The sequence below is a fragment of the Amblyraja radiata genome, chromosome 5, assembly GCF_010909765.2.
Source record: "Amblyraja radiata isolate CabotCenter1 chromosome 5, sAmbRad1.1.pri, whole genome shotgun sequence".
NCBI classification, from domain to species: Eukaryota; Metazoa; Chordata; class Chondrichthyes; order Rajiformes; family Rajidae; genus Amblyraja; species Amblyraja radiata.
In genome coordinates this window covers 63889442-64033620 of record NC_045960.1, presented here as the reverse complement: position 1 = coordinate 64033620, position 144179 = coordinate 63889442, and the positions used below count along the sequence as shown (strand labels likewise).

At 42.7% G+C, this 144179-nt stretch overlaps 1 protein-coding gene and 1 long non-coding RNA gene across 4 annotated transcripts; one reads left to right on the top strand and one right to left on the bottom strand.

Moving 5' to 3' along the window:
* The first annotated feature begins 29657 nt into the window (after positions 1 to 29657).
* On the top strand, positions 29658 to 131241 carry LOC116973393 (uridine-cytidine kinase-like 1). 3 transcript variants are annotated; one of them, XM_033021401.1, is made up of 15 exons: positions 29658 to 29756; positions 35384 to 35583; positions 44129 to 44235; positions 50628 to 50798; positions 59203 to 59274; positions 62493 to 62682; positions 66171 to 66232; positions 72362 to 72381; positions 89144 to 89242; positions 92612 to 92705; positions 94206 to 94268; positions 104561 to 104683; positions 105063 to 105170; positions 112680 to 112836; positions 130992 to 131241. In XM_033021401.1, the coding sequence occupies exons 1-15, from the start codon at positions 29695 to 29697 to the stop codon at positions 131066 to 131068; spliced, it is 1605 nt and encodes a 534-aa protein (XP_032877292.1). In that variant the 5' UTR covers positions 29658 to 29694; the 3' UTR covers positions 131069 to 131241. The 3 variants fall into 3 exon arrangements, with proteins under 3 accessions (XP_032877292.1, XP_032877290.1, XP_032877291.1); XM_033021399.1 differs by having other exon boundaries at positions 29658 to 29765; XM_033021400.1 differs by lacking the exon at positions 72362 to 72381 and adding an exon at positions 71396 to 71412 and having other exon boundaries at positions 29658 to 29765.
* On the bottom strand, positions 35783 to 35998 carry LOC116973394. The gene is made up of 2 exons (XR_004412051.1): positions 35915 to 35998; positions 35783 to 35862 (listed from the first exon to the last, which is right to left on the bottom strand). It is a non-coding gene; the product is annotated as an uncharacterized LOC116973394 (long non-coding RNA).
* Positions 131242 to 144179: the final 12938 nt, after the last annotated feature.

Sequence of the window (144179 nt, the reverse complement as noted above, 5' to 3'; positions counted from 1 at the left end):
AATATATATACTAGACCAAGTGGGACCCATGTCACACGGGAGGCCTGGTCCCCCAACGCAACCTGTTTCCCCATCACAATATTCCACCACTCACCCATAGCCCCCACGGTAGGCCTGGTCGCCCAACGCAATCCATTCCCCAACGCAATATTCCACCACGCACCCGTTCCCCCCAACGCAACCCATTTTCACCACTCACCTGTTCTCCAATGCAACTCATTCCCACAATGCAATATTCCACCACTCACCCATAGCCCCCAACTGCGCAGGAGTGGCTCATTTCCCCTCATCCCCCAGCACTCCACCCCCCCTCCTCTTTACCCTCTCCTTTCCCCTCTCCTCCTGTCCTCCTCTCCTCCCCTCTCCCTTCCTCATCTCTCCCTCCCTCAGTCACTCCCTCCCTCTTTCCATAACCCCTCTCCCCTCCCTACCTCCCTCCTTTCCCTCTATCTGTTTAAATAACATTAAACAACAATCCTCTCCTCATCCCCTCCCCACTCCCTCCTTCTCCTTAAAAGAATGTAACAAATCTCTCATTGCACTGGCAGACCTGTCTTTGTTAACATTGTAACAGTGGAGCACTGCTGCCGGGCAGTTTATGTAAATGAGATCCCATTGTGACATATAACCATATAACATATAACCATATAACAATTACATCACGGAAACAGGCCATCTCGACCCTTCTAGTCCGTGCCGAACACTTACTCTCACCCAGTCCCATCTACCTGCACTCAGACCATAACCCTCCATTCCTTTCCCGTCCATATACCTATCCAATTTATTATTAAATGATAACATCGAACCTGCCTCCACCACTTCCACTGGAAGCTCATGCCACACATCTACCACTCTCTGAGTAAGGAAGTTCCCCCTCATGTTACCCCTAAACATTTGTCCCTTAATTCTCAAATCATGTCCTCTTGTTTGAATCTTCCCTACTCTCAATGGAAAAAGCTTATCCACTGTCAACTCTGTCAGTGAACTATGCAATTATTCCTAGATCCCTCTGTTCTACTGCATTCCTCAATTCGCTACCATTTACCATGTACGTTCTATTTTGATTTGTCCTAACAAGATGTAGCACCTCACACTTATCAGCATTAAACTCCATCTGCCATCTTTCAGCCCACACTTCCAAATGACCTAAATCTCTCTAGACTTTGAAAATCTACTTCATTATCCACAACACCCCTCCTCTTCACCTTCCCTCTTCTTTCACCTCTCATCCTTGGGGATTGAGAGAGAGGGGGGGATAATGCTAAAATGTTTGCCCCACCTTACTCACCATTGTCATGTGCTGTAAATGAAATGAGTTTTGTTCAGATCAATGGTATATTTTAAAAGTTATTAACGTTTACAAACCTGAAAAACTGCGCATGCGCAGTTGGGGGAGAGTTCCCGTGCGCGTCTTTACTGGCATCGCAAAGGGCACCCAACGGGTCCTCAGCCATGACTGTGCAGTTGGGGCCTTTCCAGAATTGACATCACGGCAGCGGCGACGAGAGACCACGCCGACGATCCGGTGCCTGGGTGCTCCGGCAACAGGGAGTGGCCACGCGACGATCCAGAGCCTGGGCGCTAAGGTTGGCGGCGGCAGCTGGCTGAGGCGGCGCCGAGGATTCGAGGCCTGGGCACTGAGCCTAGCTCTGAGGCCTACGGCTGCTGCTGCTCCAGACCTGCAAGGTAGAGGAGTGGCAACCTCAAGATCCTGGGGCAGTGAGAAAGGAGAGTGGGGGGATTGAGGGAGAGGAGGGGATGGGGAGGGAGGAAGTTGGGGAGGTGAGGAGGGAGGAGGGGAATAGGAGAGGAGGGGAGTGAGGAAGGTAGGGAGTGGGGAATAGCGTGAGAGGAGGGCAGTGGGGGAGGTCAGGAGGGATAGTTGGGGGTTAGGGGGAGGTGAGGAGCGGGGGAGATGGGGATAGAGGGATAGGAGGGGTGTGGGGAAGGGAGTTAGGGAGGGAGGGAGGGAGGAGGTGACTGAGGGTAGGGGAAAGGAGAGGGAGGGAGAGGTGAGGGAGGGATTGGGGAGAGGAGGAGGAGAGGGGAAAAAAGAGGGAGGATGAAGAGGAGGGGGAGGGAGTGCTGGGGAATGAGGGCAAATGAGCCGCGCCTGTGCAGTTGGGGGCTATGGGTGGGTGGTGAAATATTGCGTAGGGGGAACAGGTTGTGTGGGGGAATGGGTGAGTGTGGAATATTGCGTTGGGGAAGGGGTTGCGTTGGGGGACCAGCCCTCCCATGTGACAGGGACCCAACGGGTCCCACTTAGCCTGGTCCAAACTAAAACTGGATTTTGTAGCAGTCCCAGAAAATTGAATAAATAATTGTAATGCCCGAATTCAGCAAAGGAGACAGAAAGTAAGAACTTATGGGCCAGTTAGCCTCATATCAGTCATTGGGAAAATTCTAGAATCCATTATAAAGGAGGTAATAGCAATTTTTAAATAAAATCATAAGACAATCATGCAGAGCCCACATTAACTTATAGAAGGAAAATGATGATGATGTAACATGCAGGATGAATGAAGAAGTTGATGTAAGTAGAAACGTTACGTGAGTTGAGACTGTAGTTATTGGAGTATATAAGAATAAGAGGTGGGCTTATTGAAACATATGAAACCTGAGGTGGATTGACAGTGTAGAGGATCAGACATTTCAATGTAGTGTATATGGTAGCGGGCACAAGTTTCAGAGCTAGTTTAAGCAGGATTGAGTTTGACTGGGGATTGTACTGTTATCCAGAGGTGATTTAAAGAGTTTTGATGTAGCAAGAGAAGCTGAGAATGATGATGGTTGAGTTGCATGCCCTGGAAACTTCTTAGAAACTGAGGATAAGCAGAGATGCAGAAGATTTGTTTCCCTCTTAGTGGGTCATGAATGTTTGGAAATCCTATACAAAATGTTGTGGAGGTAAGGCCATTCAATATAGTCAAGGCAGTGGCTGGGCACTGAACAACAAAGGAATCAAGGAGGTTGGGAAAGAATTGTAAAGTGAACGACAAGATTGGATCAGGCATGATTTAATTGAACGGCAAAAACGTAAGACTCAAGATTCCAGCATCTCAGTTACAATTTTACTGTTCAACTGAAAGATATCCCCTAAGTTTGCCTACTTTGAAGTTCTCCTCCTCTCTCTTTGACAAAGAAACATGGAAAACTTGGTGCAGGAGTAGGCCATTCAGCCCCATCGAGCCAGCACCACCATTCAATATGACTCATGGCTGATCATCTAAAATCAGTACCCCATTCCTGTTTTTTTCCCCATATCCCTTGAATCCTTAAGCCCCAAGAGCTAAATCTAACTCTCTCTTGAAAACATCCAGTGAATTGGCTTCCACTGCTTTCTGTGGCAGAGAATTCCACAAATTCATACCTCTCTGGGTGAAAAATATTTTCCTCATCTCAGCCCTAAATGGCCTACACCTTATTCTTAAACTGTGGCCCCCTGGTTCTGGAATCCCCCAACGTCAGGAACATTTTTCCTGCATCTAGCCTGTCCAATCCTTTAAGAATTTTATATGTTTCTATGTCCCCTCTCAACCTAAATTCCAGTGAATAAGAGTTCTGTGCAACCCCCTATCACTGCTCCCCCATTGTGACTCCTGGTAGTCTCCTGCTTTTCCGGCATGTACTGATCCAGACTCACCACCTATCACTTGCAAGGCTTCAGCCCACTCCCACAATATTTTCCAAATCTCCCCCCCCCCCCCCCCACTCCCCCCGGCCCTATCACTCTGAAGAAGTGTCCTTCTCTTATATGTCACTGCACAAACGTTGCCTGACCCGCTAAGTTCCTCATTCTTATGTTTTTTGCTTAACACTGTACCTACTTGAGATCATGTGCTATTAAGAAATTGAATTATCCTGATGCAGTCTCTGGACTGTAGATGTTATTCAAACAATTATGGAACATTGAAAATAAAAAATGATAACGGAAATGGTGTAGTTCAGGAATAGATTGTTCAGTTAAGCACCAAATTGACAATGTCCTTTATGTCATGCACCACCATAGTGTCAAATCAACAAGTATCAATACAAATGCCAAAGTTAATCAAATAGCTCTCAGCTAGACTTTATAGGAGGCACGGTGGCGCAGTGGTAGAGTTGCTGCCTTACAGCGCTTAAAGCGCCAGAGACCCGGGTTCGATCCCGACTACGGGTGCTGTCTGTACGGAGTTTGTACGTTCCAGACTTTATAGGAGGCACGGTGGCGCAGTGGTAGAGTTGCTGCCTTACAGCGCTTAAAGCGCCAGAGACCCGGGTTCGATCCCGACTACGGGTGCTGTCTGTACGGAGTTTGTACGTTCCTTCTGAAGAAGGGTTTCGGCCCGAAACGTCGCCTATTTCCTTCGCTCCATAGATGCTGCTGCACCCGCTGAGTTTCCCCAGCAATTTTGTGTACCCCAGCTCTCAGCTAATGTTAGTTTTGATCTTTAAGTTATACATTATGGTGATCATGTGCTTGTGAGATTGTCAACAGCTATAGTAGATTCCCTACAGTAGAATTTATCAGTTCCAAAGCCTGATTGCATCTTTGGAAGGTATTGAGTGTTGCAAATGATGAGGATAAATACTATCTATATATATACTTATAAAACTCTCATCTTGTCCTCTTCCGGTTTGCGTTGTTTTTAAATTTGTGCAAAAAATGGTACCCGATAGCGCTACGATTTTCGCCACCTTACTCGCCATTCTCCTGTGCTGCAAGTGCATCAAGTTTGTTCCGATCGGTGAAATATTACAAAAGTTATTGGTCTTCTCTCCTGTCATTCGCCGGCACGGGGCGAGAATAAAGCTGAGGGAGCGGAGAGAGCAGTGTGGGCGGGGGCTGTGTTCGTGGGCGGGGTGGGGCGGGTGTTAATCCTGGCTAAAACTTTCGTCAGCAGCGGCCTCTGCAGTCCGTCTGCATTTTTATTATTTTATGTCTATGTTTTTACGTAGTTTTTGTTATTTTTTGTTGGGGTATGTGTGTGAGGGGGTGGGGGTAACTTTTAAATCTCTCCCTGCACGGGAGACCCAACCTTTTCTTTGTCGGGTCTCCGTTGTCGTTGGGGATGCAACAGGAAGACCGGGGGCTGTGGTGCCGACTACTCACCTCACCGTCGCGGAGCTGGCCGAGTCCAGAGCGGGTGGAGCGGTGGTGCGACCCGACCCCCGGAGATTCGGAGGCTGCAACTGCGGGTCTGGCGGACGGCGGCACCGGGATGGAGACCGCTTTTCAGGGCTCCCGCAACGGCGACTTGTCCCGCCCGAGTTGCGGGGTTGAAGAGCTCCTGGAGCGGGGCCTACATCACCGCCCCGCGCGGCTTGGAATGGCTGCGGGACTCTGCGAGCGCACGCCGGGGGCTCTAACATCAAGAACCCGGTGTGCGACCTTGCATCACCCGGCGTGGCTTTAATGGCCGCGGGACAATCTCCATCGCCAGCCGGGGGCTTTGACTTTGACTCTGACATCGGGGGAGAGAGTGCAGTGGAGAGATAAGTTTTTTTGGCCTTCCATCACAGCAATGTGATGGATGTTTATGTAAATTATGTTGTGTCTTGGGTCTATTTGTTTGTAATGTATGGCTGCAGAAACGACATTTCGTTTGGACCTCAAGGGGTCCAAATGACAATAAATTGAATTGTATTGTATTGTATTGTATAAAAGAGAGTAACCAAAGCACCAAAATTTAGGAAGGACTCATGTATTGTTAGGCCATTTAAGTCTGATGTGCTCTGCAGAAATAAGACACGCTTCTGAATGGTGCCAGTAAGTCTAGGGCCCAGATCAGTTTTGCATATTCAATTGACTGAATAAATGAGATTTCTGCAGAGGACCTCCAAGGAAGTGTAAAATGCATGAAGTTGATTGGATTAATGGAAACTAAATGAACATATTGTAAATAATGTTGCTAGACAGTTACCCTGCTGTTTGTTGATTGGCCAAAGTGTTGAGCCCCTGGCAGGTTTGTTTGGATTCCAGGGTAAATGTTGCATTATTCAAGTTAAGTTAGCTTCCTCTAGAAGCTTCTCCTGCAACAATGTAAGGAAGATTCTGTTATTGGTCTGTGTAACTGTCAATAATGTATTGTTGGAATTAATATGTTTGATTGGATTGTAAATATACCATCCCTCTGTAGTTCGGCACCTCAAGGTTCGGGGACCCATAAAAGGCAGCCCCACGAGGTCCTTTGTCGATCTTCTGGAAGAGCGCTTGGGACGGCATGACCTTTTGGAGTGTTTCTGTTTGCACGAGGCTGAATGGCTCGGCCAGGCAGATACAAGGATCGAACCCGTGGTGGTTTAGGTATCGTCTAGGGTAATTTGTTGTGCTATCCAAAAATAAAGATTAGTTGTTCCAGTGATTGAATCGGTGTTTCATTGACTGAACTAGACTGGGGGGAAGCCGCGGGCAGGGGCTATGTTTGCGGGCAGGCGGAGACTGAGTTCGCGGGCGAGCGGGGACTGTGTTCCACGGGCGGGGTTGTGTCCGTGGGCAGCGGGGGCGACCGCCACCACGAGCCTGGAGCCGCTGAGTGCATCCGGGGCCGGGAGCCACTGAGTGCGACAGGAGCCGGGGACAGGAGCCGCTGAGTGAGTCCGGAGCCGGGTCCTGTCGCCAGTGTGTGCAATCGGAGCCGTGAGCCGCTGAGCCCACACACCCCCCTCTCACACTGCCCCTCCCTCCTCTACCACACACACCCCTCCCCCTTCCCACAACGCCCCTCCCTCCCCTACCACACACGCCCCTCCCCCTCCAACATACACCCCATCTCCTACCCCCACAACCTCCCCTCCCCCCCACATCGCTCTCACCACGCCTGCGCAGTAATACCTTCGTGTTCTACATCACAATGGGAACCCAATGGGGGGGAATGGCTGTGCCGCCGGAGAGCCGCTAAGAGTGATGGGGGGGGGGGGGTTGAGGGGGGATGGAGTCAGTGCGTGGTGGGGGGTGGGAAGGGAAATGAGCGGAGTGAGGGGGTGAGGGGAGGAGAGGGATCAGGGGCGTCACATCAGGAACCCGTCAGCCGCGCCTGCACAGTTGGGGGCTATGCGTGAGTGGTGGAATATTGCTTTGGGGGACCAGGCCTCCCAACGGATCCCACTTAGTCTATTAACTATATAAAGTTTCCAAGCTACTTGGGTTTCACACATAGCACAATTGTACTTTGCTGTGCACAAACAGCAATGAACATAAAGAACAGAAGCAAACTAGCAATAATACCTCCTTTGTTATTCAGTAAAATCATGGATGATCTTTATCTCAGTGTCTCCTGCACTAATTCCATATTTCTTAATTTCAAAATCCTATTGTTCCATCTTGTACACAGTCCTCTTAGGTATGGAATTACAAAGTTTTGTTAAATTTTGTCAGTAGATTGATTTGTACAGAAATTGTGGTATATTTGCACCTCTCTGCCTATGTTGGAAACATCACTCTATTTTCAACAATGCCATTGATTACAGACATGCAATATAAAAGCCCTGAGGTTTGCAAAGTCTAAATGATTGGCTGAAACAGAAATTAGCAGAACAAAGTCGATTTTGCACCCATTGCAAAATCCAATAAGAAAGGAAAGTTGGGTCACAAGATATTTCCCGTTAACTGTTATTGTCCAAAGCAATTTTCATGCTACATCTTCAAAAATGACAATTTGAATTTTACTTCTGAGTCACGTGAGTGACTACGTGAAGTGCCTCGCTCGTCCACATGCGCGTCATTATCGTCGCTCGCATGGCGAAGCACCGGGCTGGCAGGCACGCGCCCCTGCCAGTGGTAAGTTTAAACTTCAGGTAAGTTTACTATTTCTTACCTGTTTTTGATTCCATGCAGGAACCTCTTTTTACAGAGGTTTCCTGTCGGTGTTTTCGCAAAGGCCAACGAGGGAACCAGCTACGGGCTGTGGGGAGACACCGGTGCAGACCGTGAAAGCGGGTAGCTGTGGTTGTGTCGGGTTCGCGATCTCAGTCACTGACAACACGGTCAGTGACTTCCAGACGCTGGGGAAATATCCCAGTTGGGTGGCACTGCAGCACAACGGTAGAGTTGCTGCCTTAAAGTGCCAAAAACCCGGGTTCAATCCTATCTACGGGTACTGTCTGTACAGAATTTGTACGTTCTCAGAGGACAACGTGGGTTTCCTCCAGATGCTCCGTTTTAGAACAGTCAGCCCTAGTGCCGGGAGGGTTCCCCTCTGGTAATATATACAGATGCTGGGGTTCCCGGGGAGGGGAAATCCAGCAGCAATGCGGCTCCCAGACTGCAGTGGTCCCCAGGATATGGGATAAAACTAACCAGAACGATCAGCCCTAGTGTCGGGAGGGTTCCCCTCCGGTAAGGTATAAAAATTTGGAGGTTGGCCAGGATGGAGCTCCTAATGGAGAGGATGCTCCATCTAGATACACTAGGGAGTTGTGTCAGCGCGGGCCTATGAGAGAGCCCGCGCCAGCAGCGCCAAGGACAGGGCTGCTTAATGTGGATGCCAAGTTTATGGCAGCGCCGGCCTATGGAAGATCCCATGCCAGCAGCGCCTTGGACAGGGCTGCTTAATGTTGATGCCTAGTCTATGGCAGCACCGGCCTATGGGAGAGCCCGCGCCAGCAGTGCCTTGGACAGGGCTGCTTCATTTTGATGCCTAGTCTATGGCAGCGCCGGCCTATGGGAGAGCCCGCGCCAGCAGCGCCTTGTAACAGGGCTGCTTAATGTCTTCCTCTAGGAGGAGGAGAGCATAGCGGGTTAGTATAAGTCTGACGCCGAATCCATGGCAGCGCCGGCCTATGGTAGAGCCCGCGCCAGCAGCGCCTTGTAGCAGGGTTGCTTAATGTCTCCCTTTTTTGGAGGAGGGAGCATGCCGGGTCAGTATATATCTGACGCCGAGTCTGAGGGTATAGCTGTGGAGCATACCCCAAGGGATGAAGGGCACGTGTCAGAAGTACCATTTCTGGCAGCAAGGTTTGCCATCCCAACACAATGCAGTGAACACCGCTCAGGGGGACATTAGAGACAGCCGCTGAATTTTCTATTCAGTAAGACCTATTCAACAGGGAAAACCTGGAGGACGAAGCACAAGCTGTTGGACCAATCAAGGCCAACAACGAGCAAAGCTTCATCGTTTCGGCGACAACGCACTCAACGTCTTCATCGGCAGTAAGCAGTTCACTGAAGCTGGTGGCAGCATGAAAGCTGGCCAGAGGCTCCACGCACTCTGCCAGTTCTGCTCTACAACTAAGGATCACTTACAAGTTGGTAAGATTTTGGTTGCACAATACACAAATGATTAAGACATTATCATCTCCTTAGAGGCATCTAACCATGTAAAACTGGACAATACAAGCATTCCAAGCAGGTTGGAATTGGGCCAGAATTGTGTTTTGAGGCAGGCTCATTATTTTTGGCCAGGATTGCCTTCGAGACAGGCTCGGAAAAATGGGCAGAGTTGTCAAGGCAGGTTCAGAATTGAAGCCAGAATTGTCTTTCGACACAGGGTCAGAATTATGGTCTGTTGTCTTTTAAGACAGGGCAGAATTATCAGATAGGTTCTGTATTATGGCCAGGATTGTCTTGCAAGACAAGCTCGGAAATCGGGCCAGAGTTGTCGTTTAAGGCAGGCACAAAATGATGGCAGGCGTGGCCTGTTCATTATGAAAGATGGCTGATTAACAACTGATTTTCATAGGGTGTTTCCATTTACAGGGATCATCGGAGATATTTGGAGGAGGCAATTGCTATGATGAGGCAATAATAACAGTATGATGACAATAAGCATTCAAAGTGGACTATTCAGAGTTCAAAAACACTAATGTTGTGTCTGGATGATATTTTAACGCTGTATTTTTTGCTAAAATCCAGAGTTTCAGTCTCAAACTATATTTAAGAAATTGGGCTCCTTTATCCAGTTAAATTTAAGTTGTTACCAAATAGACTTGTTGGTCATTGGGATTTACCTTTAGCTATTAATTGGCCTATGACGCCGCCCTGGGCAACAGATTGGAGTTAATAGAAACCTGTAACAGCCTTGTTGTTATAATCAGCCTCTATTCATTAAGACTAATTGGCAATATAATAGCTGTGGTTCAACTGTGCAAGTGGGAGAACTGACACCACTCTAAAGTGCCACGTAGGTCATTGTTAATACACCTATACTATTATTAGCTGAAGCTCCCAAAGTCATAATGATGGACAAACAGTATTCAGAATTGCTCCAGCAGTTGGTCAGTAAATATGTCAGTTATATTGCAAAATAATGCTAATAGCCCTAACGTGGGAAATTGCTGAATGGTCATCTCCAGTTTGGAGGTGGATGAGATTTGCATGAGTTACCAATTCTTCAGTTATTGGTATCAACTATCTATAGACCCTACGTGCATTCTATGGGTTAAAGAGTGATTGAGCGAATATACATAATCTGCATGCTCAACTTCAGGTTGATACACTATGATGGTGGCATATGTTAATCACATGGGTGCAATGAAGTAAAAGTATCCTGTAATAGTTTACCTAATCTCATTTGCCACTGGTGTATCATCAAGTACAGATCAATGACAACACAGAATGGGTGTTGGATCACATAGTATTTATGAATTTCTGGTTCAACTGAATATCGATATGTTGCTTTCATGCTTATTCACAGGTTGCAAAAATATGTGACATAACAGTGGCGAAAGATACATTCTCGCTACAAGGAGGAGGAATGGTCTTTTATATCTTCCTCCATTTTGCCTCATCAGTCGGGTCTTCAAATAAAGTCATCAAGATCCCGCTTTAGGTTTTTCCTACTGTCTGATTGGCCTATGCAGCTTAGATTCCCGATTTGTCGGGAATAATAATACAACCTTATACGGTTATTCTAAACGTAAATTTTGCTGGTTCAGGCTGTAGCTCGGGAAATCAGCCGTTGCATGATAAAATCAAGTTATGTTCTGCAGATTCTGAATAGACTGGCCTACGGCTTGGGTTGTTACACTTATCCTTGTATGTGTTCACTCCAGAGTGCTGAGATAGCACCGAAAAAGAAAAAGGCAGTACATTTCTTTTTCAGGGGATGGGAAGTGTTGTTTAATGCTAATGTTACATTTAAAACGGTACAGATTACTGACGTCTTGGAGTTCATTTTAACTGTGCCAACGTGCTTTCACATCATATTTGCTGCAGCAAACGGGACCCACTCTGTCGGGTTCACCCCGGATATCGAGTTTGTAAAGGATATCTTTAACACAAGTTCTCCGAGGACAAGTACAATGCAGTATGGGATATTGACATTGTGTTAACACTATATCACAAGGGGGCTCCAGTCACATCCTTAGTTTTGGCCGGCTCTCATAAGGTAGTTATTCTCCTGCCGCTGGTTTAGCGCAACAGGTTCAGTCGCTACGTTTTGTGAAGGGACAGGATGATTACATCTGTAAATAATATATATAATATTTTATGTTTATAATTACTTAAGCACAGCAGAAGGGGTGTCAGGTCTCAAAATAGTTCAAGGCATACCCAGGGTACTTTGGCTATGTGAGGGCACACATATACAACAATACGTCAAGGTCACCAAGAGCCTTCAAGGCTCTGAACTTGCAATGCTTGTTAGTACAAAAAATGTATCCGGTCAGACCATTTCCAGGTGATAAAACGGGGTTGATTTATGCAGGAGTAGATACTGATTTCCAGATGTCACTGCACCAGGGCTGCTACAACATTCAGCAGCAAGGGTTATTTATGTTCCGCTGGACCACATCCTAACGGCTGCAGCATGGTCAAACGAACGAATTTCCAAACATTTTATACTAACCCATTGCCAGACCAGGGGTATTTGTCAACTCTATTTTACGTTTTATTTATAGTTCCACCCGGATGAGAGGTGTTACTATTATTATTACTTAATTTAACAGCATCAGCACGTTTTAAACCTATGTCATGACTGTATGCATTATGAATGTTTCCATCATCTGTCAATGAAGCAGTTGTGGTTGTGTAGACTCGTTTCTCACGGCATGAAATCACAGAGCTTTGAAATCTTCACGTAGTCACTCACGTGACTCCGAAGTAAAATAGTAAGATTAAACGAGAACTTACCAGTTTGAAGTTTGATCTTTATTTTATGAGGAGTTGCGTTGGTGAGTACGTCCACTCCCAACCCTCTCTCACAAAGGTCATCTGGTAGTTCTAGGTTTCTGATCTTACTATGATACTTCAATTACTGTTATCTGTGATTTCACACCGCTGCTTTGATGATTGACGCGCATGCGGAAGAGCGAGGCTCTTCACGTACTCACCAACGTAACTCCTCATAAAATAATGATCAAACTTCAAACTGGTAAGTTCTCATTTAATCTTACTATTTTATGGGATAAAATACATGTTTTAATTTTTTTATTTGGATATTTTTTCAACAATCAATCTACCTTAAAATATCTGTAATATTCAGATATAGTGCAATTTTGTTCATTAACATTAAAAATAAACTAAATTGCTGCTCTTCAAGTACGATTCCGTCCATATTTCCTGTAACAAATCTCTCAATGAACATTTTGATAAGCTACAATTTCAACATTTTGCTTATTTATAGAAAGGTAATTTTTTCTTAAAATGTTTGTCTTTCCGTACACTTTATCCTGCTGTAGCCAGTCACCATTCCAGATGTAACACTGTTGTAATAAAACCTAATTTGCACCCTTTGAAGAAGCTAGAAATCTGTTAAAAAAGATAATCCAAACAGTTTGTTCCAAAAGGAAATCATGGTGAATAGCACTTTGTAGTTTTTTTAAATGAAACTACACAGAAATCTGCCGTTCAGCAATGTGTATACTTGTCTTTGCATTACTAATGCATACAAGTCTTCTGGGGATATCACGCGAGATAGGCGATCAACATCTACATGAGTGTAACAAAGCCAGGAAAAGCACCATGAAAGCTGAACCAGAAAAATATATTAAGATTCAGATCAATGCCATGAAAGTCTGAGGATACAATGTCTGTGTAATATGACCACCATAAAAACAAGCAATCAATTTGAAGTTTCTGTCACCTACACCCAGGATCATAGGATCACATGGTCTGCAAAATATCATACGAGACATACCATTCTTCAAAGCACAGTGCACTATCAAATGTTGGTAGAAGTATATACTAGACTAAGTAGGACCCGGTGGGTCGCTGTCACATAGGAGGCTTGGTCCCACAATGCAATATTCCACCAGTCACCCAAAGCCCCCAACCAAAGATCATAGAGGAGCAAGATAGACCACTCCTCGAAAAATGCGTAGTATGACGCGTGTGATTGTCGACGCCATTTTTTGAGGCATTTTGTTGGGCTTCCCCCCACACTGTCATAGCGTCCTTATCTAAATCTTCACATCACTGCTCTGCTATCAATTGTTTTAATCGTAAATCTAAACGACCCGACCTGTCAATCTTTAGGTTCCCCAATAAAAAAGAAAGGTGAGAAAATATTATTATTATTTTCAGTCGATATTCTGTCGTGAAAATGTTATTTTCTGTTCTCCCATCAACGGCCATTGGGAAACTAGGTTTGTCGGTACATTAGAAAGTTATTAGACTTATTTTTAATAGATCTTTACTTACCATAATAATAAAGACAATTTTAACACTTCTGTACGTTTTTGGTTTTGTTCTTGTAAGGGATTGGTCTCCAAAATATGGCCCGCGGGACACATTGGGTGCAATGGTGGGCTGGGGGGTTCGGCGGTGGCCGCAATCAAAGATACGAGAGGAGATCTGGTCGGAATGGGACGGCTGCGCGTTATAATGTGTTATCGTTCCACTCCCTCTCCCCCTTCTCCCTGTCCCCCTTCTCCCTCTCCCCCCTTTTCCCCTTCTCCCTCACCCCCTTCTTCCTCTCCCCCCATCTCCCTCTCCCCCTTCTCCCTCTCTTCTCTCGCTCTCATCTCTCCCCCTCTCTTCTCTCGATCTCTCTCCCTCTCCCTCTCTTCTCTCTCCCTCTCTTCTCCCTCTCTCCCTCCCTTCCCTCTCTCCCTCCCTTACCTCTTCGTGAGAGTTGGCAGCTCTGCTATGCCTTGGGTCCAAAAGAGGATAGAAAGAAAATACTTAATGGTCTTTGTAAGAAGATTTTAATAAGCTCTTCTACATTTAAGGTAAATTGACATATTAGAGGCAAAAAGCATCTTCAACATACAGGTCTCTCCACACAACTGAAAACAATTGCATTTAAGTGACATATCATCCATTGTTCAGGCATGTAGTTATGATCATCTTTTTTCTTATTAGTTAATCCTAAATGATATCTCCTGTAATTTCAGATGTCAACAGTGGGTCCAGAATATTCGTCGACAAGATCTCCTGCACCGAACTGCAGAGTATTTGTCAAATAACTGCTGTCTTATGTACATTGTGTGAAATTGTGATTTGTTAGCTGCACAAAACTAATGCAAATGGCGATATATTTATTATTGTATCTACGTTGGACATTTTGCTCTTTGGTGTCAGAACGCGGGGTGGGAGATTGCAACCTTCACGTGGTCCGCCCTGTTTCGACAAATCCAATCAACCTGGTGTGCACAGTCAAATAAGATCAAATAGAACAAGTTGTCCTACAACTTTAGGCTGTGCACGCCATACGCAAGAAGAAGAAGAAGAAGAAGTGTCAGAACGCAGTCTGAAGAAGGCTTCCGACCTGCAATGTCACCTATTCCTTTTCTCCAGAGATGCTGCCTGACCCACTGAGTTACTCCAGCATTTTGTGTCTATCTCTGTTTAGATTGGGCTTGTGGGTGGAGATTGCGGTTGGTCTGGTGATCTAGAACGAGGGCCAAAGTCTCAGAATATGGGTCATGATATTTAGTAATGAGACAAGGAGCAGTTTCTTCACTCAAGGGCTGGGAATCTTGGAATTCTTTATCGCGTGAGATGGTGGAAGTCGAGTCCTTGAAAGGAGAGGTATTTTTTTTCAAATACGAAAAGGATGAAGGATAATGGAGAGAATGTGGGAATAAGGTGTTGAGTTGCAGGATCAACAATAATCTTACTGATGGTGGTTTGAACTTAGATGGCTTATCCTTGCTTCTATTTCTTACAGAGATACAGCGCGGAAACAGGCCCTTTGGCCCACCGCGTCCGCATTGACCAGCGATCCCCGCACACTAACACCATCCTACACACACTAGGGACAATTTACACTTATACCAAGCCTACAAACCTGTATGTCTTTGGAGTGTGGGAAGAAACCGAAGATCTCGGAGAACACCCATTCAGTCACGGGGAGAATGTACGAACTCTGTACAGACAGCACCCACTGTAAGGCAGCAACTTTACCGCTGCACCACCATGCCGCCCTTAATCCACTAGGGCACTAGGTTACAATAAACTTCCTACATATTCCAGGAATGCATCTCATAAAAATGGGAGAGGTTTAAATGCATTGTAAAATCTGCTCTCAGTTTCCTAGATCGGTATTGCTCTAATGGCCTCTTTGTATCATTTTCTTTGATTTAAACCATCCATTGTTCTGCATTTAGATTTTATTTTTTCCCCTGTGGATCACAAGGCACTGTTTGTTTCAGGGGTGACTAATCTCCAGCGTAATTTGACAAGACAGCCAAGAGGGCAAACACAGGCAGTTCAGAGCTGCTGCCTGTATCGCATGAGAGAACAAGAATGAGACCAACTTGTTTTTTGCAGATCATCAACCCCGGACTGATGTTATCAATGCCGATGGTGACTCAAGGAGACTCAACCAGGTGGTGGTTTACAAAGGTCCATGCCCATTGTTCCTCATGGCATACCACCAGCCTCAACAGATCACCTAGTCATAGAGTCTCACAGCGTAGAAGCAGGCCCTTCAGCTCAACTTGCCCACGCTGCCCAACATGTCCCATCTACACTAGTCCCACATGCCTGCATTTGGCCCATACCCCTCTAAACCTGTCCTAACCATCAAATAACCTAAAAGAACTGTCATATGAGGAAAGATTTAAAAGACTAGGCTTGTATTCACTGGAGTTTAGAAGGATGAGGGGGATCTTATCATATTGTTTACAGTGTACTATGTTTACAGATTCTGTTGTGCTGCTGAAAGTAAGAATTTAATTGTTCTATCTGGGACAAGCTAGATGCAGGAAATTGTTCTACATGACAATAAAACACTCTTGTTAGATGCAAGGGGATCTTATAGAAACATATAAATGAATAAAAAGACTGAACAAGCTAGATACAGGAAAAATGTTCCCAATGTTGGGCGAGTCCAGAACCAGGGGCCACAGTCTTAGAACAAAGGGGAGGCCATTTAAGACAGGTGAGAAAAAACGTTTTCACCCAGAGAGTTGTGAATTTGTGGAATTCCTTGCCACAGAGGGCAGTGGAGGCCAAATCACTGGGTGGATTTAAGAGAGAGTTAGATAGATCTCTAGGGGCTAGTGGAATCAAGGGATATGGGGAGAAGGCAGGCACGGGTTATCGATTACGGCTGATCAGCCATGATCACAATGAATGGCGGTGCTGGCTCGAAGGGCCAAATGGCCTCCTCCTGCACCTATTTTCTATGTTTCTAGAACACTCATCCAGCAATCCTCGAGCCCACCAGCTCATCCCGTAGTCAATTCATCAGCTTTTCCATAAGAACTTCCATCAGTTCTTCCAAAAGAATGACAATCATACAATCTCGATTACCCTCAGCCCATCAAGCAGCCCCTTAATTCACCCAGAAGTCTGAACTATTGAATGCTCACTGCATCTCTTTCCATGTCGGCAAGTTAATATCCAGCTACATGAACCATGGGAAAAGGGAATAAATAGATGCATGTGGTGCAGTGATTTGTGCAGCACTATAGGCCTGGAGACCAAGAGGAGTTCACCATTGAACGGAGTTTGAATGGGGGGCTTGAGGCCCCCGACCGAGGAAGAACAAAAGGAAGGGACTTGAACTTTATTTCGCCTTCCATCACAGTGAGGAATGTGTAGGAGTCACTGGTGAATGTCCGTATTAAAATGTGTTTTTGAGTGCTGTTGCTTTTAATTGTATGACTGACCTGGCCAATGAAATTCCTCGTATGTTGCAAAACATACTTGGCAAATAAAATCTGATTATGATTCTGAAAAGCCTTTCCCATACTCTTTCCTCTCTTTGATCTTTTTGCAGTTGACTGCCTTTCTGTACTTGTTGCAAGAGATTGTCGCGGCATCCAGCATCCTCGGAGAATGTAGAATTAAAGGCAGAGGCAATGCCAGTTTTAAAGATGGTTATTTGCCTCAAGATTGGATTATTGTATCTCCAGAACCTCCCCAGAGGCTCTGGGAGACACAAAGTTCATGAGGGAACACAAAAAGCCTAATTAGGAAGAATATTAAGAGTAAGATTTTCAATTAAAATACTGTAATTGATGGAACCTTGCCTTTAAATTGGTTCTTGGATGAAACCCTGATGGGTCTCACATTGTCTCTTTAAATTTACTCTCCTTTTCACACTTGCATTAAAACACTCAGCCACCGCCATTCAAAGTGATACTGCCCGGCACTCATAATTACAGTTAACACAGCCACCTTGACAGCCACACAAAATGATGTAAATAAAAATTGTTTTCCTTGTTTAAGAAGTTCAATTTAGAATTATTTGAAATTGTGGGGGTTGGTACAAAATACTTCTGACCCACAAATGTGTTGCTATGAGACATTCACATTTAAAAAATCCGTGTCTCAAAAAAAGCAAGAAGGTGCCCATGTTATTTGACCAACTTATCAGATGAATTTAAATATGTAGGTATGTATGCATTAGTTTTGCTCCTAATTCCCTTTTCCAAATCATTAATATATATGGTAAACAGTTGCGGCCCCAACACCAAGCCTTGCGGCAAAAAAATCCAGAAGATTAGTCAAACATGATTTCCCTTTCATAAATCCATGTTGACTTGGACTAATTATTTTACTACTATCCAAATGCCCCATTATTACATCTTTAATAATTGACTCCAGCATCTTTCACACCATCAAAGTCGGGCTAACTGGTCTGTAATTCCCTGTTTTCTCTCACGCTCCTTTCTTGAAAAGTGGGATAGCATTAGCTACCCTCCAATCCACAGGAACGGATCGTAAATCTATTGATCGTTGGAAAATGATCATATGTATAAATATATATGTATGTGTATATATGCATGTATGTGTATATATGCATGTATATGTATATGTGTGTATATATGTATATATATATGTTTATATGTGTGTATGCATGCATATAAATGTATCCATATGTATGTGTGCATATGTATGTGTATACATGTGTATGTATGTGTATATATGTATGTGTATATATATGTATGTGTATAAATATATATATATGCATATATTTATTATTACTATATAATTATATATATAATTGCCTTTATGGTTTATGTATATCATCTTACAAGACAAATGAATTAATAGTGATTATTTAAATCAAAGTTGCTTCTGATCCATGAGGCCCGGGACCGTTGTAGACAGCGGAGGAGGGTCAGGGCGGTGAGTACTTAAATCGGGCACGGGGCTTGTTTTCACAGAGGTCCGGGACCGTTGGAGACAGCGGAGGAGGGTCAGGGCGATGAGTACTTAAATCGGGCACGGGGCTTGTTTTCACAGAGGCCCGGGACCGTTGGAGACAGCGGAGGAGGGTCAGGGCTTACCAAATCCCATAACGTTCCACACTCCACAGGGAGGGTTTCTGGTGGAAGCCGCTGATTGGTGGAAGCAGACTAGAGGAAGCAGCTGATTGGGTGCAACCTCAGGTGCAGTTTAAAGGGCAAGAGGGAGCAGCTGTTTGTGTCAGATACCTGCTGATTTCTCCCAGCAGTTTCTATTGGATTATACTGGTATCGGATCCAGGGTAAGGCGAGAGAATGACAGTCAGAGCAGTGTACTGTTCTGGATGTCAGATGTGGGAGGTCATGGTGGTGGATGGCCCTCCAGACGTCCACATCTGCACCAGGTGCAGAGAGATGGGGCTCCTAAGGGACAGTATTAGGTTCCTGGAGCTGCAGCTCGATGACCTCTGTCTGGTCAGGGAGAGTGACGAGGTCATAGAGGGGAGTTATAGGGAGGTGGTCACTCCAAAACCACAGGAGAGAGACATGTGGGTCACACTAAGGAAGGGCAAGGGGCAGAGGCAGGAACGAGGGAGTACTCCAATGTCGGTACACCTTGCAAATAAGTACTCCTGTTTGAGTACGGATGAGGATGACAGCCTGCCCGGTGGTAGCGACAGCGGACGGGCCTCCAGCACAGAGACCGGCCCTGTTGCTCCGAAAGGTAGGGAAAAAAAGAAGAGGGCAATAGTAATTGGGGACTCTATTGTTAGGGGGTCGGATAGGCGTTTCTGTGGACGCAGTCAGGAGACCAGGATGGTGGTCTGCCTCCCTGGTGCCAAGGTCTCGGACATGTCTCAACGCATCCAAGAGATCCTGAAATCAGAGGGAGAGGAGCCTGAGGTCGTGGTACATATTGGTACAAATGACATAGGTAAAAAAAGTGAAGAGGTCTTGAAGGGAGAATTTAGGGTGTTGGGAGGAGAGTTAAGGAAAAGGACCAAAAAGGTAACAATCTCAGGATTACTGCCTGTACCACGCGACAGTGAGAGTAGGAATGGAGCGAGGTGGAGGATAAATGCGTGGCTGAAAGACTGGTGCAGAGGGCAGGGATTCAAGTTTCTGGATCATTGGGACTTCTTTTGGGGAAGGTGGGACCTGTACAGAAAGGATGGGTTGCACTTGAACCCGAGGGGGACCAACATCCTGGCGGGGAAATTTGCAAAGGTCACTGGGGAGACTTTAAACTAGAATGGTTGGGGCGAGTGACTCAAATAGAGAAAGCTAGTAGACAGAATGGGAGGCAGGAAGCAGAAAAGGGAAGCACTCGGACACAAGAGGAGAAAGAAAAAAAAGGAAATAAGCAGAGAAGAAGAGACGGGGGGTTTCTTAAATGTGCATATTTTAATGCTAGGAGCATTGTAAAAAAGGTGGATGAGCTTAGAGTCTGGATAGACACCTGGAAGTATGATGTTGTGGCGATCAGTGAAACATGGTTGCAGGAGGGCTGTGATTGGAAACTAATTATTCCAGGATTTCGTTGCTTCAGGTGTGATAGAATTGGAGGGGCAAGAGGTGGTGGTGTTGCATTGCTAGTCAGGGAAGATATTACAGCAGTGCTTTGGCAGGATAGATTGGAGGGCTCATCTAGGGAGGCTATTTGGGTGGAACTGAGAAGTGGGAAAGGTGTAGCAACACTTATAGGGGTGTATTATAGACCGCCAAATGGGGAACGAGAATTGGAAGAGCAAATATGTAAGGAGATAGCAGATATTAGTAGTAAGCACAAGGTAGTGATTGTGGGAGATTTCAACTTTCCACACATAGACTGGGAAACACATTCTGTAAATGGGCTGGATGGTTTGGAGTTTGTAAAATGTGTGCAGGATAGTTTTTTGCAGCAATACATAGAGGTACCTACTAGAGGAGGGGCAGTGCTGGACCTCCTGTTAGGAAATGAGACGGGACAGGTGGCGGAGGTATGCGTTGGGGAGCACTTCGGGTCCAGTGATCACAATACCATTAGTTTCAATATAATTATGGAGAAGGTCAGAACTGGACCTAGGGTTGAGATTTTTGATTGGAGAAAGGCTAACTTTGATGAGATGCGAGATGATTTAAAAGGAGTGGACTGGGACATTTTGTTTTATGGGAAAGATGTAGAAGAGAAATGGTGGACATTTAAAGGGGAAATTTTAAGAGTACAGAATCTTTATGTTCCTGTTCGGTTGAAAGGAAACAGTAAAAATTGGAAAGAGCCCTGGTTTTCAAGGGAAATTGGACATCTTGTTCGGAAAAAGAGGGAGATCTACAATAATTATAGGCAGCATGAAGTAAATGAGGTGCTTGTGGAGTATAAGGAATGTAAAAAGAATCTTAAGAAAGAAATTAGAAAAGCTAAAAGAAGATATGAGGTTGCTTTGGCAAGTAAGGTGAAAGTAAATCCAAAGGGTTTCTACAGCTATATTAATAGCAAAAGGATAACGAGGGATAAAATTGGTCCATTGGAGAAACAGAGTGGGCAGCTATCTGCAGAGCCAAAAGAGATGGGGGAGATATTGAACAATTTCTTTTCTTCGGTATTCACCAAGGAGAAGGATATTGAATTATGTGAGGTAAGGGAAACGAGTAGAGTAGTTATGGATACTATGAGTTTCAAAGTAAAAGAAGTACTGACACTTTTGAAAAATATAAAAGTGGATAAGTCTCCAGGTCCTGACAGGATATTCCCTAGGACATTGAGGGAAGTTAGTGTAGAAATAGCCTGGGGCTATGACAGAAATATTTCAAATGTCATTAGAAACGGGAATAGTCCCCGAGGATTGGCGTACTGCGCATGTTGTTCCATTGTTTAAAAAGGGTTCTAAGAGTAAACCTAGCAATTATAGACCTGTTAGTTTGACTTCAGTGGTGGGCAAATTAATGGAAAAGATACTTAGAGATAATATATATAAGCATCTGGATAAACAGGGTCTGATTAGGAACAGTCAACATGGATTTGTGCCTGGAAGGTCATGTTTGACTAATCTTCTTGAATTTTTTGAAGAGGTTACTAGGGAAATTGACGAGGGTAAAGCAGTGGATGTTGTCTATATGGACTTTAGTAAGGCCTTTGACAAGGTTCCTCATGGAAGGTTGGTTAAGAAGGTTAAACTGTTGGGTATAAATGCAGGAATAGCAAGATGGATTCAGCAGTGGCTGAATGGGAGAAGCCAGAGGGTAATGGTGGATGGCTGTTTGTCGGGTTGGAGGCAGGTGACTAGTGGGGTGCCTCAGGGATCTGTGTTGGGTCCTTTGTTGTTTGTCATGTACATCAATGATCTGGATGAAGGGGTGGTAAATTGGATTAGTAAGTATGCAGATGATACCAAGATAGGGGGTGTTGTGGATAATGAAGAGGATTTCCAAAGTCTACAGAGTGATTTAGGCCATTTGGAAAAATGGGCTGAAAGATGGCAGATGGAGTTTAATGCTGATAAATGTGAGGTGTTACACCTTGGCAGGACAAATCAAAATAGGACGTACATGATAAATGGTAGGGAATTGAAGAATACAGTTGAACAGAGGGATCTGGGAATAACCGTGCATAGTTCCTTGAAGGTGGAATCTCATATAGATAGGGTGGTAAAGAAAGCTTTTGGTATGCTAGCCTTTATAAATCAGAGCATTGAGTATAGAAGCTGGGATGTAATGTTAAAATTGTACAAGGCATTGGTGAGACCAAATCTGGAGTATGGTGTACAATTTTGGTCGCCCAATTATAGGAAGGATGTCAACAAAATAGAGAGAGTACAGAGGAGATTTACTAGAATGTTGCCTGGGTTTCAACAACTAAGTTACAGAGATAGGTTGAATAATTAGGTCTTTATTCTCTGGAGCGCAGAAGGTTAAGGGGGGACTTGATAGAGGTCTTTAAAATGATGAGAGGGATAGACAGAGTTGATGTGATCAAGCTTTTCCCTTTGAGAATAGGGAAGATTCAAACAAGAGGACATGACTTCAGAATTAAGGGACAGAAGTTTAGGGGTAACATGAGGGGGAACTTCTTTACTCAGAGAGTGGTAGCGGTGTGGAATGAGCTTCCAGTGGAAGTGGTGGCGGCAGGTTCGTTCGTATCATTTAAGAATAAATTGGATAGGCATATGGATGAGAAGGGAATGGAGGGTTATGGTATGAGTGCAGGCAGGTGGGACTAAGGGAAAAAAATTGTTCGGCGCGGACTTGTAGGGCCGAGATGGCCTGTTTCCGTGCTGTAATTGTTATATGGTTATTGTTATATGGTTATATGAGAATAAACTTTATTATCTCTAACTTTTCTCTCACACACAGACACACATTCATATAAATATATAAAATATATATACCTTAAATTTAATTTTGTGCAGTGTGTGTTAAAGCAATACAAGGGAAACTGCACAATACAATGCAAGGGAAACTACGCAAAGGAGGGGGCTGTTCCCGCTACAAGATACTCGAGGATCTTTGCTTTGGATCAAAGATTATAGAAGAGCTCTATAATCTTTGCTTTGGATCTCAGCGGGTGGCATACCGGAAGTCGCGTGTCGCATTAAGAAATGGCGGCCATGACGTTCCGTCACGTGCTACACGTCAGTCCATTGGATTTCGGAGGAGTGGTCTATCTTGCTCCTCTATGATCTTTGCCCCCAACTACACATGCGCAGCTCATTTCCCCTCATCCCTAGCACTCTCTCCCCCTCCTCTTCACTCTCCCTCTTATTTCCCCTCTCCTCCTCCCCCCCCAATCCCTCCCTCACCTCTCCCTCTCCTTTCCCCTACCCTCAGTCCCTCTCTCCATAACTCCTCTCCACTCCCTACCCCCCTCCTATCCCTTTATCCCCCACTCACCTCCCACTCCCCCCTCCTCTCACTCTATTCCCCCTCCTCCCCCACTCTCCCTCCTCACATCCTCCCTCTTCTTTTCCCTCTCCTCCTACCATCCCCCAATCCCTCCCTCACCTCTCCTTTTCCCTACCCTCAGTCACTCCCTCTCTCCATAACTCCTCTCCCTTCCCTACTCCACTACTCTCTCTCTATCCCCTCTCCTACCTCACACTCCCTCCTCACCTCCCAAGGACCTCGAGGTTGCCGCTCCTCTCCATTCTTGCGTGTGCCGGAGGAGCATCAGCCGTCGGCGCCCTTAGAGTCAGGCCTTGGATCCTCAGCTTGGCCCGGAAGCACCAGCAGCTATGGCCATGCCGGAGTGTGGGGAGGGGTGGGGGGAGAGCTCGGAGAAAAGACAGGGGAAGAGCCATGGGGAAGAGGGGGGTATCACCGGGGAGGGGGGCAGGAGCCAGCGAGAGGGACCACAGGGGAAGGGTCTGAAGCTGCGGGGGGTTGCGTTTGCGGTGCTTTTGGGACTCACAGCAGGCGCTGAAAGCTCTCCTCTCCTGTGATCAGACTCTCCGCTTTCCGTTTGGCGACATCTCCGACTCCACGCCGGTCCGGGCCGCTTCCGGTCCCTACGAAAATTGGGTCCGGTTGGAGACCTCCACCGGCCACCCGCAGCATCCCTCAGCTCCAGTAAAGACGTGATGGGGCAGGAAGGGGCGGACTGTCCCGGGGAGTGACTGAAGAGACCAATCCGCGCAGAGATCGATCTGCGCACGTGCGGTTTTTACGATTTATAAACCTCACTAACTTTTACAATATACTACCGATCAGAACGAAACCTGTTGCAGCACAGGAGAACGGTGAGTGAGATGACGAAACATCGTAGCGCTATGGCATACCGTTTTTGCGAAAATAGAAAAACTGCGCAAACCGGAAGAGCACAAGATCAGAGTTTTAGTTATGTATAGATTTTATATTTTATTTTAGTAGTATATATTTTATTTCGAACATGTAAAACAAAAAAAGTTAAAAACAAAGCAAAATAACAATTATGGAACATAATTCAACGTTGGTGAATCTTATATAAACACATCTTAAAGCTTAAAAAAGCTAAGCAACCTCAATTGATGCCAGCCAATGCCCTCTCATCCATTAGAACATAGAACAGTTCACCACAGTAACAGAACCTTTGACCCACAGTCCGTGTTGAACAAGATGTCCAATTAAACTAATCTCGTGATTCATATCCCTCCATTTGCTGCGTATCCATGTGACAATCTAAAAGCTTCTTCAATACCACCTTTGTATCTGCCTCCACCCTTACCTGTGTATTCCAGGCACCCACCACTCTCTGTGTAAAAAACGTACCCTGCATATGGCCTTTAATCTTTGCCCCTCTCACCTTAAAGCTATGCCCTCAAGTTTTTTACACCTTGGGGAAAAGATTCTGACTATCTACCTTTTCTATGCTTCTCATAAGTTTACATTATTCCATCAGGCCTCCCCTCAGTCTCTGATGCTGTACAGAAAACAATCCAAGTTTGTCCAACCTATCCTTTTTGCTGGATACAAGGAACTGCAGATGTTGGTATGCAAAAAAAAAGACACAAATGCTGGAGTAACTCAGCACATCAGGAAGAATCTCTGAGAACATGGACCTGTGACATTTTGCTTTGGGACACTTCTTCAGACGGATTGTAAAAGCTAGAAGAGATGAGGGGCAGGACAAAGCCATGCAGGTAATAGGTTGATACAGGTGAGGGGGAAGGGGTTGATAGGCAGATGGTGGACAAAAGCCAGAGATGAAAAGACAGAAGGTGTGAGACAAAAGGATTGAAGAGTTGCGAATAGTGATGCGAGAGGAAGGAATGTAGGTGGAAAGGGAGGGGGCGGGAAGAGATAGGTATGAGTCCAAGTGAGGTACGGGAGAGGGGGAGGGGGGAGAGAGGGGGAGGTTAAGAGAGGATTAAACGAGGGGTCCCATCTTCCCATCCCCACCCTTTTCTACCTTCTGCTGAGATTGCTTCCTCCGCAACTTGGTTCATTCATCTCTTTCCACCCAAATCACCCCCTCTCCAGGTACATACCCCTGCAACCCCAAGAGATGTAACACCTGTCCCTATATCTCCTCTCACCTCTATCCAGGGACCCAAGCATTCTTTCCAGGTGAGACAGAAGTTCACATGCACCTCCTCCAAGCTCATCAACTACAATTGGTGTTTCCGATGCGGCTTCCTGTACATTAAGAAGACCAAGCTTAGACTCGGTGACTATTTCGCCGTTAACCTGACCTTGGTCTGCCAAGGTGTAAAGGATCTCCCGATTGCTAACTATTTTAACTCGTCTTCCCATACTGCGCTTTCTGTCCTGGGCCTCCATTGCCAGAGTGAGGCCACAGGCTAACTGGAGAGACAACACCTCAAATTCCACTTTGGTAGCTTACAACCCATGGGTATTGATATTGTATTCTCCAGTTTTATATAACTATAAACTGTCGTCGCTGATCAACTGGACTCTAACAACTTGCATTCATTTCCCAGACACTTTATTTACTTGTGTACAAGGAGAACAGCGCAGTCCCATTTACCATACCATTCTGAATTCCACTCGGAACGGTCAACTTTTTATATAGATTTTGACCCGAGAAATTGTGCGCACTTTATAATTTCTGATCATTATTAACTACGTTCTCAAAACACTAATACAAATGCAATAACACTAATGCAAGTAAAACCACATGGTATTTAATCCTTTATTTAATTTGAGTAAGGATAACTATCAAAAACCTTGAAGTGTGCGTCAAGGAATACCTATCAGGTACATTGTGGTGTGCATCAAGGAATGGCTAAAGGTCATTGTGCTGTACTGCTATCCTAACCTGTGACATACTGCGGTTTCCACAAAACCACCCTGCCTCCCACCCACCCTCTATAGCTTCCCTACTACTAATGTGATGCTCACCGGCCTATAATTTCTCAGATTATTATCTAATTTACTTAAACAAAGGTAAAACAAGTAGGGATAGTAATTACATTTCAGGGTCATAATGTCAATTTAGCAAAGAAGTCACACATTTATGATTTGTCCACAATATTGAGTGTACTAAATTCAAGTCAAGTCAAGTCAAGTCAAGTCAAGTTTATTCGTCACATACGCATGATCGAGATGTGCAGTGAAATGAAAAGTGGCAATGCTTGCGGATTGCGCAAAAAACTACAAAACAGTATGGAACAGAATCAGTAATTATATATTTGTGGGGAAAAAAAGAAAAAACAGCAATTTTAAAAATACACCACACAGCAGTAAATTGGTACAGTAAGTTAGTCTCTGGTGAGATAGGAGTTTACAGTCCTAATGGCCACTGGGAAGAAACTCCTTCTTATCCTCTGTTTTCACAGCATGGCAACGGAGGCGTTTGCCTGACCGTAGCAGCTGGAACAGTCTGTTGCTGGGGTGGAAGGGGTCCCCCATAATCTTGCTAGCTCTGGATCTGCACCTTCTGATGTATAGTTCCTGCATAGGGGCGAGTGTAGTTCCCATAGTGCGTTCGGCCGAACGCACTCCTCTCTCCAGTGCGTACTTGTCCTGGGCAGAGCAGTTCGCAAACCAGATTGTGATGTTTCCAGACAAGATGCTTTCCACAGTCGCTGAGTAGAAGCACTGGAGGATCCTCAGAGACACTCTGAATTTCCTCAATTGCCTGAGGTGGTAAAGGCGCCGCCTTGCCTTACTCACCAGTGCGGCAGCGTGTGATGTCCATGTCAGATCCTCTGAGATGTGGACTCCCAGGTATTTAAAGCAGCTCAACCTATCCACAGTATCCCCATTTATCTTCAGTGGTGTGTACATCCTCGGATGTTGTGCCCTCCTAAAGTCCACGATCAGCTTCTTAGTTTTTTTGATATTTAAGAGGAGGCTGTTGTCCTGATCAGCCACCTCTTCCCGCTAGAGGACTATCGTGTTGAAGGCTGAACTGAAGTCTATGAACAGCATCCTCACATAGCCCCCCTTCTGGCTGTCAAGGTGAGAGAGAGCAGTGTGCAGAACCTGGGAAACTGCATCGTCCGTGGATCTGTTCAGACGATATGCGAATTGTAGCGGTCCATGTTGCGAGGGAGGAAGGCGCAGATGTGTTTCTTGACCAGCCTCTCAAAGCATTTCATGACTACCGAGGTGAGGGCCACCGGACGGTAGTCATTCAGACAAGCTGGAGAGGCATTCTTTGGTACAGGTACAATGATGGATCTTTTGAAACAGGCAGGGACCACGGACTTGGCCAGGGAGAGGTTGAATATTGTAGTGAGCACCGGAGCTAGCTGCATAGCACAAGACTTTAGTACTCGCCCAGAGATGTCATCTGGGCCTACAGCTTTCCTCGTGCCACACGTGTCAGAGTCCTTCTCACGTCGTGCTCGGACAACGAGAGTGTGTATCCATCCCCAGCAGTGGCCCTCCCTCCAGCCTCGCTAGCCAGCGCGCTGGCGGTGTTGTCGTTAGCCGGCAAGCCTGGGGTGATGTTGCCCGTCTCGAAATGAGCGTAGAAAAAGTTCAGGTCATCAGCTAGGGAGGTGCCGGCACTTCCGGTTGGGGGGGGCTGCTCCGGTAGTTGGTTATAGTCCGTAGCCCCTGCCAAATTGATATTTCACGAGGAAAAAGTATCTGAAATGGGAAGGAGTGCCTGCATGGTAAGGGGCCACAGAAAGGGGAGTAGCTGTTGGGGGTAAATGAAACAGAGGTTGGATGATGAAAGTGTTTCATGGTGGATCTGACCATCAAATACTGAAATGTAATTATTGGCATACAATCGTGGCTAACGATGTCAACTATTGTTTTTATTCTAGGCTTAGATTAGATTAGATTTACTTTATTAATCCCCTTATTCAGGGGAAATTCAGATGTCCTTGCAGCACACTAATAAAAATACAACATAGCATTCAAGAAGTTCAACACCAAAACACAAAAACATCCCCCCACAGTGGTTCCCACTGTGGGGGAAGGCACAAAGTCCAGTCCCCATCCTCTTGTCCACCCAGAGTCGGGCCTATTGAGGCCTCCACAGTCGCCGCCACGGCGCCCGATGTTCTCGCCGGGTGATGGTGCTCCGGCGTCGGGAGAACCCTCAGCGGCTTGGGGTGCCAGGAACGGCCGCCTTCTTACCGGAGACCGCGGCTTCCAAGCCAACAGACCGCGCCTGACGGAGCTCCACACACTGGCGATCTCGGCGAGAGATCCCAGGCTCCGGGATGTAAAGTTCAGCGCCGCAGCCGGCCGCTCCACAGAACCGCGGCTCCACAATGTTTTCATCGGCGGTCCCAGCATACTGGAGTTCCAGCGCGGCGACCCAGGAAAGGCATCGCCCGCTCCGCAATAGCGCTCCAGCGCTGTGCCGCCGCCAAAGCCGAGGTTCTGGCCAGGTCCCCTCAGGAAACGTCGCTCCAGGACCCGCTGGTAGGCCGCGAGGACAGGTCGAAGGTGCTGCTCGGAGGAAGGCAGCCTCTCCGACCAGGTAGGGACTTGAAAAAGCAGTTTCCCCCTTCCCCCCCACACATAAAAAGATTAGACCCCCCAACTACACACTTTAACGTACTAAAAACAATAAAAAAGAAGTGAAAAGAACGGACAGCTGCAGGACAGGCAGCCGTACTGGACAGCGCCTCCTCAGGTCAGCTAGGCTGGACTCATTTTAAAATATTATTCCTGGGGGGATGTTTCAATGCAACTAAGTATTTGCCAAATCTGTAAAAATAAGGAAATGTAAAACCAACGATTATGAAGCAGGCAAATGTCTTGTGAGATAATGCACAAGAGATTAACTAGAATAATTTCAGTGACGATGGGATCAAATTACATGTACTGTAGAAGATGGGTTGCTCACCTCGGAACATAGGAACTTGAGAAAAGATCTGGTAAAAGTTTTGAGTCATGAAGGCTGTTGTTTGAGTAAATAGAGCGAACCCCCTGGCAAATGGGTCATAAACAAGTGAAATTGAACGAATTGAAATAAACCGGAGGTGACATCGGCGTCCTCTTTCATGTGCCAGGGAGATTAATGGCATTCAAAATGCATGTTTAACAAAGAGAAAGCATAAAAATACGGTTATGAGGGGGCGGCGACTGGATTGTTCTTGCAGAGACTCTACAAGTATTTGATGGGCCCCTATGTATTCCTTCGATGTTAACTAATTCTGTGAGAATCTACAATCACCAGCAATCCATCCCTGGTTAAAACCAACGAGAATTACAAATCGACGATCATTCGCGCCGAAAGTACGTGCGTCCCGGCGTCACTCACTTGACGCGCGCCTTGGACAGACACGGGCGGAGGGAGGGAGCGGAGCAATGGCTGGGACCGTGGATCAGATCGCCATCGTGGGAGAGGAGCCGGAAAGGACCATCTCCAGGTCAGACAGGTACTAACAAACAACACGGCGGCCATTGGGGATGAGGCGTGGATTAATTCACAAGCGTTGCCGGAGTCCTGGAGATCCGCTGGGCTTGACACAGGGGCCGGGGTGGATAAGGTTGTGTGTGGAGGAAGGAGCAGGCCTGGAGCCGTTGCCATGGGCGAGCCGGTTACGAGGGGCAGCCCGGATCAGGGTCTCGCTCTACCCTGGACAGTGTGCACGTGTTGCACCTTCCGCCTGCTCTCCGTTGCTGCAAAGTATCTTGAGTAAACCTGACCACCACCAAAGGCCCTTCCTGCTATTGCTCCAGTTCGGATTGCTAATTCTGAGTTACTCCAACATTTTGTGTCTACCTTCGGTTTAAACCAGCACCTGCAGTTCTTTCCTACATATTTTGTCCTGCTATTGCTGTTGTTTTTGGTTGAGTTTACATTTACTTCATTCTCCTGGCCTTTTGTCAATTACACCTACCTGCCTACCCAGACAGACCAAACAATATTTCGGTCAATCAAAAATAAAGTTCGTCAGGATAAAAGTAAAACATGATACACATGGGTTATACAGTTTTCTTTTAAGAGGGATGATGTGCAAAATGTTATGTCATTAATAAAATATTGGAAAGTTTTTTCCAATATGAATTTGAAATTACACCGTGTGCAGGAATTAACCACACAACATTGAACACCTTTTATAGACAATAGGTGCAGGAGTAGGCCATTCGGCCCTTTGAGCCAGTACCGCCATTTAATGTGATCATGGCTGATCATCTCCAATCAGTACCTCGTTGCTGCCTCCTCCCCATATCCCCTGACTCTGCTATCTTTAAGAGCCACATCTAGCTCGCTCTTGAAAGTATCCAGAGAACTGGCCTCCACCGCTCTCTGAGGCAGAGAATTCTATAGACTCACAATGCTCTATGTGAAAAAATGTTTCCTCATCTCCGTTCTAAATGGATAACCCCTTATTCTTAAACCGTGGCCCCAGGTTCTGGACTCCCCCAACATTGGGAACATGTTTCCTGCCTCTAGCGTGTCCAAACCCTTGATAATATTATATGTTTCAATAAGATCACCTCACATCTTTCTATATTCCAGAGTACACAAGCCCAGCTGCTCCATTCTCTCAGCATATGACAGTCCCGCCATCCCGGGAATTAACCTTGTGAACCTACGCTGTACTCCCTCAATAGCAAGAATGTCCTTCCTCAAATTTGGAGACCAAAACTGCACACAATACTCCAGATGTGGTCTCTCTAGGGCCCTGTACATTACTAGGACATTTGCACAACTAACTTGATAATGGATATCAATACGATGTTATTCGAACGATATTATTCTCTGAATAAGAGACATGTTTAGTTTCGATATGCAGATGGAAACAGCCTCTTCGACCCACTAAATTCATTGATCACCTGTTCACACTAGTTCGATGTTATCCCACTTTCTTATCCACTCCCTACACACAAGGGACAATTTGAAGAGGCCAAACCCACACGTCTTTGGGATGTGGGAGGAAACTAGAGCACCTGGCGGAAACCCACGCGGTCGTAGAGAGAACGTGCAAATTCTGCACAGACAGCGCCTAAATCAGGATTGAACCCGGGTCTCTTGACAGCATGTGGCAGCAGCTCTACCAGCTGCGTCACTGCTGCCCATGTATTCTAACATCCCTTGAATTCTTCAAGTTGACAGATTGATTAATGCTTGTCAGAGGACTGGAGCCTTTGAAATTTTATAACCACATTTTGGAAAAAAGGAGCTGAATAATTTGGTCAATTAGTGGCTAGTCAGACTATTATTACCGTCGCTCCGTAGTTGGTGTGGAGGAACCTTCTTATGGAGCTGAAATCCTTCTGTTGAGAGGATTTCCACAATGCTATTGGTTAGGAAATTCCAGGATTTAGACCTGGGAACAATGAAGCTTCGCAAAGTCAGGATAACAATGTGGCTTCAAAGTGAAGCTGCTAGTCTTTGCAGGATGTGGGTGACCTGAGGTCCCGATTGCCTGCAGCACCTATCCTTCTTTGTGTCTAGAACACGGGTTTGATGACACCCCATGTAGCCTTACTATGACAGAAGTAGAAGGAATGAATGTTTATGATAGTGAATGGCTGCCTGTCAAGCAGGCTGCTTTGTCCTAGGTGACAAATAACCTCTTGACTGTTGCTGGAGCAATACCTGTACGGGCAAGGGGAGAATATTCCATTATGCACCTTGTAGTTGACAGTGGGGAGATGAATCATTGGTTGTGGATACCTAGCCCATGCCTTGTTCTTAGAACCACAACCTTTTTTCTGGCTGGTCCAGTTGAGTTCCTGGTGGAAGGTTTCTACAATGTCACTGTTGGTGGCTGCAAATTATATAGCTATTGAATATAAAGAGTGGCTTGATCATTTTTTAAATAGGAACTGATCACGAGTCATGGAGTCATACAACACGGAAACAGGCACTTTGGCCCGACTCGTCCATGCTGACCAAGATGCCCCTAGTTAATTGCATGCATTAGGTCCATATTCCTCTAAACCTATCTTATCCTTGTACCTGTCCAAATGTCTTTTACACTTGGCAGCACAGTGGTGCAGTGGTAGAGTTGCTGCCTTAGACCCCCTGAGAACCGTGATTGTGTTCACTATGGGTGGTGTCTGTATGGGGTTTGTACACTCTCTCTTTAACCGTGTGGGTTTTCTCTGTACTCTGGTTTCTTCCCACATTTCAAAGATGTGTAGATTTGTAGGTTAATTGGCTTCTGTAAAATGCCCCTAATGTGTAGGATGCAAAAGTGGGATAACATAGAATTAATATATGGGTAGACAAAAATGCTGGAGAAACTCAGTGGGTGAGACAGCATCTATGGAGCGAAGGAATAGGTGACGTTTCAGGTCGAGACCCTTCTTCAGACTGATGTGGGGGTGGGGGTGGGAAGAAGAAAGGAAGAGGCGGAGACAGTGGGCTGTGGGAGAGCTGGGAAGGGGAGGGGAAAGCAGGACTACCTGAAATTGGAGGTCAGTGCTTCCTTGTTTCTTTTTCTGTCTCAGATAAGGCATTCTGCTGTTGGGAGAGAATGGATTTGCAATGACAAAAGCAGCTGCTGGTACAATTCTTATGTAATATCCATCAATTCAGCTTGATCTCGCAAGGAAATTCTGTATGCCATTTATATAAACGTCTAAATAATTTTCAGTAGAAATGTTACATTACTAGTTCATTTGGTTAATTTATTTAGACCCGTCTCAAAGCTCTTGCATCTCGATGAATTCTGAAGCTGGATTTTGTTGAACTGCATTATAGTTTTTATAAGAATCATTACTGAATAGATTAAGTTAACGGTTCTAAAATGATGGGTCCAACTTAATTCTTATAAGAGCTATATTGCAGTACCACAATTTTGGAACCTAATTGAGATTGCATATTACAAACTGGAGTACATTATGTATTGAAATTTTAGGTACATTACATTTCCATCAATAGTTTTGCAAAATATGACTTAATATTTTGAATATTTGTATGCAAGAACTTTTCAAGGTAGGTGGCACATGAAATATCGTCAGAAATATCTCAAAATGTTTACACTTATAGAAATCATTGCCACAAATAGACAAGCATAATGCATGTCAAAGGTTGATGAGGATAGCAAAATAAATGGTTGGGGTGAAGACAAGGATAATAGAAGTACGTTTTTTTTTAACTTCATGTGCTGATGGAATAGTGGAACTGTTCTACAGTGGGAACTATAGTCTGGTTAGTCTGACTTCGGTGGTTGATAAGATTTGAGGGTCCATTATATAGGATGAGGTTACGGAGTATTTAGAAGTTTACAATAAAATAGGCCGAAGTCAGCGTGGCTTTGTGAAGGGGAGGTCTTGCCTGACAAATTTGCTGGAATTCTTTAAACAAGTAAATAGCAGGACAGACAAAGGAGAGTCAGTAGATGTTGTATACTTAGATTTTCAGAAAGCCTTTGATAAGGTGTCACATGGGAGCCTGCTAAGGAAGATGAGAGCCCATGGTATCAAAGGGCAGATATTAGCATGTATATCAGGTTGACTGGATGACAGAAGGCAAAGAGTGGCAATAAAAGGGGCTTTTTCTGGTTGGTTGCCAGTGACTAGCGGAGTTCCACAGGGCTCATTGCTGGGGCCGCTGCACTTCACGTTGTATATTAATGATTTGGATGAGGGGATTGAGGGCTTTGCGGCCAAGGTTACGGATGATACGAAAATAGGTGGAGGGCAGGTAGTGTAGAGAACGCAGGGACTCTTCAGAAGGACTTGGATAGGTTGGGAGAGTGGGCAGAGAAATGGCAGATGGAATATAGTTTGGCAAAGTGTGGAGGTGCAGAGGTACTTGGGAGTGCTGGTGCAGGATTCCTGAAAAGTTACTCTGCAAGTCGAATCAGTAGAAAAGAAAGCAAACGCAATGGTAGCATTTATTTCAAGAGGGCTTGTATACAAAAACAGGTATGCAATGTTGAAGCTCTATATGCCGCTGGTCAGGCCCCATTTGGAATATTACGAGCAATTTTGGACACCATATCTGAGGAAGGTTGTGCTGGCTCTGGAGTGGGTCCAGAGGAGGTTTACAAGAATGATCCCAGAAATGAGTAGGTTAATATATGATGAGCGTTTGACAACACTGCCTATATTCGCTGAAGTTTAGAAGAGTGAGGAGGGGATCTCATTGAAACGTATTGAATAGTGAAAGGCTTGGATAGAGTGGAAGTGGAGAGGATGCTTCCACTTGTGGGAGAGTCCAGGACTAGAGGTCATAGCCTCAGAATTAAACTTCTTTTAGGAAGGAGCTGAGGAGGAATTTCTTTAGTCAGAAGGTGATGAATCTGTGGAATTCTTTGCCACAGGAGGCTATGGAGGCAAAGTGAATGGATATATCTAAGGCAGAGATGGATAGATTCTTGATTAGTATGGGTGTCAGAGGTTATGGGGAGAAGGCAGGAAAATGTTAGGAGGGAGAGATAGATCAGCCATGTTTGAATGGTGAAATAGACCTGATGGGCCGAATGGCCTAATTCTACTCTTATCACGTATGATCTTATGATCTATAGGCATTACAGCTTCAGAGATGTCTTTTAAGGTTCGCTTTGAGTAGTTAAGATGTCGCCTTGCCAAATGAGTGTACCCAGCATTTCCTGTTTTTGTTTCAAGTTTCCAGCAGCTGCAGATACTTTGACATTACCCTTGCTATTGCAATCTGAATTTCTTGGAATTGTTATGTAATTTAGTAAAGTGGCACTGAGGTAAAAGATAGGTAGTATTTTTTTTTAATGATAGTTCGGTGTGAGATGTTATTTGGCTTACTGTTCCTATTTTTTGTGTTCTTATGAGTAGAGGGGAAAATATTGGGAGTGTTTTTTTCAAAAGAACCCACTGACTCTGATAGATGTCAGCAAAATAATATGGTATACAAAGTGGAGTATATTCATTCATTCCATCCCTAGTTGTGTATTGTATCAATGAACTCATGCTCAAGTAGTATGTAGAGTGAAAAAAAAATGCCAACATGATGATGAATTTAGTTAGATCAAAAAATGTTAAATATTTTGGAACTTTACATTTGGACAATATTTTAAGAAGAAAACATCCAGCTAATATAGTACGTATTCTATCCTAGTGGCAGTGGAGAGGATTCCTTGGATTGTCTGTTCTCCCGACTACCGTTAACTCCGTCTCTTTCTCCGCGGAAACGAACAACAAGCCAAAGCAAGTCTGAACCACCACTTCTGAGGACCAGCAAGCGCACCATCTACACTGCTGGACGACCTCCCTGGTACACTGAATCAGGAACTCCATTTAAAGAAGCCTTTGTTATTGGTGAATAATACAATAGATTTTAACCTCCCTGAATGACAAGCATATAGCAAGTGATGTGTGCATAAAACTTTGTCGCGGTAATTTGCAATGCTATAGAATGCTATTGGCTATTTTACTGATTAGTTAAATCATGGCTTATCTGTATCCAACCATCCATCTTATTTTTGTATCCCTAATCCCCTTAACAAAAATCTATCTATTTCAGATTTTGACATTTTCCATTGTCTGGGATGTGGGAGGGGCACCGTGGGTTGGGAAGGATAATGAGATGTCTACTACCTATTCTGTCCTCTGCTGGATTAACAATCACGTAGGGAGGACAGTTCACTACCTATGAGTGAAGAAATGCTTCCTGACATCACCTCAAATGGCCCAACTCCATTTTTTAAGAGAACTTGTTTTGAACTTCCCCATTTAGAAACATAGAAAATGGGTGCAGGAGGAGGCTATTCGGCCCTTTGAGCCAGCACCGCCATTCATTGTGATCATGGCCGATCGTCCCCTATCAATAACCCGTGCCTGCCTTCTCCCCATATCCCTTGACACCACTAGCCCCCAGAGCTATCTAACTCTCTTAAATCCATCCAGTGATTTGGCCTCCACAACTCTCTGGGTAAAAAAGTTTTTTCTCACCTCAGTCTTAAATTACCTCCCCTTTATTCTAAGAATGTGGCCCCTGGTTCTGGACTCGCCAAACATTGGGAACATTTTTCCTGCATCTAGCTTGTCCAGTCCTTTTATAATTTTATATGGGGAAAATAGATTTTTTCATTACCCCAGTGTACTATAATTGTCCAAAACTCAGCAGGTACCTCAATCTCTTAATGTACTATGGTTAAAAAACAAAACAAATCTGGTCTATGCAACATACTCCCTTTAATTAAACATTCTGGGGTCAGTGCCATTACTACGCCTTATTTATTTACATAGCTCTGAAGCCTATAATTCAGCATCAGTTGTATTACTTGTATTTTACACAATGAATTGGTTATTATGACTTTTTGAACTATAATTTTATCCTCTGTACATAGCCTTTAACTTCGAATAGGCCAGTCAACTATCACGTTTGTTTTTTTTGCCATCATGTTGACATGGCAGATGTGTCATAGTTACATAGTTATGCAGCAGATACAGGCCTTTCAGCCCAATTTATCATGTTGACTGTGAAGTCTATTTACGCTACTCCTGTTTGCCTGCATTAGGCCTAGAGATTTCTACTTTCCTATCCAAGAGTCAAGAGAGTTTTATTGTCATATGTTCCAGATAGAACAATGAAATTCTTACTTTCTGCAGCGCAACAGAATAGTGGAACTGAGAAATGGGAAAGGGGTAGCAACACTTATAGGGGTGTATTATAGACCGCCAAATGGGGAGCGAGAATTGGAAGAGCAAATATGTAAGGAGATTGCAGATATTAGTAGTAAGCACAAGGTAGTGATTGTGGGAGATTTCAATTTTCCACACATAGACTGGGAAACACATTCTGTAAATGGGCTGGATGGGTTGGAGTTTGTAAAATGTGTGCAGGATAGTTTTTTGCAGCAATACATAGAAGTACCTACTAGAGAAGGGGCGGTGCTGGACCTCCTGTTAGGAAATGAGACGGGTCATGTGGCAGAGGTATGCGTTGGGGAACAGTTCGGGACCAGTGATCACAATACCATTAGTTTCAATATAATTATGGAGAGGGTCGGAACCGGACCTAGGGTTGTGATTTTTGATTGGAGAAAGGCTAACTTTGAGGAGATGCGAAAGGATTTAAAAGGAGTAAATTGGGACATTTTGTTTTATGGGAAAGATGTGGAAGAGAAATGGAGTACATTTAAAGGGGAAATTTTAAGAGTACAGAATCTTTATGTCCCTGTTCGGTTGAAAGGAAATAGTAAAAATTGGAAAGAGCCATGGTTTTCAAGGGAAATTGGACACTTGGTTCGGAAAAAGAGGGAGATCTACAATAATTATAGGCAGCATGGAGTAAATGAACTGCTTGAGGAGTATAAAGAATAAAAAGAATCTTAAGAAATAAATTAGAAAAGCTAAAAGAAGATATGAGGTTGCTTTGGCAAGTAAGGTGAAAGTAAATCCAAAGGGTTTCTACAGCTATATTAATAGCAAAAGGATAACGAGGGATAAAATTGGTCCATTAGAGAGTCAAAGTGGACAGCTATCTGCAGAGCCAAAAGAGATGGGGGAGATATTGAACAATTTATTTTCTTCGGTATTCACCAAGGAGAAGGATATTGAATTATGTGAGGTAAGGGAAACAAATAGAGTAGCTATGGAAACTATGAGATTCAAAGAAGAGGAAGTACTGACACTTTTGAGAAATATAAAAGTGGATAAGTCTCCAGGTCCGGACAGGATATTCCCTAGGACATTGAGGGAAGTTAGTGTAGAAATAGCAGGGGCTATGACAGAAATATTTCAAATGTCATTAGAAACGGGAATAGTACCGGAGGATTGGCGTACTGCGCATGTTGTTCCATTGTTTAAAAAAGGGTCTAAGAGTAAACCTAGCAATTATAGACCTGTTAGTTTGACGTCAGTGGTGGGCAAATTAATGGAAAGGATACTTAGAGATAATATATATAAACATCTGGATAAACAGGGTCTGATTAGGAATAGTCAACATGGATTTGTGCCTGGAAGGTCATGTTTGACTAATCTTCTTGAATTTTTTGAAGAGGTTACTCGGGAAATTGATGAGGGTAAAGCAGTGGATGTTGTATATATGGACTTCAGTAAGGCCTTTGGCAAGGTTCCTCATGGAAGGTTGGTTAAGAAGGTTCAATGGTTGGGTATTAATGGTGGAGTAGCAAGATGGATTCAACAGTGGCTGAATGGGAGATGCCAGAGAGTAATGGTGGATGGTTGTTTGTCAGGTTGGACGCCAGTGACTAGTGGGGTGCCACAGGGACCTGTGTTGGGTCCACTGTTGTTTGTCATGTACATCAATGATCTGGATGATGGTGTGGTAAATTGGATTAGTAAGTATGCAGATGATACTAAGATAGGTGGGGTTGTGGATAATGAAGTAGATTTTCAAAGTCTACAGAGAGATTTATGCCAGTTGGAAGAGTGGACTGAAAGATGGCAGATGGAGTTTAATGCTGATAAGTGTGAGGTGCTACATCTTGGCAGGACAAATCAAAATAGGACGTACATGGTAAATGGTAGGGAATTGAAGAATGCAGCTGAACAGAGGGATCTGGGAATAACTGTGCACAGTTCCTTGAAAGTGGAATCTCATGTAGATAGGGTGGTAAAGAAAGCTTTTGGTGTGCTGGCCTTTATAAATCAGAGCATTGAGTATAGAAGTTGGGATGTAATGTTAAAATTGTACAAGGCATTGGTGAGGCCAATTCTGGAGTATGGGGTACAATTTTGGTCGCCTAATTATAGGAAGGATGTCAACAAAATAGAGAGAGAGTACAGAGGAGATTTACTAGAATGTTGCCTGGGTTTCAGCAACTAAGTTACAGAGAAAGGTTGAACAAGTTAGGGCTTTATTCTTTGGAGCGCAGAAGGTTAAGGGGGGACTTGATAGAGGTCTTTAAAATGATGAGAGGGATAGACAGAGTTGACGTGGATAAGCTTTTCCCACTGAGAGTAGGGAAGATTCAAGCAAGGGGACATGACTTGAGAATTAAGGGACAGAAGTTTAGGGGTAACATGAGGGGGAACTTCTTTACTCAGAGAGTGGTGGCTGTGTGGAATGAGCTTCCAGGGAAGGTGGTGGAGGCAGGTTCGTTTTTATCATTTAAAAATAAATTGGATAGTTATATGGACGGGAAAGGAATGGAGGGTTATGGTCTGAGCGCAGGTATATGGGACTAGGGGAGAATACGTGTTCGGCATGGACTAGAAGGGTCGAGATGGCCTGTTTCCGTGCTGTAATTGTTATATGGTTATATGGTTATGTAAACATACACTGTAAACAATATGATAAACGAGAGAGAAAAAAAAGTTCAGTGTGTATATATACCCATACTCACTAGTACTCATGCACGCGCACACACACACACTCAAAACATACAATAGTAGTGCAATAATAATAGTAATAATAGTCTATTGTAGTTCAGAGCTTATTTGAGGTTGTAGTGTTTAATAACCTGATGGCTGTCGGGAAGAAGCTGTTCCTGAACCTGGACCTTACAGTTTTCAGGCTCCTGTACCTTCTTCCTGATGGCAGTGGTGAATGAGTGTGTGGCCAGGATGGTGTGGGTCTCTGATGATGCTAGCTGCCTTATTGAGGCAGCGACTCTGATAAATCCCTTCGATGGTGGGGAGGTCAGAGCCGGTGACTTTTTGCAGTCTCTTCCGCTCCTGGACGTTCAAGTTGCCAAACCAGGCCATGATACAACCAGTCAATATGCTCTCTACTGTACACCTGTAGAAGTTCAAGAGAATCCTCTTTGACATACCAAATCTCCTTAATCTTTTCAGAAAGTAGAGGCGTTGGTGTGCTTTATTTATAATTGCATCAGTGTGCTGGGTCCACGAAAGATCTTCGGAAATGTGCACTCCAAGAAATTTGAAGTTTTTGACTCTCTCCACCATCCTGTTGATATAAACTGGATTGTGGGTCCAAATCTTTCCTCTTCCAAAGTCCACAATCAGTTTATCAGTTTTACATTGAGAGACAGGTTGTTGTACTGGCACCATTTGGTCAATCAGTTGATCTCACTTCTATACTCTGATTCATCACTATCTGTAATTCGTCCAACAATGGTGGTGTAGTCGGCAAACTTGAAAATGAAGTTCTCAGTCATGAGTTTAGAGTGAGCAGAGCAGGGGGCCTGAATGCTGAATGTCTTTGTCATTATCCTATCCACCTATGTCGCCATTTTCAGAGAGCTATGAACTTCACCCCAAAGTCCCTCTACATCAACACATCTGAGAATCCTGCCATTTATTTAGTGTTTGATACCCCCAACATGCATTACCTCACACTTGCCTGAATTAAATTTCATCTACCACCACTCCATGCTACTTTCTAAATGATCTATGTCCATCTGTATCCTTTCCCAATCTTTGCTGTCTACTACACCACTAATCTTGCTAATGAGTTCAGTTGCGTCATTTATGATGAATAATTACAGTCCAGCACCATGCCAGGGTTACACACTTGCAGTCAGAAAAACACCCCATTGACCAGTCACCTCTGCTTCCTATTGCCAAACAAATTTCAGATCAAGTTTGCCAACACACCTTTAGTGCCTTGTGCCAGGACCTGTCTACTGTATAGAACTTCGTTAAAAATCTTGCTAAAGTCCATATAAATCACATGGTGTGCAGGGAGGTATCATTAGTAGCCAAAACACATAGCGATGCACTATTCATTCTTAAGAATTTCAATGGGCCAAACTTTCATTTAGTTTGGGTGGAAATAAATAATTATTTTAATGACCTTTGTCAGGTGTAAAAAAAGAATAATAGGAAGTTTTGGAAGAGAATTAGATGCATGTTGCTGCCAGTATTTTGATTGATTACAAATTATGGTTCAGAATTCTAGATTTTCTTTTGATAGGTTTATTGATATCATTGTTGTGTATACTGAGATACAGTGAACAATCTTGTTTTGTGTGCTATCCAGATAAAATATCCATAATCAAACAGAACCATACTTGGGTATAATAGGTAGTGCAAAAGAGAAAGGAAACTGAGTCCAAAATATAGTGCAGGTACCAAGACTGCAACAGGATAGATTGAAAGATTGTGAAAACATCATTGGTTTATATGAGGTACATTCAAGAGTCTTATAACAGCAAGGAAGAAGATGTTCTTGAATCTGATGGAATGGGCTTTCTTGCTTTTATAGTTTCTACTTGATGGGAGAGGGAATGATTAGGGTGTAAGAGGTCCTTGATTGTGTTGGCTGCTTTCCTGAGGCAGTGTGAATGGTAGATAGAATGAATAGAGGGAAGGCTAAATTGTGTCATGCACTGGGCTGGATCCAAACATCTCTGCAAATTCTTCCTGTCTTGGGCACAGCAATTGACAAAACCAAGCTGTGATGCCTCCCAGTAGAGGAGTTGGTGTGCTTTCTTGTCTGTAGCATCATTGTGTTTAGACCAGGCCATATTGTTGGTGATATTTATGGCTAGGAACCTGAAGCACACTGGCCATCTCCTCTTCATTCCCATTGTAGACTCGAGCATGTACTACACCCAGTGTTCTGAAGTGTATGACTAGCGGCTTTGTTTCATTGACATTGAGGGAGAAGTTATGATATTGACGTCATGTAACTAAGCTCTCTATCTCCTTCCTGTACTCCATCTCATCATTGTTCGAGGTGCGACCTACTGTGATGGTGTCATCTGCAAATTTGTAAAGAGCTGAATTTGACCAAATATTGTGAGTGTAGAGGTAGTATAGTAAGGGGCTGAGAATCCTTGGAGGAACACCACTGCTGGGAATTATCCTGGAGTATGTTTTGTTGCCTTTCCTCACTGCTTTTGGTCTATAGATCTGGTACAAATACCTTGGAGTGTACCTGGACAGTAAACATAAACATAGAAACATAGAAAATAGGTGCAGGAGTAGGCCATTCGGCCCTTCGAGCTTGCACCGCCATTCAATATGATCATGGCTGATCATCCAACTCAGTATCCTGTACCTGCCTTCTCTCCATACCCCCTGATCCCTTTAGCCACACGGGCCACATCTAACTCCCTCTTAAATATAGCCACTGAATTGGCCTCAACTACCTTCTGTGGCAGAGAATTCCAGAGATTCACCACTCTCTGTGTGAAAAATGTTTTTCTCATCTCGGTCCTAAAAGATTTCCCCCTTATCCTTAAACTGTGACCACTTGTTCTGGATAAGCTGGACCGGTTCAAGAACGCTGAGGCCTTGTACAAGAAGGGACAGAGCTGCCTGTACTTTTTGAGAAGGCTCCGCTCCTCCGATGTCTGCAGTAAGATGCTGCAGATGTTCTACCAATTGGTGATAGCCAGTGCCATCTTCTTCGCTGTTGTGTGCTGGGGCAGCAGGGCGAAAGCTGTGGACGCCAATAGGATCAACAAGCTCATCAGGAAGGCTAGCTCCGTCCTGGGGGCGGAGTTGGATTCATGAGAGGTGGTCTTGGAGGGGAGGATGCTCATCAAATTGCAGAGTGTCCTGGACAACACCGCTCACCCCCTCCATGACACACTGGTCAAACTAAGGAGCACCTTCAGCAACAGACTGGTTCCACCAAGATGCAGGACAGAACGCCACTGGAGATCATTTTTCCCTGTGGCTATCAAACTACAATTGAGACTGACCTCCCTTCCCCCCCCTCTCCCTCACCAATCTTTTCACATCACCAATCCTTTCCACTCGTCACTTTAATTTCATGTTTCATGTACTTTGTGTTTTTATGATTGTTAGCAGATCAATTTCTCTCCTAGGATAAATAAAGTTCTATCGTATTGTAAGTCAAGTATTCAGTTGCAGAGGCAAATAAACATCCTCCTGAATATTCTCAGCTTCTGTGTCCAGGAGATTGGAGATGAGTTTGTTTGGAATTATGGTGTTGAAAGCAATGCTATAGTCAACAAGTAGATGTCCTTGTTATCCAGATGTTCCAGGGATGAGTTTGGACAGTTGCGACAGTAGGCAAATCGCAATGGATCAAGGTTCTCTGGGAAACTGGAGTTGATGTGTGCCACGATCTGTCTCTCGAAGTACTTCATGATGGTAGATGTCAGAACCACTGGTTGATAGTGATTCAAAAACATGCTACCTTACCTTTCTTTGAAACTGGGATGATAGTACTCTTCTTAAAACAAGCGGGAACCTCTGAATAGAGTAGAGAGAGGTTAAAGACGACTGCAAATATTCCTGCCAATGGGTCCGCCCGGTTTCTGAGGACACGACTGGGGACTCCATCCAGGCCAATTGCTTTCCACAGATTTGCTCTAAGGAAGGCCTTTCTGATGTCTGCGATGTTGACTGTGAGTACAGGTACTCCAAAAGCTATTTGGGAGGGTGGCAGAATTTTGTTTCCCCTCTGATCAATGCAATTAGCTCACCTGGGAGGGTTGCGATATTGCTCATTTATGCTGCCTGACATTGCTAGGTCTGTTAAGGCATGCAAACCATGCCACAATCGACGGGTGTCCATGTGGTTATACTGATCTCTAGTTGGGTCTGGAATTTTCTATTGGATTACAATTGACAATGATGATTCTGCATAGATCGCAGTAAATAAAGTCATTCATATACTGTAAATGCAAATGCTCTTCAAACTAACTGTTCAAATGATTTATATGTAGTCTCTTAAGAATGATAAACCGGAACTGTTTGCCTCAGTCTGAGACAAATTATGTATCGTTTTGACCTGGTGGAGTTACTGTAATACATCCTTAATGCCAACACAATTTAGGATTTAAAATAAAAAATATATAGGAATATTGAATTTGATAAACAATTGAAAAAGTAATTTCGAACAATTTTAAAATAAACACCATTATAATTACTTTGTCTGTGGTATCAAGGAAAGGTAGTATGTCCTATCTGCACATTTTTCAAGTCAAATCAATGCTTTTATTTTTTGCAGGTTTGTGTGGAGGAAGTTCTTCTGGCAAAACCACAGTGGCTAACAAGATTATTGAAGCTTTAGATGTTCCATGGGTGGTTCTACTTTCTATGGATTCCTTTTATAAGGTAGAATAGCATTGTTTGCATTGGATGCTTTTTAAAGTTATGTGGTATTTTAGCGTAGATTAGGTAGGTAGCGCGGGCGGCTTGAAAAGTCTGGAGCGGCTGCCTCCTCCCCGGAGACCGGGGAATCATTGTAAATCATTGCTTAAATGTTAGTCAGTTAGTTTGGAGGGATTTTATGTGGTGGGGGGGGTGAAGGGGGAAACTTTAATTCTTAGTCCCCTACCTGGTCGGGGAGGCGGGGAGCGGGCAATGCCTTACCGGGTCGCCGTGCAGTAAGCTCCGGAGCGCTGTGGCCGCCGATTCCCAACATCGCGGAGCTGGGGCTGCGGGCATCCGGCCGCGGGCAGCGCCGGTTGGAGCTCCGACCCCGGCGAACTCTACCCCTGGCTGCGCGGCGCTCCAAATCCAGTGCGGCCCACGGCCGGACGCCCGCAGCCCCAGCTCCACGATGTTGGGAGTCGGCGGCCACAGCACTGGGATACCAGCGGGGAGTGGGCAATGCCTTACCGGGTCGCCGTGCGGTAAGCTATGGAGCGCTGTGGCCGCCGACTCCCAACATCGCGGAGCTGGGGCTGCGGGCGTCCGGTCGCGGGCGACGCTGGATTTGGAGCGCCGCGCAGCCAGGGATAGAGTTCGCCGAGGTCGGAGCTCCAACCGGCGCCGCCCGCGGCCGGACGCCCGCAGCCCCGGCTCCGCGATGTTGGGAGTCGGCGGCCACAGCGCTCCGGAGCTTACTGCACGGCGACCCGGTAAGGCATTGCCCGCTCTCCGCCTCTCCGACCAGGTAGGGGACTAAGAATTAAAGTTTCCCCCTTCACCCCCCCCCCCCCCCCCCCTCTTCACATAAAAGCCCTCCAAACTAACTGACTAACATTTAAGCAATGGTTTACAGATGTTAAAGTGTCTCCCCGATCTCCGGGGAGGAGGCAGCCGCTACAGTAGTACAGACCTGGGTTGACCGTGGGTCGTTTCGGGTCAAGTTTGGCGCCAAACGCGAGCTTTGGTGTGCAGACGACATCCTGGAAAAAATGTCCGGTTTTCTGGAGATTTTCGGTTTCCGGAATTTCGGATAAAAGGTTGTGCACCTGTATAGACTTTTCATAAGATCATGTGATAGGAGTAGAATTAGGCTATTCGGCCCATCAAGTCTATTCCGCCATTCAATCATGGCTGATCTATCTCTCCCTCCTAACCCCATTCTCCTGCGTTCTCCCCAGAACCTTTGACATCTGTACTAATTTTGTACCTATTTTGATGGGACTACTAGTTAAAACTGTTCCTTTTGTGGTATTGTTACGATGTTCCTTCATTTCATTATTTAATACGATAAGAAATGAATTGTTATTCAGCAAATGTCATTCTGCATTGATCTCAATTTGTGCTGTCTCCTCGTGCATCTCTTTCTTCCAAAAACATTTTTTTTTCTTAAACTTTTATTGCATTGGGTTTATATGGTGATTTAATCCACTCTCTTGTGTTTGAAGCATTTATCTGAATTCCTTATTTACTAACTTTTGATATGTTCTATTTTTTGAACTAATCATTTAGGCTGTGGACCGAGCATCGAAAATGTGTCTAGATTTTAACTTTCGTGACATGTCTGGGAACGACTTGAAATTTAGTGAACCCCACTGACTTACAGTGGGCAGAGTGGGGGTCACGGCCATAGTGGGACTGGGGCAGTGCCTGGCTGGGGGAAGGCTAAGGCATCTTCCACGAGAAGAAAATGCCTGACCCTAACTCGCCCCCCCTTCCAGAGCTGCCCATGGCAGGAGCTGGAGCCGCTTTGGATCCGGCTGTGGGCTCCGTACGTGTGGCCGCTCAGCGCGTCCACCTCGACCAGCATGCCCTTCTGGATCATCATGGTGATGATGGTAGGGAGCAGCACTGCCCGGGCCGCGTTCAGCACCCCCATAGTGCCGGTTCCGTCAGTTCATCCGCTCGCTGCAAAACCGGCCTACCGACAGCCCGACCGATCCTTCTCAGCACTCACCGGCCTACCGACAGCCCGACCGATCCTTCACAGTATCCATGGGCCGGCCCGACAGTCCGAGCGACTCCTCGCAGCTTCCACAGGCCGGCCTGACAGCCGACCGACTCCTCGCAGCATCCACGGGCCGGCCCGACAGCCCGATCGACCCCTTGCAGCACTCACCGGCGGCCGGACAGCCCGACTGATCCTTCGTAGCATCCACCGACAGCCCGACTGACTGATCGACCGACCGACCGACTGATCGACCGACCGACCGACTGATCGACCGACTGACCGACTGACCGACCGACTGACCGACCGACCGACTGACCGACCGACTGACCGACCGACTGACCGACTGATCGACCGACTGACCGACCCTAATCCTAATCCTAACCCTAGCTCTACATTTTTATTTATCATTTTTATTTAACATTTCACATCATAACTTTACAAAGATAAATCAATTCTTAAACAAAATTATCAGCAAGGTTATCATTACCTTTATTCCTTCGAAACCATGCTATTGTTTTGATGTAATTAGGAGGCAGCCATGATCCCAGAGTGCTCGCTGCATAGCTACCATGAAACAAAGCGCGTGATTGGTCAATTGGCGTCCGATGCAATGTCAAATGTGCATTGATTGGATAATTACTACAGGTGCACAACCTTTTATCCGAAGATCCAAATAACGAAAACCTCCGAATAGCGGACATTTTTTCGGTCCTTGAAGAAAGGTCCTTGAAAACGTTCACCGAGGGCGGCCCGCAGAGGTGACAGCGGAACCTCCGGTCGGTCCTCGAAGAAAGGGGAACTAAATCCCCATTCATAAAAGAGTAGGTGAGGGTATATTACGCGGGAGGGTTAATAATTGACAATATGCTGCTGCCTGCCCGCTGAGTTAAAAAGTTCCCACGCAAGACTCACGATACACTGTGTATCGTGCTACCGTGGGAACTTTTTAACTCAGCGGGCAGGCAGCAGCAGCAGATTGTCGCTGCCTTCAGTTTCACCCCACCTACACCCCTCTGCTTCCCGGCCATGTGTGTGACCCCTTCCCTCCCCTCTCCAGCTCCCCGCCCATTGCACCGGCGCGGGGGCTATGCACTGTCTTCATGTCGGCGATGCTAGCAGGTCAGTGCCAGTCACCGGAGACGTCAGGACCAACGGGACACCGACCCCCAGCAAGCACGGAGATCCCAGAGACCCACAGCCAGCAGCAGCCCAGCCCCGTTCCAACTCCAGAGGAAAACTGCAAACTGGCCGGAGACATCAGGACCACCAGAAGCCGCTCCCCGATGGGCCGCTACGGCGACAAGTGGCAGTTCGCCCACAGCCCCCTCATCGGGACACCGACCCCCAGGCCCACTGCAAGCACGGAGATCCCAGATCAGCAACTCCAGCCCAGCCCCGCTCCAACTCCAGAGGAACACGCTCCCCGTAGGGGCAGAAGCTGATGGTGTGCAAGGTACGTCTTTTTCTTGCGGTCGCGCAGCTCGGGCTGTGGGCGAACTGCCACTTGTCGCCGTAGCGGCCCATCGGGGAGCGGATTCCTCTGGAGTTGGAGGGGGAGATTGTGCTGTTTGATCGCCCCCTACTATCCCAGGGACACAGGACGTTCACCGAGGGCGGCCCGCAGAGGTGACAGCGGAACCTCTGGTCGGTCCTCGAAGAAAGGGGAACTAAATCCTCATTCATAAAAGAGAAGGTGAGGGTATATTGCGCGGGTGAGTAGGAATCCCAAGACAAAGTTGAGTGAGCGTTCACCGAGGGTGGCCCGCAGAGGCGACAGCGGAACCTCCGGTCGGCCCTGGAAGAAAGGGGAACTAAATCCCCTTCATAAAAGAGAAGTGGTGGGTATATTGCCCGGGAGGGTATATCGCCTACCTGGAAGAAACCGGACATTTTTTCCAGGATGTCGTCTGCTCACCAAAGCTCACAAAGCTCACGTTTGGCGCCAAACGCACGTCGCCTCTGCTGCACACGGATATAAGAGTGAAAATGTCGCCTAAGGGCATGTAGCCCCGCTAGGGTGACATGAGTGCGAGAGGTGATTCAATGCTGCGGTCACATTTACAAATTCAGGAATTCATTCAACACACTGCATTTCATACAGACATTTATTCTGCAAGAAAAAACTACATTGTAGACTCAAACACGCGACCGAGGAACTGCCGGGATCAAGGCGCAAACTCGCGACCTTGCGGATATGAGCCGAGCACTCTACCACTGAGCCAGCCATTAAAATCTACGCTAAAAAATTTCCATTCCGAAGGCCGACAAATTCCGAATTACGAAAAGTGTCTGGTCCCAAGGTTTTCGGATAAAAGGTTGTGCACCTGTACTATGAAAAAATGAGGGTTTTCTCATATTTTAAAAATATGTGCAGGTTTTGGTCATGACGAGTTTCAGGTATCTATATTACTAAATCTCTGATCTTGACCGCTTTTGGCCGACTGCTGTGATTTCCGAGAGAACGCCGCCACCTACGGCCGTCATTTTTGGCCACCTCACTCAGAGCCCCCTGCCGCCGTATGAGTGCGGAGGATTTTTTCCGTCGATGAAAAATGAGAGAGATATTAATGTTTTTACAAAATTCCCTATTCTCTCTGCTGCCCCCGCTGGCGGCAGGGGGAGGGACTATAAAACCAGGAAGTGTCGTGCCTCACTCAGTCTCTGCCAGACCCAGGAAGCGAGAGGGTCTGGCAGAGACTGAGCTGCGAATAACACTGAACGCACGTCTACTCCACGGTGAGTCCCCTCGATGCGGCTGTAAAGCGGCTGCAGCCCTTTTTAACAAGTTTGTGTTCACAAAATGAATTTTGGTTGTCGGGTGTCTGCAGCCCAATTGTTTGCCTCGCCTTTTTTGACAAGTTTGTGTTCACAAAATGAATTTTGGTTGTCGGGTGTCTGCAGCCCAATTGTTTGCCTCGCCTTTTTTGACAAGTTTGTGTTCACAAAATGAATTTTGGTTGTCAGGTGTCTGCAGCCCAATTGTTTGCCTCGCCTTTTTTTTTTAACAAGTTTGTGTTCACAAAATGAATTTTGGTTGTCAGGTGTCTGCAGCCCAATTGTTTGCCTCGCCTTTTTTGACAAGTTTGTGTTCACAAAATGAATTTTGGTTGTCAGGTGTCTGCAGCCCAATTGTTTGCCTCGCCTTTTTTTTTAACAAGTTTGTGTTCACAAAATGAATTTTGGTTGTCGGGTGGCTGCAGCCCAATTGTTTGCCTTGGCTTGGCTTTTAAAATCGTTGCAACAGTTGGATGCCTGCCCAAGCATCCATACGGCCCACAATGTCTATACTTGCCCTCTGGAAACCAGTACCTTCGGCCCGCAACAACCATACTAGCGCAACAGACAGCCCCCCCCCCCCCCCCACTGGTGAGCAGTATTTGAATTGGTGGAGAGGTGGAATATTGCGTTGGTGACCAGCCCTCCCGTGTGATGCTGGGACACAACGGGTCCCACTTAATCTAGTGATTCCTATATTTTTACACAATATGTTAAAAATTCAGGTAGTTATGTGATTTGGGTCACAAACCTAAACGAAAAAGCACCTCGGCCTACACCCTAATTAGGATAAACATTTTAGTGGGTTTAATTTTTTGAAGGTAATTTAATAAAGTTGGAGATTTTTCTTTGACGATAGAGTTGATTAAGGGTATTCCCATCCATATAGAGCTGTTGAAGCCGGGATAGATAATTCTGCAGGTTATGGGCAAGTTAAAACTCATGAGAAGCAGGCTGGAAAATGCAGTGGAATTCGAGATTGAATGCACCTTAAAATTACTGAATGGTGGAGAAGGCTTCTACTGCTTCTACTTACGTATGTTTGTGTGTTCTTCTCTTACATTACTTCTAAGTTTCTTTCTGTAACTAAACAACCTTCCTCATCTTGCCTAAATTTAGATTTGTAAGGTCAGCTCCCACCTTGATTGCTGTGGTGTGTGGTCGGGTGTGATCCAGTTAACGTCTTAAGAATACCAATATTTTTTCTCATGATCTGTAAGATTAACGATTTTTTGCCATGTTTAATTTGTATAATTTGTCATTTCCAGGTCCCATGAGCTTTATTGCTCAATTAATCACTATATTCGGCTTACAAATATCACTTCTGACAATTATTTTATATTATTCTGGCTAATTTTATATTTCAACAATCTTTGGCTTCCTAATTAGTCTATGACTTTTTTGCCCACCTATTTTCTTCAACATAAAATCATGCATATCTTAGTTTCTGATGTTTAATGTTTCTCTGAAACCCTTATACCAATAATGGTTTTAATTAACTTGAAATAATTAATTACTTTCTCGATGTTTGCTTCATTTGTCTGTGGTTTGTTAATATGTAAATAAGGACTAAGGCCCTGATTTTATGATGCATTTGGTAATGGTTTAATTATTTTATTTTCATTGACAGGTATTGAACAAGGAGGAACAAGAGCTAGCTGCCAAAAACGAATATAATTTTGACCACCCTGATGCCTTTGATTTTGACCTGATCATACATACACTGAGGAAGCTGAAGAAAGGCAAGAGTGTGAAGGTTCCAGTTTACGACTTCACCACACACAGTCGAAGAAAGGACTGGGTAGGCTTTAAGAGTCGGCGTTCCTTATTTTATAGAAATAAATTAGAGCAGCAATAGCTGAATGGCCCCTTGAGGTCCGCCATTCAATAAGATTGCAGCAGGTTGATCTGATATTGGCCGCAGTTCCATTTTCCTACCTCTTCCCCATTCCTCTGACTCCCTCGTATGCTGATTCTCACCCTTCAGATATGTTGACTAATTCAGCCTCCACAGATCTTTGGGTGAAGACTTTAAACAACTCACAATCTGTGGAGCAGAAATGCCTTTTCGTTTAGAAAGAGTTACCACTTATTTTAAACCAACTCCCTAATTCTACATTCCACACAAGAACAAAAAGCCTCTCAGTACCTTCCCTGTCAAGTCTGCTTTGTATCATCAGTGTTTCTGTAAAATCATCTCTCATTCATCCATTGAGTATAGGTCCAACCTACAAGGTTTTTTCTTGTAATATAATCCCTTAATCTCAGAAACCAACTAAGTTCTCACTAAATCACTAAAAAGAACCAACTAAGTTCTCACTAAATCACTAAATCACTAAAAAGAACCAACTAAATTTCACTGAACTGTTAGCAATGCTTATATATCCCATCTTAATGTTAAGAACAGAACTATGCACAGCACTCCATGCATGGTACCAGCAATGTCCTGATTGATTGTGATCAGACTTTTCTGTGTTTACGGGGGAGGGAGGAGGGGGAGGGGTTGGTTTGAGGCTAATTACTTAAAATTGAAGAATTCAATGTTCATACCCCAAGTAGAATATGAGGCTCAAATGGTTTTTGATGCTTTTTATAATAGCGCTATAGCAACATTGATGGCCTTTCTCACCTGGCTGCAGAAACACAATATAACTGAAGATTTCCAATTACTGCCTATCAACATGAGCAGACATTCACCATTATTTTTAAATTCTGGCTATTTTTCCTTGTATGGAAATGAGTTGCTTTGCCTGCTTTTTGAAAAGTTTTGCATTTAAATTTGATACTACACAGCCAAAACAGAAATCTTGATAATGTAGGATACGGATTTATGATAGAAAATTGCTATTGTCTGAATTTTTTGGTTAATGAGGACTGCGAGGGTAGCCCTCGGATTATATAATTAAATAATTGTGCTATGATTTTTTTTCCCTTGTTCAAAATTGTCTGTGTAAAATAAAAAACATAACCATGACATTGCCAGATGCACTTAAATTGATATTTCAGTGTTGATGCAAATTCCACTGAAGTTTCTGAATTTTAATTTGGAGTGACTAAGTAAATTACACGTTTTTTTCACCGGATGTAGATGTTGCTGGAAATGCCAGACTTTATTCTCAAAATGTATAAATAGTTTATCATTTATACTCTTTGCTTGCTTGTTGGTGTTTACCAAGAGTCGAGTGTCTAATTGTCATATGTACCAACAATAAAATTATTACTTGCACCAGCATAACAGGCATGTAAGCATAGTAATAACATAATAACATAATAAACATAAATTCAGGAAATTATTAACCCCAATATTAGTGCAAAAAAAATCCCACAATCTTCAATGCAACCAAAGATAGTTCATAGTTGTGCAGTGTTCAATAGCCTGATTGTGTTGGGAAGAAGCTATTCTTGAAACTGGTGGTCACGGTTTTCAGACTTCTATATCTTTTTCCGATAGTAAGAATGGAATGAGAGCGTGGCTAGGGTGGTGTGAGTCTTTGATAATATCAGTTTACGTTTTGAAGCAGTGCTTTCCAGGACATCCCTTTAGTGGTGGGGATGATCTGATCCCAATTTGCTGCTGCTTATTACTTTGTTCATGGTTAAATCTAATTTTATCAAAATCGGAAGGTCGGATATTGCACTCACAGAATAAAAAATGCTCAAAGGATTTTCAACAGTATTTTTCTAAAGGAATTCTTATGTAAGCTAACTCATGGTACCAAGACAGACTTTGGTGCTCTTTCCCAAAATAAAATCTGTTGCAAGAGTGAATGGAGAACACCTAAGAGTCAAGAGTGCTTTATTGTCATATGTCCCAGATGGGACATTGAAATTCTTATGGGGCTTTCTCACGGGGCGACTTGACGCAAGATGTAACCAGAGTGAAGTGGTCGTGGTCTAGCACGATATCACACGATATAACGGGGGGTAGATAAAGAGTTCCCACGGGTACTCGGCATTTCTGTTATTTGTGCGAGTGACTTGTCCGTCTCCCGAGTTTTCCCGTTAAATCTTCAATGAACATTGTGAACTGTGAAGTGTTGTTAAATCATCACGTGGCACAAATGATGTCACTTTTTTTTTCACACACTATAAATATCCTCCCTTGGTTGAATTGGATCATTTGGAGACATGCCTGTACTAAGTAGTTTCGAGTACTGGATGGTGGTGTTTGTCATTGACGCGCTGTATGCAGCAGCCCTCTATGTGAATCGAGGACGCTTGCGTGAAGGCAGAAGGGTGAGATTAATTAAAAAGAGAATTAAGAGGAAGTCTCACTGGGTGAAGCCCATCTTTCAACGAAGACCTCTATTTGGACAATATGATAAACTGCTTAATGTGCTGTGCGAAGAGGAAATTGCCTGCCCTCATGCATAATTTATTTTATGGCTCTTGGAGACATGATTCCAACTTCAAACACAGAGCGTGTAAAAGCTGTTTGCGACTTTTTTACTTTGCAGCTGCAGGGCACAGACACACTTATAAGAGAAGTTTAAGTTAACTGCAAAAACAGCACTTTTACATCAATAGCAATGTATGTTTTTAAATCATGGATAACATTAAATGGTTTTCTTGTTGATGAACTAATATATCGTTATATATACTCACATGAGCACCCGGGATACTCCGCAGCCTTCGTCTCCAGCAGGTTCAGTTTTTTCTCCCTGTTTCTGTAATCCTCTCTGGATTTATCGTAAAGAATTTCGTTGAATTGGTACCATTCTACAAGTTCCCCCTCTTGTTTCCTGGTGAAGTTATATGGCCTTACCTTCTGCCATCTTCCCTTTATATACGCGTCTGTTGAGGCTATTCCTACAACGGCTACTGGGTAGGCAATCTGAAATCCACCTTGCTCACCCTCTCCCTGCTCCAAGGAGCCCACAGGCAGTGTTATCTGTGGCATCTCCTGTTGCCTCTCCACCTGTCTCTCTTGCTGCGTCTCCTCCTCATTCTCCTGCATGGCAAAAACCTTTCTGACATGCTTTACCCCCTTTCTTTGAGCTTTTCTGGGAGCCATCTCTGCAAGTGTTCCAGTGAAAAAGATTCTCCAACAATGACAATGAGGTGGGACGTCCTCGATGGACACATGTTCCATTGGCGATATTGAGACCACCTTTTTTACTCGCCTTCTGTCCCCTCTGTCCAGCTTCCGGGTTCACCGTTCGCAAGAGCTCCCACGGTAAACGCAAGAGTTATTACGGATATCGCACTGGCCACTACGACCATATAATGTTTCAATGTTCAACCACAAGTGTACAAGTCACTCTTGGAGAAATTCAAGCTTGCTTGAATTTTCTCCCGAGTCAACAAGTTACACGAGTACCTGCCGTTAGCGCCACGGTGGTCCACGGTGGTTCACGGATGCCGTACGGTTATCGTACGAGGTTCCCACGATGTTCAACTCTGGTTACCTCTTGCGTCAAGTCGCCCCGTGAGAAAGCCCCTTTACTTGCTGCAGCACAACAGAATATGTGAATATGTAAACATAGTACATAACGGGGGAAGAGAGAAGAAAAAGAAAAAGAAAGAAAAGAAGAACGAAAGAAAGAAAGCTGATGAATTAGCAGGCTGATGAATTAATTGACACTTGGGTGAACCTCCTGTAAGTGATATTAACATGCCTATGTGCAATGCTCTGAATTTATCATTTAATTTGCACTCCGAGCCATGGAGAATAATTTCAATGAGATGAAATTTCAGTCTGATTCTACAGAGTAATTCACTATGCCATTAAGAGCAATGGTGAATCTTTGGAACAGCAAGTTTTTTTGATTAGAATCATATATTTCAACTTTTTGTTGATTTAGAAAGTCTATTGTCACGTGTAACGAGGTACAGTGAAAAGCTTTTGTGGGATAACCAGTCTGCAGAAAGACAATACATGACTACAATCTATCCATTTACAGTGTAGAAATACATGATAAGGCAATAACGTTTAGTGCAAGGTAAAGCCAGCAAAGTCCGATCAAGGATAGTCGGAGGGTCATCAAAGAGATAGACAGTAGTTCAGCACTGCTCCCTTCAGCACTGGTTGTGGTAGGATGATTCAGTTGCCTGATAACAGCTGTGAAAAAAACTGTCTCCAAATCTGGTGGTGCGCTTTTTCACACCTATACCTTTTGCCTAATGGGAGAGGGAAGAAGAGGGAGTGGTCTGGGCTGCGTCCACAATTCGCTGCAATTTCTTGCGGTATTGGATGGAGCTGTTCCCAAACCAAGCTGTGATGCATCCTGATAAAATGCTTTCTATGTTGTAAAAGTTGGTGAGAGTTGTAGGGGACATGCCAAACTTCCTAAGCCTTCTTAGAGGCATTGGTGTGCTTTCTTGGTCGTTGCTTCAATATAATAATAATAATAATAAATTTTATTTAATGGGCGCCTTTCATACATCTCAAGGACACCTTACATAGTAATCGGAAAGAAAAACATATAATCGGAATAAAACAAGTAATTAAAGACATCACAGTGACACAAATTAAAAACAGAATTCAATCCAAAAACAGAAAATCAAAAACACAGTGTGAAAATGGGCGGTCCAGGAGAAGTTGTTGGTGATATTGACTCCTAGGAATTTGAAGTTTTCAACCATCTCTACTTCGGCACCGTCAATGCAAACTGGGATATGTGTACCGCTTCACTGCCTGAAGTCGATCACTATCTCCTTTGTCTTGCTGACATTGAGAGAAAGGTTATCTCGACACTAGAACATGAGGTTCTCAGTCTCCTTCCTGTACTCCGTCTCATCATTATTTGATGTCCGGCCCACAATGGTGGTGTCATCTGCAAATTTGAAAATTGAATTAGATTTGTACATGGTTGCACAGTCGTGGGTGTACCAGGAGTAAAGGGGGCTGAGAAGGCATCCTTGCGGAGCCCCCGTGTTGAGCATTATCGTGGAGGATGATTTGACCCATATCCTCACTGATTGGAGTCTGTTGGTCAGGAAGTCGAGGATCCAGTTGCAGAGATGAGTGCTGACACCAAGTCCAGTGAGTTTGATGATAAGCTTGGATGGTATAATGGTAATAAAGGCAGAGCTGTAGTCTATGAATAGGGGTTTGAATTAGGTATCTCTCTTATCCAGGTGTTCTAGGGATGAGTGTAGGGCTAGTGTAGGCGAACTGCAGTGGTTCAAGGCCGCTTGGTAGACTGGATTTACACGTATTTATCCTCAAGAAGCCGACTCTAACCTCTGCTATAGTCACCCTGGGGAGAGGCACACTGGAATCTGAAGGGCCAAGTGAATAATTAACCGCCCTGTTGGCATTCTGCTCGAAGTGAGCATAGAAAGCGTTCAGTTCTTCGGGTAAGTTCGCACTATCACCAATGATGTTGCCTGACCTTGCTTTGATGCCATTTATCTTATTCAGACCATGCCACATTCTCTATGTGCCCGAGTGATTATACTGGGACTTAAGTTTGTCTCAGTATTGTCTCTTGGCATCCTTGATGGCTTGGCGGAGAGCACAGCCGGCCTTCTTGTACTGCTCTGAGTTGTTTGACTTGTATGCAGCAAACCTGGCCTTAATCTGTGAATGCACCTCACGGTTCATCCATGGTTGTCAGCTCACATTCTTCCACGCACTTGCTGATGAAGTCAGTCACGACAATGGCATGCACATTCAGATAGACACTAATTCAGTGTCTATCTGGAGTAATTCAGCAGGACAGGCAGCATCTCTGGAGAGAAGGAATGGGTGACGTTTCGGATCTAGGCCCATATTCAGACTGGTTAGAGATAAGGGAAACAAGAGATATAATTGAATTGAATTTCCTTTATTGTCTATATCCTATATAGAAGATGAAGTAGAGAGATACTTATTCAGGTTAGCTGCAGAATCCCTGAATATGAACCAGTCCACTGACTCAAAGCAGCCACGCAAGATGTCATCTGTGTCCGTTGACACAATGTCCGTTAATAGCAATGTTACAAAATTTTGAGATTTAAAAAATCAAGTCTGCAATTTATCCCATCAGATAAAGCATAAAAAGAAGTTTAATTTGACACCTAATTCACTTTCATATCTTCAGTATTAAAAAAGTTATGGCCATTTTTATACTCGGAAATTAGCATCTTGTTCCCTATTGCTTTTCCATTGACTTAACACAAAAGCTGTGATCGAGGACAGTTAAAAGCCCATAACCTTATTAAAAATTAAGAGAACTGAAAGAAATTTTCAGTTATTATAGATTGAAGCATTCTGAAACAAATATGAAACAATCTTACTTAGATGACTTGAAATTAAAGCATATAATTAGTTAGTTACCTAGTTGTTGCTAATTACAAAATTCAATTACTAGATCTAAACATCTATTAATTTCTTAAGAATAGATGAACATTTTTAAATAGCCTAAGTGTCCAAATAGCATTCACACAAGAATTCACAATATAACATAATTTTTAAATCTCATTGTCATGGATTTATAGGCCAAATGGAAGGAATTTAATGTTTAATACCTGTAAATTAATGGCCATTTAAATCATCTTGCGAGTGCGTTTTTCTGGAACGCGATCAATTGGAACGTTGCGGTTGCGATGAATTTAAACCCCATATCGGTAGGAAAAATACTGCCGGTTCATGGGTATGGGAAAAAAATCACCGTTTCGCAACGTAAAATGTGAATTAAAGGCATCTTAAGGAGCACTTTTATACTTAAAATAAACGGCTTTCCTTTACCTGTCCCGTACGTGAAATCCGTCCCCGTTGACGGCTTTAGAAGCTGATTTTAAAATTACTCCAGCGCTGAACTTGTCGGTCGATTTAAAAAAAAAATACACAGAACGGCCGTCAGAACGATTCTTCAGCAAAAGCTTGCACTCCAACGAAATATAATCCAGGACAAGGTAGGAGAAACCCGCGTTTTAACCCCCCCCCCCCCCCCCTCAAATGCGCCAAAATCACGCACACTGCCAGTGGCAGAATTGCAGCTCCACTGAAGGTAAGTTTTGTAACATAACTACCGTTAATTCCCTTTTTTTTATGGATAAGAGGTGAAGGAATAATCACCCTCTAAATGCTAAACTTGCATTCAGCCAATGCGTGGAGTTGAATAGGTGAAATGGTTACATTTATGTACTAAATGGTAGATGGATGGCAGATATGTTTATAACATTTTTCAAGTTATAATTTTCCTATGTCAGCAAAAAGTGAATTAAATTTGTCTTTTGCCAATTGTTATTGATTTTTCTTTTAAGATCTCAAATGGATTGATTTAATTAGATCTGCGCCGATGTATTTTTCCATGAATTGTTTCATTTGGGGTAATTTTGTAGCTCACTATTTTCAGATTTTTAAAATTTTTAATTTTGAAGATTACCAGAGTTTAAAAAATAAAATGAGGCAGTCAGCCTCTTGAACAGCAAAAACAGCTTATTGGACAACTATCTGTCATAACAACAAACAGCAAGGAACGATATGCATAAGGCACCTTTTAGTCAACAAAAAAAAGCTGTGTTACATTTATATTGACTACACAACATCAGTATCCAATCTGGAGGTCATAGTATTCAGTTTGTGTTTTAAACAGAGTTTTATACAAAGTCTTTAGTTGTAGAAAGTTAGTATTGTAAAGTTAGTATTACATTTTAACTTGAGTTTCTGCTTCTGAATTTTGGAAATTCAAACAAATGCTGACAAATTGTTATGAGAGGTTTGACTCCAAGAAAATTAGCTTGGTAAGGAATAAATTCTAAAACATTAAGGAATAATTGAACATCTATGCATTTTTCTGACTATGATAGCATGTAAATTGTGAGCAAACATTGCAATGAAATTCAGTGTAATGATATTTGCATTTATAAATGTGACAGAAATTGAGAATTCATTTTTTGCTATGTTTAAGAAACAAATTTATTTACTAAAACATCGACACAGATCTTGCGTCTTGTGATTTTAAATATGATTCTCAAGCCATCTCATAAATGTTGGTGTTTTGCACTGTGCATTTGTTTAGGGGGAATGGAAACCGAGGAAAGTGATTGTGTATTTGTAGACCATGGTTTAACCAACAAACCAAGTGAATTTTCTTGTCCATCCATTTCCATTAGATTTAATTAAATTTGAAAGTTGATGTTCCAAACACTCTTCCTTCATCAGACGATGACCCTCTTTTTTTTTTTGAGCCAAAATAGATACCTCAAAATTGAATTCTCTATAGGTTTGAATCTAATTGGTGACTGCAATATGTCTGGTTTTTTTTCCTCCACAGAAAACTGTGTATGGAGCAAATGTTGTGATCATTGAAGGAATTCTTGCATTTGCTAACAAGGAGCTTCTAAAGGTACATGATTTTCTTTTTGCTGTAATGTTTGAACAAAAACTCAAAAAATCATTGCATACTAACGTGTCAACTTTCAGCAGCAGCGCAGGCTGACTTTAATAATGTGAACATATGAAGCAATTGGGCGCAGTTCAATCTGTGGGAACTTGGTGAATGAGGCCAACTCTATTGGCTGTGTCAAAGCCTCATGTAACAGTATGTTTATCTCTTGTGTAAGAACTGGTAGCTTTGCAGCAAGACCAAGCCCTGTTGTAAAATGGTAGAAAAGTAAATTTGACTACAATTAAACTATATAATTCAATTCTGTCAGATGTTAAAACGAAAAAAGGTTACTGGTACTCATACTCAAAATTTATTAAAGGGTACGTTACCTTTTATATTATACACATTTTTAACTGTTTAAAAAAAATTAAATTAAAAACCATTAAACAATCTCAATTTAAAAAACTGGAAATGCTAATATATCCCATCGTCACCTGTAGTCATTCTTCTAAAGGTAAAACTGGCCTAATTAACTTAGACATTAGTTAGGTCATAAGAATAGCAGTAGAATTAGGTCATTTGGCCCATCAAGTCTACTCCGCCATTCAATCAAGGGTGATCTATCTCCCTCCTAACCCCATTCTCCTGCCTTCTTCCCATCTCTGGCACTTGTACTAATCAAAAATCTATTTATCTCTGCTGTAAAAATATCCACTGACAGCCTCCACAGCCTTCTGTGGAAAATAATTCCACAGATCCACCACCCTCTGACTAAATAAATTTCTCCTCATCTCCTTCCTAAAAGAACGCCCTTTAATTCTGAGGCTATTGCCTCTAGTCCCAGACTCTCCCACTAGTGGAAACTCTACATCCTCTACATCCACCTTTTCCAAGCCTTTCACTATTCTCTATGTTTCAATTAGGTCCCCCCCTCATTCTTCTAAACTCCAGCGAGTACAGGCTCAGTGCTGATAAACGCTCATCATAGGTTAACCTACTCGTTCCTGGGATCATTCTTGTAAACCTCTGGACCCTCTCCAGAGCCAGCACATCCTTCCCCAGATGTGGTGCCCAAAATTGCTCGCAATATTCCAAATGCGGCCTTACCAGTGCCTTATAGAGCCTCAGCCTTACATTCCTATTTTTGTATACAAGCCCTCTTGAAATAAATGCTAGCATTAAGTTTGCTTTCTTTACTACCGATTCGACTTGCAGATTAACCTTTTTGGGAATCGTGCACCAGCAATCCCCAGTCCCTTTACACCTCCGATTTCTGGATTCTCATCTCATTTAGAAAATAGTCTACGCCTTTAATCCTACTACCAAAATGCCTGACTCCACACTTTGCTACATCATATTCCATCTTTAAAGTTGATCGCAATTTCAAGAATTATGCATTTGCATGTAAACGTCAGCAGCTATATGGGAAGTTGCCCATATTTTCCTCAGAATATGGAGACATAATAATAATGTGAATCTTTGAAAAGATTTGTTGAATGCCGAATGAATCCACACAAAGTAATTGAATTGTGTACATGCTGTATTTCAGGCTTATATTGCAGCTTTCATCATTGAGATATTCTTATTGCTGAGCTGTCTGCTATCCATTTTTTCTTTCAAAGGTGCTTTGTTGCAAAACAACATTGAATAAACACTCTAGTGTGATCAATATATTGAACCATATCTCCGTTTCAGTTCAAGAACTGAATTTTCAATTTTAAGAAATATATTCAAATCTGTTTTTGTTATCACAAAATCCAAACTTTGTTTTACCGTTGCATTAATGTTAGACTATTATCCACTGCTATCGAAGAACATTGAGTTATTTTCCTTGCTGATAATTTTTGCAACACAGCCTTCAAATGGTAAATTCATTCTTTTAAAGTGAATTTCACATGTTTTAAATGATAAAAAGCATCAGCTTATGTTTGTAACATTTCATATTTTCACTGGCATTGAAATGTGTATTTTTAATTTATTTCTTCCATTACTGAAAATGAATGAAATCACATTATATACGTGCATGTTATAATTTCTGACCATCTGTATGCTTCTCAGGATAATATATCGGCTTTAGGTGAAATATTATTACCTTATTTGCATAATACCTAATTTGGTTTTTAAGAGGAGAATGTTAGAAGTAAAATAAATTAGAATAGTAAAGTAGCTGATGCCAGAAAAAGAAGTGGTGACGTGAATTTTTTTTATTAGTTAATTGGTTGGTCCTCCACGCCCCCCCCCCCCCCCCCCCCCCCACTGTGTTATTGGGCAAGCATGGACTAAAACAATCATAAGTAAAGAGTGTTTAATTGTCACGTGTACTGACAACAGAACAATTCAATTCTTATTTGAAGTAGCATAATTGGCCAGTAACATAATACACATAAATAATATAATAAACAAAAAATAATAAATTAATTTTTTAATAAATTAATATCCCGATACTACTGTAAAAATAAATTCAAAGTGCAACCAAAAACAGTTGATAGTTTAAAGATTAGACTGGTAGGAAGTTCACAATAAAGGACAGGTCTCTTTCCATGGAACAAGTTTCAGTTAGATCTAAACTGCTATTTCAATCGATCAGGGCATAGTACAAGATGATAAAAGTTTTATTTGTGAGTAAATAGACATTTTGAAGGACCCATAGACATGATCGAACCCAGGTCTCCGATGCTGCAAGTGCTGTAAGGCAGTAACTCTACCGCTGCGCCACCATGCCACATTATGTGCTGCCGATTTATCAGCTATGAAGGGGCAATGCTTGGAGAGAGAGCCATTTAAAGTGTTAATCCAGCACAAACCTGCGAAAGAAGCCAGGCAGGTCATGCTTAGTGGGATTGGAGTGAAGGGAATGATCTAATTGAAATGATTTTGAAGAATGTCAGAGAAACTAGGAAGGAATGGATTTAAGATTTGAGTAGAATGATAGCCCAAGGCTTTTGCACAAGAGAAATTTCAGGAAAATCATCTAAAAACCTGGCATAAGTTGCCACATGCAATTTTATTCCATCACCTCCTGTTTTATCACTGCAGATGTTTCCAAATTATCAGGCTGTTCAGTTTGTAATGGATGAGTAGATATTTCCATTATCATTATATATTTTCCATTACCATGATATGGTTTCTACTGACTAATTATATGCAGCCAGTAGAAATGATTTCATGGTAATGTGAAGTAAAATGTGGTGTTTCATACATTGAAATGATGAAATTTTGTGTGTGTTTGTCTTTAGCTTTTAGATATGAAAGTTTTTGTGGACACTGACTCTGATATCAGACTTGTTCGACGCTTAAAAAGAGACATATCTGAGAGGGGTCGTGACATTGTTGGTGTTATCAAACAGTACAACAAGTTTGTCAAACCTGCCTTTGAACAGTACATAGAGCCAACAGTACAGCTTTCAGACATTGTTGTCCCTCGAGGTAAGAATTGTCTGCACGTTTACCTGCATTTATGAACCTGCTGTTAGTAAATTTTTTTAAATGCAAGATTTTACAAGGATAAATGCTTGAATAATGGAAAACATATTTCAAAATTAATCTGCTCATCGTATACAGGTTATAACTGGGGATCAGGGAAAGAGTAGTATTTCGACTACCGTATTTGTGAACTCTGTACTAACTTTAGAAATATGATGGCCCCTTGCATATGGTCAAAATTTATCTTCAAAGATAATGCAACATCGGCATGGAAATATTTTGTTAGTGTTAGTGTCTCTGTCATGACTCACCTTATTATAGTTTTAGATCATGCCGATGACTAAGATCTTTCCCTGTTGTGCTAGCCACTATTGCTCAAACATGACCAAAATTTTGAAATTAAATTCTAAAGTGCTGAGAGAAAAACAAATCTCATTATACACTAAAAACTTGTTTAAACACTATTCCTGATATTGAAACATAATCTATTTTCAAAAAATAAATTAATTTTTGTGTAATAATTTTACACTTTAAAATGCTGGAATACAAAGAAATTAAAAACATTTAAACTTAAATTATTTTAAAAGATGAATATTATCTGGATCACAACCGTACATCCCCCTATTGAAAAACCTGGCACTGACATCCAGCGTAACTGCTGAGAAGCCGTAGGAAGTGTCTGCACATCCATTGGATATGCGTAATTAGTCTGGCCATACCTGTGGAAAAAAAGGTGTGTACATCTGTATTTAATTAGTGGCCCTGAAGTCAAACATGAAAGTTTCCATCTTTTCAGCTTTAATCATTTTAAAGTTGCATTAATGAATATTAAAGCAGAAGTCAGTATATATAGCGGCTGTATATCTATGCTGAATCTTCAATAAGTACTTAATGACTATAAATGTAGTGCAGTTTCCTGAAATTATGAGAGTGCCCTTTTAAAATGAAGGCATAATTTTTATCTAAAACTGCCTCATTCTGTCAGCTCAGTTCTTTCTGGAAATGTAGATCTTTAGATTAAATAACTAAATTATGTAAATAATCACCAAGCATTAATTAAATCCCTGTATGTTTTGCTATTGAACTCTGGGGTTCCACAGCTATTCACAATTTATAGCAATGACTAAAAAAGGAAAATGGAACTATACATGGTTGCTAATGATTTTTTAAAAAACTAATTGGAAAGTGAGCTGTGCAAAAGGGTCAGATAGTTTTGAACAAACAGTGGCAAATATAGTACAACAATGAAAATGTAGGGTAAACATAACTGTGGGATGAAAATAATATTTTTTAAGCAGAAATAAATTAATAATGTTAGTATAAATGAAGAATCTTGGTGTGCTAGTGCATGAACATTTAATAATGAAGGGGACACGAGACTGCAGTTGCTAAAATCTTCATCAAAAACAAACTGCTGGAGGTACTTAGCGGGTCAGGTGGCATCTGGGAAAGGAATGGACAGGTGACGGTTTGGATTGGGGCCTTTCTTCAGACTGATTCAATAAAGGTTTATTTTATCCTTGTAAATGGGGTGTTGATTTCACAGGCAGACCAGTATGCTGTGATGATATTTGGAAATCAAAAAATTACAGATGATGGAAATCTAGTATTAAAAATAGAAAACACTGGAAATACTCAGCAGATCAGGCTGCATCTGCGGAAAGAGATGCATTGATAATCTTTTGGAGCTTCAAAACCTCAGAGCTGGGAAAGAGACGATAGAAGTATGTTAAACTGCATAGAATGATGGGGAAGTGGAGATGTCTTTGAAAAGGTAAAATTAGGTGACCATAGGTCATTTGGCAACATGTCAATGGGAGCAGTTGGAGAATAAGAACATAGAAAAAAGAAAGTAATGTTGTACAATGCAGAGCAGGAAGACATGCTTGATTGGTAAGGCTAAGCCTACCCTATGGAAAAAAAAATTGTCAATTTTGTTGGTCTCTGACACTATCAGAACTGTAAAGGAGAGAGGTGCAAGTTAATTTTCAGTAGGAGGGAAGAAGAGGGAAGAGCTTGTAATGTGGCATACCTGAGAGAATGGGCCAAGATGAGAACAGTTATCAATGCATTGAGCTTCAAGGTTATAAAGTGATTGTTAATGGTAAGCAGGTAAGACATGGTGTAGGATAAGAAAAACAATATGTAATAAAAAATAACAAAAAATGCTAGAAAGACTAAGAAAACATGAAAAAGTCATTTAAGCCTGTTCTGAATATTTGAGCAGTGTTCTAAATCTATGGAATTATCTGTCTTCAGAGCTATGGATGTCCAGATATTGAGTAATTTAAAACTGAGGTTGGTAAAATATCAAACATTAGGGGAATCTGAGAATGCAAGGATCAGCTGTCAAATTGGACAAAGACAGGATTTGGCTGATAATGAATTACATATCGAGAGACTTTAAAAAAAAAGTTTTTAAAAGCAATAACCACACAACCCGTATGCTGGATGTTGGCATTGTTTTTCTCTATAGACATTACATCACTTACCTCATACATACCAAGGTAACCTGTGCCTTTTGCTTATGTGGAGAATAAGTTCATAGGCCATTTTCACATAATATTCCCTTGAGCTAGAAGACCAGATTCATGGATACCTGTAGCCACCATAGTAGAGTTATAGAGTCATACAGCGTAGAAACAGGCCCTTTGGCTCAATTTGCGCACACCAACAAACATGTCCCATCTACACTAGTCCCACCTGCTTGTGTTAGGCCCATATCCCTTTTTAGGGGGATATGGCCCATATCCCTCTATACCTATCCTATCCATGTACTAAGTACCACATATTTATCTACCATATTTCAATTCTTAAAGATTATAGACAATAAACAATAGGTGCAGGAGTAGGGTGTTCGGCCCTTTGAGCCAGCACTGCCATTCAATGTGATCATGGCTGATCATCCACAATCAGTACCCCATTCTTGCCTTCTCCCCATATCTTTAATAGCTCTGTCTCATCATCGGCGGTCACTCGAAACGAGTATGACTGTCCTCTTTTGGGAGGACGCCTGTCCGTGACTTTGTTTAACGTGGGGAGACTGGTGCACAGACAGCCACCACACGGTTCTTGACAGATCTGGGTCAGGATCCAGTGGCATGGGGTCCAAGACGACCAGGGAACCTTCCCAGCCGTTGTGATGCTCCACTAAAGTCAGCCATCATTCTCCACCTAATCCACCGTTGAGGTCTTGGTTGGATTGCTCTTTGTCAGGGACCTCCCTCTCGACCTTACCGCCATGGGTGGCCCTACCAAGAGCATAGATCCAGACAGCATTGCTCTCAGGATCTCAGGACCAAACAAACTTCTCCACCACGACAAGGTGACAATCCACGGAGAAGAAGAGCTCTGTCTAGCTCTCTCTTGAAAGCATCCAGAGAGATTGCAGTGAGGCTTGTAGCTTTAATACTTCAATACAAAAGATTTTAGATCTGACCGGGTCTTATTTTTAGAAAAAAAATTAACACGTGAATCTCTATAATTTTTAGGTGGAGAGAACTTTGTTGCTCTTGATTTGATTGTTCAACATGTTCATAGTCAGCTGGAAAAGGTAGGCATGGAACAGGATTATTTTAGAGTATAATCACATTTGATTTTGTTTTATCGTTTCTAGGTCCATATGCTTAACAAAAATGTTATTTTCTTGCATGCTTTTTATTTTGAAAAATTGCCTTAAAGTTTTTTCATTATTATTTATTTAAAATTATATTGTTACATTGATATATTTGCCAAGAGTATGTGCTCTGTTCATACCAATATAGCCAAGCAGGAGACACCTAATATGATACAGCAATTGTGTTTGGCTATCTTACCAAATAAGATGCATTTCATTTCATAAAATTATACACTGAAATATTAATCAACGAGATGGCCAATATACTCAATGCGTATTTCTCCTCTGTTTTTACTGTGGAGAAAGATAAGAGAACCAGGGAACTTGGGGCAGGCAATGGAAGTGTCTTGATGGTAGTCAGGGATGTGCTGAGGGTCCTAACATCTATGAAAGTAGACAAATCTCCCTGGCCTGATCAGATATATAAGATCATAAGAGATAGGAGCAGAATTGGGCCATTCGGTCCATTAAGTCCACTGCCATTCAATCATGGCTGATTTATCTCTCCCTCCAAACCCCATTCTCCTGCTTTTTCCCCGTAACCTCTGGCAGCCGTACTAATCAAGAATATCCGAGGACGCTGCGGAAGCTAGAGAAGAAATTGCAGGTTCCCCGGTTGAGATTTATGTCATTTTTAAATATAGGTGAGGTGCCAGAAGACTGGAGGGTGGAAAATATTGTGACTCTATTTAAGATGGACTGCAAGGAAAAGCCTGGGAACTATTGGCCAGTGAGCCTCACATCTGTTGTCAGAAATTTACCAGACAGTATTATGAAGGATAAGATATACGTGCATTTACATGGGCAAGGGCTGATTAAGGATAGTCAGCACGGTTTTGTAGGTGGGAGATCATATCTCACAAATCTGATTGAGTTTTCTGAAATGTGATCCCGCATAGTAGGCTGCTCCGGAGATTAGATCGCATGGGATCAAAGGAGAGCTAGCCAACTGGATAGAAAATTTCCTTCATGGAAGGAAGCGGAGGGTGATGGTGGAAGGTTGTTTTTCAGACTGTAATCCTGTATGCCTTGGGGATTAGTGCTGGGCCCATTGCTGTTTGTCATCTATACCGATGATTTGGATGAGAGCGTACAAGGAATGATTATCAAGTTTGCGGATGACACTAAAATGGGTGGTATTGTAGATAGTGAAGATTGTTGTCAAAAATTGCAGCAAGAACTTGATCGGTTGGTTAGGTGGGCTGAGGGATGGTTGATGGAATTTAATACGGAGAAATGTGAGGTGTTGCATTTTAGGAAGTCGAACCAGGGCAGGACCTGCACACTAAATGGCCGGGCTCTGGAGAGTGTTGTAGAGCAGTAGCATCTAGGAATGCAGATACATAGTTCCTCGTAAATGACATCACAGGTAGTTAGGGTGGTCAAGAAGGCTATCGGCACATTGGCCTTCATCAATCAGTGTATGAGTATAGATGTTGGGAGGTCCTGTTACAGTTGTGCAAGACATTAGGGAGGCCACATTTAGAGTATTGTGTTCAGTTTTGGTCACCATGTTATAGGAACGATGTTAAGCTGGGAAGGATCCAGAGAAGATTTACAAGGATGTTGCCTTGACTTGAGGGCCTAAGCTCTATATAGGGAGAGGTTGAGCAGGTTAGAACTTTAGTCCTAGGAGTGCCGGAGGATCTTATAGAAGTGTATAAGATAATGTGAGGATTAGATAGGGTAAAGGCACAGTCTTATCCAGAGTAGGGGAATCAAGAACCAGAGGACATAGATTTAAGGTGATGGGGGGAAAGATTTAATAGGAACTTGAGGGGCAAATTGTTTACACAAAGGGTGGTAGGAATATGGAATGAGCTACCAGAGGAGGTAGTTGAGGCGGGTACTATCACAACGTTTAAAAAACATTTGGATAGGTATATGTGTAGAAAGGAACTGCAGATGCTGGTTTCCACCAAAGATAGACACAAAATGCTGGAGTAACTCAGCGGAACAGGCAGCTGTCCCATTCCTTCCATTCACCCATTCCTTCTATCCAGAAATGCTGCCTGTCCTGCTGAGTTACTCCAGTATTTTGTGTCTATCTTTGGATAGGTACATGGATAGGATAGAATGGAGCAATATGGGCCAAATGCAAGCAGGTGGGACTTATGCAGTTAGGACATATTGGTCGGCATGGGCACGTTGGATGTTGGGGCTGTTTCCATGCTGTATGACTGATAATGACTCTAACCGAAAGGTGCAAGAATAGATGTTATTCTTTTGTGCAAAATGATGCTGCACAGCCATGAGTCACAATATTTGGTCAAATTGAATTTTCAGGCAATGCTAAGCTCTGGGAATTGATAAACAGTAATAATTTCTGTTACTAAAGCCATTTTGTTCAGATTTCCACAGGACATGAACAGATAACTATAGAATGAAAACCATAAGAATATTTTTAATGTAAATATTTGTTAAAATTTCACTTCAAAGACAGAAAAACATACAAGGCTAAATTGAGACCAGGATGCACATCACTCAGTTTCTATCTTCATTGATTTCTGCAGCTTTCCTCTCCCATGGGCCAGACCTCAGCTTAGCCTAGAGTGTCCCTCTCTTCTCTCCACAAGCTTTTTATCATGTGTTTTGAAAGTTGCTTCCCATCCTCTCCATTCAAATTCTGGGCTAAAAAAATAATTTTGTCTGGCTTGACAACTTGTCCTTCCTCCTGTCTCCCGAGTTTATCAGCATCCTCTCCTTCTTTCTTGTCTGTGTGCTTATCCATGGTGGCATCATCTGCATGGTTTCCAAATGTGTAATATGCTGTAATATTCTAAATGCTGATCCAATGCAGCAGTTGTTGATGGCCCTGAACGTTTTCTAAGAAATATAAGCATTCTCCCATGATTCCTTAGTGTGACTCTTGTATCCCTCTTGGTACAATCTCCTTCTTCAGCTGTAGTGACTGTAGCTAGTGATATGCAATGATAAAAGCTTTGTTTATCTCTAGGCTGATTTCAAAATCCCTGTGCTTTCAATCTCCAAAACAATTTAGGTAGGAAAGAGCTACAAATGCGGAGTAACTCAACGGGACAGGCAACATCTCTGGAGTGAAGAAATGAGTGACGTTTCGTGTCGAGACCCTCTTCAGACTAGTTAGGGGAAAGGGAAATGAGACATATAGATGATGATATAGAGAGATGAAGAACAATGAATGAAAGATATGCAAGAAAGTAACGATGATAAACGAAACAGGCCATTATTAGCAGTTTGGGTGAAAACGAGAAACTGGTGCGACTTGGGTGGGGGAGGAATAGAAAGAAAGGAATTACTGGGGTTACATGAAGTTAGAGAAATCAATATTCACACCACTGGACTGTAAGCTGCCCAAGCGAAATATGAGATGCTGTTTCTCCAATTTGCGTTTAGCCTCACTCTGACAATGGAGGAGACCTGGGACAGAAAGGTTAGCATGGGAATGGGAAGGAGAATTAAAGTGTTTAGCAACCGGGATATCAGGTAGGTTCAGGCGGACTGAGCGAAGGTGTTCAGCGAAATGATCGTCCAGTCCACGTTTGGTCTCGCTGATGTATAAGAATCTACATCTTGAACAACGGATACAGTGGATGAGGTTGGAGGAGGTGCAAGTGAATCTCTGCCGAACCTGAAAGGACTGTCGGGCGATGACATCCCTTCCAAACCAAACCACCCCCTCCCCAGGTACCTGACTGCAACCCTATACCTTTCCCTCAACTGTCCAGGGAGCCCGAAAGTCCTTACAGGTTAGGTCTCCTACATTGTCAGAGTGAGGCAAAACACAAATTGGAGGAACAGCATCTTATATTTCACTTGGGCAGCATACAGCCCAGTGGTATGAATGTTGATTTCTCTAACTTCAAGTAATCCTGGCATTCCCACACTATACCTCCCCCACCCAAGTTGCACCAGCTTCTCGTTTTCACCCAACAAACAGCTAACAATGGCCTGTTTCATTTATCACCGTTACTTTCTTGCATATCTTTCATTCATTGTTCTTTATCTCTTTATATATTATCGACTATATCTCCCATTTTCCCTTTTCCCTAACTAGTCTGAAGAAGGGTCTTGACCTGAAACGTCACCCTTTCCTTCTGTCCAGAGATGCTGTCTGTCCCGCTGAGTTACTCCAGCTTTTTGTGTCTATCTTCCAAAACTATTTCTGTATCCACAGTAGAGCTCTGCTCTAACATTGCTTCAGCCCACATTTGCAGTTGAAACACTGAACACTTTCTTCACTGACCTCCTTGTTTCTCCATTCCTGATGCAAATAATTGTCATTATTTGTCCCCTGGGGCCTTGAATAGAGGTCATTTTAAATACATTTTCCTATGTATATCTGTAAAATAATGAACCAGTGCAATATTATAAAGCAAAAAAGAATTCCATGCTTCTATTATCATGAATCAAGACCATCTTTTTTTTTCTCCAACGATTTTTAATCCCTAGTGCATTACAGTATCATTCCTTGCGTGGAGAATATACCTTATTTTTAGAATATATATCCTTCAGATAAGCTTGCTGTTTTTGAAAGCTCTATTACACCCAATGTATTTTGCCAATTATCACCATTTTAATGAGGTTTTAATTTTTTTTGATTTGTAGAGCCACATTTCACTCAAATTTTCCCCTATGTTAATTTTGACCTTATTTTAATTGCATCTTCTTGAAGTCGATCAGTACAGCTTTTGAAATGTATATCTGGAACCTTTTTTATTCTCTGCTACATGCATTTTTATTAAGCATGTTTTCAACTCTAGTATTAGCAAAAATGTAGATGCTAGCTGTAATAAAATAGAATTGGAAGAAACCTAAATAATATCACGCTGCGTTATAATTTGTATTTCAGCTTTTATTTGTGATGTATATTCAAGAGCCACTCAAACATGTAGTAATCTTGAGGGAAAAATGATATTTTACCATCATAAAACATTAAAGTGATGATGGGCTTTTATTCATGGCAAAATGCAAGGGAATGTTTTTTTGTACTTGAACAGTTGCAGCTTGATATCGAATGATCCCGCTAATGAGAATGACTTTCACTTTTATTTCTTTCCTCCCATATGTGGTAATGAAATACTTGATAAATCCTGAACGAATTTACTATAATCACTACAGCGTGAAATCACTGTAAGGTATGACATGAAGAGTAATGTTTTTAGCCTGCAAAAAGGGAGAGGGAACATGATGAAGCTATAGGCACTACTGATGGCTTTTCAAAAGATCAAAATTTCATCTGCCTCAAGGGTCTACGTGCCTCAGTCTGTCTATGTTTCACTCACCTCCTGCTTCCTTTTTAATGACATGTTAAGATGTTTAGATGCAAAATGCCAAATGCAGATACTGGTTATTTCAATGGTATGTTTTCAGTCACAAATACGTAATGCTCTCTCTGGTCAAATTTAATGAATGAATTAAATATATCTATTAAAAAAACATGCTTCACCCAATTGATTTGAATTGCGATCTTTTTGAATAAGTGGTGTTATTTTAAATAAAATGTTTTATTTAATGAATGCTCCAAATTAAGAAATTACAGAGCATTTAAACCTCATTTGTGGGATAAAATGAAAAAGATTTGTTCTTTTGACTGCTACAAAAATACCACTGTAATTTTTATATATTAACTACGAATACGGTTTGATTTGTATTGGTATACAAATCAGTATGCATTATACGATGCGCCTGTGTTGTGGCCAAATAGCATCTAAATAACTAGAATATGGGTGAGTCCAAAAATCATTTAGAGAAATAAATATCACGTTGCTCCTTTTTTGGAGTAGGTTTTATCATTTACACTATTATTAATTAAATTTGTGATTCAATTCCTTGAAACTGATACATGGATGGGTGAGGGAAGAGAACTTAATAAAATTTGTAAAGAAATCTGAAAACTAAATGAGCTGTTGTCAAGAAATAGTGTTCTTTCTCTTTCTAGACTGAAGTGAATTTTGGACTGCGCCCTAATGGTTTCTTAGTACATATCTGCTTTCCTTTGTGCTTGTGCCTAATACAGCTGTCTTCTCTTTCTGTCTATGACTGTTTCATCAATTGTCTCGCATTCAATAATTCTGAACTGAACAGAGGAAACTTCGCTGGGATATGTGAGGACTACTTGTGTATTTTGAGTTTGGATTTCAACACTCGGTGTTTTATTTCAGTTGCTTTATTTTTCTTGCTTAGCTTTTCTTTTCTTGCATCTTCATGTGTACCTTGTCTTGGCTTTTACCTCAAGATTTGTTACTCAACTCGTTAATTTTAAAAAATGGTGTTCTGGATTACATGCTCTGTGTCTACCAGATTTGGAAATTTGCTTTGTATTAATCTTGTGTTTAATTTTTTTTTAGTTGAAAACAATCTAATGTTAATTACACTACTTATCTTTTTTGTGCTCTAAAAATGACTGATCATGGTCATAGAGACAAACAACATGGAAACAGGCCATTCACTGATCATCATCGCGGATCAGTGGGCAACTATCCACACTAATCCCATCTACCGGTACTCGTGGGTGGCACAGTGGCGTAACTAGTAGAGCTGCTGCCTCACAGCTCCAGAGACCCGGGTTCAATTCTGCCCTTGGGTGCTCTCTGTATGGAGTTTGCATGTTTTCTCTGTGACTGTGTAGGTTTCCTCCTACATCCCAAAGACATATTGGTTTCTGTAAATTTCCCCTAGTGTGTAGGGAGTGGATGCGAAAGTGGGTTAACATAGAACTAATGTGAATGGAAGATCTATTGTCGGCATGGACTCGTTGGGCTGAAGGGCCAGTTTGCATGCTGCATCTCCAAACTAAACTACTTGGCTCATACTTTTTTTCCTAAATGATTCAAATGCTCAACTTTGGACTTTTGAAATGCTGTTAGCAACCCTGCCTTAATCACTCTCTCGGGCAGCCCATTCCATGTACTTTCCACTCTCTGAGGGAAAACGGTACTCCTAATGTCCCCTTTGAATCACAGAGTTGTGAGTCTGTGGAATTCTCTGCCTCAGAGGACGATGGAGGCCGGTTTTCTGGATACTTTCAAGAGAGAGCTAGATAGGGCTCTTAAAGATGGCGGAGTCAGGGGTTATGGGGAGAAGGCGGGAACGGGGTACTGATTGTGAATGATCAGCCATGATCACATTGAATGGCTCGAAGGGCCGAATGGCCTACTCTGCACCTATTGTCTGTGGTCTATTTTCTCTAATGTATATCTTTTTTTAAAAACATTTTATAGGGGGAGAACCTTCCTGTAGTCTACCCTATCTATTTCTCATCATTTTAGATATCAAAATAATTTTACCTCTTAATTTTCTCCATCACAAGGTGAAGAGACTTTGTTTTCCCTGACTCTCGTCATATTTGACATGCTTCATCCTTGGCACCATCCTGTTGAATCTTTTCTGCACCCTTACTAGTGCTCGCACATACTTCCTGTAGTGTGGCACCAGAACGATTGCACTTCACTTGAGGCCTTAGCAGTTTTTTAATATAAAGTTGGAGCATAACTCCCCTGCTTTTGTGTTCAATGTTCCGATTAATGAAGACCAGCATCCCATCAGCCACATTACTTACTAGCTCTGCCACCTTTGAGGATCTTTGGTTTAGTAGATCAGGGTACCCTTGTTCATTCCTGCTCCCCAAAGATCCTACCATTTATGTTATATATCCTAGTGTTATTAGTAATCCCAAAATGAATCACCTCACATTTGTCTTGATTAACCTCTAACCTTTATCAGCTCATTTCACCAACACATTGATATCACTCTATAGCTTAAGATTACACCTACATCTGTCGACTTTGATAATCTTTGTATCACCTGCGAACTTACTGATCATGCCTCCTACATCCACATCCAAATCATTTGCATATGTTATAAATTGCAATTGGCTAAACTGCCCTAGATCCCGTGGATCCTTTCATTTTGTACCAGTCCCCCATAAAGAACCTTGTCGGAGACCTTACTGAAATTAATGTAAACCACATCCATTATTTGTCCTCATCAATACTCTTCAAAGAAAAATCCAATCACATTGGTCAGACAGGATCTTCTTGGCTGTCCCCAATTTATTGTTCATTAATCCTGTCCCTCAGCATTTTCTCAAATATCTTCCTTATTACTGATGGTGGGCTCATAGGCCTGTAATTACCAGGCTTCCTTTTTGAAAAGTGCTTCCTGCTGCCCTTCTTGAAAAGTGGCTCCACATTTATTGGAGTTGCATAGTTGCGTATTTCCTTCGCTCCATAGATGCTGCTGCACCCGCTGAGTTTCTCCAGCACTTTTGTCTACCTTCGATTTTCCAGCATCTGCAGTTCCTTCTTAAACGCTCCACATTTACTATCCTCCAGCGAACAGGAACCTCTCTTGTGGTCAGCAAGGATATAAACAAAATCAGTAAAATCTCTTTCCATGTCTCCCACAGTAGCCTGGGATAGATCCCATCTGGTCAATGTACAATTGAGTATATTTGTAAAATTATTGAGGGGTTTTAGTATTTGAAGATTGCATGAAGCATCCTTGCTTGCACCAGTTACTCTGCATGCTTATTAATGGAGTCTACTTTGATGTATAATTGAATGACCAGATGTGGGTGATGTTCAATGCTGAATGCTTGATGCATTGGTGCATTCCGGGATAGAGTTGTGCAATAAACATCATAGACTGGAGAGGTAGCTGACAGATCAGTATGTTGAAAAGTCTGGAGAGGTTGAAGAGGACGAAGAGAAATTGTGAGTTTGTCTCGCTGTACTTGGGCTGAGAAGTCAATAAACAGTGTTATTTTGGATGGAGTTTTAGGACTGAGCTAGAATCATACCCAAGGGTTTCTACAAGGACTTTGCAGTGGGGAAAAAAGAGAATATTACAGTACAATAGTAGGTGAAGACGATGGACTGCTTGGTAGATGGGTTCATATTAATTAGGCAATGAAAACTATTGAAAAATAATGAGCTTTGGGAAATAATGAGTGGCTTGGTTGGAGCATTGACAACAGTGAGATAGTGCATTTCCCACTTGTTGGTTGTATTTGAATTGTTATGTTTTGGCTAGCTTCCTTTTACTGGGCTACTGTTTATTGGAGCCCACCTTTTGAGGTGTGCCCTCCTACAGTTCTAGCCTCAAAACTAATACTTCAAAGTTACTGGCTCTTGGCTTCAAAAGTTAAATCCTGATGAGGCCTACTATTAACTGTGTTATAGACAATAAACAATAGGTGCAGGAGTAGGCCATTCGGCCCTTCAAGCCAGCACCGCCATTCAGTGCGATCATGGCTGATCATCCCCAATCAGTATCCCGATCCAGCCTTCTCCCCATATCCCCTGACTCCACTATCTTCAAGAGCCCTATCGAGCTCTCTCTTGAAAGTACCAAGAGAACCGGCCTCCACCGCCCTCTGAGGCAGAGAATTCCACACTCACAACTCTCTGTGTGAAAAAGTGTTTCCTCATCTCCATTCTAAATGGCTTACCCCTTATTCTTAAACTGAGGCCCCTGGTTCTGGACTCCCCAAACATCAGGAACATGTTTCCTGCCTCTAGCGTGTCCAAACCCTTAATAATCTTATATGTTTCAATAAGTTATCCTCTCATCCTTCTAAATTCCAGAGTATACAAGCCCAGTCGCTCCATTCTCTCAGCATATGAAAGTCCCGCCATACTTTCCATACAATTAACTTTGTGAACCTAAGCTGCACTCCCTCAATAGCAAGCTCGCCAGTTTAAGTATTTGACACCAACTACCAGTTAAATATGGAGTATTGATATATTATTTTCGTATAAAGAAAAATAAATCTGATTGAAACGTATGCACAGTGTTCAAACTGTTTTGATATTGATTAGAACTATTGGTCCTGGCATAGAGTCCCAAAGCTTGTGATTAACGTCAAAGCTAACCTTGCTGCCGACCTCGAAAGCTGATGCTGGAAGCCTTTCTTGCAGTGAATAAACTTGTCACAGTTGCAGCTGTAATATGGGCTTTTTTTTAAAGTTTTGTTATTTTTTAATTCTTATTTTGAAATACTGATGTAAAAGAGAAGACATTAAACTGTTTTAGGAATCGATTATTTTGATTAAATCAATTTACTAATCGATGATTGATATTATTATTTTGGTAAACAACAATTATGGGTTATCATGCCATTGAAATGTTCAATTTGAGCTTTTATTATCTAATGCATGCAATTTTAAGAACATTTTATAGCAACATTAGTTCATAAAATATTGACGTTCGATTTAGGCGGTATACCTTGATTATTTTAGAGACAGCATTATTGGTGATGGCCTAATGAAGTATTGACTACTGTTTAACTACACTTGGGCAAAAGTCCCAGAGTTTTTGTTTCATGGAATAATGACAGTCAAACAAGGTTTGCTGTTATGGATTGAGTGGTATTAAAAAGTAGTCATCAAGGTCAATGGATCATTAATTCAAATAATTATCTAAAGGTTTGTTTTTAAACCAAAAGACAATATGTTCCAAAATTTTACATAAGCATATGGCATTTATTATTCGCTTTTTTTTTCATCCATGCATAATGAAAATTTGTATGTGTGTTTTATGTTTGCAGCATGCCCTTAACTCAAACTAATTAACAATAGTTCTCTTATCTTTTCCTCTTCTCCCCCCCACTCCCACCACCACTTTGAATGTACATAAGAATCTACATGCAAGGCAACAGTAGGACAGATTGTAATTATGTAGCACCTTTAGTGAAATGGTTTCAAATACCTAAGAGGGGAAAACGAAGCCAAAGATATTAAGGATGACCAGAAGCGTGATCATAATCATCTTTCTCCAGGATGTTTGTTTAAGGAATGTGAAATTAGGTGATGATGCGAGGATTTGCAATACATCTTTAATGGCCCCTGAATTGAGGAGATCTTTAGAGAGATACAGACAAGACCATGAGAATTAAACACAATAAGTGCTACAGCAGTCAGACTATGAAGGGAATGGATAGGCGATGTTTTGGAACATCGTCAGACAATTCCCTCCAGAGATGCTGCCTGACCTGTTGAGTTACTTCAGCACTTGTGTTTTACTCAAGATTGCAGCATCTGCAGTTCTTTATGTTTCTAAAGATGAGAGTTTCTTCACTAAGAGTATTAGTGAGCCAGGTGAATTTTTTAGGGCAAATTTGCAGGTACACTTTGTACTGATTCTAGATTTTGTATTCTAGATTTATTTAAATATTTAATAAACTTAAATTCTTCAGCTGCCTTTTGGGGATTCAAACTTCATGGTGGAGTGAAAGCCTCTATCTCACATTAAATATGAAGATGAATGTAGGTACAGTTTAGGGAAGTCATTGCAGAAGCCCCAACTGAAAGAAGAAAGGGGAGATGCATGAGGCAGAAGTAAAAGGAACCTACAATTTAAGGAGATGTGTTGGTACCCTCGGAGAAAGTTCGATATTGAGGTAGCTCAGTCAATGCTCTTTTTATTTGAGGTAAGGAAGATTTAAGATTCATTGCAGAACAACAACAGGGCTGTTGATGTAGTATTGGGATTGTTAATCCTCTCATTCTTCTAAATTGTCTTTGAGTTTCCCTGAACACAGTTGCCAGTAGCTTAAAAAAACATTGGGGGGCATTACATTTTCCAATACTGCAGCATCTGTCTTCTCCCTCCCTTCACTGCCACTCTCAGTTCAGTATTCTTGAGCAGTTGGAAAATGTAGAGTATTTTTCCATCATCCCCACAGCGCCCTCCATAATGAGTTTCTTCCACTTAGGTGTGACGTGAGATGTGTCTGCCTAGTTTCCATCAAAATGTGGTAGAGAGAATAAAAGGGGGGATAGGGAGAAGGCATTATACTTAATGCTGTGAGGCTAGACACGAGAAACAAGAATGGGTGGAGGAGACTCTGTCACTCATGAGCTAGAATGTGATATTTAGCATTGAGAAAGGAAGCCTGTGGTGAGACATGCAACATTTCCTTTTGGATTTCATTTTGCCAAGTATCATTTATTGAAAATAAAGAAAAGCACAACATTAGCTAAACCTGAGATCCCAAAATTCAAAGCTTTTTATACCTACATTAAAAACAAGAGGATAACCAGGGAGAAGGTAGGACCGCTCATTAATAAATGATGGAATTTGTGCTTGGCATCTGGGGATATAGGTGAGATACTAAACAAATAACTTGCATCTGTTTTCACCAAGGAAAACGACATGAAGGACAATGAGATCAGTGTGGAGAATACTAATAAGCAAGGGCATTTTAAGATTAAGGAGGAGGTGCTGTGGCTGCAGAAGAGCATTAGGGTGGATAAATCCCCAGGACCTGATCGGATCTATACCAGGTTATTGAGAGAGACAAGTGAGGAGATTGAGGAAGCATTGACGAAGATCTTTGTGTCTTCGCTAGTCACAAGTGAGGTATCAGAGGACTGGGGGGTTGCTAATGTTCTTCCTTCATTAAAGAAGGGAAGTAGTGACAATCAAGGTAATTATAGGACGGCGAGCCTCAACATGAGTGGTAGGGAAACTATTGAGTCAAGAAAATAGGATTTACTTCCATTTGGAAGAGGTTGGGTTAATTAGGGATAGTCAGTGTGGCTTTGTACATGGCAGGTCACTTCTTACTAACTTGATTGAGCTTTTTGAGGAGATGACAAAGGTGATTGATGAGGGTGGGGCGGTGGATGTTGTCTACATGGATTTTAATAGAGCATTTAATAAAGTCTCCCATGGTAGGCTAATCCAGAATATTAAAAAGGACGGGATTAACTGTGACTTGGTTGTATGGAGGGTTGTGGTGGAAGGACAATACTCGCACTGGTGGTCTGTGACCAGTGGAGTTCTGCAAAGATCTGTGCTGAGACCTCTGCTGTTTGTGATATATATAGCATTGATATACAAAGGGATCTTGGGGTCCAACTGCATAACTTCCTGAAAGTGCCAATGCAAGCAGATAAAGTGGCAAAGAAGGCATATGCTATGCTTGCTTTCAGAGTCGGGGCATTCAATATATGAGCCAGGACATCATGATGCAGCTTTATCGGACTTTGGTTAGGTTGCATTTGGAGCATTGTGTGCAGTTGTGTTCGTCCGATTACAGGAAGGTTGAGGAGGCTGTATAAAGGCTGCAAAGGAGGTTCACCAGAATGATGTCTCCTTGCTGTCTCCTCCCCTTCCTTAACCCTCTAGCTGTCTCCTCCCACCCTCCCATCCGCCCGCCCTCGGGCTCCTCCTCCTCCTCCTCCCCTTTTCCTTCTTTCTCCCACCCCCCATCAGTCTGAAGAAGGGTTTCGGCCCGAAACGTCGCCTATTTCCTTCGCTCCATAGATGCTGCTGCACCCGCTGAGTTTCCCCAGCAATTTTGTTTACCTTCACCAGAATGATGCCTAGATTATGGGTATTAGCTGCAGGAAGCGGTTGCATAGACTTCGTTTTTTTTTCTCTGGAACGCTGCAGGATGCGAGGAGACCTTCTTCTTGTTACGTATGGCGTGCACAGCCTAAAGTTGTAGGACAACTTGTTCTATTTCGTCTTATTTGACTGTGCACGCCGGGTTGATTGCATTCGTCAAAACAGGATGCACCATGTGAAAGTTGCAATCTCCCACCTGAGACCTGATAGAAGTATATAAAATGATGAGGGGCATAGGTAAATAAGCAGTCTGAACCTTTTTCCCATGATGGAAAAGTCAATACAAGAGGGCATAGGTTTAAGGTGAGAGGGGGTAAATGTAAAGGAGATGTGCAGGGTAAGTCTTTTACTCAAGGGTAGGTGCTTGGAACGCAATGGTGGGGGTGGTGGTTGAGACAGATACGAAAGTGGCATTTAAGAGACTTTTGGATAAACATGAGGATCTTCAGGTAATTGTGGGATATGGATTATATACAGGTAGATAGATGGTCTTGGCAACGTGTTTGACAGAGGCATTGTGGACTGAATGGCCTGTTCTTGTGCTGTGCAATTCTGTGTCCTATGAAACACAATAGTAGTTTATTTTCTAATGATTAAGTGGCTTGTTGATTCTCATGTTCAAAAGAAAATGTTCATAGTATTTTACAATGACCATAAACATATTAGAAATCAAAAGATAAATTATCTGTTAGGAACATTTCTAAAATTATGGGATTGCCACGAGATCTGGGTGTATAGTGCCCTCTGCTGGCTGCTACAAAAAAAACCTGTTTGCTGTCATGAAAATGTAACCTAATTTTTTTACGGATAAGGTTTGATTAAATGTATCTAGCTGCTGCACTTTAAGCTTTTAGCTTTATATTTTCCCATCCAGTTCCCAAAAGACATTAAAACCCTCTGCAGAAATGTAGTTCCACACGCTCTGTTACATTTTTGTTTCTTTGTCCCAGATGTCCATAATTTGTGTAGTGAAAATCTGCTCAAGTGTAAAATTAAAATCTGCTCTGGCCGTGGCCAATATGAGCATAACGACTTTTTAAATCCAGATTAGACTATTGCAACAAATCTAATGGTCATAAACGCACTAATGGCCAGAATTTAATTCCTGGTCTCAGTACATACCCACTCCACCCAGCATGGCAGTGCCCCAGTGACTTATTGAACCCCAGTGACAGCTCCTTAAATTGTTCTGACCATGCAAAAATAGGAGCATATAAATTGAGAGAAGCAGTCAAACTTCCTCTGCCATTTAATATCACGGCTAAGCTGCTTAAACTTCTTGTCCACATTCCCATCCACCGTGGTAATCGTTCCCTTTTCTTCCTTTTCAACCCATTATGCATGACTGCTTTAAAAATATTCAAAAACTCTGCTTTTACCACCCTTTGAGGTGAAAGAGTTCCATAAACTCACCATGACTGTTTGAGATAAGATACATTGCCTTATCTCTATTTTAAATACATGAGCCATATTTTTAATCACAGACTTTTATGTTTCGACTCTTCAAGCCAGCACCGCCATTCAATGTGACCATGGCTGATCATCCCCAATCAGTACCCCGTTCCTGCCTTCTCCCCATATCCCCTGACTCCGCTATTTTTAAGAGTTATCTAGTTCTCACTTGAAAGCATCCAGAGAACCTGCCTCCACCGCCCTCTGAGGCAGAGAATTTCACAGACTCACCACTCTCTGTGAGAAAAAGTGTTTCCTCGTCTCCGTTCTAAATGGCTTACTCCTTATTCTTAAACTGTGGCTCCTGGTTCTGGACTCCCCCAACATCGGGAACATGTTTCCTGTCTGTAGCGTGTCAAAATCCTTAACAATCTTATAAGTTTCAATGAGATGCCCTCTCATCCTTCTAAACTCCAGAGTGTACAAGCCCAGCTGCTCCATTCTCTCAGCATATGACAGTCCAGCCATCCAGGGAATTAAACTTGTAAACCTACGCAGCACTCCCTCAATAGCAAGGATGTCCTTCCTCAAATTAGGGGACCAAAACTGCACATAATACTCCAGGTGTGGTCTCACTAGGGCTCTGTACAACTGCAGAAGGACCTCTTTGCTCCTATATTTGATTCCTCTTGTTATAAAGGCCAACATGCCTTCACTTTCTTCACTGCCTGCTGTACCTGCATGCTTACTTTCATAGACTGATGTACAAGGACCCCCAGATCCCGTTGTACTTCCACTTTTCCCAACTTGATGCCATTAAGATAGTAATCTGCCTTCCTGTTTTTGCTACCAAAGTGGATAACCTCACATTTATCCGCGTTAAACTGCATTTGCGATGCATCTGCCCACTCACCCAACCTGTGCAAGTCACCCTGCATCCTCATAGTATCCTCACAATTCACACTGCCACCTTGCTTTGTGTTATCTGCAAATTTGCTAATGTTACTCTTCATCCCTTCATCTAATTCATTAATGTATATTGTAAATAGTTACGGTCCCAGCACCGAGCCTTGTGGTATCCCACTTGTCACTGCCTGCCATTCTGAAAGGGACCCATTAATCCCTACTCTTTGTTTCCTGTCTGCCAACCAACTTTCTATCCATATCAGAACCTTACCCCCAATACCATGTGCTCTAATTTTGCCCACTAATCTCCTATGTGGGACCTTATCAAAGGCTTTCTGAAAGTCCAGGTACACTACATCCACTGGCTCTCCCTTGTCTATTTTACTAATTATATCCTCAAAAAATTCCGGAAGATTAATCAAGCTAGGTTTCCCCTTCGTAAATCCATGCTGACTCTGACCGATCCTGTTACTGCTATCCAAATGTGCCGCTATTTCATTTTATATAATTGACTCCAGCATCTTCCCCTCCACTGATGTGAGGCTAACTGGTCTGTACTTCCAGGGCTCTCACTTAACTTTTTTTCTCTGTTTCTCTGTTCCTAGCCGGGGAACTTAGGCAGCTTTTTAGGTTGCCAAATGACAGTTTAGGTGGTCATATGATGGCTTGCATGACGCGTGCGATAATGTGCTCAGACGAAGTGCGTAGTTACCAGTCGGAATTATGCTCAATGAAGCATTCACATATTATTTCTGCTTCAAATAAAGTCGCAAACTAAACATATTCACCAATCAAGACATGATATATACCACAATGACATGCAGCAAAATTATAATACAGTATCTCAACTCTTTTTACACGTTGCAATGAATGCAATTTCTATTATTTCTTTCCACTTCCAAACAAAAATGTGGTTGGATTATTCAGTTTATGATCAACTTCGGTGAGACCAAGCGCAGGCTTGGCGATCGCTTTGCACAACAGTTCTCAGTTCTCCTGGTGGCTCAGCACTTCAACTCCCCCTCCCATTTCGAATCCGACTTTTCTGTCCTGGGCCTCCTCCATGGCCAGAGTGAGGCCCACCGTAAATTGGAGGAGCAGCACCTCATATTTCGCTTGGGCAGTTTACACCCCAGCGGTATGAACATTGACTTGTCCAATTTCAGGTAGTCCCTGCTTTCTCCTCCCCTTCCCAGCTCTCCCTCAGCCCACTGTCTCCACCTCGACCTTTCTTCTTCCCCACCCTCATATCAGTCTGAAGAAGGGTCTCGACCGAAACGTCGCCTATATCCTTTGCTCCATAGATGCTGCCTCACCCGCTAAGTTTCGCCAGCATTTTTGTCTACCCATTCACACAAGTTTTGTTATCCCACTTTCCTCATCCACTCCCTACACATTAGGGACAGTTTTGCAGATACAAGTTAACCTACAAAGCCAATGCGTCTTTGGGATGTGGGAGGAAACCCACATGCTTGCAGGGAGAATGTGCAAATTCAACACAGACAGTGCCCGAGGACAGGATCGAACACAGATCTCTGGCGTGTGAGGCAACAAGTCCACCAGCTGTGCCACTATATTTTGTTTTCCAAAACACAAAAAATTATACATTGATAACTTTGGTTACTAAAAAAAAGAAGCTATCCATTTTCAGTCTTAAATCTCTAAGTGACCCTATGTCCCCCTTTACAGTTACTGTATGTTTTAATTCAGTTCAAAACTATGCGGCAGTACATTGGTCATAAAGTTGCTCCCTAAAAGTGCCAGAGACCCGAATTGATCCTGAATATGGATGCTGTCTGTATGGAGTTTGCTCCTTTTCCCTTTGATCCCTATGGGTTTTCTCCAGGTCCTCTTGTTTCCTTCCACATTCCAAAGGGGTGCAGGAACTTTTTTCAGACCCAACCCAAAACTTAATATTTTCCTTTTGTCCAGAGATTCTGTCTGACCTGTTGAGTTACTCCAGCTTTTTGTGTCTATCTTCAGATTTAAACCAGCATCTGCAATTTCTTCCTACACACACAATACTGTACAATAGAACTGTATTAATCTAAACTAAAAACACTAAAACCAGAGGTAGTCTAAAAAGGTGCCTCTACCCAAAACATCACCCAATTTCTTCTATCCAGAGATGCTGGCTGCTCCATGGAGTTCCCCCTTACAATTAAAGCATGGAATAGTCTTCACCCTACCATAGTTACCCAACCAGACGCAACTAAATTTAAGGTAGCTCTTTTTTCCCCAAGAACCCTTTTTTGCTTAAGTACAAGTCAAGAGTCAAGAGAATTTTATTGTCATGTGTCCCAGATAGGACAATGAAATTCTTGCTTGCTGCAGCACAACAGAATATGTGAACATGATACAGAACAGGAGATAAAAGTTCAGTGTGTCTATGTATCATAGACCATATATATACACAATAAATAAACAGATAAAGTGCAATAGGCTGTTATTGTTCGGAGTTTGGAGTTTGGTGGTGGACCCTTCACCACCTCCAGTTTAAATTCCATTTGGAATATTTTTGGAGTAACTCTTGCTTCCTGATGCAAGAGTTACTCCAGGGAGTTACTCCAGCTCCATGAAGTGATTCTGCGTTGGGTTTCAGCGGTCGCGGCGAGGCGGCGGCCAGACAGCAATGGCGGCCAGATCTCCTACAATGCAAAGGGAGGGAAAAAGTGCCCGGCACCGACCAGTTGCCGTGGCTGTGCGCATGTGCAGGCCGTGGCAGTGCGCATGTGCAAGGCGGTCGGCCGTGCCGGCGGATGAGGAGCAGCTGGAGAACGGAGACCCAAGACCCGGCCAAAGATCATAGAGCGGAGCCCGGCGACCCGGACACGGATGGTGGGCGGAGATGGAGAGCGACAGAGAGAGATAGAGAGGGGGGTCCGCTCAGAGTTGAACGGCAGGTATCCCGGGTGCTTGCTAAGCCTGGCAAAATAACGCCTTTTAGGTTGCCCGGCAGGACTTTAGATGGCCATTGGCACCCGGGCAACTGTTAATTTCGAGCCCTGAATTCCCTGTTTTCTCTCTCCCTTCTTTCTTAAAAAGTAGGGTAACATTAGCTACCCTCCAATCCACAGGAACTGATCCTGAATCTATAGAACATTGGAAAATGATCACCAATGCGTCCACGATTTCTAGAGCCACTTCCTTAAGTACCACTTTGATGCAGACCATCAAGCCCTGGAGATTTATCAGCCTTCAGTCTCACCAGTCTACCTAACACCATTTCCTGCCTAATGTGAATTTCCTTCACTTCCTCTATCACCTTAGGTCCTCTGGACACTAGTACATTTGGGAGATTGTTTGTGTCTTCCTTAGTGAAGACAGATCCAACGTACCTGTTCAACATGTCTGCCATTTCCTTGTTCCCCATAATAAAGTCACCTGTTTCTGTCTTCAAGGGACCCACATTTGTCTTAATTATTTTTTTCCTCTTCACATACCTAAAGCTTTTACTATCCTCCTTTATATTCTTGCCTAGCTTACCTTCGTACCTCATCATTTCTCCCCGTATTGCCTTTTTATTTATCTTCTGTTGCTCATTGCTGTGTTATACTTCTCTTTTATTTTTATACTGTCAGCCTCTTCTTCTCTTAGAATCTTTCTTCCTCTTTGCAATGAACTAATCCTGCACCTTCTATATTATTCCCAGAAATACCTTCAATTTTTGTTCCACTGTCATCCCTGCTAGGGTCTCTTTCCAGTCAACTTTGGCAAGCTACTCCCTCGTGCCACCATAGTCCTCTTTGCTCAACTACAATACTGACACTTCTGATTTTCCCTTCTCCCTCTTAAATTGTAGATTAAAACTTATCATATTATGGTCACTTCCTCCTAATGGCTTCTTTACCTTGAGTCCCCTTAACAAATCTGGTTCATTACACAACACTAAATTCAGAATTGCCTTCTCCCTGGTAGGCTCCAGCTCAAGCTGCTCTAAGAATCCATCTCGAAGGCACTCCACAAACTCCCTTTCTTGGGGTCCAGTACCAACCTGATTTCCCCAGTCTACCTGCATGTTGAAATCTCCCATAACCACCATAGCATTACCTTTGCGACATGCCAATTTTAACTCTTGATTCAACTTGCACCCTGTATCCAGGCTACTGTTTGTGGGCCCATTGGGGTATTTTTACCCTTACAATTCCTCAGTTCTATCCATACTGACTACATCTCCTGATTCTATGTCACCCCTCACAAGGGACTGAATTTCATTCCTCACCTACAGAGCTACCCCTGCCCATCTGTCTGTCATTTTGATAGGAAGTATAACCCTGAATATTCAGTTCCCAGCCTTGGCCCTTTTGCAGCCATGTCTGTAATTCCCACAACATCATACTTGCCAATTTCTAACTGAGCCGCGAGCTCATCCACTTTATACTTTGTGCATTCATATACAACACTTTAACTTTGGTATTCACCTCGTCTCTCACACCAGTCACTATTGGCCCTGACCTTACTCTCTTATCCCCTCTCGAACTTTCCTTCCCATTAATTTGGGAGTCTTTTGTAACTTTTCCTGTACTCACTTCCTCTTTAACACCATCTTTATACTCCCAATTTGTCAACCCCTCCCCCCGCTATTTAGTTTGAGCCCACACGTGTAGCACTAGCAAACCTGCCTGCCAGAAAGTTGACCCCCTTCCAGTTAAGGTGTAACCCGTCCTTTTTGTACAGGTCACCCCTACCCCAGAAGAGATCCCCGTGGTTATAAATCTAAATCCTTGTTCCCTGCACCAGCCCCCCAGCCACACATTCAGATCCCCTATCTCCCTGTTCCTGCCCTCACCAGCACGAGGTGCAGGAAGCAATCCAGAGATAACCACCCTAGAAGTCCTGCTTTTCAGTCTTCTTCCTAACTGTCTAAACTCATGTTTAGAGTTTCTTCCTCCTTCCTTTTCTTCCCAACGTCGTTTGTGACCACGTGCACCACTACTTCCGGCTGTTCACCTCTCTCGAGGATGTTCTGAAGTCGGTCCGTGACATTGAACCCTGGTACCAGGGAGGCAACAGACCATCCTCGGGTCTCGCCTGCCACCACAGAATCTCCTGTCCGCACCTCGGACAATTTGCTTCTCTCTATTTGCTTCAGTATCTATCTTGATCTGTTTTCGTACGTTTGACTTCTTGTTTGACAAAATAAGGGCGTGCTGCTCCTCTAAAAGATCACCCCTCTGCCTCCTGCGCACCTAGGACGTACCTCTCCCTATAGTTCAGGCCCTCAAGTCCTGGTAACATCCATGTAAATCTTTTCTGAACTCATTCCAGCTTAACAACATCCTTCCTAGAGCAGGTGACCAAAGCTGAACACGTTACTTGAAATGTGGCCTCACTGACATCTTATACAACTGTAACATAACATCCCAACTTCTATTACTCCAGAGTAACTCCAGTTACTCCCGCATTTTGTGTCTACCTTCGATTTAAATCAGCATCTGCAGTTCTTTCCTGCACATCCCAACTTCTATACTCATTACCCTGACTGATGAAGCCCAATGTACCTGTGCTCTTAGATCCATCTGCTCTACCAAACTTCCCGGCGCCCAACAATTCACTTTGAAAGTCCTGTACAGGTTTGACTTCACAATATGCAACACTGTGCACTTACCTGCATTAAGCTCCATTGACCATTCCTCAGCCCAATTGCCCAACTGGTGATGATCCTGCTATCTACGATACCCACCATTTTAATGTCATGTGCAAACTAACTAATCATGCCTTCTACATTCTCATCCAAATCATTGATATAACCCACAAAACAGTAATGGGTCCAGCACTGATTCCTGAGGCACACCGCTAGTCACAGCCCCCAGTCTGAAAAACAACCTGCCACCATCACCCACTCTCTTCCCTGAAGCCATTTTTATTTTCAGTCGATTAGCTCTCCCCAGATCCCATGAGATCTAACCTTCCAGATCAGCCTACCATGTGGAATCTTCTCAAATGCCTTGCAGAAGTCCAGACAGACAACGTCTACGTCTTTGCCCTCATCAACCTTTTTGGTTACATTAAAAAAAGGTCAGATTTGCAAGGTACGATCTCCCACGTACAAAACCATGCTGACTATCCCTAATCATCTCCCGTGTATCCAAATGCATATATATCTTATTCCTCAGAAACATCTCCAGTGGGTTACCTACCACTTATATTAGGCTCACTGATCTATGGTTCCCAGCCCTTCTTCAATAGAGGCATAACATTAGTCACCCTCCAGTCTTCCGGCACTTCAACCATGTCTAATGATGATTCATATATCGCAACGTACTTTCCAACGTACCATTCCCTTCATTCAATACGATACGATTCGATAAAACTTTTGACAGTCACAGCACACAACAAGGTACACGAAAATTAAAATTAAAAGTGAAAACAAAAAGAATAACACAACTGTGTTGGCTGGCTGCCGTGTGCACAGCACCTTCCCCCGAACAAACAAACAAACAAACACAGACTTAGCCCCTGGGCAGAGGATTCTAAACTAGAGCCCCCCTCCCCCACGCCGGGTCCTCCTTTGTTCTCCCACCGTCCTTCACGGCGCCCCCCCCCCCCCCCCACTCCGGGTCCTCATTGTTCTTCAAGATGATCCCCTCACCCATTCAAGTCTCTTTCATCAATTTATGAGGGCCTAACACCAATCCCTGTGGAACACCATTGATTGCATCTTTGCCAGTCTAAAAAAGACACATTAATGCCTACACTCAGTTTCCAACTAACTGTCGTATGTTCAGTTCATGCTATTTTATTTTCTATCAAGTAACCATGAACTTTAAGTGACTCATGGCAGTATTTGAAATTAAAAGCTGAAAACTTACAATGATATTTTATGGATATATGCTTTTTAAATATATTCATTGAAGGGAAATGGGCTTCGCAGTCAAAAGACTTCCAGCATTTAATAGTCCATTTTTTGTTGCCCTTGAGAAGGTGCTGGTGAGTTGGCTTATTGAACTGACATAGTGCTCAAGTTATAGGTATACCCACAATGCTGTTAGGGGGAGAATTAATCGAAGGTCATGAGTTTGGAATGTCACCAAAATAAATCATCTCTCTCAGAGCTCTACAATATATTATCTGTAGGCTTCAAATGGGTGATTGATAATTGCTGTATTTTCTGACATATTGCCAACAGACAAAATACTTGATTTTTGTACTTGCTGGTAGATTCATTTGTAGGTGACAATTTTCACCTGGTGTAAACTGTACCCTCCACAGAGCAGCTCTTGCATCTGCCCACCAAGGTCAACCTCTGCCGGATAAACTAAGTGTCCTTGAAAGCACGCCACAAGTTAGAGGAATGCACACAATTATCAGGTAATTTTAGAATTGATCTAAAAGATTTATTTTTTAAATGTATAATTACGGGAGCAAAGCTATTGTATTGTGTCTTGCATACTGGAAATGGGTATATAATAAAGAAGTAAGTCTGGTGCATTATCACCATTGTCAAGACTGGGGAACAGTTACAACTATTTAAATGCATAAAAGATTTTAATTTAAATAAATGAAGTTAAATTAATGTCATATTTCCGGGCTCCGTTGTGTGAAACAAGTCGGCACAGTGGTAGAGTTGCTGCCTGACAGTGCCAAAGACCCAGGTTTGATCCAGACTACGGCATATTAACTTGAAATGATCCTTTAGTTTTTAGAGATACAACATGGAAACAGGCCCTTCAGCTCAGCAAGTCCATGCTGAACATCAATCACTCGTAAACACTAGTTCTATGCTATTCCACTTTCGCATCCACTCCCTACACATGAGGGGTGATTTTACAGAACACAATTAACCTCAAACCTACAAACTCGCATGTCTTTGAGATGCGGGAGGTAACTCACATGGTCACAGGGAGAACGTGCAAACTCCACATGATCAATACCTGAGGTCAGGATCAAACCCAGCACTGTGAAGCAACAGCTCTACCAGCTCGTGCCACTACCACCCACCTTAACAAGGATAGTCTGGTTAACAAGGAATAAAAACGTGAAGTACTTTTTAAATGGTGCTGATTTGTAGATGTTATTCAGTGATAGGCCTCACATTTTTCCATATTATGTTCCATCATGACTCTCCTCAACTACTCATTTAGCCTGTCTATATCTCCATGAATTCTCCTCACACCAGGTATTGTCACCCATTCTTGTGCCATTGGCTATTTCACAGTTGGCATCATCGGCCAAGTTGTAACTGTGGCCCAGCATTACTCCTTGGAGCACTTCGCTGGTCACTGCCTTCCAACCTAAAAATGTTTACTTTTGGTCTTCCTTTCCTGTCTCGCAACCAATTCACAGTCTACATCAGTATGTTATCCATGTTCCAATTTCCTATGATTTTGCATATAAATACATATAATTTATAAACTGTATTAGTCCACTCGGGCCTTTAACATCCTCTGAGAGGAAATAAATTTGTCTCATCACTGCCCTAGATGGGCTACCCTTTATTTTTAAATTTGAGCTCTAGTTCTAGTGTATCCTACGATCAGACATCTTTACCCCATTCATCTTTCCAAGACTATTCAGGATCATGTGTTTTAATCAAGTCAACGCTCTCTCTTCTAAACTTTAGTATATACAGTGGCTTGCAAAAGTATTCATACCGCCTTGAACTTTTCCACATTTTGTCACGTTACAACCGCAAACGTAAATGTATTTTATTGGGATTTTATGTGATAGACCAACACAAAGTGGCGCATAATTGTGAAGTGGAAGGAAAATGATACATGGTTTTCAAATTTTTTTACAAATAAAAAACTGAAAAGTGTGGCGTGCAAAAGTATTCATCCCCCTTTACTCTGATACCCCTAAATAAAATCCAGTGCAACCAATTGCCTTCAGAAGTCACCTAATTAGTAAATAGAGTCCACTTGTGTGTAATCTAATCTCAGTATAAATACAGCTGTTCTGTGAAGGCCTCAGAGGTTTGTTAGAGAACATTAGTGAACAAACAGCATCATGAAGCCCAAGGAACACACCAGACAGGTCAGGGATAAAGTTGTGGAGAAGTTTAAAGCAGGGTTAGGTTATAAAAAAATATCCCAAGCTTTGAACATCTCACGGAGCACTGTTCAATCCATCATCCGAAAATGGAAAGAGTATGGCACAACTGCAAACCTACCAAGACATGGCCGTCCACCTAAACTGACAGGCCGGGCAAGGAGAGCATTGATCAAAGAAGCAGCCAAGAGGCCCATGGTAACTCTGGAGGAGCTGCAGAGATCCACAGCTCAGGTGGGAGAATCTGTCCACAGGACAACTATTAGTCGTGCACTCCACAAATCGGGCCTTTATGGAAGAGTGGCAAGAAGAAAGCCATTGTTGAAAAAAAAGCCATAAGAACTCCCGTTTGCAGTTTGCCACAAGCCATGTGGGGGACACAGCAAACATGTGGAGGAAGGTGCTCTGGTCAGATGAGACCAAAATTGAAGTTTTTGGCCTAAATGCAAAACGCTATGTGTGGCGGAAAACTAACACTGCACACCACCCTGAACACACCATCCCCACTGTGAAACATGGTGGTGGCAGCATAATGCTGTGGGGATGCTTTTCTTCAGCAGGGACAGGGAAGCTGGTCAGAGTTGATGGGAAGATGGATGGAGCCAAATACAGGGCAATCTTGGAAGAAAACCTGTTAGAGTCTGCAAAAGACTTGAGACGGTTCACCTTCCTGCAGGACAACGACCCTAAACATACAGCCAGAGCTACAATGGAATGGTTTAGATCAAAGCATATTCATGTGTTAGAATGGCCCAGTCAAAGTCCAGACCTAAATCCAATTGAGAATCTCTGGCAACACTTGAAAATTGCTGTTCACAGACGCTCTCCATCCAATCTGACTGAGCTTGAGCTATTTTGCAAAGAAGAATGGGCAAAAATCTCAGTCTCTAGATGTGCAAAGCTGGTAGAGACATACCCCAAAAGACTTGCAGTTGTAATTGCAGCGAAAGGTGGTTCTACAAAGTATTGACTCAGGAGGGCTGAATACTTTTGCAAGCCACACTTTTCAGTTTTTTATTTGTAAAAAAATTTGAAAACCATGTACCATTTTCCTTCCACTTCACAATTATGCACCACTTTGTGTTGGCCTATCACATAAAATCCCAATAAAATACATTTACGTTTGTGGTTGTAACGTGACAAAATGTGGAAAGGTTCAAGGGGTATGAAAACTTTTGCAAGCCACTGTATCTTATACTCTTGTGTAGCATCCTATCAGAGGCCTTCTGGAAGCACAATTGAACCGCATCTACTGACTCCTGCTTATCTATTCTAGTTGGTATATCTCCCTTTCAAAAAAATCTGATGGATTTTTTAAACTTATTACTTTCCTAAATCTATGTTGTCCTATTAATATTTTAAAATGCTTTTGTTTTAGCGCTCCCTTAAGAATAGGTTCCAGCATTTCACTCATCAGATGTGTCAGGCTAATTTTCGTGTTGTTCCCATTATTCTTTCTCCTTGTGCTCATAATACTGAGGATACATTTGTTAACTTTCCATTAATGGCAGATGAGTTTCAAAGCAGTGGAATTTTGGAAGATAATTACCAGTGCTACTGTTTTTTTATAACCTTATAATGCAGTCATTAGGTTCTAGGGATTTATTGCTTTACAGTTACATTAATTCTCCTGTACAATTTTTAAACTAATCTTAATTTATTTCACATCCTTGTTCTCCTGTTACATAGAAATAAAGACACAAGTCGAGATGAGTTCATCTTCTATTCAAAAAGGTTAATGAGGTTGCTGATTGAGCATGCTCTTTCCTTTCTGCCGCTCAAGGTAAGTTTATTGAGTGTGCTTATCGGTGATAAAATAGGGAGTCTGATGTCCTATTTGACTTGATATGTAGTGTAATTTAATTTGTCGATGCTGCAAGTAAAGTTTAATAATTCTTGGAAGAGTCCAAACCATAGACTTTCATGAAGAAAATTAACATTATGAGGTGATTTGGTGGATATTTAAAAAAAGGAGATGGGAAAACCAACTGGGAGCATTGGGTTGTAGAAATTGTTTTGGCAAGAATCTTTGTTCATTTCAAAATAGATTGATGACCCAAAACTGAATTTTATTAAAATGCGATCCACAACTCCATTTTGGGTAAATTTGGCATAGGTCTCTGACAGTTGCTCAGAGGCACTACACTTATGGCGTGAGTCTAGAGTACGGGAGAAAGACTTAACAAGTGAAAGATGAAGAGCCATACCGAGCCATGCCTATGGAGACTGGCAAGGTGATGACACCAGGAATCTTCAAGAATGGTCATCGTGTTGCCTATAATCACAGATTGTTTTTCCCCCTTTTTGATACTGTTTTGGTAGTTATGTTTGGGATGATGGCAAGTGCATATTGGCATTTGAGAAAACATCGGCCTCTCTACTTGGTTGCCATTGGAAATTACTACTCTAGGAAATACTGCCAAAATGTGAGAATGGGCACCTATTGAGTGAATTTAGAAGTAATTTAATTTAGTTTAGAGATACAGCGCGGAAACAGGCCCTTTTGCCCACCAAGTCCGCACCGACCTGCGATCCCTCGCACTAACACTATCATACACACACTAGGGACAATTTTTTTTACAATTATCCCAAGTCAATTAACCTACAATCCTGTATGTCTTTGGAGTGTGGGAGGAAACCGAAGATCTCGGAGAAACCCCACCTGGTCACAGGGAGAACATACAAACTCTGAACAGACAGCATCCGGGTCTCTGGCGCTGTAAGGCAGCAACTCTACCACTGCCCCACCACCACCCAAATGTGCAGCTTCTACACATTGTACACAACAGCATTACTCCCTGTGTAGGAAATCACTGCAGATGCTGGTTTAAATCGAAGGCAGACACAAAATGCTGAACCTCTTGGAGTTTACAAAAAAATCAATTCAAGTCTCCTGCACAAGACCATTTCTTCTAGCTGTTGTTTTTCTCATTTTGAGGGATGTAGAACAAAGGGGCAAAAGTACTGGTTTGACTGTAGAATATTTGGGATGGAAGAACATTTCTGTGGGAGCATGTGTGGCTGTGAAATGCAATACCAAAGACAGCAAAGGTCATCTCAACATTTTAAGTATGTATTACAAAGCTAATTGAAGGCGAGGGGAAATAAAGAATATATAGAAACAGAGTAGGAATGTAATGTGGAGCTTCTGCTTATGTGAAGGACAAATAGCCAGGTGGAAATATTGCTTGATTTTGTGCTGTAATGTCACGTGTATTAATATTTAATGTCAAAGTAACTGTTCTTTAAATAAATTCTAATTTCCATCCGTGAAAATTCACAGCCTGTTACCGTGGAAACACCTCAAGAAGAGCTATATGAAGGGAAACGATTTGATGGAAAAAGGGTGAGTATCTTGCCTTTGTTGTCTTCAGAAACTTCAGAAATTACTGTTTAATGTTAAGGTTTGTTTGAAATTACTGGATTAACATTTCATGGCAGAACAAAAATATATTAACAAGACCCTGGAAAATCTCCAATAGATAAATTTGAATTCTAGCACATAAATCTAAAAAATAACAAAAGCTGAGCATTTGGATTACATGTATTATCAACACTGGATCTATGGACATCCCTATTTATGAATGAGCTCCCCAAAATATTTAAAGTCCAATGTACATACATACGCTCATTTCTGCGAGCGGCAGGGATAGTTTACCCCCTCTTTCTCTCCATTTTTATAATGTTTTAGTTGAGAAATTCTACTGCAGTTGTACAGGGTCTTGGTGAGACCATACCTGGAGTATTGCATACAGTTTTGGTCTCCAAATCTGAGGAAGGACATTATTGCCATAAGTGCAGAGAAGGTTCACCAGACTGATTCCTGGGATGTCAGGACTTTCATATGAAGAAAGACTGGATAGACTCGGCTTGTACTCGCCAGAATTTAGGAGATTGAGGGGGGATCTTATAGAAACTTACAAAATTCTTAAGGGGTTGGACAGGCTAGATGCTGGAAGATTGTTCCCGATGTTGGGGAAGTCCAGGACAAGGGATCACAGCTTAAGGATAGAGGGGGAAATCCTTTAGGACCGAGATGAGAAAAACATTTTTCACACAGAAAGTGGTGAATCTCTGGAACTCTCTGCCACAGAAGGTAGTTGAGGCCAGTTCATTGGCTATATTTAAGAGGGAGTTAGATGTGGCCCTTGTGGCTAATGGGATCAGGGGGTATGGAGAGAAGGCAGGTACGGGATACAGAGTTGGATGATCAGCCATGATCATATTGAATGGCGGTGCAGGCTCGAAGGGCCGAATGGCCTACTCCTGCACCTATTTTCTATGTTTCTATGACATTTCAATGTTTTTCTAAAAAGGCTTTAGTGCTCTATTGGGTGAAATTTTGCATCATTTATTTACAGGATGATAATATCTACATTTGAAGTAAAAAGTGATCAGTGATTCATTTGACAAATGGAATTTCATCTTGTTTAATTCCCGACTTACAAGATTGCAAAGAAAATGAAAGGAACCAATCCAGACAAATTGTGCGCTATGAGCAAGGCTCAAATAGCAGAACATGGGTTTTAAATTTAAACTCTGGGATTAATCTATGATTGAAGCAGAAAGTTAAAAGGATTTTGTTTTATCCAAAGAGTAATCATGAAATCAAGTAATTAAAAGCATGAATATAAATGGGTAATTACATTTCTGACGAGAGGTCTAATAACATTATTCACAAAAGGAAATTAATAACTTTTAAAATCCATTTTTCACCAACCACCGCCAATTCACAGTGCTGAGAACTGATACTGTTGCTATTTTAATGCAGCGTGTACAAATTTGCATAAAGCGTTGTTATAAACCATGTGATAATAATCAAATCCCTTTCCTCCCCTTGCTGTACACCACTGCACTGGGAAACTGGCGTGAATTCAGCAGTGATTCACCCATGGCGGTGCAGAGAGCTGGTGTGGGTGGGCACCCGGCGCTGAGATTTGAGACTGGGTACAGTCCAGCAGACTCGCTCTATGTGTTGACAGACTACCCGGATCCTACTCTTCGTCATCGCCTCAGCTTAGATGTGATGGAAGCTGTTGTAACCCCTGACTCTTCATTTGACTACAGCCTTTCCGAGCTCAGAGATCTTTCTATGGTAACACATTCTTGGGTTGTTAAAACAAACAAAGAGGGGGAGAGATCTGACACGAGGAGATTGGAGAAGCTGTGAAATCCAGCTGGTCTGTCAACACATGAGGCAGGCCCTGCCAATGCAGAACAATAGTTGTACTCAAAGGTACACAAAATTGCTGGGGAAACTCAGCGGGTGCAGCAGCATCTATGGAGCGAAGGAAATAGGCGACGTTTCGGGCCGAAACCCTTCTTCAGACTGATGGGGGGTGGGGGGGGGGGAGAAGGAAGGAAAAGGGGAGGAGGAGGAGGAGCCCGAGGGCGGGCGGATGGGAGGGTGGGAGGAGACAGCTAGAGGGTTAAGGAAGGGGAGGAGACAGCAAGGGCTAGCAAAATTGGGAGAATTCAATGTTAATGCCATCCGGACGCAAGGTCCCCAGATGGAATATGAGGTGCTGTTCCTCCAATTTCCGGTGTTGCTCACTCTGGCAATGGAGGAGACCCAGGACAGAGAGGTCGGATTGGGAATGGGAGGGGGAGTTGAAGTGCTGAGTCACCGGGAGTTCAGGTAGGTTATTGCGGACTGAGCGGACGTGTTCGGAGAAACGATCGCCCAACCTACGCTTAGTCTCCCCGATGTAAATCAGCTGACATCTAGAGCAGCGGATGCAATAGATGAGGTTGGAGGAGATACAGGTGAACCTTTGTCGCACCTGGAACGACTGCTTGGGTCCTTGAATGGAGTCGAGGGGGGAGGTGAAGGGACAGGTGTTGCATTTCTTGCGGTTGCAACGGAAAGTGCCCGGGGAGGGGGTGGTGCGGGAGGGAAGGGAAGAATTGACGAGGGAGTTGCGGAGGGAGCGGTCTTTGCGGAAGGCAGACATGGGGGGAGATGGGAAGATGTGGCGAGTGGTGGGGTCACGTTGGAGGTGGCGGAAATGGCGGAGGATTATGTGTTGTATTTGCCGGCTGGTGGGGTGAAAGGTGAGGACCAGGGGAGAGAGAGCAGTGTTACGGGGTATGGATGAGACCCTGGTGTGAGCCTCATCTATGGTGGCGGAGGGGAATCCCCGTTCCCTGAAGAACGAGGACATTTCCGATGCCCTGGTATGGAATGTCTCATCCTGGGAACAGATGAGGCGTAGGCGGAGGAATTGGGAGTAGGGGATGGAGTCTTTACAGGGGGCAGGGTGGGAAGACGTGTAGTCCAGATAGCCATGTGAGTCAGTGGGTTTGTAATGTATGTCGGTCAGGAGTCTGTCCCCTGCGATGGAGATGGTGAGGTCAAGGAATGGTAGGGAAGTGTCGGAAATCGTCCAGGTGTATTGGAGTGCCGGATGGAAGTTGGTGGTGAAGTGGATGAAGTCAGTCAGTTGTGTGTAGGTGCAGGAGGTGGCCCCAAAGCAGTCGTCAATGTAACGGAGGTAGAGGTCGGGGATGGGGCCCTGGTACGTCTCGAACAAGGATTGTTCAACGTACCCGACAAAGAGGCAGGCGTAGCTGGGGCCCATGCGTGTGCCCATAGCTACGCCTTGTGTTTGGAGGAAATGGGAGGAGTCAAATGTAAAGTTGTTGAGGGTGAGGACCAAGCGGAGGAGAGTGTCAGTGGCTGGGTATAGGTTGCTCTAACCTCATCTACTGCATCCGCTGCTCTAGATGTCAGCTGATTTACATCGGGGAGACTAAGCGTAGGTTGGGCGATCGTTTCGCCGAACACCTCCGCTCAGTCCGCAATAACCTACCTGAACTCCCGGTGGCTCAGCACTTCAACTCCCCCTCCCATTCCCAATCTGACCTCTCTGTCCTGGGTCTCCTCCATTGCCAGAGTGAGCAACAGCGGAAATTGGAGGAACAGCACCTCATATTCCGTCTGTGGACCTTGCGTCCGTATGGCATTAACATTGAATTCTCCCAATTTTGCTAGCCCTTGCTGTCTCCTCCCCTTCCTTAACCCTCTAGCTGTCTCCCCCCACCCTCCCATCCGCCCGCCCTCGGGCTCCTCCTCCTCCTCCCCTTTTCCTTCCTTCTCCCGCCCCCACCCCCCATCAGTCTGAAGAAGGGTTTCGGCCCGAAACGTCGCCTATTTCCTTCGCTCCATAGATGCTGCTGCACCCGCTGAGTTTCCCCAGCAATTTTGTGTACCTTCGATATTCCAGCATCTGCAGTTCCTTTTTGAACACAATAGTTGTACTCATCCTGGCTGAGTATAGCTTCAAGTGCAACATCGCACCCCCACTGAACTGCAACACTGTTTGTACCAGCCTATCTGAAATGAGCCCTCAAAGGCAGCCTTGCCACCCTTAGCGGAGGTGTTTCTTTGCTACAATACCATCAGCGGTGGTATTCACAGATTTTTGCCTGTGAATGTTCCGGCTTGAGGACCAGGGGCCCTATTACCAATCAGTGCCTCGTATGTTCACTAACTATGATCCAATCTACTCAAACCTTTGTTAGTAATCCACAAACCTTCACTTACAGTTTTGTTTAGAACTGACTTTTTGTACAAGCCTTTCTTGTCATAAAACTGGGAGACCAAATGTGAACTGCATCTGGGCCTTCTGCTTGGTACAGCTGTGCTCCATAGCTGGGTCGGTGGTAAGATATCTGACTTTCAGTTCATTTCTGACTACCATGTTTCAATACCTGGCTTGTTAGAGACAAACAGAATAATAAGTAGGAAGTATCCCACAGTGTTGTGCGGGAGAGGAACAAGATCAATTTGGCCCACAGGCTGCAACAAATTTCAATGAAGTTTAAATTTCAGAGTAAATTTTATCCTTAAGAAAATTGAACACACAATCGCAAATATCAACTGTATGCATTATTTTATATTACTATAGACCAAGTGGGACATAGCTCCCAACTGCCAGGCGTGGCTGACGTTTTTAAAGTTTAAAATGGCAATAACTTGTAAAAAAGAAGTTCAATGTGAACGCATCTCACTCCCCCTCTTCAGTCCCTTATTCCCCTCCTCCATTATCCTCCCTCTTCCCAGCCTCCATCAACCCTCCTCTGCTTCCTCCCCTAACCCCCTCCTTCCCCTCCTCTCTTTGTCTCCCTGCTCCCCCATGCCTCACCTCCCCCCCATCCCACTCCCCCACTCTCCCTTCTCACAAACACAGCCCCCTTTCCCTCTATCCCCCACTTCCTACCTCCCCAACCCCCCTCCTCTCCCTCTATCTCCCCTCCACCCCCACTCTCCCTCCCCCTCTACCCCCTCCTTCTCCCTCTACCCCCCTCCTCTCTCTCTACTCCCCTCCCTCTCAGCCCTTCTCCTTTTCCACCCCACTCCCACTCCATATACTCCACTCCCACTCTACCCCCTCCCTCTCTACCCCTCTCCCTCTCTACCACATTCCCTCTCCCTCTCTACCCCCTCCCTGTCCTTCACTACCCCCCCCCCTCCCCCTCCCTCTCTACCCCCCCTCCCCTCTCTCCCACCCCTCCCTCTCTACTGAAAAGGGAGGGTGAAGAGGAGGAGGGAGTGCTGGGGTATGAGGAGAAATGAGCCGGGCCTGCGCTATACATGAGTGGTGCAATATTGAGTTGGGGGAACAGGTGAGTAGTGGAATCTTGCGTTGGGGGAGCAAACCCAATGAGTCTGCAACTGGTCCAGTAACTTTCTTATAACTATTAGTACGCTGATCTTGGATGTGTGTGTGTGGTGTGTATTCATACTGCTCGAAAAAACGATATATTATATTAATATTATTCATTCACTCCTTTTACCCCATCCCCCGTCCTATCCACTCACGTATAACCCCTAACTTGCAGGGGCGGCTGTAAAGGGAGGGTTTAGAGAGAGAGGGACACAGAGGCACAGAGAGGGAGGGGGTATAGGGGGAGAGAGAGATAGAGAGGGGGGGTGAGAGAGGGGGGGATAGAGAGGGGAGGGGGAGAGAGGGGGGTGAGAGAGGGGAGGGGGAGAGAGGGAGGGTGAGAGAGAGGGGAGGGGGAGAGAGGGGAGGCGGAGAGACCCAAGCCGAGGCGCGAGCGAGTGTCGACCAATGGAGCACCGGTTGGGCCGACGCAGTCTTCAGCTATGATCTTTGGTCGGCGGGTGAGAGAGTGTTGACCAAAGAAGCACGGGTTGGGCCAACGCGGTCTTCAACTATGATCTTTGGTGTTCAGTCGACATTTTTGAATAACGGGGGCAGGAGGGAGGGGTTAGAGGTGACACCAGTCGCAGCGCGAGCAGACGGCAGGCAGGCACGTCACGTCATCAGCGAAAAACAGGCGTTTTGATTTCAAAGTTTGATCGGATTTGTGAACATTTTTATTAATAACTCAAGAAATAAAAGACTAATTTTTCAGGTAAGCCGATTTCAGATTCCAGGGGGTAAATCTCTACCAGAATATGTCAAAATTTTCACGTTTGCGCATTGTTTTTTCGAGATGATGTGAAAACACACACACACACACAGAGTTTTATAGTTATAACTAGACTAAGTGGGACCCGTTGGGTCCCAGCATCACACAGGAGGGCTGGTCATCCAACGCAATATTCCACCTCTCCACCAATTCTAATATTGGTGGCCAGTTGGGGGGGGGGGCTTTCTGGAGCGCTAGTATGGGTGTTGTGGGCTGAAGGGACTGGTTTCCAGAGGGCTAGTATGCAAATTGTGCGCCAAATGGATTATTGGGCTGACGTCTCAGTCAATCAAGCCTGTTGTGCTGGCAACTCACTCACTCACGGCTGGTGGGCTGGTGGTTGACACGGCTAATCCTTGAAATTCTATTTCAAGCAGGGTATAAGGCCACCAAATTCAAGTGCAGTTTCTTACCACTTCTAGCAGGGTGCAAGGCCACCAAATTCAAGTACAGTTTCATACCATTTGAAGTAGGGTGCAAAGCCACTAAAGACAGCGAGTCGTGACCTCTCCCTCCTCCATCTTGCAGAGACTGAGCCACACCCACATTTCCAGGTTTTATAACCCCTCCCCCCCCCCCGGAAAAGGTGTGGCTTTCATGGAGTGATTGACAGGAGAGAGATTCTCAACATTTTTTTAAAAACTAATAACACTTTTATTTTTCATTGATGGGAAGAATTCTCTGCATCTGCTCAGTGGAGGGGGACTGAGTAAGATGGCCAAAAAGTAAGACGGCTTTCTGGAGCGCTAGTATGAACCATTTTAGAACCAATAGACATTTTTTGCTAGCTTTAGAACCAATAGATTTTTTTTGCAAGTTTTAGAACCAATAGACATTTTTTGCAAGCTTTAGAACCAATAGACATATTTTTGCCAGCTTTAGAACCAATAGACATTTTTTTGCAAGCTTTAGAACCAATAGACACTTTTTTTGCAAGCTTTAGAACCAATAGACACTTTTTTTGCAAGCTTTAGAACCAATAGACAATTTTTTGCAAGCTTTAGAACCAATAGAGACACTTTTGCAAGCTTTAGAACCAATAGACACTTTTTTTGCAAGCTTTAGAACCAATAGACATTTTTTGCAAGCTTTAGAACCAATAGACGCTTTTTTTGCAAGCTTTAGAACCAATAGACATTTTTTGCAAGCTTTAGAACCAATAGACAATTTTTTGCAAGCTTTAGAACCAATAGACATTTTTTGCAAGCTTTAGAACCAATAGACACTTTTTTTGCAAGCTTTAGAACCAATAGACACTTTTTTTGCAAGCTTTAGAACCAATAGACAATTTTTTGCAAGCTTTAGAACCAATAGAGACACTTTTTGCAAGCTTTAGAACCAATAGACATTTTTTGAAAGCTTTAGAACCAATAGACATTTTTTGCTAGCTTTAGAACCAATAGACATTTTCTTGCGAGCTTTAGAACCAATAGACACTTTTTTTGCAAGCTTTAGAACCAATAGACATTTTTTGCAAGCTTTAGAACCAATAGACACTTTTTGCAAGCTTTAGAACCAAGTCATTTTTTTGCAAGCTTTAGAACCAATAGAGACACTTTTTGCAAGCTTTAGAACCAATAGACATTTTTTGCAAGCTTTAGAACCAAGACATTTTTTGCAAGCTTTAGAACCAATAGACATTTTTTGTAAGCTTTAGAACCAATAGACTTTTTTTGCAAGTTTTAGAACCAATATCCAATCCAATCCAATCCAACTTTATTTGTTAAGCACTTTAAGACAACCAATGTTGACCAAAGTGCTGTACAGAAGAAAAAACAAGACATCATAAACAGACAACATAACAGAACATAACATAACAGCTCACATAAGACGCATAAATCACATATGAAATACAACAATAAATCAAAAGACATAAAACATGAGTAAAAATAATAGCCATGCAATAAGCAATCAAAATAAGAAACCAATCAAGCAAATAAAGTCGACATCTTACTGGGTATCAAAGGCCACGGAGAAGAGATGGGTTTTAAGAAGAGATTTAAAAACAGACAGAGAAGAGGCCTGTTTAATGTGGAGAGGCAGATCGTTCCATAATTTGGGTGCCGACACAGCAAAGGCACGGTCCCCTCTGAGCTTCCGCTTAGTTTTAGGCCGACTCAGGAGCAGCTGATTATCTGACCTGCGAGAGAGGGCGGGTGTATAAGGGTGTAGAAGCTCAGATAGGTAGGGCGGGGCAAGACCATTTATGGATTTAAAAGCAATAGACATTTTTTGCAAGCTTTAGAACCAATAGACATATTTTTGCCAGCTTTAGAACCAATAGACATTTTTTTGCAAGCTTTAGAACCAATAGACATTTTTTTGCAAGCTTTAGAACCAATAGACACTTTTTTTGCAAGCTTTAGAACCAATAGACATTTTTTGCAAGCTTTAGAACCAATAGAGACACTTTTTGCAAGCTTTAGAACCAATAGACATTTTTTGAAAGCTTTAGAACAATAGACATTTTTTGCTAGCTTTAGAACCAATAGACACTTTTTGCAAGCTTTAGAACCAAGTCATTTTTTTGCAAGCTTTAGAACCAATAGAGACACTTTTTGCAAGCTTTAGAACCAATAGACACTTTTTGCAAGCTTTAGAACCAATAGACATTTTTTGCAAGCTTTAGAACCAATAGACATTTTTTTTGCAAGCTTTAGAACCAATAGACATTTTTTTGCAAGCTTTAGAACCAATAGACATTTTTTTGCAAGCTTTAGAACCAATAGATTTTTTTTGCAAGTTTTAGAACCAATAGGCATTTTTTTGCAAGCTTTCGAACAAATAGACATATTTTTGCCAGCTTTAGAACCAATAGACATATTTTTGCCAGCTTTAGAACCTAGACATATTTTTGCAAGCTTTAGAACCAATAGAGACACCTTTTGCAAGCTTTAGAACCAATAGACACTTTTTGCCAGCTTTAGAACCAATAGACATTTTTTTGCAAGCTTTAGACCAACAGACATTTTTTTGCAAGCTTTAGAAGCAATAGACATTTTTTGCAAGCTTTAGAAGCAATAGACATTTTTTGCAAGCTTTAGAAGCAATAAAGACACTTTTTGCAAGCTTTAGAACCAATAGACACTTTTTGCCAGCTTTAGAACCAATAGACATTTTTTGCAAGCTTTAGAACCAATAGAGACATTTTTTTTGCAAGCTTTAGAACTTTAGACACTTTTTTTGTAAGCTTTAGAACCAATAGACATTTTTTGCAAGCTTTAGAACCAATAGAGACACTTTTTGCAAGCTTTAGAACCAATAGACACTTTTTGCCAGCTTTAGAACCAATAGACATTTTTTTGCAAGCTTTAGACCAACAGACATTTTTTTGCAAGCTTTAGAACTTTAGACACTTTTTTTGTAAGCTTTAGAACCAATAGACATTTTTTGCAAGCTTTAGAACCAATAGAGACACTTTTTGCAAGCTTTAGAACCAATAGACATTTTTTGAAAGCTTTAGAACCAATAGACTTTTTTTTGCAAGCTTTAGAACCAATAGACATTTTTTTGCAAGCTTTAGAACCAATAGACACTTTTTTTGCAAGCTTTAGAACCAATAGACACATTCTGCAAGCATTTTAGAACCACTAAGGGCACTTACATTTGAGTTGACATGTGTTCAGTGTTATTCACAGCTCAGAGAAATGTGACCCTCTGCCTTCCTCCATCTTGAAGAGTGTGTGGCACACCACTTCCTGGTTTTATAGTCCCTCCCCCCTGCCGCCAGCGGGGGCAGCAGAGAGAATGGGGAATTTTGTAAAAACATTAATATCTCTGTCATTTTTAATCGACGGGAAAAATCCTCGGCACACATGCGGCGGAGGGGGGCTCTGAGCGAGGTGGCCAAAAATGACGGCCGTAGGTGGCGGCGTTCTCTCAGAAATCGCAGCACAGATGGCCAAAACCGGTCAAGAACAGACTTTTAGTAATATATAGAATAGATAGAAGATAGATAGATAAGGATATATATAGATAGACAGACAAGCCATGACTGTGATAATTGTGAACAGACTGCTGAAGAGGACTTGTTGATGTGAATAATGCGTAATTAGAGATTTAATTGGAGAACTCTTGATGTCTTGAATATCTGTTTTACTAACATTCATCCTTGAAGAGAAAATGGGGAAAAAATAAGAGAAAGGACTTGAAACAGTCATTCATTATCGTAACTGTGAACTATTCCTTATCCCTTAGATAACAGGAGTCTCCATTCTTCGTGCTGGTGAAACCATGGAACAGGCTCTAACAGCAGTGTGCAAGGATATCAGATTAGGGAAGATTCTTATTCAGACTAATCATGACACAGGAGAGCCCGAGGTACCAGCTGTTCCTCAATTCTAGAAGATTTGGCTTAGTGAATTAGAACGATTGCCATGGTGTGAATATTTTCTCTATTAAATATAATATATAAAATATAAAACATTGCTGCCTGCATCTGAAATAAGCTTGGTTAAACTATTAAAATATTTAATCATTTAACTATAACTGAATGAATATGTAGCTTCTTGTGGGTCTGCTAGTAAGTTATATTTTTCAATATAAACATAAACATCAGCATAGATAGCAATATATCTTTCTCTAAGACTAATTGCTTCGTGACTCTTCAATAATTATCAAATGATGAAACTGTATTCCCAACAAGATGAAAGTTGTCTCTTAATGGATGTACATTGATCTGTTTCATACTTTCCTGTAGCTACATTATCTTCGATTACCTAAGGATATCAGTGAAGATTATGTCGTTTTGATGGATAGTACGGTGTCAACAGGTGCTGCTGCTATGATGGCAGTTCGAGTCCTTCTGGTGAGCATTCAGTTAATTTGTTAGAGGTGTAGATTGCTGCTGGAATTTGTGTTGATTTAAATTGCAACATCTGCTAATGTTTAAGGGTGACTTGTTATAAGAGAAAGGGAGTTTTAAAGTTTTTGTGTTTTAAACTTTTGGCTTGTTTTTCTTAGGACAGTTACACATTTTCAGTTTCTTAATTGTTTGAAATATTTGTGGAGAAAAATTGGTATAAAAATACCAAAAGATGTCATCAGTAGTAATGTTTCATTATGTTGGTAAATCGGTTAAAACATATTTTGCCTTGTGGCTTGGAAATATTGAATGCGGATGACAGATGCAGACAGTATTTGTGATTTATGGAGTGCTCATTGTTTTTGAAATGGGGCATATTGGTTGACATTAAAGGGGGTGTCAAAGGCAACCAAAACTACTAAATTGGCATTGAACATAATATGATTAGTTTTAATCTGCAATTTGAGAAGGAGAACGTTAAATCAGAAGTGTCAGTGATGCAGTTGAACAAAGGGGACTATGAAGGCATGAGAGGGGAGCTGGCCAAGGTTGGAAAGGGATCCGAGCAGGAATGATGGTGGAACAGCAATGGCAGGAATTTCTGGGCATAATCCGGAAGACGCAGGATCATTTCATTACAAAAACGAAGAAAGATTCTAAGGGGAGTAGGAGGCAACCGTGGCTGACAAGAGAAGTTAGGGATAGAATAAAACTAAAACAAAAGATGTATAACACAGCAAAGAGTAGCCAGAAGCCAGAGGATTGGGAAACTTTCATAGGACAACAGAAGGAAACAAAACGGGCAATACCGGCTGAAAAGATGAAGTACGAAGGGAAGCTGGCCAGGAATATAAAGAAGGACAGTAAAACGTCTTTAGATATGTTATGGGAAAAATAATAGCAAAGTCAAATGTAGGTCCCCTGAAGGCAGACACGGGTGAAATTATTATGGGCAACAAGGAAATGGCAGAAGAGTTGAATAGGTACTTCGGATCTGTCTTCACTAAGGAAGACACAAACAACCTCCCAGATGTACTGGAGGACAGAGGATCTAAGGGGGTAGAGGAACTGAAATAAATTTTCATTAGGCGAGAAATAGTATTGGGTAGGCTAATGGGACTGAAGGATGATAAATCCCCTGGACCTGATAGTCTGCATCCCAGGGTCCTCAGGGAGGTGGCTCAAGAAAGGAGCGAGAGAGAGAAAATGGGGAATTACAGACCAGTTAGCCTGACTTCGGTGGTGGGAAAGATGCTGGAGTCAATTATTAAAGAGGTAATAATGGGGCATTTGGATAGCAGTAAAAGGATTAGTCCAAGTCAACATGGATTTATGAAAGGGAAATCACGCTTCACTAATCTTTTGAGGATGTGACAAGTAAAATGGATGAAGGGGTGCCAGTGGATGTAGTGTATCTAGACTTTCAGAAAGCCTTTGATAAGGTCCCGCACAGGAGACTGGTGACTAAAATGATTAGGGGTAGGGTGTTGACATGGATAGAAAATTGGTTGGCAAAGAGTAGGAGTGAACGGGTCCTTTTCAGAATGGCAGGCAGTGGCGAGTGGAGTGCCGCAAGGCTCGGTGTTGGGGACGCAACTGTTTACCATATATATTAATGATTTGGAAGAGGGAATTAGGAGCAACACTAGCAAGTTTGTGGATGACACAAAGCTGGGTGGCAATGTGAACTGTGAAGTGGATGTTAGGAGGTTGTAGGGTGACCTGGACAGGTTGAGTGAGTGGGCAGATGCGTGGCAGATGCAGTATAATATAGATAAATTAGAGGTTATCCACTTTGGCGGCAAAAAGAAGGGGGCAGATTATTATCTCAATCGGGTTAGGTAAGGGGGATGTGCAACGAGACCCGGGCGTCCTTGTACACTGGTCACTGAAAGTTGACGTGCAGGTACAGCAGGCAGTGAAGAAAGCTAATGGAATGTTGGCCTTCATAACAAGAGGATTTCAGTATAGGAGTAAAGCGGTTCTTCTGCAGTTGTATAGGGCTCTGGTGAGACCACATCTGGAGTATTGTGTACAGTTTTGGTCTCCTAATTTGAGGAAGAACATCCTTGTGATTGAGGCAGTGCAGCGTAGGTTCACGAGATTGATCCCTGGGATGGCGGGACTGTCATATGAGGAAAGATTGAAAAGACTAGGCTTGTATTCACTGGAGTTTAGAAGGATGAGGGGGATCTTATAGAAACATATACAATTATAAAAGTACTGGACAAGCTAGATGCAGGAAAAATGTTCCCAATGTTGGGCGAGTCCAGAACCAGGGGCCACAGTCTTAGAATAAAGGGGAGGTAATTTAAGACTGAGGTGAGAAAAAACTTTTTCACCCAGAGAGTTGTGAATTTATAGAATTCCCTGCCACAGAGGGCAGTGGAGGTCAAGTCACTGGATGGATTTAAGAGAGAGTTAGATAGAGGTCTAGGGGCTAGTGGAGTCAAGGGATATGGGGAGAAGGCAGGCACGGGTTATTGATAGGGAACGATCAGCCATGATCACAATGAATGGTGGTGCTGGCTCGAAGGCACCTATTTATTCTATGTAATTTGCAGCTCCATTTTGAATTGTTCAATTCATAGGCTAAATAGGCTGAGAATTTAATGACAGAGATTAACCATGCAGCATTTTCATATCTCATAATTTTGGTCAGAAATTCAGTTTCTGTCGTCTTGGTAGCAGTTTAGGGGTGTTCAAAAGTGAAATACCGCTGATGCAGGAAATAAAGCCTAAATATTTCCAATATTTCCTGGTTTTGACCATGCCCCTGTGGCCTGACATTTCTCAAAGATCAACATTGTATCAGATTATCTAGTCATGTTTAGATTGTTGTAGAACCTTGCTGTGTGGATGCGATTTGTCCTATTTCCTATGATGCAACAGTTTTAAAAAAACTCATGGCTTAAAAGGTTTTGGGTGATATATAAAATGCAACAGGAATGCAACTATTTAATAATCATTTTCTAAACATAAATTGTACAAAGCTGGAGTAATTCAGTGGGCCAGGCAACATTTCTGGAGAGAAGGAATGGGTCTATCTTCGGTTTAAACCAGCATTTGCAGTTCCTTCCTACACATTGTTGTGCATTGTTGCACAGTAAACATAAGAGAGAGTTAGATATAACTCTTAGGGCTGACGGAAATAAGGGATATGGGGCGAAAGCAGGAACGGGGTACTTCATAAGTTATAGGAGCAGAATTAGGCCATTCGGCCCATCAATCATGTCATAGAAACATAGAAATTAGGTGCAGGAGTAGGCCATTCGGCCCTTCGAGCCTGCACCGCCATTCAATATGATCATGGCTGATCATCCAACTCAGTATCCCGTACCTGCCTTCTCTCCATACCCTCTGATCCCCTTAGCCACAAGGGCCACATCTAACTCCCTCTTAAATATAGCCAATGAACTGGCCTCGACTACCCTCTGTGGCAGGGAGTTCCAGAGATTCACCACTCTCTGTGTGAAAAAAGTTCTTCTCATCTCGGTTTTAAAGGATTTCCCCCTTATCCTTAAGCTGTGACCCCTTGTCCTGGACTTCCCCAACATCGGGAGCAATCTTCCTGCATCTAGCCTGTCCAACCCCTTAAGAATTTTGTAAGTTTCTATAAGATCCCCTCTCAATCTCCTAAATTCTAGAGAGTATAAACCAAGTCTATCCAGTCTTTCTTCATAAGACAGTCCTGACATCCCAGGAATCAGTCTGGTGAACCTTCTCTGCACTCCCTCTATGGCAATAATGTCCTTCCTCAAATTTGGAGACCAAAACTGTACGCAATACTCCAGGTGTGGTCTCACCAAGACCCTGTACAACTGCAGTAGAACCTCCCTGCTCCTATACTCAAATCCTTTTGCTATGAAAGCTAACATACCATTCGCTTTCTTCACTGCCTGCTGCACCTGCATGCCCACTTTCAATGACTGGTGTACCATGACACCCAGGTCTCGCTGCATCTCCCCTTTTCCTAGTCGGCCACCATTTAGATAATAGTCTGCTTTCCTGTTTTTGCCACCAAAATGGAGAACCTCACATTTATCCACATTATACTGCATCTGCCAAACATTTGCCCACTCACCCAGCCTATCCAAGTCACCTTGCAGTCTCCTAGCATCCTCCTCACAGCTAACACTGCCCCCCAGCTTAGTGTCATCCGCAAACTTGGAGATATTGCCTTCAATTCCCTCATCCAGATCATTAATATATATTGTAAATAGCTGGGGTCCCAGCACTGAGCCTTGCGGTACCCCACTAGTCACTGCCTGCCATTGTGAAAAGGACCCGTTTACTCCTACTCTTTGCTTCCTGTTTGCCAGCCAGTTCTCTATCCACATCAATACTGAACCTCCAATGCCGTGTGCTTTAAGTTTGTAAACTAATCTCTTATGTGGGACCTTGTCGAAAGCCTTCTGGAAGTCCAGATACACCACATCCACTGGTTCTCCCCTATCCACGCTACTAGTTACATCCTCGAAAAATTCTATAAGATTCGTCAGACATGATTTACCTTTTGTAAATCCATGCTGACTTTGTCCAATGATTTCACCACTTTCCAAATGTGCTGCTATCCCATCTTTAATAACTGACTCTAGCAGTTTCCCCACTACCGATGTTAGACTAACTGGTCTGTAATTCCCCGTTTTCTCTCTCCCTCCCTTCTTAAAAAGTGGGGTTACGTTTGCTACCCGCCAATCCTCAGGAACTACTCCAGAATCTAAAGAGTTTTGAAAGATTATTACTAATGCATCCACTATTTCTGGAGCTACTTCCTTAAGTACTCTGGGATGCAGCCTATCTGGCCCTGGGGATTTATCGGCCTTTAATCCATTTAATTTACCCAACACCACTTCCCGGCTAACCTGGATTTCACTCAATTCCTCCAACTCCTTTGACCCGCGATCCCCTGCTATTTCCGGCAGATTATTTATGTCTTCCTTAGTGAAGACGGAACCAAAGTAGTTATTCAATTGGTCCGCCATATCCTTGTTCCCCATGATCAACTCACCTGTTTCTGACTGCAAGGGACCTACATTTGTTTTAACTAATCTCTTTCTTTTCACATATCTATAAAAACTTTTGCAGTCAGTTTTTATGTTCCCTGCCAGTTTTCTTTCATAATCTATTTTTCCTTTCCTAATTAAGCCCTTTGTCCTCCTCTGCTGGTCTCTGAATTTCTCCCAGTCCTCCGGTATGCTGCTTTTTCTGGCTAATTTGTATGCATCATCCTTCGCTTTGATACTATCCCTGATTTCCCTTGTTATCCACGGATGCACTACCTTCCCTGATTTATTCTTTTGCCAAACTGGGATGAACAATTTTTGTAGTTCATCCATGCAGTCTTTAAATGTCTTCCATTGCATATCCACCGTCAACCCTTTTAGAATTAATTGCCAGTCAATCTTGGCCAATTCACGTCTCATACCATCAAAGTTACCTTTCTTTAAGTTCAGAACCATTGTTTCTGAATTAACAATGTCACTCTCCATCCTAATAAAGAACTCAACCATATTATGGTCACTCTTGCCCAAGGGGGCACGTACAACAAGACTGCTAACTAACCCTTCCTCATTACTCAATACCCAGTCTAAAATAGCCTGCTCTCTCGTTGGTTCCTCTACATGTTGATTTAGATAACTATCCCGCATACATTCCAAAAAATCCTCTTCCTCAGCACCCCTGCCAATTTGATTCACCCAATCTATATGTAGATTGAAGTCACCCATTATAACGGTTTTGCCTTTGTCGCACGCATTTCTAATTTCCTGTTTGATACCATCTCCAACTTCACTACTACTGTTAGGTGGCCTGTACACAACACCCACCAGCGTTTTCTGCCCCTTAGTGTTTCGCAGCTCTACCCATACCGATTCCACTTCCTGCAAACTAATGTCCTTCCTTTCCATTGCGTTAATCGCCTCTCTAATCAGCAACGCTACCCCACCTCCTTTTCCTTTCTCTCTATCCCTCCTGAATATTGAATATCCCTGGATGTTCAGCTCCCAGCCTTGGTCACCCTGGAGCCATGTCTCCGTGATCCCAACTATATCATAGTCATTAATAGCTATCTGCACATTCAACTCATCCACCTTATTACGAATGCTCCTTGCATTGAGACACAAAGCCTTCAGGCTTGTTTTTACAACACTCTTACCCCTTATACAATTTTGTTGAAAAGTGGCCCTTTTTGATTTTTGCCCTGGATTTTCCAGCCTGCCACTTTTACTTTTCACCTTGCTACCTATTGCTTCTACCCTCATTTTACACCCCTCTGTCTCTACGCTCACACATTTAAGAAACCCTTTCCCTTTAACTCCATCCTCCACTAGCCCATTCGACACCCCACCCCCCTTATTCAGTTTAAAACCACCCGTGTAGCAGTGGCAAACCTGCCTGCCAGAATGCTGGTCCCACACCTGTTAAGATGCAATCCGTCCCTTTTGTACAGTTCCCCCTTACCCCAAAACAGATCCCAGTGATCTAAGAATCTAAATCCCTGCCCCGTGCACCAGTTCCTCAGCCACCGTGTCATTCAATCACGGTTGATATATTGTTCCCTGAACCCCATTCTCCTGCCTCCCCCGCCCCCCCATAACCCCTGACACCCGAACTGATCAAGAACCTATCAATCTTCACCTTAAAAATATCCATTGACTTGGCCTGTGCAGGAAGGAACTGCAGATGCTGGTTTAAACCGAAGATAGACACAAAAATCTGGAGTAACTCAGCGGGACAGGCAGAAGGAATAGGTGACGTTTCGGGTCGAGACCCTTCTTCAGACTGAAAGTCACGGGAAAGGGGAACAATAGATGTAGACGATGATGTAGAGAAATAAAGAACAATGAATGAAAGATATGCAAAAATGTAATGATGATAAAGGAAACAGGCAATTGGGAGCTGTTGGGTGAAAACGAGAAGCTGGTGTGATTTGGATGGGGAGGAATAGAGAGGGAGAGGGAATGCTGGGGTTGCTTGAAATGAGAGAAATCAATATTCATACCACTGGGCTGGTGAAATATGAGATGGTCTTCCTCCAATTTGCATTTAGCCTCACTCTGACAATGGAGGAGACCTAGGACAGAAAGGTCAGTGTGGGAATGAGAAGGCGAATTATACTGTTGGGTACTGATTTTGGATGATGGCCTACTCCTGCACATATTTTCTATGTCTATGTTTCTAATTTACATATGGTTGACTAATTTTGTCATACCCTGTCAGATTTAAAATAATAAGATAAAATGTGGTAATTAGTCAATGGCATTCAATTCAGTTGGCATATTTCAGTTTGCAAGTTTCTATTCAGTGAGATTGAGAGTGCACACGGTGACTTGATTTGTTCATAACTTCCCGCTATCATTAAATTTACTTGAACATTTGAAGTCTCTAGCAATTTTATGAAAATTTAGCTTACAGAAATCTTTGTTTAGTCAATTTGTTCATAGCTTAACACTAATTTTGGTTTTGTAGCTGATGAAAGTCATACTGCATTAAATTATTCTGACATTCTAGGATCATGACGTGCAGGAAGATAAAATATTTCTACTCTCCTTATTGATGGCTGAGATGGGAGTGCATTCAGTGGCTTACGCCTTTCCCAAGGTTAACATCATTACCACGGCAGTAGACAAGAAAGTAAATGATCAGTTCCACATTATTCCTGGAATAGGTAAGATTGCATGCCAATTTACATGTAACCAAATGACATACTTTTTGCTCCCTTGTAATAAATGTATTCATAATAACGGATTGAAAGATTATTTTAAAAGTAAAGTTACAAATGGCATTTGACAAAATACCATTTGGGTTTACATTTACTATTGTCAAATATACTAAGATACAGTGAAAAACATTGTTTTACATGCTATCCAAACAGATCAGATATCCCATACATATATAGAATCAGTTCAAACTCAAGTACAACATATTGACCAAATGGGAAGATACAGAATTCAGAATATAGATCTGTAGAGCATTGGTTCGATAGACAAAGTCCAATCTCCTCAGTGGGGTAGAGCTGAATCGAACAGTAGCCTAGCTTATGGAAGAATTGTTCAGAAGCTTGAATGGAGGGGAAAAAGCTGTCCCTGAGTCTGGTGGCGTGCACTAAAAAAGCTGTTCCTGAGTCTGGTGCCACGCGCTTTCATGCTTTTGTACCTTGTGCCAGACAGGATTGACCGGGATGGGACAAGCCTTTAATTAAGTTGGTTGCTTATCCAAGGCAGCTTGAAGTGTAGGTGAAGTCAATGGTGGGAGGTTTAGTCTGCGTGATGGACTGGGCGACACCTACAACTCTTCAATTTCTTGTGGTCGTGGGCGGAGATGTTCCCAAACCAAGCTATGATGCAACCCGACACTATGCTTTTTATGGTGCATCTGTAGAAGTTTGTAAGAGTCACTGGAAATATGCCAAGTCTCCTGAGGAAGTGAAAGGGTATGTGTGCTTTTGTGGCTGTTGCATCAGTGAGGTTGATCCATGACATGTTGTTGGCAATATTAACGCCAAGGAACGTGAAGTTCTCAAGTATTTTCTCCATCCGCATCCACTCCACTATGCTTCCTGAAGTCAATAACTCGTTCCTTCATCTTGCCGATGTCGATAAACCAGATAGAAATATAAAACCAATTGAATTAACAGGAGTCTGGCTCAAGTACAGAAAGCAATTGAGAGATTGTCTTTCAGACTGGAATGTTTTTATACAATGGCATTCCTTAGTAGGTGGTGTTAGCTATAATTTTATATCTAAAATACAATGTTGATGTGAGTATACGTATCAATGCTTGAAGAGAAAATTAAGCTCAGAAATATAGTATACAGTGGGGAAGATGGCAGCAAAGCTGAAGTAGAAGCAAGCTGGTACGAAATTGGCTATCGCCTGGTGAAAGGTAATGTAAAGCCATTATGCTTAACACTTGGAAGAAAGACGAAAACCAATATCAGCTGCACGTTACAATTTTTAAATGCTGCAGTAATAGACTGGGAGGGGTGCATGGGCACAGTATTTTGAAGTCTTAGGACAAGTTGGGAGGCTTTATTGTTTAAAGTAAATTATGGGATTCACTAGACCCTCCAAACCTGTCCTATCCATGTACCTGTCTCATTGTTTCCTATACATTGGGATAGTTTCTGTCTCAACCACCTCCTCTGGCAGGTTGTTCCATACCCCCACCACACTTTGTGTGGAAAAAGTTACTCCTCAGATTCCTATTAAATCTTTTCCCCTTCACCTTAAACCTATGTCCTCTTGTCCTCGATTCACCTACTCTTGGCAAGAGACTCTGCATCTTCACAATCAATTCCTCTCATGATTTTATACACCTCTATAAGATCACCCTTCATTCTCCTACGTATGGGGGGAAATCCCGGGGAGGGGACAGGGGGGCACGTCCCCTCCATATTTTTAGAGGTGGGGGACAATCCCCCATGTTTTGTAATTCGGATTTTGAAACTCGGTGAAAACAAATCAATTAAAAATCTCTGCTTTCCGCGAGACAGTGGGGGTGGGACTGATGATCGAGGGCGCCGAGCAGGCAGTGGAGGGGGGGGGCGGGACATGATGATTCAGCGCGATGATTGGAGGAGGGAGGTGTCGGTCAGAGGCGGACGTAGGGGGGTGGGACTGAGGATAGATAGCGATGATTGGAGGAGCGAGACGTCCTGGTGGAACAGATCATAGAGCGGAGCTTGAATCGGCCCGTTTGCGGGGCCTTTCATTGCCCGGCGAGGCTTAAAATCGGCCGCTGGATTTTTCGATCGCCCCGCGGTCAAATTGCTGCGTCAAGGTGATCAAGGCTCCCGATGTTGAAACCTCCGCCGGGCGATGGAAGATCCCGCGGCCGGTTTTAAACCGTTCCGGGCGATGAAAGGCCCCACGAACGGGCTGATTCAAGCCCCACGATTCGGGGTGGACGAATCTGCTGTTGCTGGGGTTCAGAGTCGGTCACCAACCAGGTCAACTCCCGATGTTACCGTCCACAGGGCCTATGGCCCAAGCCTCCTAAGCCTCGCGCACATGTGCGTGCATGCACGACCGGCGACAAGAAACTGAACACAATAATTTAAATGCTGCCTCACCAACGTCATATACAACTGCAACATGAGCTCCCAACTTCTGTACTCAATACTCTGACTGATGAAGACCAATGTGTAGTGACAGATTTTCATATCGTTCAAGGAATCTTTCTAGCCACTATGATTGAAGACAGGAGGTTTAGGAGATTAATCGAAATGCATCCACGAGCTCTCCACGAGACATTCAATGCCGTCGAAAGATAAATCTTCAAAACGCAGTCTCTTAATTAATAGTTTCTTTATTGCAGTAGTAAAAACAGTAAGATATTCATCCAAACTTCTTCTTGTTTAATGCGGCTTTTTCACGGGGCGACTTGACGCAAGATGTAACCAGAGTGAAGTGGTCGTGGTCTAGCACGATATCACACGATATAACGGGGGGGGTAGATAAAGAGTTCCCACGGTACTCGGCATTTCTGTTATTTGTGCGAGTGACTTGTCCGTCTCCCGAGCTTTCCCGTTAAATCTTGAATGAACATTGTGAAGTGTTGTTAAATCATCACATGGCACAAATGATGTCACTTTTTTTTCACACACTATAAATATCCTCCCTTGGTTGAATTGGCTCATTTGGAGACATGTTTTACTGTGTATGTGGGGGACACAGATGGACTGAGCACAGTACCTCGGTCTTACTGTGTGTGGGAGAGGGGGAGAAAGAGACGTACACTCACAGAGGCAGAGTCTCTCAGCCTGTGTAAGAGGGAGGGAGGGAGAGAGAGAGAGGCACACACAAGGTGGATGTGAAATCTCACCTGCCTGTTTCAGTGACAGACACCCGCCGCCAGTAAATGAAGACTGTAAAACTGGGACCCTGGTTCTGGACTCCCCCAACATCGGGAACATTCTTCCTGCATCTAGCCTGTCCAATCCCGTAGATACTGATTAGACCGGTATCTATTTATTTACTTTATTGATGATTTCAATTAAATATTGGGAACATCAGGCCGCAAACGTTATTTCTTGAGTGTTAGTGCTGGACTTTGACTCAACCTTCCTAGTTAGCCGGCGCCTGAGACTGAGCCAAGCAATGTCCAGACCTGACTTCAACACAAAATGATGGAGGAACTCAAAGGGTCAGGCTCGTCCAACGCTCTGTGTTTTGCTCGTGATTCCTGCATCTGCAGTTCCTCGTGTCTACAGACCAGAGTTGCCACTTGACTCCGAGATGACCATCACAGAGCATACGGAAGATAGACACGAAATGCTGGAGTAACACAGCGGGACGGGCAGCATCTCTGGAGAGAAGGAATGTGTGACGTTTCGGTTCGAGACCCTTCTTCAGAGTCTCGTCCCGAAACGTCACCCATTCCTTTTATCCAGATGCTGCCCGTCCAGTATTTTATGTCTGTCTCCAGTATTACTGTGTCTATCATCGGCGCAAACCAACATCTACAGTTCTTCCCGACACATTAGAGGATACCGTCTCGCCATCGCTCGGATTACCCGCTTCATTTCCATAACGTTGCCACCTCTCTTTACTTTGCTTACTGAAGCCTGATCCTTGTCACACTCAGTGCTCTATCGCCCAGCCTCTCATCTTTCAATCGGGTTCAGCCAGGAAGGAACTGCAGATGCTGGATTAAAACGAAGATAGACACAACATGTAGCTCAGCGGGACAAGCAGCATATCAGAAGGGTCTCGACCCGAAATGTCACCCATTCCTTCTCCCCAGAGATGCTGCCTGCCGTCGAGTTACTCCAGCATTCTCTTTAAACCGGCATCTGCTGTTCCTTCCGACACATGCACAAGAAATAGGCAACTTTTCGGGCCGAAACGTTGCCTATTTCCTTCGTTCCATAGATGCTGCTGCACCCGCTGAGTTTCTCCAGCATTTGTGTGTGTGGGTGGGAGTTGGGGGGGGGGGGGGGGGGATTCGAATCGGAACCCTTCTTCAGACATCCTAATCGGAATTGAGTCTGAAGATGTGTCTCGTCCCGAAACATCACCTATTTTTCTCCAGAGATGCTGCTTGACTCGCTGAGTTACTCCAGCTTTTTGTGTCTGTCTTCGATTTAAACCAGCATGTGCAGTTCACTCCTTACACGGGTCTCTGGAGAACACTGATTGGTAGCGTTCCGGACCCTGCTTCGGAAAGGCATCGATCGCTAGTTGGCGAGGACTCCGAGCTGTATCTCTCAAAGAAGTACATGTGAAAAATTTCTCACGGACCCTAAAAATGCGGGACCTTTCAGTAAAGTCCCTTTTAAAGATTCTTGAATCTCATTAACATAACTCATGAATAAGTTGGTGTCCATATGCGGATGCAAATCTTTATTTTTTAAATTCAATCCCACAGAAGACAATTTTTACTCACCTTCTGTCCCCTCTGTCCAGCTTCCGGGTTCACCGTTCGCAGGAGTTCCCACGGTAACCGCAAGAGTTATTACGGATATCGCACTGGCCACTACGTTCATATAATGTTGCAATACTCAACCACAAGTGTACAAGTCACTCTTGGAGAAATTCAAACTTTCTTGAATTTTCTCCCGAGTCACCAAGTTACACGATTACCTGCCGTTAGCGCCACGGTGGTCCACGAATGCCATACTGTTATCGCACGAGGTTCCCACGATGTTAAACTCTGGTTAACTCTTGCGTCAAGTCGCCCCGTGAAAAAGCCCCATAAGGACATTTTGATCTTACTCGTAGTCAAACTCGTGCATGGTCGAAAGCTGTGACCTCTCCCCCATGCATCTTCAAACTAAACTAAAAACTACTATAGCGTCTGCGCGAGAATCCCAGCCGAAAACAAGCCTCCGACTACGTAATAAATCCCACCCACATAATTACAGGCAGATAAAATTTAAAGGTAACTGGTTATAGTTATAACATACTGAGTTAAGCTAAATGGCAACTACATACCGGCCCCTAATTGTTCTGAGTATATAACGAGGCAATTACTAATAGACATAAAAAACAGTCTTAACATACATCAAAAAGCCTATAAAAGCTCAACCAAAAGTCACAAAAGCTTAACATATATCAAAAAACAAAAAAATAGTATGCATTATATATCAGCAATCAGACTTCTTTAGCGATTCTTCAATCTTCACCTTCGCTTTCTAGAAGCAAGCATAATTTGGTTATTGGTCTTATTAAAACATTGTTCTTAGTCTGAATTCGTACCGTACGCACCAAACCCTTAACATCAGGCATGATACCCAGTATTTAGCCCAAAACACAAAAGTCCAAAGTTTTGACAGCATGAAACCTCTTCCTCCATGTCCGATCAACTCATGGATATATCGTAACAATAATGTTGATATGTGAAAGTCCTTTGAGAGAATAATAGGATTTCTAGCAATAATGTTCATTGTGATGTTTTGTTTAATTTCTGGATCATTAGGAGAGATTTCAAATCCGAGCTCAAGCTTTGGCCATTCTCTGTCTGGCTTACAGAGAAACTCTGGTCCATTGATCCATCTCTTGTTGCTTAAGAAGTGATCTGTCGTTAGTCCTCTGGAAGCTTCATCCGCAGGATTTTCCTTTATGTTAACATATTTCCATTGTGAAACATTAGTAGCTCCCAATACAAAAGAGATTCTGTTTGCTACAAATGTCAAAAAACGTTTGTTCTCATTGTTGAAGTATTTAAGCACCGTAGTACTATCAGTCCAGAAGATAGATTCTTCCAGTTGAAGCTGTAGTTCTTTTTGCAGCAATATGTCTTCTTTAACAGCTAAGACTGCGGCAGTAAGTTCCATTCTGGGAACTGTCTTTTGCTTCAATTATGCCATTCTGGCCTTTCCCATTAAGAATGCAACATGTACTTCTTTGTTATCATTTTCCATTCTTAGAAACAGTACCATAGCCACTTTCACTGGCATCTGAGAAATTATGCAGCTGTTCACTTCTGATCTTACCAAAGCTTGTAGGCTTAATGCACCGGTCCACTTTGAATTCTGAGATCTTGTTGAGATCTGCTAACCATTCTGTCCATCGGTGAGAGGAAGTTTGCGTTATACTCTCATCCCATCCATGTTTTTCCTTACAAAGATCCTGCAAAATCAACTTGGCTGGCTGTGTAAACAGTGCTAGAAATCCCAAAGGTCGTGAACGGAACCAATCACGGATAGGATACCCCTTCGAGTACATGGTCACTCTTGAATCGAGATTCTGAACTTGAACACATCTGTTTCAACGCACCAGTGCAGTCCCAATGCTCTTTCCATTGGCAAATTGTCTTTGTCCAATTCTATCTCCCTAGTCTCCTTGGCTCTGTCATCTGGTGGAATGCATTCCAATACAACACGACCATTGCTGATCCACTTGGAAAGCGTAAATTCTCCCTTATTGCAAAGGGAAGTCGTGTTTTACCATTTGAATTGCTTCCTGCTCCATAGACATGGATTTTAAGCAATCATCCACATAGAAATTATTCTTCACAGTGGTTATCGCTTCTTCTGGAAAGTGAGCTTTATTGTCCTCTGCGGTCTTCTTTAATGCAAAGTTCGCACAACTTGGTGATGACACTGCGCCAAAGAGTTGTACCTTCATCCGGTATTCAACATGATCTTGTTCTGCATCCCCATCAGGCCACCATAAGAATCGCAAATAGTCAATGTGTTTTTCTGATACTTTGATGAAACATCGCTTTAATATCAGCCATCAAAGCAATCGGTTCTTGTCTAAATTTAATGAGAACTCCAATGAGTGAGTTGATAAGGTCTGGACCTTGCAGTAATTGACAGTTAAGTGATGTTCCTTTGAAGACTGCAGCACAGTCAAAGACCACCGTCAAGGTCCCTTTCTTCGAGTGATACACCCCATGGTACGGAATGTCCCAAAGCTCTCCGTCACTTTGATTTAATTGGTTTGTTGGTACCATTTCGGCATAATCATTTTAAATCATATCCTTTAGGAAAGACATATATTCCTCATGAAATTTCGTATTCTTGCCAAACTTGCGTTTCAGATTTTGGGTGTGCGTTGCTCTGCCATACGACGATTATTCAGCAGACTAATGCTTTCTTGTTTGAAAGGTAAGTCCAGCCAATAGTGTCTGACGATCATCTTTACTGAATAGTTCATAATGTCCAAGAACTTTAATTCTTCCCTGGACATTTCTTCTGATTCCTTGCAGGTACTTTCATTGAAGTCATGATTGTAATGCTTGATCAATAGCCTTTCTAATTTACCAGTAGATATTTGATTAACAGCAGCGGTAGGGTAGTTCTTCTGGTTCCTGCTTTCGTTGTTCTTTCTCCCATAGATAACCCATCTATTTTCACAGCAAACGGTCCATCCCCTTGGCTCCTCACAGTCCGTATAGGTTCCAATGCCTTCAAAGCATTTGTTCCGATAACTAGGTTGATATCCTTCAAGTAAGGCCATTGTTTCAAGTCCTCATGTCTGGGTATATTTTGATGACAAACAGGCATGGTCTTATGTGTAAACACCTCAGATATTGGTATAAAATTGTCTTCATCCAGACGAGATATTTCCATATTTGTAATGTAATGACTAACACACTCCTTCTCTTCATTCATGGTACGCTATAGAATCTTAACGTTATTTCCTGTGATGTCCAGCCTTCTCATCAAGCTTTCTGTACAAAAGGTAGCCGAACTTCCATGATCCAAGAATGCATCACTGTATTCATCCGGCTATTCCTTACCTGTACTGGTAAGATAGAGAAAATACAGGTTACTACCCCGGCCCCAATATGGGCAGTTATCTGAGGTGAGGTGCAGCATCACTAGTAGCTGGCTTCTCCTTTTGTTCTATTTGCTCCGGCCTCTTCTGCTCAGTGTGAAGTGCTTCAGGATGATCTTGCTTGCACCTATCACAAGTTATAGGACTCTCACAGTCTTCAACCATGTGTACTTTTTTCAAACATCCAAAACGGATTCCCTTCTCCTTTAAGAAATCCATATTTTCTTTATATTCCTTCTTCTTGCATCTTCGACACCACCTTATGGTGTGACCAACTTCATCACATAACAAACAAAATCCTTTTGCTTGATAGTGGGTACATCTCCTTTCATTCTACCTGTCATTTCCATAGGTATTATAGCAGTAGGAAAACTACTACCCTTAGATCCTGATCTTCCTTTTGTTTTAGTAAAGGTAGAACCTTTGACAGTTGCTATTGGTTTAGGATCTTGAATACTCCCATGGCGTGGATCTAACATGAACTGTACTTCCCTTTCTAAGAAAGCCACCAGGTCAAGCAACATGGCTTCTCGATTCTCCGTTTCTATTATCCAGCCTGCCCTATCTCTCCACTTATCTCTAAACCTATAAGGCAGTTTTAGAATGATAGCTCTAGTATTACAAACAACTTTCATTTCATCCATGTGGTCGAGATTTTTCATCGAGCTACAACAACCTCTAAGAAATACCGCAAACTCACTTAATGCCTCCACATCTTCTGACTTAATATCTTTCCAAGCATAGGCCTTCTTCATGTATGCGTTAACAATCCTCTGTTTGTTACCATAACGTTCTTTAAGCAACCTTTTTGCCTCTCAATAGCCATGGTCACCGGGCCTATTTAGACAACTTTCTACAAGCACCTTTGCAAGTCTGCTTGTGTAATGCACCAGAAATCGTAAGCACTCTTTTTCAACGTAGTTTTCATTTCTACTCCTTCATGAACGCCATTATGAAAGCTTCATACCACAAAGGATCACCATCATACCTAGGAATTTCCATTGGTACTAGGGTGGAAGAGAGATTTTGTTGAGCTATGAGCTTACTGATTTCAGTTTGATTCCTCACTAATTCATAGAATTCACCTTGAGATCCTTGGCCTGGTGCAGACGGACGATAAACAGGCCTCTGAAAAGAATACTGGTCTGAGTAAGTTTTGTCATGAGTCCTCTTCGTATCATAAACAGGCATTGTGGCTTGGCTTGCTCGAGCCTGTGTATTAGGCCTCTGATAAGCAAACTGAATTGGTAGTTTGTTACAAGCCTCATCAGGAAGCCCATAAATTTGTTGCTTCGGTCTGACATCCTGTTGTTGAGGTAAAGCTTTGTCAGCCCACCACTGTTTCTGTGGGTGTTCAAAGCCATGAGACCTAGTGGTCCCCGGCAGTGGATTTAATCCAGCTGCTGACTCCAGCTCAGCAGCTCCTTCTTGGACTGAGGAACTCTTCCCTGAGATACTTTCGAGCCGCGTCTCGCACCTCGATTTTCCAGTATCTCTGCTGTACTTTTGGCAATTGCCAATTTTGTGGCTAGTTCCAGCTGTTCTTTTTGTCTACTCAACTGCCTTTTTCATTCCTCAGCATCTCTCTTAAACCGCATTTCTTGTTCTTCAGCCTCTCTCTCTTAAGCCGCATTTCTTGTTCCTCAATCTCATGCATTAGCTCCGTCGCTTTAACTTTTAACGAAAGCGCAGCTATGTTCTTGGTCCTTGGTTTCTTGGTCCTCCAAAATATTCCAAATGGAATTTAAACTGGAGGTGGTGGGGGGACGACTTAAGCCAGAAAGGGTTATTGGGAAGAAAGAGCTACTTTAAATTTAGTTGCATCTGGTTGGGTAACTATAGTAGGGTGGAGATTATTCCATGCTTTAATTGTGCGGGGGAAGAACACATCTGTCTTTGTAGCTGGGATCACAAATTGGATCGAATGCCCTCGTCTGCTCCTAATTGGTTTGGGTTTGGTGTAGGTCTTGTAATCTATGTCGAGCTGACCATTTAACATTTTGTAAAAAGCCCTTGTGGATGAACTGGCTACAGAACCAGATTTATGTCTTGATCTTCGTGTAGAGACGTTTGAGATACTCTCTAGTGGTGTTACTTCTTGTTAGATTTTGACACCTTGTTGCATTGCACTTTCAGCAACAGGGTCCATAAGCTCTTCGGTTTCAAGTAGCCAATCCTTCATAAACTCCATAAATTCATCGAAGAATTGCACCTTCTCTTTAAACCACTGGGTGTGTCTTTCAAGCACCTCCCCATGCAGTCTGCCTTTCGTTAATGCATTTTTCTAACCTGGAGACCAAGACTTAGTAATTGTCCATGATTAGCTCGCACCATCGTCACATTTTCTGTGGATTCCATCAGTTTCTTCTGGCTCTCGATTTTCTTAGACACCCTTCTCCACAACTTGTCTCTCTCCTTCTGGAATTTTTCCAGATAGGCTTCTTCTATATTCTCGGTTACCTTAGTTTGTTTCTTCGGATATCTTGGCTTCTCTCCGCCACCTTGTGGCTCCTCCGACTCACCTGCTCGATCTTGCTCCATGGATTAAACAGGTCTTGGCAGACTGCCAAATCTGCTAGTTGGACAAACAGGACCTCTTCAGTTTGCTTCTGTCATTATCGATAAACATTCTAAACCACGTTCTATAAACACCTGATAAGAAACCAAAAACAAAACTGGACTTTCAGAAAACATCCAATATTTTCGAAGTATAGAAGTGACTTCAGTTCAGAAAGAATGTATCTTATCTCGACTTCAAAACCAAGGCCAGCACCTGGATTTCCAGTTTTACTCGCCCTTGGCTCCCTTCCAAAACTTAGCAGAACTGGCTTCTCAGTACTAGACTCTTATCAGAGCCTGTAATTTTTCATTAAAATACGACATTTGTCGAACTTTCACAGCATCTCGCTAAGAGGCTGTTCTAATTAAATCTCTTTAGATTCTGGAGTAGTTCTTGAGGAGTGGCGGGTAGCAAACGTAACCCCACTTTTTAAGAAGGGAGGGAGAGAGAAAACAGGGAATTACAGACCAGTTAGTCTAACATCGGTAGTGGGGAAACTGCTAGAGTCAGTTATTAAAGATGGGATAGCAGCACATTTGGAAAGTGGTGAAATCATTGGACAAAGTCAGCAAGGGTTTACGAAAGGTAAATCATGTCTGACGAATCTTATAGAATTTTTCGAGGATGTAACTAGTAGCGTGGATAGGGGAGAACCAGTGGATGTGGTGTATCTGGACTTCCAGAAGGCTTTCGACAAGGTCCCACATAAGAGATTAGTATACAAACTTAAAGCACACAGCATTGGCGGTTCAGTATTGATGTGGATAGAGAACTGGCTGGCAAACAGGAAGCAAAGAGTAGGAGTAAACGGGTCCTTTTCACAATGGCGGGCAGTGACTAGTGGGGTACCGCAAGGCTCAGTGCTGTGACCCCAGCTATTTACAATATATATTAATGATCTGGATGAGGGAATTGAAGGCAATATCTCCAAGTTTGTGGATGACACTAAGCTGGGGGGCAGTGTTAGCTGTGAGGAGGATGCTAGGAGACTGCAAGGTGACTTGGATAGGCTGGGTGAGTGGGCAAATGTTTGGCAGATGCAGTATAATGTGGATAAATGTGAGGTTATCCATTTTGGTGGCAAAAACAGGAAAGCAGACTATTACCTAAATGGTGGCCGATTAGGAAAAGGGGAGATGCAGCGAGACCTGGGTGTCATGGTACACCAGTCATTGAAAGTAGGCATGCAGGTGCAGCAGGCAGTAAAGAAAGCGAATGGTATGTTAGCTTTCATAGCAAAAGGATTTGAGTATAGGAGCAGGGAGGTTCTACTGCAGTTGTACAGGGTCTTGGTGAGACCACACCTGGAGTATTGCGTACAGTTTTAGTCTCCAAATCTGAGGAAGGACATTATTGCCATAGAGGGAGTGCAGAGAAGGTTCACCAGACTGATTCCTGGGATGTCAGGACTGTCTTATGAAGAAAGACTGGATAGACTTGGTTTATACTCTCTAGAATTTAGGAGATTGAGAGAGGATCTTATAGAAACTTACAAAATTCTTAAGGGGTTGGACAGGCTAGATGCAAGAAGATTGTTCCCGATGTTGGGGAAGTCCAGGACAAGGGGTCACAGCTTAAGGATAAGGGGGAAATCCTTTAAAACCGAGATGAGAAAAACATTTTTCACACAGAGAGTGGTGAATCTCTGGAACTCTCTGCCACAGAGGGTAGTTGAGGCCAGTTCATTGGCTATATTTAAGAGGGAGTTAGATGTGGCCCTTGTGGCTAAAGGTATCAGAGGGTATGGAGAGAAGGCAGGTACGGGATACTGAGTTGGATGATCAGCCATGATCATATTGAATGGCGGTGCAGGCTCGAAGGGCCGAATGGCCTACTCCTGCACCTAATTTCTATGTTTCTATGTTTCTAAAGTGTTCCAGCTTTCAAATTTACAGCATAATACAATAGCTGTTCTACTTACTCTCTCGATCAGTGAAGTTTTCAATTTTCAGAGTCGAGTGGCTTTGTTGATTAACCTACCGAACAGGTAGACTAAACCAATCTCTGGCTGAGATCTAGTTTCTTCAGTTCCTCTTCTATGGAACCAGTCTTCAGTTCCATCATGGAACCAGTTCTTCAGGCAGTAATCTCTCTCCAGAGATTCAGCCCAATGCCCAATCTTCTGTCCCTCTTCTGCGGGACCAATCTTCTACCTCCTTGCTGTAAGGTAGCTTTCAACTCCAGATATAACCATATAACAATTACAGCACGGAAACAGGCCATCTCGGCCCTACAAGTCAGTGCCGAACAAGTGACAGATTTTCATATGGTTCAAGGAATCTTTCCTCTAGCCACTATGATTGAAACGGGGTTTAGGAGATTAATTGAAGCATTTACGAACTCTCCACGAGACATTCAATGCTGTCAAAAGATAAATCTTCAAAATACAGTCTTTTAATTAATAGTTTCTTTATTGGAGTAGTGAAAACAGTAAGATATTCATCCAAACTTCTTATTGTTTAAGTGCATTTTGATCTTACTCGTAGTCAAACTCGTGCATGGTGGAAAGCTGTGACCTCTCCCCCATGCATCTTCATATTAAACTAAAAAATACTAGGGCATCTGCGCGAGAATCCCAGCTGCAAACACGCCTCCGACTACGTAAAAAATCCCACCCACATAATTACAAGCAGATAAAATTTAAAGGTAACTGGTTATAGTTATAACATACTGAGTGGCTACCACACAATGTGCCAAAAGCCTTTTGACCACCCTATCTTCCTGCTACTCCACCTTCACTGAACCAGGCACCTGCACTCCTAGATCCCTCTGCTCTACAACACTCCCCAGAGCCCTACCATTCACTGTGTAGGTCCTGCCCATATTAGACTTCCCAAAATGCAACACCTCACATTTCTCCGCATTAAATTCCATCAACTATTCCTCAGCCCACCTGGCCAATCGATCAAGGTCCTGCTGCAATTTTTCACAACCATCTTGACTATCTGCTGAACCACCCACTTTTGTATCATCTGCAAATTTGCAAATCTTGCCATGTATGTTTTCATCGAAATCATTGATGTAGATGACAAACCGTAACAGGTCCAGCACCAAACCCTGAAGCACATATCTCAGGGATAATCAATGGAAACATGATGAACCTAAGCTCAATTTTGAGTGTCATATCAAAGGGTCTGAATATTTATGTAAATATGATATTTCAGTTATTTATTTTTAATTACTTTGCACAATTTTCTAAATACCTGTTTTCGCTTCTTCATTCTGAGGTATTGTGTGTAGATTGATGATAAAAAAATAATTTAATCCATTTTAAAATAAGGCTGTAATGTAACAAAATGTAGAAAAGGTGAAGGGGTCTGAATACTTTCTGAATGCACTGTAGAGCCAGAATATCACCCATCACAGTCTTCTGTGAGTCCAAATGGCCAAATCTATTTGAATCCAATGCATCTTATGGATCCCATTGCTTCTCATCAATACGTGAGGTATTTTAGGCAAACAATTAAACAAATACAGAAATTGGCCCTATTTTCATTTTGAAAAAATATTTCTACTTTTTTCAAAATTTCACTTTCTTCCGGAGGATACCACTGCAAGATGGAAAGTGGTTATGAGGCCACTTCCCACCCCAAAAGGACATAGCCAAAGATTTCCATGTCAATCACCTTTGAAACAAAGGAAGTAACATCATCAGCATGCAAGAGGGTTAGTGTCCCCAGTATTACCAGTGAACACAGTAAACACAGTGTTCAGTCCATGGGGCACAGTGTGGGTTTCAGAAGCTCGTTAAATAATGCTGACCATGCACGTTGTGGTGACCACTCACTGGTAAATGGTGGGCAGATGTCAGGTCAGGTGCTTTTTTTTCTGCTTGATTTTAACCATCTGTTTGTAACTTTTAATTGTTAACTGCTGCAGTAAACATATAAACCATGCATTTGCTTGTAATTGGTTATTGCAATTTTATTATGAAGTAAAGGAAAGATTTTACTGTTCTGTTCATATAAAAGTGAAAAAATGTTGAGTCCAAATTGATGAAATAATGAGGGGAAGAAAAGGACAGAATAATTAAAGAAAATTCACCACAGGAGAATAGATTTAAAGAGAAATCTTAACAGAAATCCATTATTCATAACATAAATTGATACTCAACATTTCCAATTTTATAGATCTCATGAGCAATCTGTGTGAAGCATAGAAGAATAATTGTTACCCTGGAGGCATGTGACGAAATAGAATACAGATGTAAAAGATAGCACTGTATGTGAAATTCTAAGAGCTCCCACCAGTACTTTTAAGTCAAGAAAATGTTTGGCATTTATTTTGAGATTCCTATTCAGTAGATCTGAACATTGTTATTTATAGCCTGTTTTTATTTCTTTGATTTATCTATAGCGATCAATCAAGTGAAATGTCATCAAAAGAACAAGGATGTAAAGCCTTCTTCCTAGCCTGCTTTTGTAATTTTGTTCTTGCAAGTTGCTGGATTGAAGTTATAATGTCTCCCAATTAAATGTTTGAACTGAACATATTCAAACTCAGGCAAAAAAATAAACTGCTCGAGGATCTCAACCAATCAGGCAACATCTGTAGAAGGAAATGGACAGACGATGTTTCGGATCGGGATCTGTCTGTCTATCGCTCAACAGATGGTGCCGAATCTGCTGAATTCCTCAAGCAGTTGGTTCTTTTTGCAGAAGTTTCCAGCATTTGCTATCTCTTGTTTTCATATTAAAACATAGCATGTGATCATTATGATTGCGGTCTGTCATCATTAGCTATATATATATATATACACAGAACTAATTTGATTAAGCTAGGGTGGGTTTCATTTATTGGAAATTGATGGAGTTACATTTGATAACTTGAATCTATACTCTTGATAGACTATTTTCTAAATGGGGAAATAATCCAGAAATCGGAGGTGCAAAGGGACTTGGGAGTGCTGGTGCAGGATTCCCAAAAGTTAATTTGCAAATCGAATCGATAGTAAGGAAAACAAATGCAATGCTAGCATTTATTTCAAGAGGGTTAGAATACAAAAACAGGGATGTAATGCTGAGACTCAGGTCTCAGGCGCTGGGTCAGGCCACGTTTGGGGTCTAGTGAGCAATTTTGGGCACCATATCTGACGAAGGATGTGCTGGCTCTGCAGAGGGTCCAGAGGAGATTTACAAGAATGATCCCAGGAATGAGTGGGTTAACATATGATGAGCCTTTGACGGCACTGGGACTGTACTCGCTGGAGTTTAAAACAAAGAGGTGGGACCTCATTAAAACTTACCGAATAGTGAAAGGCTTGGATAGAGTGGATGTGGAGAGGATATTTCCACTAGTGTGAAAGTCTAGGACTTGAGGTCATAGCCACAGAATTAAAGGACGTTCCTTTAGGAAGGGGATGAGGAGGAACTTCTTTAGTCAGAGGGTGGTGAATCTGTGGGCTGTGGGAGCCAGGTCAATGGATATTTTTAAGGCAGAGATAGATAGATTCTTGATTAGTGTGGGTGTTGGGGGTTATGGGGAGAAGGCAGGAGAATGGGGTTAGGAGTGAGAGATAGATCAGCCATGATTAAATGGTGGCGTAGACTTGATGGGCCGAATGGACTAATTCTGCTCCTATCACCTATGACCTTATGATAGATTGGCAACAGCTAAAATATTATTATCTGTACATAACTAAAACTTTGATCTTGTTATCTTCCGGTTCGCTCGGTCTTTCTATTTGCACAAAAACGGTTAGCGATAGCGCTACGATCTTTCGCCAGTTCACTCACCGTTCTCCTGTGCTGTGAGTGCGCCAAGTTTAGTTCTGATCGGTTGAATGTCGTAAAAGTTAGCGAGGTTTAAAAATCTTAAAAACCGCGCATCTCTTCTGCCATTCAGCGGCGCGTGGATTGGTCTTTTCTCCTGTCACTCCCCCGGGGCAGTCCGCCCCTTCCTGCGCCAACGCGTCTTTACTGGAGCTGAGGATGGCCGGCGGAGGTTTCCAACCGAACACTTCAGAGGGACCTGAAGCAGCCCAGCCCCCGCCGCTAGCAGCCCAGCCCCAAGCAGCCCAGCCCCAAACATCGGAGACCCTGCATCGGAGACCCTGTCCAGCCCAGCCTAGCGTCGAAGACCCTTCCCAGCCCAGAGTCGGAGACCCAGCCCAGCCTGATGTCGCCAAATGGAAAGCGGAGAGCAACCAGCGCCCGCTGTGAGTCTCCATCGTACCATCAAATCCAGCCACTACCTCTCTGATCCCCCTCGCTGCCTCCTCATTCCCCCGTATTTTCTCCGAGCTCACTTCCCCCTCCCCCCCCGCCCACACACACCCCCACCCACACCACCCCCCTGCCCACATCTGCCCCTGCATCCCCCGCCCCATACCCCCTGACCTCACAACCCTCCCCTGCCCCCACAACACCCCCGCCCCCACAGCACCCCGCCCCCACATCCTGCCCCCACACATCACCCACACACACACCCCCCCCCCTCCAACCCGCAGTTAGAGGCTATGGGTGAGTGGTGGAATATTGCATTGGGGGAACGGGTGAGTGATGGAATATTGCGTTGGGGAATGGGTTGCGTTGGGGGACCAGGTCTCCGGTGTGACTGGGACCCCACGGGTCTCACTTAGTCTATGAAAGCCACAGAAATGGAAAAGTTTATTATACCAAATCTACTTGAAATGCAATACCTGAAACAGTTATGGGTATGTAAAGAGCGATAATAAAATTATGACCTAACAATTTAATAACAGAACCCTATTTCTCTCCAGTTTTATGAAATTTAAAATCATTTTCATTTTACCAGATGTAAAATGCGCAGTGGTCACTTCTAGATCACTTTAATAAAACTCCAAAAATTCAGTTGAGTCTTTTTTTGGATATTAATCACCCTGCAGCCCCTGATATATTTTCCCTGCCAGTGGTGCACAAGATGACATTAGTCCCAAATCAACATTTCTCAGGACCATTGTACGTGAACCAAGACCACATCGAGCCACGATTGATCATCATCGTGACTCAATCCAACCTGTTCTTTGTAACGTAGTGTGAATTCAGAAGCCTACTGGGCAGGTCTTTTATTTACCATGCATCCTTTGACTGTCTCTACCTTCTCAATCGTGATTCTATCCATCATTTCCAGAACCACAAACCAATAATCTGCGTATGGAGGCCTCGCATTTAATTCCTTCCCACTCAACCTAGTATACCTCTTACCTCATTATCAGCTGTACCCTCAATCATTGCTTGCCGTAATGATATCCTGCCATCATGAATCAATGAACAAGGAATCCATTGCTAGGATTTATTCTTATAAATGAAATCAACACTAGAATAGCAACAGGCAACAATTCCCATGCCCCCGCCTAAATTGTGTACAATTGATTTATATGTACAATCTCTTTTATATGTAGGCATTGAAATGATCATTGCATTATTTACTGTGAAAGGTGACAGAGTAGAGAATCAGCAATATATATTATGTATGAACTAAAATGTGTAACATAAATGTTTGAATGATATGAATGAATGTTAATACTGATCATTTTATTATGAAAATTAATCCAAAAAATATTAATTTCAGGTAACTTTGGGGATCGATACTTTGGCACAGACGCACCATCTGATTGGTATGAGAGTGATGAGGTCATGGACTACTGATGTGTCATCTGAGTACCCGAGGGACCGTGAAAAGACTGCAATTGCTGTATAAAGAATATTTTAATTACTTACAAAAACTAGATGAATTGTCCTTTTGTGAATTCAAATTGTTCTTTCAAATTTAAATGCTTTGGTTTATCTTTATTCATGCTCTAAAACAGAAACTATTTTAAGGTTAATAATAATAATAATAATATCTTTTATTGTCATTGCACGTCAGTGCAACAAGATTTAGTGTGCAGCTCCACTAAGATATTTACACCTAGAGTTTGCATTTGGTGTTCATTATAAAATCATCCTTGCTGCTCATCAATACTAAGTGGAAAAGTTCAAGTAAATAACTTGATTAAGTAAATGATCTGAAAATTTAATCTTGAACATTTTTAAAAATGACACTGAAAACATCTCATGGCAAACAAAATATTCGGGAACTGTTGTAAATTGTAATTCACAGGTGATGTATATCCATCGTATTTATTCCAGTCTAATTTTCAACCTACAAATTCCTGTTTGTATAAAACTTCTTGTCATTTGTATTTGGTCTAGATACATAAATTTCACGGGATTGACTTCAGCAGATGTAATGAAGCCAGCAAATGTCCCCATTTTAACCTATGATACCAACTATACCTTATGCAATCTTACATTGTAAAAACTAACAAAAGGGGCTCACTATCATTTTAAAAGACCATATATGAAATGGGAAATTAATCATTTATTTACTCATGGCAATTTTTATTAATTACCTAAATCATTTCTGAAGCTGTTTCTTGGCAGTTATACTTTATAATAGAAACATAGAAACAGAAATTAGGTGCAGGAGTAGGCCATTCGGCCCTTCGAGCCTGCACTGCCATTCAATATGATCATGGCTGATCATCCAACTCAGTATCCCGTACCTGCCTTCTCTCCATACCCTCTGATCCCCTTAGCCACAAGGGCCACATCTAACTCCCTCTTAAATATAGCCAATGAACTGGCCTCGACTACCCTCTGTGGCAGGGAGTTCCAGAGATTCACCACTCTCTGTGTGAAAAAAGTTCTTCTCATCTCGGTTTTAAAGGATTTCCCCCTTATCCTTAAGCTGTGACCCCTTGTCCTGGACTTCCCCAACATCGGGAACAATCTTCCTGCATCTAGCCTGTCCAACCCCTTAAGAATTTTGTAAGTTTCTATAAGATCCCCTCTCAATCTCCTAAATTCTAGAGAGTATAAACCAAGTCTATCCAGTCTTTCTTCATAAGACAGTCCTGACATCCCAGGAATCAGTCTGGTGAACCTTCTCTGCACTCCCTCTATGGCAATAATGTCCTTCCTCAGATTTGGAGACCAAAACTGTACGCAATACTCCAGGTGTGGTCTCACCAAGACCCTGTACAACTGCAGTAGAACCTCCCTGCTCCTATACTCAAATCCTTTTGCTATGAAAGCTAACATACCATTCGCTTTCTTCACTGCCTGCTGCACCTGCATGCCCACTTTCAATAACTGGTGTACCATGACACCCAGGTCTCGCTGCATCTCCCCTTTTCCTAGTCGGCCACCATTTAGATAATAGCCTGCTTTCCTGTTTTTGCCACCAAAATGAATAACCTCACATTTATCCACATTATACTGCATCTGCCAAACATTTTCCCACTCACCCAGCCTATCCAAGTCACCTTGCAGTCTCCTAGCATCCTCCTCACAGCTAACACTGCCCCCCAGCTTAGTGTCATCCGCAAACTTGGAGATATTGCCTTCAATTCCCTCATCCAGATCATTAATATATATTGTAAATAGCTGGGGTCCCAGCACTGAGCCTTGCGGTACCCCACTAGTCACTGCCTACCATTGTGAAAAGGACCCGTTTACTCCTACTCTTTGCTTCCTGTTTGCCAGCCAGTTCTCTATCCACATCAATACTGAACCCCCAATGCCGTGTGCTTTAAGTTTGTAAACTAATCTCTTATGTGGGACCTTGTCGAAAGCCTTCTGGAAGTCCAGATACACCACATCCACTGGTTCTCCCCTATCCACGCTACTAGTTACATCCTCGAAAAATTCTATAAGATTCGTCAGACATGATTTACCTTTTGTAAATCCATGCTGACTTTGTCCAATAATTTCACCACTTTCCAAATGTGCTGCTATCCCATCTTTAATAACTGACTCTAGCAGTTTCCCCACTACCGATGTTAGACTAACTGGTCTGTAATTCCCCGTTTTCTCTCTCCCTCCCTTCTTAAAAAGTGGGGTTACGTTTGCTACCCGCCAATCCTCAGGAACTACTCCAGAATCTAAAGAGTTTTGAAAGATTATTACTAATGCATCCACTATTTCTGGAGCTACTTCCTTAAGTACTCTGGGATGCAGCCTATCTGGCCCTGGGGATTTATCGGCCTTTAATCCATTTAATTTACCCAACACCACTTCCCGGCTAACCTGGATTTCACTCAATTCCTCCAACTCCTTTGACCCGCGGTCCCCTGCTATTTCCGGCAGATTATTTATGTCTTCCTTAGTGAAGACGGAACCAAAGTAGTTATTCAATTGGTCCGCCATATCCTTGTTCCCCATGATCAACTCACCTGTTTCTGACTGCAAGGGACCTACATTTGTTTTAACTAATCTCTTTCTTTGAATAATTGAACAAACACTTCAGCACATAGTTACTGGTTAATTATATATCTTTGATCTTGTATATTATACGGCCTGCTATTACGAATAGAGGCTCTGAGAAGTTGACTAAGACCGTTGCGTAAAATTTCCACCAGTTCACTGTTAAAGACTAAACACAATAAATGAGTCAGTTTATTCTCATTTGATTTTAGAGGTCCAACACAGATTTTTCCGGCAACTGATGGTCCGGCACTTCCTTTAATCTGAGAGCGCACTTGAAATCCCCCCCTCCCCCCACCCCAGAAGTTCCCCAATCGGCATGTTGAATTTTCTCCCTGCGGCCGGGGCTCTGGAACTCTGGCCCAGCCAGAGCCAGTGGATCCATTTCCATAGCCGACCACCGAGGCTGACTTTGCAGTCAGATATCTCTTTCCCTCCCCCCGCAGCCTTGGCAGACCATTCTAGTACCTTTTGACTCCTCTCGGAGGTTGTGACCTCTGTTGGTCTGGCAAAACGGATAATCGGACGAGGCTGTGGAATCATGGGTGCCAGAGAATCGGTGATGAACCTGTATTAAGATGCACGTTCATTTCAACAGGAAAATATGTTATTAACACATAGCTTGGGACAGTACAGATCATGTAGGATTGTTTCAGTGGCAAAGTTTCTAACTTATCCCCATGTTCTGTAAAAGAGGGAATATTGTAAAAGAAAAATCATGTTCATTTATAAACTGCAGATGCTGAAAATATGAAGGAAAATTGCTGGAAATATTCAGCAGGTAAACCAGCATCTGTGAAAAGAGAAACTGAGTTAATGCTTCAGAGATCTTTCATATCTTCAAGACATGCCAAAGAACCTTTCTGCCAGTAAAATATTCCTGAAGTGTTAATCTGTATCCAGTGTATGTGTAATCACTGTTATTAAATTTGCAAGATTGGACCTGTAATCAGTTTTTAACTAGTTCAATATGTTCAAAAGAAATGTTTTATTCCTTTCAAAATAGTTGTGATTTTATCAAGACTCAACTTTGCTTGAAAACAAGTGGGACCTAAAGTATTGTGCACTATATATTATTGCTTAACTGGAAGTCTGTATAATTTTATCAGTTTTATCTAAATGGTATCTGATATTAACCGTTTTACAGTTTAGGTTTGAAGTTATTTTTTAAATACAAAAATGCTGTTGTTAATATATAAAAAAATAAGCCTTCACCCAAAAGGCATCAGTAGTTAATATTAAACTTTATTGGGGTAGGGGAGGATGTAAGGTGGATCACATGAGAAAAGTATTAACTGAATGTTTGGAATCCATAAAGTTTTTTTTTGATGTCTTGATATTCCTTAAATATGGAAATGTTCACATATCAAAAGTTGTGTGTGCATGATATGCATAAACGTTTGACAAACTATTCTATTTTAACTACATTTTCTTTAATATAAAATTTATAGTACATGTGCAGTGCATCAAATGAATGATTAATATAATTCATTCCAATTCCAGTGGGTGACTTGCACATCATAGGTGGATGAGCATGCAGCATAAGATCTAGATGAAAATCTAAATGGTCATGATATGTTGCTTAACTATACCAGTGTCTGTACCTTAATGTACTCTTAAAATTTGATTGAAGAATTCATAACAGTGTATTTCTATACAACATAGATCACAAAGATCTTTGGTGTTCATTGAATAATTTTGAGGTAGCAACTTTTTTTCTGAAATGCCTGCACTTGAACTCCATGGAACAGAAGTGCACTCCAAAGAACTATGACTTTTGAACATACTCATTTTATAATTTTCAGAAATAATACAATTTGACCAAAAAGTAAATATAATTTTGCACATTCTGTCATATAACTGCCGGTTCAGTCAGGTAAGTCACAAGATTGCAAGGGGAAAATATACAATGAATGGCAAGATACTTAACTGCACTCCCTGAAAGTGGCAACACATGTAGATAGAGTGGTAAAAAAGGCATATGGTATGCTTGTCTTCATTGGTTGAGGCATTGAGTAAATCCTAACGCAGCTTTGTGGGCCTTGGTTAGGCTGCATTTGGAGTATTGCGTGCTTTTCTGGTTGCCCCATTACTGGAGTGATGTGGAGGCTTTGGAAAGGATGCAGAGGATTTACCAGAATAATGCCTGGATTAGAGGAGATTACCTACAAGGAGAGATTGGATTGTTTTCCCTGGAACTCTGGACAATGACGGAAGACCTGATAGAGTACATAACATTATGAAAGGAATAGATAGGGTAGACAGTCAGAACCCTTTTTTCCAAAGATGGAAATATCAAATACTAGAGGATACAGGTAATCCACTGATTTTCTGGCAACTGATTGGTCCATCACCTCCTTTAATCTGGACAAATTTATGAGAGCGCACTTAAAATTCCCCCCAGAAGTCCCCTCGGAAATGTGGCATCAAGGCTGGGTTAAGCCACTAATCTCGACTTGGGTTCAAAGTTCTGCGGCTCGCGTTTCTGCCCTTCGGGTGCTGTGAGTCTGTTGGGAAAGTGGCGCCTCGGCCCCTCGGGCGCCCGTCGATCCGCCCTCATCGGGACTTCCAAGAGCAGTTCGTTAACTGGCGCCTGGGCTGCCCGTGTAAGAAATGCAAGTTTCACTGTAAATTTAATTTACATTTGATACTTGTTTTATTCAAGTCTCTAGCAGTCCATGGTGCATTAGAGACACAGTAGAAGTATAATTAGTGGGTCGGAGGTGTATTGTTGAATTTTACGTGACCTCCGTTGGTCCGACAAAACAGATAATCTGGCAAGGCTCTGGAAGCAAGGATGCCAGAAAAGCGGTGCAATAGCTGTATAAACTAAGAGACAAAGTTTGATGATGTGTGAGGCAATTATTTTAGAGAAAGTTGGGTGCCTGGACTGCACTGCCAGGTATGGTGGTGGAGGCAGATACAACAGTGGCAATTAAGAGGTTTTTGGATAGGCTCATGAATATGCTGGGAATGGAGGGATATGGATTATGTGCAGGTAGGATTGGAATTGAATTTGGCTTTATGTTTAGTACAGACATTATGAGCCAAAGCATCTGTTTCTGTGCTATACTGTACTGTTGTAATGTTTGTCTTTTTAAATAAATTATCTTCCCAACTTGCATTTGTTGTAGGATCACGTGAATTCCCCCCCCCCCCGTAATATATGTTTCATTTATACTGTGCTATGAAAGAAAAGCTACCAATGTTGTAAATGTTTTGACATTGGGCTTCTTTCTGTGTTATATAAATTCCAGTGGAATAAGTTCAATATTGTGTTTTTGTACCAAAAAAATTACTAAATCTCTTTATGGCAGGAAAGCCCACACTGTGATCACATACTTGACAAATTGGTTTGTTCAGTTAGCCCCAAGTGTCTCTCTTTCATTTCCCATACATAAAAGTAATGAAGCATCATAAAGGGGCTTATCAACAATAATTCAAAAATCTCAGTGCTAAACTGACATTTGATCATTGTTGGTAGACAGAAAAGCTGGAGAAACTCAGTGGGTGAAGCAGCACCTATGTAGCGAAGGAATAGGCAACGTTTTGGGTCAAGATCCTTTTTCAGACTTGATAATTGTTGAAACTGCAGTTGATAATTGCTAGTGGCATCACTGGAGCAGAATTAATTTTTAATTTAATTTTACATTGCTCTAATTCTCTGGCACCAATTTCTTTTTACCAACTTTTACATGTACTTTTAAGCACTTTTGCATTGTTAAGGAGTCAATGTCATTATCCAGATTTACCAATTTATTTTTCTTATTGACAAGTCTTGAGATCTCATTTGATGTTGTTTTGCAGAATTGTCTGTGAAATTGACAACTTTGTGATTTAGCATAGTAAGTTTTATTAAACCTTGAAGGAGTAGATTTTCAACTCCGCATCTTATTAGTGCTTGCGATTGTCCTTCAAGTACATGGCAATGTAAGCTGGTGTCAATGGTATTATACTGTTGTAGAATTTGTCAGGATATGTAGAGGGAAATGCAGTGAATAACTAAAGTTCTTCCACTTTGCCCTGCATTGGTGTATTATTTATTTCCAGACCAACTGTGTAATAACACAACACATTTGATATTAAATCTTGACAATGTACTGAAACCTTAATGTTCTTGCATTTGTTTGTCTAATATGATGTTTAAATTGTCCGCTGTTCCTGCCACACCTATCCTCCCCACCAAATAAGCCTCTGCCATGTGGCATATCAAGGAAGGAGTCCTGGGAAATTTCAGGGTTTTGTTTGTTTGTAAAGTTGCTACGCAAGTTTACAAAGTAAATATTATAACCTGCATATTTGATTAGGTAAGTTCAGTAATTTTTGATTTTAGGTTACATACAAATACAAATAAATGTCCTGTATGTATTCAGTAATATCAAACTCTTCTCTTATTTGAGAACTTACTGATTATGTTCAAAACGCAAAACTTGCATGGTGACTAACAAAACTTTGGGATAATGTGGCTGGCAGCATGTTAGAAATGATGTGTACTTTAAATAAAGCAAACAAATTCTCAGTTGATGGAGCTTAATTAGGAATTCATAGTGTTTATTTGTGACGAGAGAATTCAAAGTGAAACTCAGTTATTTCTCCACCCCCTCCCTTTCACCCCTTTCATCCCTCCAACGCTGTAATGTTGGAGCTCTCTCCCATGTCACCTCTGTCCTGCAGTTCAGATCTCGCTCCTCCACCCTCCCCCCCAGATGGAACAAGGATAAAGATCCACTGATCCTCATTCATCCCTTCTTACTACCTGCCCTATCCTCAGGCACATTCCTCACTTTGGCAAATTTTTTCGGTGACTGCCATAGTGGAGCCTGGTCGCCGAAAAACCGGTGACTGGACCCCCCCTATGACAATGTCTACAACAACCTACCACCTAGTAAATGTCAAGCTACAGCAAGCTACCGACAACCGGCGACCCATTGGGACATCCATCTACGACCACACCCACGACAACCTACGTCCTCCACCCGTGACAAGCTACGATGAGGTACAACCCTGTCAGCGACAACTTAAGACAATTTAGCCGCCAGTACCTGTCGCCGGTTGACGTAGGTAATCGCCGGTACCTGTCGCCGGTTGATGTAGGTAGTCGCCAATGAAATTCGACGGTAAACACCGGCGATAGCCTACGTCCTGGTGACAACCTACGACAGTACCTACGTCCTCCTGGTGACAACCTACGACAGTACCTACATCAGGAGAAGTCAAGCTACGCTCATTGGCGTCAAGCCAACTGTCGCCGAAAAGTTTTGAACATTTCAAAATCCAGCTGTGACCAGAAAAAAAGCTACGATTCTTTGGGCGACTGACGACCATACAGGCAACACCCCGGCGACCATGTGGCGACAGCCTAGTCGCCTAAAAAATCGCCTAAGTGGGACAGGCCCATAAGGACCTATTCGTATACCTCCTCTCACTTTTATCCACATCCACTAGTAATCACGAAGAGGCCTCCTTTACACTGGTGGGGCCAATAGTTCACCTGTACCTCCTCCAACCTCATCTATTGCATCCGCTGCTCTAGAATGCAGCTGATCTACATCGGTGAGACCAAGCGTAGCCCAACACCTCCGCTCAGTCCGCATTAACCAACCTGATCTCCCTGTGGCTCAGCACTTCAACTCCCCCTCCCATTCCGAATCCGACCTTTCTGTCCTGGGCCTCCTCCATTGCCAGAGTGTGCACCACCGGATATTGGAGGAGCAGCACCTCATATTCCGCTTGGGCAGTCTGCACCCCAGTGGCCTGAACATTGACTTCTCCAATTTCTGTTAGCCCTTGTTGTCTCCTCCCCTTCTCATCCCTCTCTCAGCCCTCTGGCTCCTCTTCTTCCTTTCTTCGTCCACCCCCCCCTTATCCTGCATCAGTCTTCAAATAATACACCCCACCCAACAACTCTCCCATCTCCTAGATCCAAATGTAATTTTATCTCTTCTTTCCCCTCCCTGTTCCCTTCTATGCATATCTCTTCCATGACACAATTCCCTCCGACTTCGATATGCTGGAGTTACTCAGTGGGTCAGGCAGCATCTCTGGAGAAAAGGGATGGGTTTCGTTTTGCGTGGGACCTTTCCCGACCCAAAACGTCACCCTTTTTCTCCAGAGATACTGCCTAACCCGCTGAGTTACTCCAGTATTTTTTCTTATCAATAGTATAAACCAGTATCTGCAGTTCATTGTTTCACCATTCCCTCTGCCTTTGTTTTGCTTTCCGAACACTTTTGAAGATTAATATTTTAATTCTCTCGTTGGTTTCTACCCACCCACCTATTGGGGAGTCAAAGAGAGGCCTCATTGTTCTCCAATCAGCGTGGTCTCTTTTTAGTTCCTTGATGTCCTCTGGGGTCAGCAGTTTGACATTCAACTTCCACGTCCCCCTGCCTGCCTTCAGGTCCTCCTGTAGGTAGGAAGAGGTCTAAATGGCCAGGGTCAAAGAAAAACACTGGCTTGATGTCAGTTGATCAGACCATGAAGGCCTTGAAGAGGAGGTTTGTTCGGGATCAGACTGGTCTTCGACGAGGTGATTGTGCTCTGCCTGCAGGGTTGCTGAAGGTGTCACCCAGCTTTGCATCGGACCATTTCCATCAGGAGTCTGCAGGTGGTGTCCATTCTGAATGGTCCAACGGCATCGATGATGCAGTTAAAGTCACCAGCTTGAGCGACCGGCCGGGTCGTTACCAGCAGTGGGTGCTGCTGAAGGAAGGACACCATAGGCAGAGCGTACACATTGATGAGCCAGAACAGTGTTATGGTACATTACATGCACCGAGGAAACACCCACCAGCCTCCCTGACCGGTGATTTGGAAGTTGCCCCCGTGCATACCCAGGCCGGAAGCGTAACAGTCATTGTTCCCTGAACATACCAACAATCCTTGGAACCACCATCACATCCACCTCAGATAGTAATGGTGATGTGACAGCCCACACTCACATCTAGACGTCACAGCGGGACAAGCAGTATCTCGGGAAACAAAGAATGGGTGACGTTTCAGGTCGAGACCCTTCTTCAGACTGGAAATCAGCATCTGCAGTTCCTTCCCACACATCTACCTTGACCTTGGCTAGATACTACAAGGTATTAGCACGTCACGTTGTACTTTTTGCACTGCCCACATTCAATCATGCCAGTATTATCTGCATTGTGCTCTTGCAGGTCAGATTTCACCAACACAGTTAATTCTCGATTGTCCAGGACCCTACATAGTTGGTGAACACGGCACTCTTTCTGAGCTCAAATACTGCAAGAGATCTCCCTCAGGAAACCTCCCCCATAGATGCTGATCTATATGCTGATAGGTGCCATAGAGAGATATTCCTTCTCTCCATAGATGCTGCTTCACCCGCTGTTTCTCCAGCATTTTTGTCTACCTCCCTCAGGAAATGGTCTATTATGGCAAAGCTGGTTCCTAACCTGTTGCGTTCCTTCGGCACTGCACCTTTTTCTTGTGAATGGGTGTTAGTCGGCATGGATATATGCGTCTTCCCATGAAAGTATATTTCTAAGAACACTTGCACGGAGGGGTTTGTGTTGTGAAACTGGATCCAAACACATTAATTTTTTTTTTTAAATAGGACTTGCACTGGAAGATAAAAATTGCAAAGCTTGGTGTTGGTGAAAAGAGGTTTATAGGTGTTCAGACAACAACCTCATCCTAAACACCACAAAAACAAAGGAAATTATCATAGACTTCCGTAAGAACAGTGCAGCCCCCAAACCCCTATTCATCAATGGAGACTGTGTGGAAAGGGTCTCAGACTTCAGATTCCTGGGCACACAAATTTCGGAGGATCTCTCCTGGACTACAAACACCACCACAGCAGTCAAGAAGGCCCAACAAAGGTTTCACACAATGGAAAAATTATGGAATCAAAAATATTGGACATCTTTATGGGAAAGGCACTTTTCTTTCATTTCAAGAGTTACAACAGAATTATGGACTGCACTCAAATAATTTCTTCAGATATCTACAAATTAGAGATGATGTTAAATCTAATACACAAGTCTACAGGAGTAGGGAATCAGAAATTCTTCATGAATGTTTGAACAAGCATCCTAATACTGAAAAACTAATAGCTTATATTTATAACACCCTACTAAACAACGAGGTACCACCGACCGAACCATATAGATACAAATGGGGAAATGAAATAGGTCACCCTATAACGAAAGATATCTGGGACGAAAGTTTACAACAAATACATCAATGTTCATTAAATGCCAGACATACTTTAATACAATTCAAGGTCTTACATAGACTACACTACTCTAAAATAAAACTAAATAGAATCTTCCCACAAATCTCTCCTATTTGTGATAAATGTCTACATCTAGAGGCTAATTTAACACATACGTTTGCAAACTGTATAAAACTTAAACATTTCTGGACTGATATTTTTGAAATAATTTCAGAAGTTATTAATACAAAACTGGACCCAAACACAAAATTAATAATACTTGGAATATCAGAACAAAGTTTAACACTCACAACAAACCAAAGAAATTTCCTCGACTACAGTATAATAATCGGGAAAAAATTAATATTAAATTTTTGGAAAGGCCCTACAACCCCCACAATTAATATGTGGATTACGGAAATGTCGGAGACCCTATACTTAGAAAGAATTAGACTTGTCTTAATGGACAAACAAGATATTTTCGATAAAATCTGGGCTCCATTCATTAACTATCTGAAGGGATAGATTGGCACAGCACGAGGACCCAACTGAAACTTGAACTCAGGATCAGATGAAAAGCTATACTTTATAATCTACGAACCTATCTCCATTGACGTATTACAGGTAACCCATTCCACCTCCTCTGTTTTTCTGTTTTTTTTAATTTGTAACATTCTACCCTCTCTTTCTCTCTCTTTCTATAAAAAATAAAAACACTAGAAGCAGAAGTAATTGATATTTGAACATTTTAATAATGTATGACTGATGTATATGAAAAGTCTTTTTACTATAACATGTAACTATATAATATGTCTACTTCTAATTAAAAAAAGAAGGCCCAGCAGCGACTCTACTTTCTGAGGATCCTCAGGAAAAACAACCTGGAGGAGAAGCTGCTGGTGTCCTTCTACCGCTGCTCCATCGAGAGTGTGCTGGTGTACTGTATAACCACATGGTATGCCAGCTGCTCTACAGCGGACAGGAGAGCCCTTCAAAGGGTCATCAACACCGCACAAAAAAATCACTGGCTGCCCACTGCCATCCCTGAAGGACATCTTCAGCTCTCGCTGCCTTGGCAGGGCAGCCAACATCCTGAAGGACCCTTCCCACCCTGGACACAACCTGTTCCACCTGCTGCCCCCTGGCAGACGGTACAGGTCTTTCAAAACTCGCACAAACAGACTCAGAGACAGCTTCTACCCCATAGCCATACGTGAACTTAACAATGCAAAATAAGAAATAACACTCACATTCAACTGAATGGTTCTACCTCAGCTGCTATTGTTATTTATCTGTAAAAAAAATTTATATGTATATATTTTTACCTTTTCTTATATATTTAAAATTGCTCTTGTGAATCGCACCGTGGGATTGACTTTTTAAAATTTCGTTGTACCATGTGCAATGACAATAAAGAGATTCATTCATTCTTTCATAAACTGGTAAATGTAGACGCAAGAAACTGCTGATGTTGGTTTACAAAAAAAACCACGAAGTGCTGAAGGAAGTCAGTAGGTTATGAACCAGATTTGTCAGAAGAGTCCCCGACTCCTGAGGAAGATTCCTCGCAGTACCTGAGCCTGGAAAAACAGCTAAAATCCGGAAAGATTCTGACCCCAAAGTCATCTATCCAGGTTTACCAGAGATGCTGTCCCACGCAATGAGCCATTCTTGAACTTTGTTTTTTTTCTATAAACTAACTCTTTCCAGGGGCCTGCTGTTTACTTGTCAGTTTTCAGGACTAGACTGATTTAAGCAATTAGCCTGAAGAAAGGTCTCAACACAAAACGTTGATGAAGACCCTATAGGGTGATTTCACGAAAGGTCACTGGAGCGTAAATCCCCACTCACGTGACCGAAAATTTTAACTGGGGGACAAGCGTCACTTCCGGTACATGTTAGTGGATGGGAAAACACGCACTTTCACACCCGTTAAAAACATCGAAAACGGCCAGTTTTTGAGCTGCAATTAACTGTACCGGTCGGGGTGACCGTGAGGCACAGCTACTTAAATTTACAGTCCAAAAAAAAGATAGAAACTAAGGTAAATACAAGAGCAGGCTGAGGGTGTGAAAAAGGCGGAAGTGCTAGCGGACTTTTTTCTTGGAGATTTAAAGATCCAAAATATCGGGAATTATCGCGTTTGCTCGCTGCATTTCATCAAAAGTGGCATTATTGACTTTTTATCTTTATTCATTTGTTATATGAAAAGTATTAAAAGTTAGAAACCCGTCAGTAAAATTGCAAAATCGCCCATGGTTCTCGGGTGGGTTTTAACATGCAAAATGAACACGCTTCTGAAGCTCCATTTACCATTTAAATAAT

What these genes read in the sequence shown, in the direction of transcription:
- LOC116973393 (XM_033021399.1), top strand. Translation starts at nt 29,695, where the DNA reads ATGGCTGGGACCGTGGATCAGATCGCCATCGTGGGAGAGGAGCCGGAA. An exon ending in CTAACAAGGAGCTTCTAAAG is followed by an intron (nt 59,275 to 62,492) that starts GTACATGATTTT and finishes GTTTGTCTTTAG; the next exon opens with CTTTTAGATATGAAAGTTTT. An exon ending in AGGAAACTTCGCTGGGATAT is followed by an intron (nt 72,382 to 89,143) that starts GTGAGGACTACT and finishes TACCCTCCACAG; the next exon opens with AGCAGCTCTTGCATCTGCCC.